Source organism: Cornus florida, unplaced genomic scaffold (genome assembly GCF_030987335.1).
Source record: "Cornus florida cultivar Cherokee Brave unplaced genomic scaffold, ASM3098733v1 CherokeeBrave_3.0.0_Hap2_Chr02, whole genome shotgun sequence".
NCBI lineage: Eukaryota > Viridiplantae > Streptophyta > Magnoliopsida > Cornales > Cornaceae > Cornus > Cornus florida.
Genome location: NW_026775572.1, coordinates 9110003 through 9254181, shown reverse-complemented (window position 1 = coordinate 9254181; position 144179 = coordinate 9110003). Strand labels below are relative to the sequence as shown.

At 35.0% G+C, this 144179-nt stretch overlaps 12 protein-coding genes, 1 long non-coding RNA gene, 2 other non-coding genes and 1 pseudogene across 16 annotated transcripts in view; 5 read left to right on the top strand and 11 right to left on the bottom strand.

Annotated features, from left to right (window-relative positions):
- Positions 1 to 3861, bottom strand: part of LOC132293521 (putative F-box protein At3g24700) — a 6308-nt gene extending 2447 nt beyond the window's left edge. Inside the window, exon 1 of the mRNA XM_059791041.1 lies at positions 3651 to 3861. The gene's annotated coding sequence lies outside the window, so the exon portion shown is untranslated. The remainder of the gene's footprint in view (positions 1 to 3650) is intronic.
- Positions 3862 to 12123: 8262 nt separating this feature from the next.
- On the bottom strand, positions 12124 to 13335 carry LOC132295622 (putative F-box protein At1g55070). The gene has a single exon (XM_059793931.1). It carries the CDS (start codon positions 13333 to 13335, stop codon positions 12124 to 12126), a length of 1212 nt encoding a protein of 403 aa, XP_059649914.1.
- A 1493-nt stretch (positions 13336 to 14828) lies between these two features.
- On the bottom strand, positions 14829 to 17092 carry LOC132293520 (uncharacterized). Its single transcript, XR_009477854.1, has 2 exons — positions 16798 to 17092; positions 14829 to 16165 (listed from the first exon to the last, which is right to left on the bottom strand). It is a non-coding gene; the product is annotated as an uncharacterized LOC132293520 (long non-coding RNA).
- Positions 17093 to 43416: 26324 nt separating this feature from the next.
- LOC132293519 (dof zinc finger protein DOF2.4) lies at positions 43417 to 45174 on the bottom strand. The gene is made up of 2 exons (XM_059791039.1): positions 44987 to 45174; positions 43417 to 44804 (listed from the first exon to the last, which is right to left on the bottom strand). The coding sequence occupies exons 1-2, from the start codon at positions 45038 to 45040 to the stop codon at positions 43836 to 43838; spliced, it is 1023 nt and encodes a 340-aa protein (XP_059647022.1). The 5' UTR covers positions 45041 to 45174; the 3' UTR covers positions 43417 to 43835.
- Positions 45175 to 46756: 1582 nt separating this feature from the next.
- Positions 46757 to 58455, bottom strand: LOC132293517 (transcription factor-like protein DPA). 2 transcript variants are annotated; one of them, XM_059791036.1, is made up of 10 exons: positions 56817 to 58455; positions 53161 to 53407; positions 52850 to 52914; positions 52566 to 52609; positions 51423 to 51488; positions 51191 to 51331; positions 50426 to 50494; positions 49591 to 49689; positions 47643 to 47713; positions 46757 to 47224 (listed from the first exon to the last, which is right to left on the bottom strand). In XM_059791036.1, the coding sequence occupies exons 2-10, from the start codon at positions 53307 to 53309 to the stop codon at positions 47047 to 47049; spliced, it is 882 nt and encodes a 293-aa protein (XP_059647019.1). In that variant the 5' UTR covers positions 53310 to 53407; positions 56817 to 58455; the 3' UTR covers positions 46757 to 47046. The 2 variants fall into 2 exon arrangements, with proteins under 2 accessions (XP_059647019.1, XP_059647020.1); XM_059791037.1 differs by lacking the exon at positions 56817 to 58455 and having other exon boundaries at positions 53161 to 56795.
- A 272-nt stretch (positions 58456 to 58727) lies between these two features.
- On the bottom strand, positions 58728 to 59679 carry LOC132293518 (RING-H2 finger protein ATL33-like). Its single transcript, XM_059791038.1, has one exon. The coding sequence runs from the start codon at positions 59580 to 59582 to the stop codon at positions 59058 to 59060; it is 525 nt and encodes a 174-aa protein (XP_059647021.1). The 5' UTR covers positions 59583 to 59679; the 3' UTR covers positions 58728 to 59057.
- A 12004-nt stretch (positions 59680 to 71683) lies between these two features.
- On the top strand, positions 71684 to 74118 carry LOC132293516 (uncharacterized). The gene has a single exon (XM_059791035.1). It carries the CDS (start codon positions 72386 to 72388, stop codon positions 73892 to 73894), a length of 1509 nt encoding a protein of 502 aa, XP_059647018.1. The 5' UTR covers positions 71684 to 72385; the 3' UTR covers positions 73895 to 74118.
- A 9503-nt stretch (positions 74119 to 83621) lies between these two features.
- Positions 83622 to 83693, top strand: TRNAH-GUG (transfer RNA histidin (anticodon GUG)). Its single transcript has one exon. It is a non-coding gene; the product is annotated as a tRNA-His (tRNA).
- An 81-nt stretch (positions 83694 to 83774) lies between these two features.
- LOC132293515 (5-oxoprolinase 1) lies at positions 83775 to 88846 on the top strand. The gene is made up of 2 exons (XM_059791034.1): positions 83775 to 83867; positions 84636 to 88846. The coding sequence occupies exon 2, from the start codon at positions 84723 to 84725 to the stop codon at positions 88524 to 88526; it is 3804 nt and encodes a 1267-aa protein (XP_059647017.1). The 5' UTR covers positions 83775 to 83867; positions 84636 to 84722; the 3' UTR covers positions 88527 to 88846.
- Positions 88847 to 94685: 5839 nt separating this feature from the next.
- On the top strand, positions 94686 to 95303 carry LOC132293514 (histone H4). Its single transcript, XM_059791033.1, has one exon. The coding sequence runs from the start codon at positions 94771 to 94773 to the stop codon at positions 95080 to 95082; it is 312 nt and encodes a 103-aa protein (XP_059647016.1). The 5' UTR covers positions 94686 to 94770; the 3' UTR covers positions 95083 to 95303.
- A 573-nt stretch (positions 95304 to 95876) lies between these two features.
- Positions 95877 to 102300, bottom strand: LOC132293513 (THO complex subunit 4A-like). Its single transcript, XM_059791031.1, has 5 exons — positions 101998 to 102300; positions 101715 to 101867; positions 97175 to 97243; positions 96908 to 97092; positions 95877 to 96344 (listed from the first exon to the last, which is right to left on the bottom strand). Exons 1-5 carry the CDS (start codon positions 102154 to 102156, stop codon positions 96188 to 96190), a joined length of 723 nt encoding a protein of 240 aa, XP_059647014.1. The 5' UTR covers positions 102157 to 102300; the 3' UTR covers positions 95877 to 96187.
- Positions 102301 to 102311: 11 nt separating this feature from the next.
- On the top strand, positions 102312 to 102385 carry TRNAV-AAC (transfer RNA valine (anticodon AAC)). Its single transcript has one exon. It is a non-coding gene; the product is annotated as a tRNA-Val (tRNA).
- A 13313-nt stretch (positions 102386 to 115698) lies between these two features.
- LOC132293512 (probable ADP-ribosylation factor GTPase-activating protein AGD6) lies at positions 115699 to 119846 on the bottom strand. The gene is made up of 3 exons (XM_059791030.1): positions 118841 to 119846; positions 118688 to 118744; positions 115699 to 116506 (listed from the first exon to the last, which is right to left on the bottom strand). The coding sequence occupies exons 1-3, from the start codon at positions 119627 to 119629 to the stop codon at positions 116000 to 116002; spliced, it is 1353 nt and encodes a 450-aa protein (XP_059647013.1). The 5' UTR covers positions 119630 to 119846; the 3' UTR covers positions 115699 to 115999.
- A 2539-nt stretch (positions 119847 to 122385) lies between these two features.
- On the bottom strand, positions 122386 to 129630 carry LOC132293509 (UNC93-like protein 3). The gene is made up of 10 exons (XM_059791029.1): positions 129189 to 129630; positions 128870 to 129033; positions 128122 to 128185; positions 127914 to 128027; positions 127734 to 127778; positions 126179 to 126429; positions 125972 to 126062; positions 125183 to 125295; positions 124945 to 125068; positions 122386 to 122842 (listed from the first exon to the last, which is right to left on the bottom strand). Exons 1-10 carry the CDS (start codon positions 129339 to 129341, stop codon positions 122657 to 122659), a joined length of 1305 nt encoding a protein of 434 aa, XP_059647012.1. The 5' UTR covers positions 129342 to 129630; the 3' UTR covers positions 122386 to 122656.
- A 128-nt stretch (positions 129631 to 129758) lies between these two features.
- On the bottom strand, positions 129759 to 131270 carry LOC132293511 (mitochondrial uncoupling protein 5-like; annotated as a pseudogene).
- A 2766-nt stretch (positions 131271 to 134036) lies between these two features.
- Positions 134037 to 137148, bottom strand: LOC132293508 (pentatricopeptide repeat-containing protein At3g53700, chloroplastic). The gene has a single exon (XM_059791028.1). The coding sequence runs from the start codon at positions 136788 to 136790 to the stop codon at positions 134469 to 134471; it is 2322 nt and encodes a 773-aa protein (XP_059647011.1). The 5' UTR covers positions 136791 to 137148; the 3' UTR covers positions 134037 to 134468.
- Positions 137149 to 144179: the final 7031 nt, after the last annotated feature.

The following is a 144179-nucleotide window of genomic DNA, read 5'->3' as shown; positions in this document are numbered from 1 at the left end:
AAAAAGAATTTATCCATTAATTTTAGGCTCCTTTTAGGTAAATTATTTTATAGGCGGGACTCGACTTCATCACCAATCTGTACCTTTGCCAAATACCAAAAAGGTAATAATAAAAAAATATTTTACATCGAAACAAATAGAGCCTAAAAATCATCATTCTTACGCAGCAAATATGCAATAGAACTAGGAGTAACGTTGACAGCAACGGAAGTGGACAGAGAGATTGGTGGTGGCGGTCTCCAATGTAGGTGGTTGTGGGGAAGGAGATGAATCTTTATTATATATTCTTAGGAAAATGATATAATTGACAACTATAGTGTTCACCCACAAAAACTGACTTATATAAAAATCTGACGTACATATTCTAAAATTTCAACTCAAACACAACTTTTTCCATAAGCTATTTTAAAATCCCAACTCATACAGGATTATGAACACAAAGCTTTGTTTCTTTGTCGGCATGAAAAACTCCTATATTGGTGTAACTAGGAAGAACATGGTCTCGAAGAAGTAATAAGCCATCAGTAGAGGCAAAAATATTGGAGTAATCATTAGGAATACATATAGGAAAATCTGTGGAGTCTGTGTGTTCGATATTCGAAAGAAGCAAGCGATGGGAGGTTAAATCTTCACCGATCATGATTGCAGGCTTGGATTCCCACATGTGAAGATGACATTTGATAGATTTTGGATCAGAGATGATGGTTTTCCAAAACTTACATACTAGATTGAATCTAACAAGGGATTTAGCAGGTACTCTTGTTAGTATCTCATCAATGATCTCTCTAGGCAGGACTTATCAAAAAAAAAAATTGATCTCTTTAGGCAGGCATTTCGAGTTGTTGTCATTGCTTTTGATTTTGTTGTAGACTCTGTTTCTCCTTCCCATGCTATGCTGCTTACAGTTTTTCTCCCCTAAGCTAGCTCTATATCCCACGGAAACATTCAACCAATATATAGAATTAAATATTAACCATATGAATTGAGATAGATATAAAAATATATATGCCTTCAGAATTTAGGGTCTGTTAGTTAGAAAATTGCTCAAACAGTTAGCGGACATGAATTATAAGATCAAATCACAAGGTAAAATCAGAAGCTTATTGGTTAAAGAATAAAGAGGCACAAAAATACTTTTGAAAATAAATAAGTCTCATTCGAATAAGGGGAAAAAAAAAAAAAAAAAAAAAACAGATAAAACACCACCCTGCCGCAATCGATCTCCTATATGATGTGGTGAATAAATGGTCTAATTTGTCTTGCTTCATACAGATGTCAGTGTATTAGATTCTAGAATATAAGTGTATTAGATTCTAGAGTGCACTGTAGTTTTATTTTGGTTAATGGGTGGAACCACAAATAGAAAGAATAAATTAGGGTTTTTAAAAGAATCTGTTATATTAGGTTAAATTTAGCATGTAGCTTAAAAGGATTTGTAGGTTAAATTAGGATTTTTTTAGGCACGTATATAAGAGAGGGACAAGCGATGTGTAAAGAAAGAGAACAAAAAGAGAGCTAGAGAGATAAAAAGTGACACTGTTGAGAGAGAGAGACATACCTGTGGCTAAAGAGATCGGCCGGTGATTGTGAGGCTGCCGAAGCACGCAACAGGGACCGGCAAGAGGATGAGGGAGAGATGCTCTTTGAAGTGTGAGAGATTAGGGTTTTTTAAGCATATATATATATATATATATACACATTTTGGATACCAAATTTGGAATTAGAAAAGGAAAAGGAATGGGATTAGATTTTTTATTTTGTTGTGTGTATGGAATGTTTGGAATGAACTCAAATTTATTAATAAATGAAAGGATGAAACCAATCACCCGCTAAGAAACTTGACAGACTATTAGGCTTACCAATAATGGAAAGAAGACATATTTTATGTTTCTTAACCCTAATATGATTACCCAAATCCTCCAACATCCATAACTCTAATTCCATTTCCGGGGTTTGAGAAGTAGAGTGATCCCTTCAGAATCTCTTTTTGTTTGACACGGCAAGCTTATTTTTTGCCTAAATTCCTTGGTAGGAACATCCATTCATTGTACAAAAGCCACCTGAGGAGGATAAACACTCTCAATATTATAAGGAATGTCCATTGATCTCTGAGGACCAATATCACAATTGTATGCTAACCAATACAATATCCCATTCACAGCAATAGGCTTGGAAACACCTTCTAGGCAAAATTTAGACCTAGAAAATGTAGATGGACTAATCAATTTCCTCCATCCGCTGCCCTGATTGTCTACCATAATTATGTTGATCTCCTTAGGGATAGGATGTGCCTCGTCATTAAAAACCACCAACTTTATAATTTTGAATTGAAGCATCCTGTACTATCAAAAAAATGCTACCAACCAAGCTCAAATTTGGTTTTGGAGGTAACAACTTTAGAATGCCAGTAACAGGTTGATGAACACAAAGCTTTGTTTCTTTTTCAGTATGAAGAACTCCTTCTATAAGGGTGTAACAAGGAAGAGCTCGAGCTTGAAGAAATAATAAGCCATCATTTGAGGCAACAACCTCGGAGTAACCATTAGAAATACATATAGGAAAATCTGTGGAGTCTCTCTCTTTGATATCCGAAAGAAGCAAGGCGATGGGACGTTAAATATTCACTGACCATGACTGCAGGCTTGGATTTCCATATGTGAAGATGACATTTGATAAAATTTGGATCAGAGATGATGGTTTTCCACAACTTACAAACTAGTTTGAATCTAACAAGTGATTCAGCAGGTACTCTTGTTAGTATCTCATGCATAATCTCTCTAGGCAGACAATTCAAGTCATTGCTTTTGATTTTGCTTTTGCCACTATTTCTGCTTCCCATGCTATGCTGCTTACAATTTCTGGTCTAGCTAGCTCTATACCCAGACCTTCAACAAATATAACTAAATATTTAATCATATGGATTGAGATAGATAAAAAATGTTTTCCTCGTACAATATTTTTCACATGTAAAACATCCAATTTCCGGTCGGCCCGCCACGCCCCTTTTAAAGTCTCCCACTCATTTTCTTACTCATGAACAATTGGTACTTCTATTTAATTTTTTGGCATCGATTTGTTAAGTGAATTCATCCAATTTCTGTTTTTATTTCTTATATCAAAAGCTTAAGCTTAGGTGGGACATCAATGGATCAAGTTGTCTTGCCTCCATATAGATATTGAACATGTCCGATTATATTATAGTTCAGATACACACTTGCATAGTTGCATATATAAACTTTTATTAATTTAGGTTTTTCCTCCTCTTCTTTTTTTTTTTTTTTAAAAAAAGATACTTAGTATTAGTGTGAAAAAAAAAAAAAGATACTTAGTATTAGTGTGCCACACTTCAGCATATTGGTAGCTCACGGGTAGTTTCATCTCTTTGGTTAATCAGTGGAACCACGAATTTCGTAAAAAGAGACGAGGAAAGAAATTCAATGCAGCAATATCAGATTTCTCATATCAATTTTTTAGTATGTAGGAAGGGTTTGTCGACAATTCGACATGCATGGATGCGATCGAATTAAGAACGACCTTCATAAGCTAACCTTGAAAATTAGGGTTTTTTAAGACATATAAGAGAGAGAGTCGAGAGATGATATGATGTCTAAGAGAGAAAAAAGAGAGAGATGTTGTGGAGAGAGACGCACCTGTCGGCTAGAAGATCGGCTAGAGATGGTGGGGCTGACGGAAGACGCAACGGTGGCCGGTGATGGTGGAGCTGACGGAAGACGCAACGGTGGCCGGCGATGGTGAGGATGAGGGAGAAAGGCTTAGGTACTGGCTTGAGCTATTTGAAGTCACAAGACTCACAACAGGGAGGCGGCTGGAATACTGAATTTTTTTAAAGGGCAAAAAATATGCCAAGGGTAAGATAGTAGTTACACATTACATTATAAGCATCCCGGCGCCAACTCATTATTAGACCCCGTCCTTGCTCAAAGTCAAAACCAATAAATGAAGAGTACTGAATCTTATGTTCGAAATAATCACCGAGACGTGGTTTGCCTAAAAGGTAAAGCTCAAATAATAAACCTCTTTTACAATTTTTTGCGTAAAAATAAAAAAAAAATTAAAAAAAAAAAAACAATTGCTCAATGATCATAGATAAAAAAACGACAATATGTGAAAATATGGTGATTAAATACACAAATCTGACACACACACACAAAAGATTATTTTACCTTTTGTTATTAAATGAGACACAGGACAAAACCATCACAAAAGATTATTTTACCCTTTGTTATTAAATTTGTCATTTTTTATTAAATTATTTTTTATTATATTTTCTCTTATTTAAATATTAATTATACAATTTACCTTAATTTTATAATTAGTATCAATTGATTATAAAAATGGAAATAAATAAATAAATTTGTAGCCATCATTTTCTAAAATGATTAACTTATTATACTCACTTTAAAAAAATTTAGTATAAAAGATATCTTTTTTTTCAAACAATATTCATGAAAAATTAATAAATTACGTTAAAAAAATATTTCTTTGTTTTAATGCAATATATTCATGAAAATTATGAAAATCAGCTTACTTCTTGCCTATTCGCACAAACTTCACTTCGGAGTAGTTGGCGAGACTTTACATTACTGAGATTGTGAAGTTGCATAACATTCCATTGTTTATTATATCGCACAGGGATTCGAGCTTTGTGTTAGGATTTTGGAAGAGTTTTCTGCAGGCTTTGGGTACAGAATTACACCTTAGTACTGCTTATCATTCTCAAACTGATGAACAGACTGAGAGGGTGAATCAGATCATGGAGGATATGCTTAGGTCGTGTGTTCTTGATTTCAAGGGCCACTAGGAGGATTATTTACCGCTTGTGGAGTTTGCTTATAACAATAGTTTCCAAAAGACTATTGGGATGGCACCATTTGAGGCGTTATACGGCCGCCCGTGTCGATCGCCTATTTATTGCTGGAGGTTGGCGAGAGCAGATTCTTGGGTCCTGAGTTCATCAAGGATACTTCTAAGAAGATAGCTCTTATTCGGGAGCGCATACGCACTGCCCAGAGTAGGCAGAAGAGTTATGCGGATCGTCGCACACGTGCTTTGGACTTTCAGGTTAGGGATCAGGTTCTACTCAAAGTGTCTCCCATGAAGGGTGTCACGCGCTTTGGGAAGAAAGGAATGTTGTCTTCGTGGTTTGTCGGTCTTTTCATGATTACAGATCGAGTTGGAGCTGTCGCTTATCGGTTGACACTTCCGGATCATTTGGATCGTGTGCATAATGCGTTCCATGTTTCCATGTTGCCGAAATTCCTGCGAGATGAGGATCGGTATCAGCATATCGATATTAGGGAGATTGAGTTGCAGCCGGATACAACCTATTTGGAGCCACCGTGTCGGATTATCGACCGTCGGGATCAAATCCTTCGTAATAAGGTTATCCCTTTGGTTCATATTCAGTGGAGTCATTACAATGAGGCTAAGTCTACTTGGGAATGGGAGGATGTCATTCGTTCGCAATTTCCTGAATTATGGGAAGAAGGTAAGAGCGAATTCCGAGGACGGAATTCCTTTTGTCAGGGGGGAAGAATGTAATACCCCTAATTTTAAAAGGATAGTTCTTAAATTTATTTAATTGTTGAATTGCATTTTAATTTATTAATTATACATTATTTAAATTACTTGTGTTATGTGTTTGTTTTATTTAATTATTTTATTTAATTGTGTATGTATTTAATTAAATGGTTTTGTTTTTATGTTATTTGATTAATTATTTTAATCTCATGTTTATTTAATTGGATTTTATTTATTTTAGTTGTTTATTAAATTAGATTTTATTTTTATTTTTAATGGTTAAAGGTGTTATTTATTAAATTAGGTTTTTGTTTTTTTAGAATTCACTCGTTTGTATCTCAGCCTTTTGTTACTTTATCTGGGATGATGACGAGGGTATGTAATAAACCTCAGGGTATTTCTACACCGTTGGGACAGTCATTTTACATGAGAGTGATGGGCCTGTGGCCTGTGACACTAGATATTGGTAGACTCAGATTTCTAGCCAATCTTCTAGTCCTGGACATGCACATATGACGTGATACTAGGGATGGATTGGTTATCACTGCCATGCTCAAGTTATTTGTTTTAGATGGGTCTATTGTGTGCACCATACCTGGTCAGGATAGGTACCTCATTGCTATGCCGCGTTCTAACGGGGTCACTAGCACCTATTGGTTCATATGGGGGAGGAAACGGAAGAGGGGACTACTGTATCATTGGATAACATACCAATTGTATAGGATTTTCCGGATGTATTTCAGGAGATTCCAGGGTTGCCGCCTAGTTGCGAGATCGACTTTGTGATAGACTTAGCTCCAAGCACTACGCCTATTGCTAGGGCACCGTATAGGATGGCACCAGTGGAGATGCGAGAGCTGAGGGATCAGATTCAGCAGCTACTCAGCCAGAGTTTTATCCGTAGGAGTACTTCACCCTGGGGAGCACCTGTCTTGTTTGTGAAGAAGAAGGATGGTTCGCTTCGCCTATGTATAGATTATAGGGAGTTAAACAAGGTTACGATTCGTAATAAGTACCCTTTAGTCAGGATTGATGATCTTTTTGATCAATTGAAGGGAGTTACCTATTTCTCTGAGATTGATTTGCGGTCTAGATATCATCAATTTCGGGTTCGGGAGCAAGATGTTTCGAGGACAGCGTTTCTCACTAGATATGGATCTTATGAGTTTCGGGTGATGCCATTCGGGTTGACTAATGCACCAGTGGTTTTCATGGATTTAATGAACAGAGTCTTTAAGGCTTACTTAGATTAATTTGTCATTGTCTTCATATATGACATTTTGATTTACTCGAGGTCAGAGGATGATCATGCTAGGCATCTTCGAATAGTTTTGCAGACGCTTCGTGAGCAACAGTTGTGTGCCAAGTTCGAGAAATGTGAATTTTGGCAGCGGGAGATGAAATTTCTAGGTCACATGGTGTCAGAAAGGGGAATAACGATGGATCCGGCCAAGGTTTTAGCGGTGGTTGAGTGGGGACAACCTACTTCACCTATTAAGATTCGGAGTTTCCTCGGTTTGGCAAGATATTCAAGAGATTCATCCAGGGGTTCTCCAAGATAGCGGGGCCGCTCACTCATTTGACTAAGAAGGGTGTACGGTTAGTGTGGGATGAACATTGTAGAAAGCTTTTGATGAGCTGAAGACTAAGTTGATTTCTGCACCGGCTTTGTTTACCTCACAGAGCGGGATAGAGTATCTGGTCTACACGGATGCTTCGTTGCAGGGTCTTGGATGTGTTTTGATGCAGGAGGAGTGACCGATTTCATATGGAACTCGGAAGCTTAAGCCTCATGAGATTAATTATCTAACACATGATTTGGAGTTGGCAGCTGTGGTATTTGCCTTATGTATTTTGAGGCATTATTTGTTGAGTGAATCCTTCAGGTTGTTTAGCGACCACAAGAGTTTACAGTACTTGTTCACTCAGTGGGAGCTGAATATGAGACAGCGCAGATGGTTGGAGTTTGTAAAAGACTATCACTTTTTTATACAGTATCATCCAGGGAAAGCGAATGTGGTGGCGGATGCACTCAGTCGCCGACCTGTTGGTAGTCTTTCTGCTCTATTCGCTACTAAGTGGAATGCTTTGAGGACAGTGGATGAGTTGTCGGATGTTTTCATGGCTTGTATGGTAGTTACACCTTCTATCATTCACAAGGTTTTGAAGGTAAAACTCACGAATCAGCAGTGCATTGACAAGGTTGCAGAGATAGCTTCCGGAGAGGTTCTATTCTACTATGTTGGGGCTGATGGAGGTTTAAGGTACAAGGGACGGTTAGTGGTACCTTCTGCTGATGAGTTAAGGAAGGATGTGATGACTGAGACTTACCATTCTGAGTTTTCTGTTCATCCAGGAGGAGATAAGATGTATCAAGATATGAAGCGACAGTTTTGGTAGACAGGTATGAAGAGGGACATTGCTCTTTTTGTTTCGCAGTGTAGTACTTGTCAGATGGTTAAGATTGATCATCAGAGGTCGCCAGGAGTTCTACAACCATTACCAATACCGGAGTGGAAATAGGAGAGTATTTCTATGGATTTCGTGGAGGGATTGCCTAATTCCTTCAAGGATTACAATTTCATTTGGGTCATCGTGGATAGGTTGACTAAATCAGCTCACTTCTTGCCTATTCGCACTGACTTCACTTTGGAGCAGTTGGTGAGACTTTATATTACTAAGATTGTGAAGTTGCACGACATTCCATTGTCTATTATATCGCATAGGGATTCGAGCTTTGTGTCAGGATTTTGGAAGAGTTTTCAGCAGGCTTTGGGTACAGAATTACACCTTAGTACTACTTATCATCCTTAGACTGATGAACAGACTGAGAGGGTGAATCAGATCATGGAGGATATGCTTAGTTCGTGTGCTCTTGATTTCAAGGGCCACTAGGAGGATTATTTACCGCTTGTGGAGTTTGCTTATAACAATAGTTTCCAGAAAACTATTGGGATGGCACCATTTGAGGTGTTATACGGCTACCCGTGTCGATCGCCTGTTTGTTGGCTAGAGGTTGGCGAGAGCAGATTCTTGGGTCTTGAGTTCATCAAGGATACTTCTGAGAAGATAGCTCTTATTCGGGAGCGCATGCGCACTGCCCAGAGTAGGCAGAAGAGTTATGCGGATCGTCGCACACATACTTTGGACTTTCAGGTTGGGGATCAGGTTCTACTCAAAGTGTCTCCCATGAAGGGTGTCATGCGCTTTGGGAAGAAAGGGATGTTGTCTCCGCGGTTTGTCGGTCCTTTCATGATTACGGATCGAGTTGGAGCTGTCGCTTATCGGTTGGCACTTCCGGATCATTTGGATCGTGTGCATAATGTGTTCCATGTTACGAAAATTCCTACGAGATGAGGATCGGTATCAGCATATCGATATTGGGGAGATTGAGTTGCAGCCGGATGCAACCTATTTGGAGCCACCGTGTCGGATTGTCGACCATCGGGATCAAATCCTTCATAATAAGGTTATCCCTTTGGTTCATGTTCAGTGGAGTCATCACAATGAGACTGAATTTACTTGGGAACGGGAGGATGTCATTCGCTCGCAGTTTCCTGAATTATGGGAAGAAGGTAAGAGCGAATTCCGAAGACGGAATTCCTTTTGTTAGGGGGGAAGAATGTAATACCCCTAATTTTAAAAGGATAGTTCTGGAATTTATTTAATTGTTAAATTTCATTTTAATTTATTAATTGTGCATTATTTAAATTACTTGTGTTATGTGGTTGTTTTATTTAATTATTTTATTTAATTGCGTATGTATTTAATTAAATGGTTTTGTTTTTATGTTATTTGATTAATTATTTGAATCTCATGTTTATTTAATTGGATTTTATTTATTTTAGTTGTTTATTAAATTAGATTTTTTTTTTTTAATGGTTAAAGGTGTTAGGTTTTTGTTTTTTTAGAATTCACGTATGTAGCCGACGTATATCTAACATGGGTTGGTCTGTGGGCCGAGTAAGTTAGTTTAGGGTTTAATTGAACCTAGGATTAGTTTGGCCTATAAATATACGTATAAGGTTCTGCCAAGGGTTTTAGAACCCTACTCATGACTGTGGAGGTAGAGAAGGAACAGAGGAGAATTACAGTAAGGATTGCCGGAAACCTTAGGAAGACGGTGCTAAGATTTTGGACCAAAGTCTTACAGGCAAGTTCTAATCCTAACTCTTTCCCTTTGCTCGCGTTCTTTACATTCTTAACACAACTTCAGGAGTAAAGAAATATAAACATTAATCTGGTTTGCATGTCTGAGGTAATTAAATCAATATGTACTTCATGTAGCGTAAACTTGGTTGTTTTGAATTTTCTTGCTTAATTTATTATTTAAATTGACGACGAATTATTGAATAAGGAACTGAATTAAGTCTGGAACACATTGGGTAAACATTAAAATAAGTCTGGGTTTCATGGTTGATTTGTTTAAACAGTAAACGTTGATGAACTGTAAGTTGCTTGTTTTAAATCCTTATTGCATAGTTCGGGTTGCAATTGTTGTCGATTATTAAACAAAGGGTTTAATTATTTCTTAAACACCTTGGAGTCTAGTTCAGATCTTAGGAACCTTAGGTAAGGAGGACAGTTCATCGAGAAGACGCCGGACTCAAGGAAAGTGAAGAAAACGACATCACCAACCGAGCCGACTAAGTTGGGAACTTAGCTGGCTCAGTTGGGAATTTAGCCTGCTTCCTTGTTTTCTTTATTTTTTTTATTTTTCTGCTATTTCCAACGAGGTTGGGCTACTGTGAATGGATTTTTGGGTTTTTAGACTTAAGTTAGAGACTGTAATGGTAGGTTTCGGATGGTTTAGAAGTGTGGTTTAAAACACAAAGGTGTACTCAATTCTAGATTGTTAGAAATTTGAATAACAAGAATTTCTTAACAACTTACCTACACTGAATTTGGCTATGGATGTTTAAATTGCTGGGACTTAATTTAGCAATTTTCTATCAAGGATTATACGTCTCTAATTATGTATCAATGATGTAAAATATGCATGTCAAATTCTATATTTTTGTCATGTTTAGTGAGGATTAATTGATGTGTAGCTTTTTATCATTTATATCATCAATTAATGGGTTGGTATAGTATAAGCATGATAGATTGTCTATTTTTATTATGCTTGTCATGAAATTGATTGATGTATCTCATTATTTAGATTTATCAGTTACTGGAGTAAGCATGTTAGTTTATATTTCTATGTATGCTTCTTTTGGTTCAGTTTGCTATATGCATTGACTAGGTATTTTTGGAACAATTGAAATTTATATTTACATAGTTATATTATCAATTGTTGTAGTTATGGATTAGTTTGATATTTACATTCCTTATCTGTAATGTCAACTACTGGATGGATGGATGGTATGCACCGGTATGGGACGGTGACATACGAGGGTTGGTTTAGCTCAAATTGCTAAGTCATACCTATTTTGGAATAAGGGTACGGGTTTTAATAAATAGAGTTATCCTTATATGTTAGTCTGTGCGGCTGATTACACTGAACAACTAAACTGGATTTCTTACGGCTGGATGGGAACGGATTTTAAATATATTTTTATGGTACCACGATATGAGCCTGAGTCTCAGAATCGCTTGTCAGGGAGCGTATATGCATGGGGATGCATAACTGGTTACGATGGTTTGATGTGTACCCTACTAGGTCTAGGTAGTCATGCCCACCTTAGGTGCGCTTTGCATGGTACCTACTAGTCAGGTTGAGATGGGCCTGTAGTCTAGTGAAAGTCCTGTAGTGTGAATATATATATATATATATATATATATATATATCTACGGACTATTTAGTTATTGTTGAGTTGGTTAGAATGTATATGCGTATCGAGTCTCCGCTTGGATTGTAGTAGGATAGAACTTATTCGTGGGTCTGACCCACTCCTATTTTTCAGGTGTACATCAGTTCTAGGCTTGAGCTTGTTCGTGCTGGGCAAAGAAGGTCGCTCATTCTTCCGACTACGTAGGATCTCTCTCCATGAGTTAATTATGGATTTCTTCTAGTTTTATTTTAGTTTGGTTTCTTGTTAGGGGTCCACTGGATGGATTCCCGAGTTGTACCTTTGCAGGTTTTAAGTTGGATTATTATAACTTTATTATGTGGGTTTTTAAGTATTAAATTTCAAGGATCATGTTTAAGTATTCTTTTAAGCTTTTAAACTTGTATTTATTAAATTCATTTTTGTCATCTGTGTTCGTTTAAATATTAATTGTTTGATGTTCTCTCGGGTTTGGGCCTGAGCCTGATCAACCTGTGTCTCGGATCCGAAGGGTATCACATGATGTGAGACCTTGCATACATTGAGATTTTTTTAAGGCTTGCTTGAAAATATCACAATAACAGTATAACAACAATGGCAGCAGTAACAACACAACAATAACAACAAAAGCTAGCTATATAATCTGCATGCGTATGAAAGAAATCGCCACCCATGTTTTCGTTTCTTGAATGTATTATAGAAATATAAATACATCAAATTCTAGGAGCACCATTTTTCAAAAACAGGCTCACAACTACATCACAAAACAGCACCACAAAACCTTTTAAAAAAAAGTAGCAGAAAAAGGTTTTCAATTCCAACCAACTAGACTATTGACATGAGTAATCTTCCTACTAGAACGATAATAACATTCTTTCACTTCCGGAGTCCTACCCACAATGGCTTTCAACTCCTGGCTCCTCAAGTTGTACAAGTACCAGCCCTTTCCCTCAAAAAATTTCCAGCGATTTATATCTTTATCATGCCAAATGATCATCAATTCATGATTCCCCATCATTTGAATTGGGTAAAATGAATCTTCCACTAAGAAACTGTACATAGTACGAGGCTTACCAACAATGGAAAGAAGGCATATTGTATGTTTCTTAACCCAAATATGGTTAGCCAGATCCTCCAACATCCATAACTCTAATTCCATATCCGTGGCGGGACTTGAGAAGTAGATGGATCCCTTCATCTCTAACAAGTTGCAATTTATCAGTCTGACCCGTTGGCGATAGGAATCTGATTTTGGTTGACATGGCAAGCTTATTCCTGGCCTAAATTCCTCTCTAGCAATGTCCATTGATTGAACAAAAGGTACTTGTAAAGGATTATCATAAGTGTATGCTAACCAATGCAATATCCCATTCACACTGATGGGATTGAAACCCCCTTGCGGGCAAAATGCGGATGGACTGATCAATTCCCTCCATTCGACGCTGCCCCTATCAGCATCATTGTCGACAGTAATTATGTGGATATTGTCATGGATAATAATACATGGATTACCAATAAAAAGAACCACTTTATATTTTTGAATTGAAGCATCATGTACTATGAAAAAATTGCCCCACCGAATCTCCCTGTTATTTAAAGTTGGAGGTAACAACTTTTGACTGCCAGTAATAGGATTATGAACACAAAACTTTGTTTGTCCAGATATATAACCTTCAAGAAGTAATAAACCATCAGTAGAGTCATCAATATGGAGGTAACCTTTGGGAATACGTATAGGAAAATCTGTGGAGTCTTGGTCCTCAAAATCCGAAAGAAGCAAGCGATCGGATTGTAAATCTGCGGCTGTGAAGATGAATGAGGGCTTGGATTGCCATATGTGAAGATGAGAACTGATAAATTCGGGATGAGAGATGATGGTTTTCCACAATTTACAAACTAGTTTGAATCTAACGAGTGATTCAGCAGCTACTCTTGTTAGTATCTCATACATGATATCTCTAGGCAGCCTATTGAAGGAGGAGCTGTCCTTCTTGCCATTGCTTTTACTGTTTCCGCATCCCATGCTATGCTGCTTACAATTTTTCCTTCTGGGAGTAATGAATAAAAAGACAAAGAGTCTCTTTGAGATTCTCAAAGAGTATTTTAAATTACTTACTGAAATAATGGAGGTAGTAGTAATGACTTATTCACAAAGTTAAGATATGCCATAAGGAAACCATATATTTCTAATTCTAATAATAAAGAAACTGCCTTTAAAAATTTAAGATACCCACCCTATGGAAACCATTTATTTATAGTACAAGTATCTGGCCCAACCGTAGAGATTATTAATTTTTTTTTTTTTTTGGGATAAGGCCTCCTGTTTTTTGGGATTGCACTCCATTAGTCCATTTACCTTTTTCTTTTAAAGGAAATGACAAGAATGTTCTTCAATTCATTAATGGATCATCCCTTATTTTATAATTTCATAAAAATCCTTTACAAAAATTCAACTTTTTTTTACCTCCTTTACTAATTTTTTTTCTTTCTTAGTGCTATATATATATATATATATATATATATATATATATATATATTTAATAGAGATTTTTTTTTTTTTTTTTTTTTTTTTTTTTGTGTACAATCGAAATAGATAATTTATTCAACAAAGTTAACTTATTGGAAACTTATTTTTTGGTAATTTTTTATGGGTACAGTAAAAAAAAAAAAAAAAATTTATTCAATATAAATAATCTCTTTTTTGGGGGTCTTATCAAAAGAAATAATTTATTCAATAGAGATAAAAAAAAAAAAAAATTTAATCTTCTATTTTCGTACTTTTGTTTTTTGGGGATCTCGACAAAAGAGGTAATTTTTAGATAAATATATTTTTTGGGGTTTTTTTTTTTTTTTTTTCCTATCAAAAGATATAGTTTTTTTTTTGGTTAGGTCAAAAGAGTCAATTTAATCAACATAAATATATTTGTCCCGTAAAAAAAAAAATTTAATTTATTAAATACTAGATACAAGGAGAGGAAATTTGAAAGGGCAATTGTGTCATTTAAAAAGTAATAATCATTTGCTTATAAAGTTAGGGTTAGAATTGTCATTTCATTTAAGATTGTAGTGAAAAATGTACAAAAGTGGAGTGCATTTTTTTTTTTTTTTTTTTTGCTTACAATAAGGTGTTGGCCTCCAGGCGCGTGTGGTATCCGGTCTCACATGTACCGGTCAATTATTAAAAAATTCTCCAAAGCGGTCCCAAAAGACCTCCAGAATGTGGTTAGGTTATCTTCTTGGAATTAATATCAAGGAATGTGTATTTTTTTTTTCACAGATGGAGATAGGAATCAGTTTAATTGATGCTCCATCTTGGATACACTTTGGTTGCTGCTCCATTTTGGATTGGCATTTGCCCACTTTGCAATTTGATTTCTGTTTCATGTGGTAGGAAGGAAGAAAATTGAATGGAATTGATATAAGAAAAGATGAATGAGATATCCATAGAGAATAAATAATATTTTTTCGTCTTTTTTTTTTTTTTTATTGTATGGAAAAATAAGAGACCTTATTATCTTTTCTTTTTTTTTTTTTTTTATTGTATGGAAAAATAAGAGACCTTATTTTGTTTGTTAGGAGAGAATTTGTTTCTTAGGAGAGAAGAGAATATATATAGTATGTTAATTATAAGAAAATTTTGATAATTTAAAATTTTTTATAATAGCCTTGTCCTTTTTTTATAAATATTTGTGGAGGAGAAAGGATTTTTCATCTATCGTCTTTTCTGTTCTATCCTTGCCTCCTCTCTATCAAATGAAAGAAATTTGTTTCTTCTTTCCTGTCTTCTATCCACCCTTTTTCCTTCCTTTCTGTTCTATCCTTGCCTCCTCTCTATCAAATGAAAGAAATTTGTTTCTTCTTTCCTGTCTTCTATCCACCCTTTTTCCTTCCTTCCTACCAAACGAAACATTATTATAAAAATTTATTCTTTTTACAATGGAGCAGCAACTAATATTTAATCTTTTTAAATTTTTTTTGCCCAGTATTGCATTATAATTTTTTCTACTATCCATATAGTACAAAAAAGTTACTGTGTGGTATAAAACCCCTCATACTATCAATTTGGTCCAAATACCCCATGTTCGCATAAAAAGACATTAATATCTCTTGTCAATAAAATAAAATAATAAAAAAATTCAGACAATGTAAAATTACCATTTTAGACAAATTCTAAACTCACCCACAAACTCAAATCCACTTGGACTCGGCGTGAGTGAACTTCTTCCCCACAACCACTGCAAATTAACCCCAAAATCACTGTAACGACCCAAAGAGATACCGGACAACCGATACTAAAATTTGGTCGACCAGCATGACCTCTACATTAAAGAATCCTGCTACTAACCTGCAATAATGCATAAGAAATGCAATGGCCTCACTTAGGGCCTTAAAACTAATCTACCATGTTCCAACGCATGCACAATGCAAATAATAAACATTAATCCAAAACCAACAACATTAACATTATCCTCAAAATAGTTCATCATCATCCCGTTCATGTCCAAATATATAACAAAATTAATATATGCATCCATGGCCATTACAAATAGATCAATTTACATTAAAATACTGTCAAGAGATCTTGATTACAATACAAGGCTATGCTTTGTAATTCTAATACATTTTCGAAATGATGCCTTTACAAAAAGATAAAATCTAAATGCCAAATATGACAAAATAAGCTTCTAATGACGCCTGTGGTAGATCATCATCCGCCACCTCCTTTCCATGTCTTGAAAATATTAAAGTAATGGGGTGAGCACAACGGCTCAGTAGAAAGTGTCTAAGACATACCTCTTAATGACCCCATGAATCCACACAAAGCATAGTGTAAAAGTAAATAGGATCATGCCCTAGGGAGAAAAATATAGCAACAACAACAACAATTACAATTTCAATTCAGACCATCCAACCACATGAATACAATGCATGTCAATGTAATGCAATGACATGCCAAATGTGCCACCCCATTTTCCAAAACATCTCCGTTTCACCGTTCCAACCGTTTTCAAAACATTTTCCCGAAAATCAATTCCATTTGCTTTTAAACAAACTTTTTTCCTTTTCCTTTCCAATGAAATGCATGACTAACTCATGCCGTATACAACCATGACAATATACAAATTTCCATCATTTGAAATTAATCACAATAATATAACATGGCTTTATAAAATTCTAAAAATAGGCGTATCATGCTTTCATATAACAAATCAAACTCATTCAACATAGTGGTTATATTTCATGCCTTGACAACATAAAATTTCAGCATTTATACGCATACAACTCAAACAGAAATTCAGTTTAGTATGCTTCATCCAACAATTCCAAGTAACATGCATTTTCAGCCACATAATCACATAGAACACATTTATACATAAAACCCTCAATACTATAAACAAAATTATCAATTTAAGCATACTTTGACTCAAATTAAAGAGAGAAAATTCACCAAAATTAAAGAAGTCATTAATTAGAGCACATCTACCTCAAATATAGAAGAAAACCCCAAATGCACCCAAAATTCGAAAATCAGAAATTGCTCTAAATGGTGATTTCTTCCTATCAAAACGAATCCCTCAACACGCTCATCAACTTTGCCTTCTATGACAAGATCAAAATCTTAAAGGTGTAGAAGAAATCTAAGCTTAAATAATGGAAAAAGAAAAAGAAAATGAAAGCTGTGAAGAAGAGGGAGAACGAGATGAGAAGAGAAAGTATGAGGTCAGTTTATGACCTTGTGGTCATTATAATTGATGAGGTATAGTGGCGGGCCACGACAACCGAATATCTCACCTTTTACAATATAGATATATATATATATATATATATATATATATATATACACACACACAAATCAAATTACAACCACCAAATAAACATGGAACCAAGTAATTGTACATCAAATAATAGTGCATGAAATGTAATGAATCCGAAATACAATTCCCGTAAACAACAACCCCGGTAGCGGATCCCACTTAGGACCTCCCGGCCTGAAAAACGAAAAAATACCGAATGACAACCAATGTAATTTCAAGAGTCCTGAACTAAAGGAAAAACCAATCCTCGCAACACACCAGGTACATCCCACGATGTTTGACGCGCAAAACAAGACAAAACAAAAATAACCCCAAAAAATAAAAAAAAATCCAATGAAAAATGATAAAAATAGGAAATATTACAATCACCCACACAAATCACAATCCCAATCCCAGCCCATCACCAATCGCTGCCGCCACCACAATCACCACTGTCCTAAACCAATCACCAAATGGGCATTCTTGGTTTGTTTTGTTTGCTCATGTTTGGGTCTTCAAACCCTAAGCCAACCCTGTGATCGGAATGATTTGCAGGCACTGAAAGAATTTAGAGGAAACCTCACCAGTGGGTCTATTGTCAAAGCATGGTCCAAGGATTTTGCTTGTTGTAAGTGGGATGGTGTTGCTTGTAAGCATGGCGGTAATGGGTTAGCAGCTGTTATAGTGACAATGTTGAATTTGTTCGACAAAGGTTTAAGAGGGGTGATTTCGAATTCTTTGGGCAGTTTACCTCAGTTGAAACTGCTTAATCTTTCATGTAATCATTTGGAAGGTGCATTGCCCATGGTGATTTCGAATTTGAAGCAGTTAGAAGTTCTTGATTTGAGTCATAACATGTTAGCGGGACTGATGTTGGGAGCTCTTCGTGAATTGAAATCCATCAAATCATTTAATATTTCAAGCAATTCATTCAATGGGTACTTGCTTGATATTGGGGGATTTCGGAATATTTTTGTATTCAATGTAAGCAACAATTCATTTGTCGGCGAATTCAGTTCTCGAATGTGTAATTCCTCCAAGAAGATTCGGATTCTTGATCTATCAATGAACCATTTCACTGGTGGGCTTGAAAGTTTGGCCAATTGCAGCACCTCTCTGCAACGGTTGCACGTGGATATCAATTCATTTTCAGGCAACCTTCCTGACTTCTTGTATTCAATGTCTTCTTTGGAGTAGCTTTCAATGTCTGCCAACAATTTCTCTGGTCAACGTGCAGATCGTGAATAGGAAAATTAACAAAGGGTAGAATAGGAAAAGAAAAGGGCAAATTAGGGTTTTAAAATTTATTTATTTCATTTTTGACTAAAAAGTGGTCAAATGGACTTATTTGCACCTTTTTTTTTTTAATTTTATGGACTAAAATGCACATTTTCGAAGGACTATTTGTGCACAAAACCTATATTACAGGGGGATTTTCTGCACTTAACCCATATATATATATATATATTCCTCCAACTCCAAGAATAATGTGTGCATTTGTTATTGAACCACATTAGCATTGTATAGAAAGTATACTCAATGGTTGGTAGGTAAATATTGTTCTTTATATTATATATATACACGAAAAACCCAAATCAAAATCAATTTTTACGATTCTAAAATTTTGAAATATGACAGAACCACATAAAAATAAATAAATTAGGTCAATTCGATTAATCGATTCCAGCATTTTTACACTAAGTCAAACAAGTAGCTTAAGAGAAATTGCATTGATGAAGGATAAAAAAAAAATAGTATAAATTTTTTTTTATTATGCATAAACAAGTTTAAAATAAGTATCTAAAGCAATTGTATGATAATTTCAAAATAACAAATAACTTTTTTAAAAATAAATACGATTTAAGAGAGTTTTTATTAATTTAAATTAAAAATAAACTAATTACAAGAAAAAGAGAATTTTTAATTTGCATTATAATTTTTGAAAAACCTTGGACGTGGTCCTGAAGAATGGGCACAATCAACTTTATGAGGGTGAAAAATATTAGGAAAATGGCGTTATCAGACTTTGCTACAACATTGCGGGATACAAAACTCAAATATGATGGTGTCTTGGTGTCAATCTTGTAAACTATTCGCAAAAATACTTATGTAATTATATTCGGTGGCATTGAATTGGAGGCTTCGATTTAGAATTAAAAGAAAGTTAATTAAAACTTTAAACAAAATTTTCTTTAATCCAAAATCTAGTGCAAAAATACTACTCGGTAATGGATTCCGAGAAGTAGGGCCCAAGCTCCACACTAAATGTCAATTTCAAATAAGGCACTTATTGTAGAACATCTTAATTAAAATGACTAAATTATGATATATATCTCAATGCTTCTTTTTTAACAGTAAATTTTGAACTAATCTTAACAATAATATTACTACTTGCAAAGTTACATTTTAATGTTTAGAACTTGTTAAAAATATGTCCTGAAAGTATAGTTTCTAAGGAGATTCATAACTTGCTAAATCAATCATAGGTATTGTACGATTAATTGTACAGTGTCCAGTTCGAACCCACATGTGAGCTAGGGCTGCGCACATGCTTAACAAGCTACCATCAATCGTAGGGTACTTCTATCGGTCGCCCATAACTCAACCTTTTGTACTACAATTATTTGAGCCTCGAAATAGAAATGTGATCGATTGTAGAAACCCAAAAAAATGCATTTACCTCTTATAAAACAGTCCATCATTTGTAATCCAATATTGGTCATTTGGATGATTTCAATCCTGTACCAACTCACATACATGAATGAATAAATGAAGTACTAACACACACCAATATACATGTATATACCCAAAATAATTTTATTAGCTTTCTTAGAACTTTCCCCAACGATCCATATCATTTGATATACATAACGAAAATGCATATATCGAATATTCCCTTTTTTTTTGAAAGGTTCGAATATTCCCTGTTGCTCAGCTTAGTTTAGTTGAAAGGGAGAGAGACTCGTGCGTTCTCATCGTGATTGTTAACCAGAGAAATCCAAAAACGACTTACGGGAATTGTATACGGAAGTTATTTTACAACTTTTTGAAAGAAAATATATTACAATTTTATATGCACAGAAAAATATTTTATGGTGATACAAAAAGAGCTATGTGGTCGTCTTTTATTTATCAAATTTAGCGTGATAAATGTCACACGTTGGGTCTTAAAATAAAAACCTTTTTGGAGATGACTTCCCAACTTAGCCCGAGATTGGGGAAAAAATAAAATAAAAATTGGAAGTATATTTGTCACCCTTTTTGAAGCTCTAGGATTTGATGCAAATCCTCATATTTGAAGACTCCAACAAAAATGTCAAGCCCTTTGAGCATAAACAAAAAAATCAGTGAAGATATTAATTAATGTTTAAAAAAAGATCAGTGAAGATATTAATCTTTAAAATATGTATAGGAACAAATATGGGGGTTCCCTAACAGAGGAATTGATGAATGAGTCCGAACTAAAATGGATGTAATAATGGAAGTGCTTCAATCATTGGACTTGCATCTCATTACACCAAGTAAAATAAAGCTACTTAGTAACAACTTCTTTGAGTAATCGATTAGGGTTTAATAAGCAAAAAAGTCCAAAAACAGATATAAATGACTCGTGATCATCAACCTCTAGAGAGAATCATGGATAAATTAACTAGGTTACACTCAATTATTTAACCCTTGTTTTGAAAAAGTAAAGTGGGTTAATAAGGATGCAAATCCATCTTTTTGGAGGATAGAAAGTCCTCAGGCTGCATTCTATAATACCAATACACAGCAACTATTACAACAACATAATGATGACAACAAAAGCTAGCTAGCTACATAATCTACATGTTTAGGAAAGGAATCGCCATCCATGTGTTCTAAGTGCTAATTCACTTATAAATGCAAATGGGATTTCATTTTTCCAGTCTGTCTTTTCTTGATTAATATATATTATTGAAATACAAATACTTACAATTCTAAACACAAAGGGAATTCTAGCAGCATTATTTTGCAAAAACAAGGTCTTCACAAATCAGCACCAGAAAACCTTTTTTTAATAAAATAAATAAATTAGCAGAAAAAAGATTTTCAATTCCAACCGACTAGACTTTTGACATGAGTAATCCCCATATCAGAATAAGCATAACACCTTTGCACTTTAGGAATCCTTCCCACAATAGATTTCAATTCCTGGCTCCTCAAGTTGTACAAATACCAGCTTCTTTCGTCTAAATAACCCATGTAACCTTCAACAGAATCATGTCGAACGATCATCAATCCATGACTCCCCACCATTTGAATTGGATGAAACGAATCACCCGCTAAGAAACTCGACAGACTATTAGGCTTACCAACAATGGAAAGAAGACATATTTTACGTTTCATAACCCAAATATGATTACCCAAATCCTCCTCCAACATCCATAACTCTAATTCCAAATCAGTGGCCGGGTTTGAGAAGTAGATGGATCCCTCAATCTCTAACAAGTTGCAATTTATAAGTTGGTGTTCAGAACCTCTTTTTGGCAAGCTTATTTTTGGCCTAAATTTCTCGGTAGGAATATCCATTGATTGTACAACAGCCACCTGAGGACTCTCAATATTATAAGCAATTTCCATGTCCATTGAATTGTATGCTAACCAATACAATATCCCATTCACAGCGATAGGCTTGAAAACATGTAGGTAAAATGTAGACCAACAAAATATAGATGGACTGATCAATTTCCTCCATTGGCTGCACTCATTGTCTACCGTAATTATGTTGATCTCCATAGGGATTTGATGTGCCTCATTAATAAAAACCACCACTTTATATTTTTGAATGGAAGCATCATGTACTATCAAAAAACAATGGCCAACAATCAAGCTCAGATTTGGATTTGGAGGTAACGACTTTTGAATACCAGTAACAGGATTGTGAACACACAACTTTAGTTTGAATTCGCCATTAACAGTTACTTCCCCAAGGGTACAAGGAAGAGCTTCAAGAAGTAATAAACCATCCGTAGAAGCAACAATATTGGAGTAACCTTTGGGAACACGTATAGGAAAATCTTTGGAGTCTCTCTGTTGGTGGAGATCTGAAAGAAACAAGCGATCGGATAGTAAACCTGCGGCTGTGAACATAACTGAGGGATTGGATTCCCATATGTGAAGATGAGACCTGATAAATTTAGGATCAGAGATGATGGTTTTCCACAACTTACATACCACTTTGAATCTAACAAGTGATTCAGCAGGTACTCTTTTTAGTATTTCATAGATTATCTCTGTAGGCAGCCAATTCAAGTTGTTGCTTTTGATTTTGTTGTTGGCACTGTTGCTGCTTCCCATGCTATTGCTACAATTGACGATCGAAAATTTTGCAGCACTCCAATTACCAGTGTTCTCAGGCAAACTGATATATTTTATTGCTCATAAGTATATTCTGCTATTAATTTATAATAAAGAACTCTAACGATTAGGAAACTCACAGATAAGGAAACTAACGAAAAGGAAACCAAAGACAGATAAGGAAACTACTGTGGATTGGCTGCATGGATTACCCGACTTTTTATAATCAACGACTGGACAATTCATGAATTGTTTAGTCCAATCCGATCTATAAATTAGACAAATTATTCACTGACAGAAAAAATAAAATTAAAAATTAAAAATAATGAAAGATCTAACTGATAGAACAAACACAATCAGATTTCAAAAAAAAAACAACCAGAAACTTCACAAACAAATAACAAACAATTAATTATAATATAACAAATATAAAAAAATTCTAAATATAAATAATGAATAAACAGAGTGTTCTTTTATTCGAAATGCCTCGAGATCTTCAACCAATTATGTGTTTTAATATGATTACCATGAGTAAGCGTTTCCAATACTCAGCAGTTTGATAGAACCAAACGTCTGCAATTTCAGAATCTCCTTGTCGAATGGTTTGTTCTCCCCATTCGGAATTGGCGGATCAATTCCTTCCGTTAGAATCAAGAGGGTCCAAAATTGCATTTGTGACTAGAATCAATTGAAGAAGAGATAACAAGTGAACTAAACCTATAACCAAAATTGCTTTCTTTGTCAACACCTACTTCTATCTCGAATGCGATTTAGTATACCTGAATCTTCAACTACAGGAGAGAAAATTAGGAGGTACCAATTTTTGGTGAGAAATGGGTGTAAAGAGCTTTAATGGAGGTAGAGAGAGATTGTACTACTGTAATCAGGGAAGCGCAATGACTACTGTGGGTGTTCCCTCCGGTGGGTGGGTAGCTATTCTGTTTTTGGCAGACAATCCAGGTGGGTAAACAGAGTCAGTATTGTAATCCAGTGATAAATTTATGTTCTGCATTATATTAATGGACATATTGCATGCATGATTTTCATGTTAATATTGTTTGTTAGTTGTGTTCTTTCTTTTCTTTTTCACTAAAGTTCCCTAAGTTTTTCGGACAAAATTGTCCTACTACTTACATTTTGGAGGCCTTTTGTGATTAATCTGTCACATAGGCTTTTAAACAAATCTAATATCATGCATTCACCTTCATGCACCTAAGCACTATTAAGAGGGAGAATTAGACATGGATAGAACTTTGATATAGTTTTTTGAAATTAACACATTCATTTTTATATGCATACATAGGAAAGGTATTGCTTCATGCATATATGATTCATCAACAGGAGTATGTATGGTTCATGCATTGTCACCTGGAAGTGCACACCAGCTGGGGTTTGAAGATGGCTTGGCTTGTCTCGTCTTAGATGGAAAGCTTAATTTTGAATCAAAAGTTGCTTCCTCCACCAGCAGATCTCCCCAAATGTTGAATTTTTTCACTCACTTCAGGATGCACGTACACTTCAAACTTTTTTCACCCATTGTAATTCATTGGCAATTTTTTTGGAGCATTTGTGTTAATTTCCGCAGTAAAATATTTCAATTATCATCATTTTGTAGCCATTCAGAATTCATGCAAAGATGCTTCAATAATATTATTATTGGATTATCTAATTTTTATGGTACTCCTTTCTATTCCTGAGCAAGGGATGTATCTTAGACACACACACTCATAGTCGACTCATAGACACTAGTTATGCTGTGAACTAGTCCTCTACTCCTCTCTATATATTATTTTTTTATGTTAAAAGTTTAAGGATTGGTGTACCCTTCACCTTCATCTAACCCAATCTAACGCAAAATCTGATCCCAGATTTTTGCGACAAAAATTCAAGGTTCAAGGTGTTGAATATAAGAGAATAACATAGATATATGTTGAATATGTTCTTATTTTCAAGTATGTATAAATCATGTACAAGGGGAGGTATAAATAGGTAAGAGATCACCAGCGGCTATACAATAATCTTGGCAACAATCTATACAACGGCTATAATATAATCTAATGTGGTAACAATCTATACAACGGCTATAATCTAATTATGTTAACATCCCCCCTCAAACTCAAGGTGGTAGAGCAGAAACCAACTTGAGTTTGGAAATTAATTCCCCAAATCTGCCTGGTGGATGAGCTTTGGTAAAAATGTTAGCGGTCTGATCAGCGAAAGTTACAGAATGAAGACGTACAGTACCCCGAGCAACATGTTGACGCACAATATGACAATCAATATCAATATGTTTGGTGCGTTCATGGAAGACATCAATATGAGCAATGTAAATAGCACTCCGATTATCACAATAGAGAACTGTGCCAGTGGAGTGAGAAATACCCATATCTGTTAAGAGCCATCGAAGCCAAATAAGTTCTTGTGTGGAATCAGCAAGGGCACGATATTCGGCCTCTGTACTGGACCTGGAAACAACAGATTGTTTTTTGATGCGCCAAGAAATGAGAGAGTTCCCAAGCAAGAAGCAGTAGCCAGTAGTGGAACATCGGTCAGTCGGATCACCTGCCCAATCAGCATCAGAGTAGGCACATAACTCAAGTGAAGTGTAACGACCCTCACCCTGGCCAGACACAATATTATCCGTTTTTGGCTCACCCAGACCAGAGACTTCCCAGGGGGTCACCCATCCTGGTACTACTCCAAGTTAAGCACGCTTAACTACAGAGTTCTGATGGGTTCACGGCCATCACGGCTTTAAAACGCGTTGTGTCATAGAAGGGTGTTGAATCTACATATAACACTTGCCCCATCCACACCCAGACGATGTGGGAGTGTGCACCTATAGCTCGCCCAGTGTGGTAGCCTACTGGTACCCCCTACACACGCTCACACACACCCGCCCACAAGGTCGCCACAATCACCCCCCCTTTGGGGCCCAACGTCCTCGTTGGCCACACTTCCGGCTGGGTCAAGCTCTGATACCATTTGTAACGACCCTCACCCTGGCCAGACACAATATTGTCCGCTTTTGGCTCACTCAGACCAGAGACTTCCCAAGGGGTCACCCATCCTGGTACTACTCCAAGTTAAGCACGCTTAACTACAGAGTTCTGATGGGTTCACAGCCATCACGGTTTTAAAACGCGTTGTGTCATAGAAGGGTGTTGAATCTACATATAGCACTTGCCCCATCCACACCCAGACGATGTGGGATTGTACACCTGTAGCTCGCCCAGTGTGGTAGCCTACTGGTGCCCCCTGCACACTCTCACACACACCCGCCCACAAGGTCGCCACATGAAGAGTGAGAAAAAAAAATGAAGGCCCTGAAACATAGTCCCTTTAATGTATCGAAGGATGCGTAGTACAGTAGTATAGTGGGTAGATTGAGGTGCAGAAAAGAACTGGCTGACAAGATGCACGGCATAAGCAATGTCAGGTCGAGTAATAGTAAGATATACCAAACTGCCAACCAACTGTCGATACAATGTAGCATCACTGAGGAGTGTACCATCTAATGGAGTAAGCTTGACATTAGTTTCAATGGGAGTGGGAGCTGTCTTGCAATCTGTGAGTCCAGCACGAGGAAGAATGTCAGAGCAATACTTGGCTTGGGAGAGATAATAACCATCTGAATCAGAGAGAATCTCCAGGCCTAGGAAATAACTGAGGCGCCCAAGATCCTTCATATCAAAGTGATGACTAAGGAAATTTTTGAGTGCAGAGATACCTGCAAGATCATTTCCAGTGATTATCATGTTATCAACATAAAGTATACGAACAGTAATTCCAGAGTTAGTCTTGCGGATAAAAAGACTAGAATCATATGAGCTTGAAGTAAAACCAAAATCTCCAATAGTGGAACTAAATTTTGCAAACCAAGCCCTTGGAGCTTGTTTAAAACCATTCAGAGTGCGACGAAGTTTACAAACTTGGTGTGGAGAATGATCATATCCTGGAGGAGGTTTCATATATACTTCTTCAATGAGATTACCATTGAGAAAGGCATTTTTCACATCCATTTGAAACAATGTCCACTTGTGGGCTGCTGCAACAGCCAGTAGGCTACGAACAGAAGTAAGGCGAGCAACAGGGGCAAATGTTTCCTCATAGTCAATGCCATATTCTTGGTTGAAACCCTTTGTAACTAGACGAGCTTTGTATCGTTCTACTGAACCATCAGAACGAGTTTTTATTTTGTAAACCCATTTACAGCTAACAACAGTTTTATCAGAAGGAAGAGCATCTATATCCCATGTATGAACTTGTGCGAGAGCCTGTAATTCTTTTACCATAGCTTACTGCCAAAGAGGGCTAGAACTAGCCTCATGGTATGATTGAGGTTCATAATGAGACATGATAGTGGAGAAACACTGAAAATCACGTAAATGACTTGGAGGTTTTCTCACCTGATCAGATTGTCGGGAAGGTTTAGTAGTGGTGATGATATCTGATGGAGAAGAGCCAATGGTAGGATCATCAGAAGATATAGATTCATCAGGTAAGGCCATTTGTGGGTGCTCAGATGAAGACATTGGATCTGGAGTAATGCTTGGGATCTCAGATGAAACAGATTCATTAGGTAAGGCCATTTTTGGGAGCTCGGATGGTGACGGGGTGTCTGGAGTAGTGTTTGGATTCTCAGATGAAGATATTAAATTTGTGTCATCCAGGAAGAGTGCAACTAAAGAATCAGTAAAGAAAAAAGGAGTAGAAGATGAAGACAGATGGAATTTGGATAGAGAAGAGAACATTTTGTGTTCCCAAAAGATAACATGACGAGAGATACGAAGACGTTTGGAAATGGGATCCCAACATCTGTATTCTTTGTGTTTAATTCCATAACCTAAAAAACAGCACAATCGAGCGCGAGGTTCTAATTTGGTACTTTCATAAGGCTGAAGTAAGACAAAACAAGCACATCCAAAAACCTTGAGAAGATTATAAGCCGGAATTATGCCATATAAACGTTCATAGGGAGATTGATTGCCAATAATAGGCATTGGAACACGGTTGATTATGTATACAGCAGTGAGAGCTGCTTCCCCCCAAAAAAGCTCAGGACAATAACTAGATATTAGGAGAGAACGTGCAGTGTCTAAGATATGCCGATGCTTACGTTCAGCCCGCCCATTTTGTTGAGATGTGCCAGGACAAGAGGAATGAGAGATTGTGCCATGTTGTCGAAGAAATTTTAGAAAATTTGTTTCATTGTACTCCATAGCATTGTCAGCACGGAAGATTTTAATGGATCGTGAAAATTGGGTTTTGACCATATTTGCAAAATCATAGTAAAGTTGGGGTAGTTCAGAGCGATTTTTCATAAGATATAGCCAGGTAAATCGTGAGTAATCATCAATGAAAATAACAAAGTATTGGGATCCCTCCATTGTATTGTGAGGAGAAAGTCCCCATAAATCAGAGTGGACTAGATCAAAAGGAGCATATGAAATAGACGTGCTTTTATTGAAAGGTAAAGCAGGTTGTTTAGCAAGTTGACAAGGTAAACAAGTTACATCATCATTTTTAACTGGACCTAATTGACTAGTTGACGCTAAGAAGCGTAAACGCCCAATAGACACATGACCTAATCGGGAATGCCAGAGGCTAAGTGAAAGAGTAGAGGTTACCGAAGCAACAGTGGAAATTGTAGAGAGCCGATGAGAAGGAATGCGAAGATGGATGAGCTCAAATAGAAGTCCCACTTTACGGCCTATCCCAAAGGTCTGCCCCGTCTGTGGATCCTTTACATAACAACCGGAAGAAGAAAATATGACATTAAGTCTAAGTTCACATATCTGACCAACAGAGATAAGATTAATTGTGAGTTTTGGTATATGAAAGGCATTTGAGAGTGAGACATTGGGGGTAGAAATTTGACCAATGTGATTGACATGTAAGTGAGATCCATCGGCTGTATGAATTGTAGGTGTATTGGTGGTGGGATGATGGAAAGAAAACATTGTAGAATCAGAGGTCGTGTGATTACAACAACCAGAATAAAAAAACCAAGAATTACCTGAGGTAACAGACAGAGCAGTGGAAGGAAGAGTACCATTATTAAAGAGAATCTACTTAAGGAGAGCTTCGATATCATTGGTGGACATTGTTGTGACTATAGGAACTGGAGGACAGGACCCCTCAGCAGTGACAGCAGTGATTACCAATTCTGAAAGAATTAGTGCGAGATTGCCAATTCTTAAGACAATCATTATGGTAGTGACCTGGGCCTTTCTTATGACAAAACTTGCATATTCTGGTGAGACAGGTTAATAAAGCATGATCAGTTTTGTGACAGTAGTTACACTCCTTTGGAGAGGAGAAAGATGAAGTCAGTTTCTTTCTGGGATAATGAGTAGCAAGGACTGCATCTGGAGCCTGAGGTTGAAATGTACTTAGACGAGTTTCCTCTGAAATAAGCTCAGTTATAGCATCTTCTAAGGTAGGCAAAGGGTGTCGATGAAGAAGAGAGGCTCGAACTGGTTCAAATGAGGGTTGAAGAGCCATGAGAAACATGATGACACGTTGCTGATCTTGATAATTAGTAAACTTTGTAGCATCAGAAGCACACGACCAAGTAGGTTCAGAAAATAATAGTTGATCCCAAATAACATGTATTTCAGAGACAAAGTTACCGATAGATTGACCAGGCTGTTGAGTTTTACTGTGAAGATTGGTCAGAAGTTGATATTGATAAGCGAGATCAGTAGTGGTGTAACGGTTCTTCAAAAAATCCCAGATGGATTTTGCAGAATTAAATCGGCCAAATTCGATATGAGATACAAGTGTTGCGAAACCAAGTAATAATTTGATAATTTTTGCTATCCCATTCTTCAAGAAGATCACCATATTTTTCTGTTGTTTCTGTTTCGAGTCGCACGAGTTCGAAGACATCACCTGTAATAATGCGCTATAGTTTCTTATCTTTAAGAAAACTGGACATAGCTTGGGACCATAGGATATAATTTGAACAACCTTGTAAAATAGTCTCAATAGGATTGAAATTGTCAGATCTGTCCATAACTGAAATATGAGAGATAAGATATATCTTTAAAGAGACAAACTTAGTGGGCTCAAACTCGTCTAAGCCCAAAATCTTTATTGTTACCCCAAATTTTTTTTTTTTTTTTTTTTTTTTTTTGTTGAAGTACTGTTACCCCAAAATTGTGCACAATAAGAGAGATGAGATTGGAGAGAGCACCGACAAATATATATTCAATCACAGTTGGCAGCGTGTGATTGAAGATGGTAGTGAGGATTCCCAGCGGCGGCAACAGAGATAACTCGGGGCAGATAGCGGGGTGATCTCGGCTGGTGGTCGAACGGCGGTGATCTCGGCTGGTGGTGGCGGCTGGTTCGGGCTGAACAACGGTGACCTCGGCTGGTGGTGGTGGTGGCTGGTTCAGCAATGACCTTGGCTGGTGGTGGCAATGGCAGAGAGCTGCGGCGTCGAGGACGGCGGGACATTGTTGACTGTTAGCAGTTGCAGAGAGAGAGAGAGAGGGGCAAGCTTGATAGTTAAGAGACAGCGAGCCAGCGGCTGAAGCTTGCAAACGGCAAACCCAACTGGAACAGCAGGTGATGGAAACTGAAAGACGAAGAAGCTTGCAAACGGCAAACCCAACTGGAACAGCGGGTGATGGAAACTGAAAGACGAAGAAGCTTGCAAACGGCGAACCCAACTGGAACAGCGGGTGATGGAAACTGAAAGACGAAAAAGCTTGCAAACGGCGAACCCAACTGGCACAGCGGGTGATGCAAACTGAAAAGATATGAGTTTTGATTTTTGGAATAATATGAAATTTTCAAATAACAATTTCAGGAATAATATAGAGGAAATAATAATAATAATAATGGTGCAGATTGTGATGAAGAACATATGAGCAATACAATGGTGAGAGGGCGACAGTGAACAGATTGTTCAGTACAGGCCATCAATTGATGGCTCTGATACCATGTTGAATATAAGAGAATAACATAGATATATGTTGAATATGTTCTTATTTTCAAGTGTGTATAAATCATGTACAAAGAGAGGTATAAATAGGTGAGAGATCACCAACGGCTATACAATAATCTTAGCAACAATCTATACAATGGCTATAATATAATCTAACTATGGTAACAATCTATACAACGGTTATAATCTAATTATGTTAACACAAGAAAAAATAAAGACCCCCTTTACTTCCTCCATAAAAAATGGTTTTATCTTAATTAGAAACATGAAAATTGTGTTAAAACTAGAAATGCCAAGGTGAGAATGCCTTTATGGCTTAGGTTTAAAGTGAATATCACACTGCGCTGTACAAAGTTTTATCTATTAATGATGGTCCAATGGTATCTCTTTTATCTTTCAAAGTAAATGGTGAGAGTTCGAGACTCTAAATGAGCAAAGTTGATAGAGTTAGTTACACCGATGGCAAAATAAAAAATAAAAAAAAATTGTGCATCAATATTTTCCTATTTTTGCACAAAGAGACTACGTATTGACCGAAAATGGCATGCCTGGCAAAGCATTCTAGAACTCTACTTTTGAAAAGTTATGCAGACTTCTTATATTTCTATGCTTGGTGAAAATTAAGTTAGGTAGATTAGTACATAATTATATAGATTCATCAAGAGTTTGTGCACTATATATATAGGGATGGGAGATTTCTTCCACTAAGAATTGTGTTTTGTTTACTCGAAAGTAGGTTATGTTTGTAATATTGAGAATGAAAGAAAAAATCATTTTTTTCTACCGGTATAAATCATTGAAAAATGTTAATAAAAAAATAATAAATATTTTTATAGCCAAGTAGAAACTATCACAATAACTATTAGAATAAAAATGACAGCAGTAACAACATAACAATGACAACAAAAGCTAGCTACATAAAGGAATAACTACCCATAACAATGACAACAAAAGAAAGCTACTTTACCCATTTGTTCTAAGTGCTAATTCATTTATAAATGCAAATTTGATTTCATTTTTCCAGTGGTCTTTTCTTGAATATATATTATTGAAATATAAATACTTCAGTTCTTAACACAAAAGGGAATTCTAGGAAGCATTATTTTGTAAAAACAAGCTCCTCAGCACCAGGAAGACAAAAAAAAAAAAAAAAAAAAAGTTAAAAGAAACATGAGGAATCCCCTGACCACCTTTTCACTTTAGCAGTCCCAACAATAGTTTCAATTCCAACCAACTAGACTTTTGACATGAGTAATCATACCAGCATAGATCCCGACAATAGCTTTCAACTCCTGGCTCCTTAAGTTGTACAAATACCAGCTTCTTCTCCAACAAATTTCATTCGAATCATGTCGAATGATCATCAATCCTTGATTCCCCACCATTTGAATTGGGTGAAATGAATCACTCACCAAGAAACTTGACAGACCATTAGGCTTATCAACAATGGAAGGAAGACATATTTTATGTTTCTTAACCCAAATATGATTACCCAAATCCTCCAACATCCATAACTCTAATTCCATTTCCGTAGCCGGGTTTGAGAAGTAGATTGATCCCTTCATCACTAACAAGCTGCAATTTATAAGTTGGTTTTCAGAACCTCTTTTTGGTTGACATGGCAAGCTTATTTTTCGCCTAAATTCCTCGGTACAAAAACCACCTGAGGACTCTCAATATTAGAAGCAATTTCCATGTCCATTGAATTGTATGCTAACCAATACAATATCCCATTCACAGCGACAGGCATGAAAACATATACGTAAAATGTAGTCCTACAAAATATAGATGGACTGATCAATTTCCTCCATTGGCTGCCCTCATTGTCTACCGTAATTATGTTGATCTCCTTAGGGATTTGATGTGCCTCATTAATAAAAACTACCACTTTATATTTTTGAATTGAAGCATCATGTACCATCAAAAAACAATGGCCAACCATCGAGCTCATAGTTGGATTTGGAGGTAACGACTTTTGAATACCAGTAACAGGATTGTGAACACACAACTTTAGTTTGAATTTGCCATTAAAAACTACTCCCCCAATGGTGTAACAAGGATAAGGTTCAAGAAGTAATAAACCATCCGTAGAAGCAACAATACAGTAGTAACCTTTGGGAATACGTATAGGAAATTCTTTGGAGTCTCTCTCTTGGTTGAGATCCGAAAGAAACAAGCGATCGGATTTTAACATAACCGAGGGATTGGATTCTCATATGTGAAGATGAGACCTGATAAATTTAGGATCAGAGATGATGGTTTTCCACAACTTACATACCACTTTGAATCTAACAAGTGATTCAGCAGGTACTCTTGTTAGTATTTCGTAGATTATCTCTCTAGGCAGCCCATTCAAGCTGTTGCTTTTGATTTTGTTGTTGGCACTGTTGCTGTTTCCCATGCTGTTGCTACAATTGACAGATCTAAAATTTTGCAGCACTCCAATTACCAGTGTTCTCAGGCAAACTGATTATATTTTATTGCGCATAAGTATATTCTGCTATTAATCGGTTTTTTTTTAGGAAAACGTCTAATTTTTTACCAAATAACCCCTTTCGACTTATAACTCTTTCCAATAAATCATCCTTATCTAATTTTTTACCAAAGAATCCCCTCAACTATCTAAGGGAGTAAAAGAGTTGATATTTGAACCAAAATGCCCTTTTATTTAAATTTTAATTTTTTTCGAATTTCAAAAATTAATATCTCACAGACCTACATCCAAATATTGCAAATAATATATGAACGGAGAGCTTATAAAACAAGGATTCAGAAGTATAAGATTTGTTTAACAAAATTTTATAACCCGAAAGAAATAGACAATCTAAAAATCTACTGCAATAATCTTATTTTATTTTATTTTTTATAAAATAATCGGATTATTTGCAAGAAAATTTTCAAAATTATTCATTTTCATATGGAGCATAACATATAAAAAAAAAAAAATTAACCCCAGTAAAGACCGAATGTTCATTTTTATTTTTTTTTAAATGGTGAGCCTATAAAAGAATGAAAATGCTTTGACGCAAAATATAATATCTCATGAAATCGATCTTTGTTAGGGCTAAATTTTTTATATATTCGGCTCCATATGTAAATGAATGATTCTGAAAATTTTCTAACAAAATCTAGTATATTTTATTTTTTAAAAATAAAATAAGATTATTGGATTAGATTTTTAGATTGCTTATTTTTCTCTAGTTTTGAAGGTTTATTATACAAATCTTATATTTTTGGAATCCTTATTTCATAAGCTTTCCGTGCATATATTGTTTATAATTTTTAAATTAACTGTCTGTGAGATATGAAATTTTGAAGTTCGAGAGAATTAAGATTTAAATAGAAGGGCATTTTAGTCTAAATATCAACTCTTTTATCCCCTTTAGATAGTTGAGGTGGTTATTTGATAAAAAAAAAATAGACAAGGGGATTTATTGGAAAAAAGTTATAAGTCGAGAGAGATTATTTGGTAAAAAAAAAAAATAGACAATGGGGGGTTTACTAGAAAAGACTATAAGTCGAGGGAGGTTTTATGTACTTTGCTCATTAATTTATAATAAAGAATTCTAACAATAAGGAAACTAAAGAATTTATAATTTATAATCAAGGGAGTGAGGATTTTAGTTTAAGTGGGGCACAATGTTAAAAAATAAAAAATATTTAAAGGAGTAGAAGGCAAGGGAGCGAGGATTTTAGTTTAAGGGGGCACAATGTTAAAAAATAAAAAATATTTAAAGGAGTAGAAGGCAAAAAAAATAATAATAAAAAAATAAAATAAAAATAACAATTGACAATTTAAAAAGGAAACAATTAAAATTTAATTTAATAAGGAAAATTTATTTTTTTTTAAAGGAATTTGAAGAGTAAATTAAGAAAAAAAAAAAGAAAAAGAAAAAGAAAAAACTAGAAAAATAAGAAATGATTTTAAAAACTAATAATTTTAGGGAAGCATTATATAAAAAATTCCATATATACACATATAAAATTTAAAAATAAAAAAAAATTCGATATGCATGGTGGGTGGGGCACGGCCAGGAGGGCAAGTGCCCCATGGGCATGCACTAGCTCCGCCCTGCAGATATGGAAACAAAGGACGTCACATATAAGGAAATTACGTGTGGATTGGCTGTATGGATCACCGGAGTCTCTAGCTCCTTGAACCAGTTCAGGGCCGATATCTCAGTCCAAGTTTTGAACCTGAGCTTAAAATTTTAAAGATGGGTTCAGCTCGAGGGTTTAGTAGCTAGGGTTAGAAGTAAGATTGAGTTATGGTCGAACGTTTTATCTATCGGTTTGAGCTCGAGTTACACCTCCAATCCACCCAAATTACAGCCCTATTTTTTTAAAGCCTCACAATAACTATTACAATAACAATGGCAGCAGTTGCAATAGAACAATAATCTACATGTTTAAGAAAGAAATCGCCATCCATGTGCTCTAACTGCTACTTCATTTATAAATACAAATGGGATTTCAGTTTTGCAGTGATTTTTTCTTAAATATATTATAGAACTTTGAGTTACTTGCTACGACTTCAATTCAAGTGGTATTACTCGTATATGTTAGGATTATGATTTAGTTTGTTACACTACTGATGTAACAGGGCACAGGATTCCATCCTCCCCTAAACAGGAGGGGATCGGGTTTTTCTTTCTGGGGCATAAAAATAGAGGATTTGATGGGGGGCCGGCACAAGCGGCGGAGCATACAGTTTAATTCGATGTGAAGCGAAGAATCTTACCTGGGCTTGACATGCTGCGAGTCCTCTAGAAAGAGAGGGCCGCCTTCGGGAATGCAAACCTAGGTGGTGCATGACTGTCATCAGCTCGTGCCCTAAGGTGTTAGGATCGATATGCATAGAAACAAATATAAGGGTTCCTCAAAATTAAGCTTAGGTGGAGAGTAACCAGAAGAATTGACTAGCTAGGTGTTGTGTACTCAAGCTTGAAAATAGAAATTGATGAATGAAAACTGACAGAGTTGAGATGGATGAGAGATCAAACGACTTCAACCTAAATGGATCTAAAAATGGAAATGAACTTCAAGTAATCGATTAGGCTTTAACAAGCAAAAAAAAAAAAGCCCCAAAACAGATATAAATCAGAAATGGCTCATGATCATCAACCTCTGAAACAACCTGTGTTCATACCAAGCTGCTTAGAGAGTGATGGATATGGATAGACTAGGCTACTCTCCAATGATTTCTACGGATAAACTAGGTTACTCTCCATTATTTGTGGTTAATAAGGATGTAGAACCGTCTTTGTGGATGATACAAAGGCCTCAGGCTGCATTCTAAAATACAATACACAGCAACTATTACAATAACCACAACAAAAAACGATGACAACAAAACCTAACTAGCCATATAATCTGCATGTTTAGGAAAGAAATCGCCTCCCATGTGTTCTAGGTGCTACTTCATTTATAAATGCAAATGGTATTTCATTTTTTGCAATGGTCTTTTCTTGAATGCATATTATAGAAATATAAATACTTCAGTTCTCAACAAAAATGGAAATTCTAGGAGCACTATTTTACAAAAACAGGCTCACAACTGCTTCACAAAACAGTACCAGAAAACCTTTCAAAAACAGAAGATTTTCATTTCCAACCAACTAGACTTTTGACATGAGTAATCCCCTTACGTGAATAATAATAACATCTTTTAAATTTAGTAGTCTTACTGACAATAGCTTTCAACTCCCGGCTCCTCAAGTTGTACGTACAAGTACCAGCCCCTACGATTTAAAAAACCCATGCCACCTTTCAACGAATCGTGTCAAATGATCATTAATCCATCATTCCCTATCATTTGAATTGGGTAAAATGAATCTCCCACTATGAAACTTGACAGACTATCAGGCTTACCAACAATTGAAAGAAGGCATATTTTATGTTTCTTAACCCAAGTCTGATTAGCCAAATCCTCCAACATCCATAAATCTAATTCCATATCCGTAGCAGGGTTTGAGAAGTAGAGTGATCCCTTCATTTCTAACAAGTTACAATTTATCAGTTTGAACAGTCCGGGAACAGGATCTTCTCAATATGGCAAGCTTATTCCTCGCCTAAATTCCTCTTTAGCAATGTCCATTGATTGTAGAAAAGCCACCTGAGGAGGATTAACACTCTCAATATCATAAGCAATGTCCATTGGTTGTACAAAAGTCACCTGAGGATGATAAGTGAACGCCAACCAATGCAATATCCCATTCGCAGAGATGGCATTGAAAACATCTTTCAGGCAAAATGGGGATGGACTGATCAATTCCCTCCATTCGAGGCTGCCCCCATCTCCACATTGTCTACAGTAATTATGTTGATCTTCTCAAGGATAATACGTGCATCATCAATAAAAACCACCACTTTATATTTTTGAATTGAAGCATCATGCACTATCAAAAAACAATCGCCAACCACCATATAATGATTTGGATTTGGAGGAAACAACTTTTGACTACCAGTAACAGGATTATGAACACATAGCTTTGTTTCAACATAAGCACCACCACCTTCTTTGTAAACGTGGTAACAAGGAGGAGTTTTAAGAAGTAATAAACCATCATTGGAGGCAACAATATGAAAGTAACCTTTGGGAATACGTGTAGGAAAATCTGTGGAGTCTTTGTCAAGGAAATCCGAAAGTAGCAAACGATTGGATGAAAGAAGCAAGCCGGATGTTAAATCTTCTGTGAACATGACTGCAGGCTGGATTCCCATATGTGAAGATGACATTTGATAAATTTAGGATGAGAGATGATGGTTTTCCACAACTTACAAACGAGTTTGAATCTAACAAGTGATTCAGCAGGTACTCTTGTTAGTATCTCAGACATGATATCTCTAGGCAGCCCATTCCAGTCATTTATTTTGATTTTGTTGTTGTCACTGTTTCTGCTTCCCGCCATGATATACTGCATACAATTTCTGTCCTAGCTAGCTCTATATCCCTCACCTTCAACCAATATAATATAACTAAATATTAACCACGTGGATAGAGATAAATAAATATCAGATTTTCATATAATTTCAAGCTCGTAAAATATATTTTATGTAAAATATTTCGCATGTAATTATTTTTTTCTCTTTCATTTTTGCTTTTTGGCTTGTATCCAACAACAAAGATAAGTAAAATTAAAACAAATTAGTTAGAAATTTAATCAAACAGTTGGTGGACACGAAATTAGAAGATGAAATCAAAATGTCAAATTTTGAACTGATCATACGACATCAAACAAACTGACACCAGTGTCATGATTCAAAACCTAATCACCTCAAATACTAGTTTGCTTGAACAAACCAAAAATATATATATATATATATGAAAATTGTTTGAAAATGAATACGAAATCCCAATCTGAAGAGATTACCACCGAAATTAGAAAACCTCACCGGCGTTAGAGATGCCCGTCGGCATCAAGCAATAGGCATAGTGTAATACGGTATTGCTCAGGTTAGCCAAGTTGAAAGGGAGATGACTTGTACGTTATCTTAATTGTAGACTTTTGTTTCAAACCAAATTCTTTTGGGATTAAACTTTCCAATAAATAAATAGATAAATAAAATAAATTTCTTTTGAGATTTGTAATTGAAATTATTAAAGGAATTGGATCGTAAATAAAATAGAATTCTTCAAATAAAAAATATATATATGAAAGTGGCTCATAAAATGAGACATAAAAGCAGTTTGTAATTTTTTTTTTTTTTTTATAGCAATTAATTCAAACAGTGCAGACTCCAAGTATCACTGTTACCCTTACAGTTTCATTTGGAATCCTTCCAAAATTTATTTTCTTTTAAAATCCATGATTCAATCAAATGATTTTTTTTTTTAAACTCCAAATTAACACACCCTCTTAAGAAATACAAAATCGACTTTAAGTAAGCTGAATCGGGAAGTTATTTTATGACTTTTTTGAAGAAAATATTTTACTAAAAAATAATGTTTTACTGTTTTTATTTACATCCAAACACATAAAATGTGGAAAATATTTTACAATGAAACATAAATATAGAAATGCCATATATTTGAGTAATAGAAATGTCCTCTTATGCTCCTTCCCAAACCATGACGCTGTTATTGGTTTCTCAAAATATTTCATATTCTGCCAAAACAGTTTATCAAAACACAAACGAAAATCTTTATTAGGCTAAAGAATAATATGAATAAGGATGATTAACAGCAAAAAAAAAAAATATTGGATTTCTCGCAATTACTGATTAGAGAAGATCTTTTCATAAATCCAAATAGAGTAATTTATTTAGCTAATAATGACTTGAAAAGATTTTTAAAATAATTTATTGGACTTTTGACATATTTTAAAACACAAAATTTATATTTTTTGTCATTGAGAGCTACCATGATAGTATTAACAATCAAAATGCAACCATTAACCGTAGTTGGGCACCCAATGACCTAATTGATCTAGCACCTAACTTCTGAAACGAGTCACACCATATTTATTTGCCAGGAATAAAATAAAAAAAATTCAGTTGTTGTTAGAAATTTAGAAGATCGTGAAAAGAATGAAAATTAGAAAAAGACAGAACAATTATAGATAACATATAATTTTTGTAAGTAATTGGAATGGGGTTACGGACTTGTCCATCAAGGACTAGTCATCGCTTAAGCTTTCTATTCGGCCCAATATAATCCAAAGAAACTGCAGAAGCCCAACCATATCTGCTGGGCTACAATATTTTAGCATTAAACTGTCCAGCCCATCCCGGCCCAGCTCAGTCCAGACCATCCAATCTTACATCAGTAGTCAATTTAATTCCATGGCACATATGTCCAAATGTGGACCATGACTTGAAAATAAAATTTCATAGCGTTTGAAACCGAGACAATTTATAATAGAATTGAATTTTTTGGGATTTGAAATCCTAAATTATAGTATCTTCAAATTCCATCCAAAAAATGATAAAATTTGTAAATTAATTTAGTTGTAGGTTTATAACTTTACCAAATTATCTTTCATTTTAGAAAACCATAAGATTATAATTCTAGTTAATAAGAATAAAATGATAAAAATATTTATTTCAAACACACAAATAGAATTTCATTCCTTTTTATTTTCATTTTTTAATTCCAAAAATAATTTGGCTCCAAACAAAGCGGAGCTATTCTAGTCAATATGCATTAGCTAGAATGCCTCCAATGAAATCGCATTTTTGTATTCTAAGTAACTTCTTTTATAATATAGCCAGCTTCATATGAGACAAGAGACTAGACTAGTGAAGTGGTGTGGCTCATGGGAATATAGGGCATCTATCTCGATCTGCATGATTGAGCTCATTTGATACAACGTGAGGACTCTAAACACCCTGAAATATCGTTTCTCCACCTGTACAATATATATATATATATATATATATATATATATATGCATCCATATATCTAGATATAGAAAGAGAGTGTATGAGTATGATCACGCATACCCAAGTGGGCATGCACCAATTAACATGAAGTGATGCAGATAGAGAGTGAAATTGGCATGGATTTCGGAGCCATCCTTCGATTTGTTCCTCTTCGATCGTACAACTAGCTAGCTCTTTTTCTTTCTTGATTTGGCTTCTTTTTTAAGATACCCAATTGGAAGCATATATAGATATATATATATATATATATATATATATGTATGTATGTATATTATATATACACTTCAATTATATATATACGTACACATATATCGACAATTTCGGGATCACTTCAATAGACTTAAGATAGACACTCCCACTGATTACGTACTCAAAAACAGTTGAAAGAGAGGACCAACCGACCAACAATCACATGATCATCATAATCATAATCATAATCTCCATCAGTACTGTTAATATTTGGATGAGAGAGAGAGAGAGAGAATGCTTTTTGGAGGGTTGATTATAAATGTCACTGGAAGAGAGTAGCTTTATTCTTTGTTGGTAAGCAGCTAGCCAGCCAGCCTTCATTGGTTCTTGCAAAAGCAAATCGGAACACCTACATAAGATTCCTTTCTTTCAACATCACCAATCTCCCTTAATTGCTTCAAACTATTGCTTATATATATATTCTTTGATGTGAGTGAGGATTGACCTCGTCACCTTATGAAAATAATTAGAGTTGTGGATCTAATTATTAAATTACGTATCATTCCTCTAACAATATATATTAGTATTTTTTTGACCTGAGATTAGAGGCGGAGTCAGTATACGGTATACCTAGGGGGGCACGTGCCCTGGCCTGCCCGGCCCGCTTACTATAATACATATACTAAATTTATGTATTTTTATATCTATATGTGAAAAAATGTGATTCAGCAATCCAAAGTTTCTTGTTGATCTAATCAAATAAAATAAGGAAAAAAACTCTTCTTTTTTTATTTTCGCACTCTTTCATAACATAAATATTGTTAAGAGTCTTCCAGTGTGAAAACAAAAAGTTTGTCAGGAATACTCTTTATCTCATACTACTCTCTCCATACATAATCTAATGTTTTGAAAAAATAATAGAAAATTTTTCTCATATCGAATTCGAAGTGCCATGTTATTATTACTTAATATTCATATTTCATATGGCAAAAGCAAGTCAAATTTTCTTTTTGAATCAAAGCCCAAATTTTTTTTCCCTTTCAAAGTTTTCTCTCTTTTCTTTCCTTTTCAAAATTTTTGTTAACTATTTATCTTTCTTAAATGACTCATTGATTGAGTAATTTCTTTTCTTTGTCTCTTGATTTGAATAATCTATATTTATTGTCATGCTTATTGTTTTTTTTTTTTTTTTTTTCATATTGTGCCCCTGGATTTAATTTCTGACTCCACCCCTGAACTTCCATACAATTTCAATTTCAACACTCTACCTTTGAAGATATACTATTAAAGGATGCCATATATGGTGGCATTAAAAAAAACTAGACCCATCTTTATATTCTTTTTAGACTATAATTAATTAGTATGAACTATATATGTATTATCTTTGTGTCAGGTAAAAAAAAACCCCAAAAACCCAGTTATCTAAATTTGGTTTCCATAAAATAATATATACATAGATAGTAGGAGCTTAATTACAGTTTTAATTCATTACGGTTTATCCAATTATAAAATGAGTTGTTACATAAATACACACACTACCGGGAAATATAGTACTAATAAAACACACACACACAGAAGCAAACATAGAAGTTTGGTCCAACCCTGGACAAAGAAGATTTCTGTTAGATACAGTTAGTATGAGTACATGATCTGCAAGAAAATCAGTCGCGTGCAGAGTTTTCACAACTAATCAAAATGCATTCTTGGACTGGTCTTGTAAACTTTGACTCTCCTCTGCGCCTTTATTTTTCTTGGGGGAACCAAATTACAGAATTTTGAAACACACTGATTTTTTGAACTTTGAAGTACTGTAGGGTACTATATATATATATATATACACACACACACATATATATATGTATGTATGGATGGATCTAAACGACATTTTGGAGTCTTTTGAGACTTTTGTCATACCTACCCTCTTAACGTTCCTTGACTGCTCTTTCTCAATCTCAGCGTCACTCTCGCCCAACACACACACACCCACACACCCACACACTAACAGTAAGCACATTCACATATTATTACACATAATCATGGATTCATCATGGAAAGTAAGTAACAAACTTCACTCTCTAATCTCTATACATATTCTCTTCCCCTCTCTCTCTCTCTCTCTCTCTCTCTCTCTCTCTCTCTTACGTGTGCTGTATGATTAAACAAATTAATGAACAGATTTTCTTGGAGACATGAAAGTAAGTATATGACGAGTCTCTAGGTGGATCTTCTGATAATTTTGGGAAACTGAGGAAAGTGAATGTTTGAACTACAGACAATGTAAGAAATTAATCATTTTTAATTAATGAAACTAAGGATGAAATGTACCTTTTCTATTTTTCATCACCAAATTTGCTAAAAACAAAAAAATCATGCAAGGGACACACAAGTTTAGAATTAAAAATATAGTACTATTGAACTCTTTTTCTTTAAAATAAAATAAAAATTGAACATTAATTTTTGGATCTATTACCTCCTACCCCAGTGACCCAAGGAAGTTCAATGTTGAAGTAATCACTAAAATAAGCAACATTGGAATTTCAAGACAAGTTAAAAAGAGAGCTATTTATGTTGGTTGTTGAATATAAGCATCTGATAACTTGATATATGACCCGCCCTCGGTTTGTAGGTCATTGCGACACGTACATGTTAGAAACCTTATTCAGTTGTTGAAGTAATTGAATCAACAAGCATGCATTTGTCTGCATTTGCCTCCATAAAAAAAATAAAAAAAAAAGAGTAATAAACAATAAAATGCCGATAGATATATATGCTTCGATCTCAAAGTTATTAACCGAGCCTTACTTCATTAAAGAGGTTGATTCAAGATTGAAAGTACAATTAGCTTAGGCTAGCTATTTATAATCCTACCTAAACTTTTTCCAAGTAATTATAAATATTCAAAATCAGTAAGTTGCATGATAGCTAGATAATATTCCTCTAAAGGCGCGCTAAAATTATAAACTAAAAGCAATGCAATGTTATATAACACAGACTAAACCCTCAAAACCCAAATTTGAAGCCACAAATTGACAACCAAATCAACTAAATAGACATTAACACTCTCCATCTATGGCATTTTGTCCTTCCAATCAAATGAGAAAATCACCCATGTATATATATATATATATATATATAACCCTTATTTTATGGCTTACTGATGTTAGCCTTCACTTTCACATAATATGCATCTAAAGCACTACAATACTCAATTGATCATATTCAGATAACATGAAAAACTCAAAGGATGGGAGAAAGGGGAACCTATAACAGCATACAAAAACAAAAGTCGAATCAACCAAATGTAGCATGGTTTTCGTTCAAAATCCTTGAAAATTAGTGTGAAATTAAACTTTTCATTTCCGAATGCCAGAGATCTTATTCGAAGATGTGTAGTTCAACATAGAATCCAATTTCATAATGCAATGCAGCCTCTCACCAGTAATACTACCATATAATGTGAGAGTTATCAGCACGTACATATATAGTCTATAGAATTCAATACAAATAATTCAACACAATGCAAGATGAAACCTCGTGTGCAATATAAAAATACAACAACGCGTACATTCATTACTGCATACACCCGCAGACATTACAAAAGAAAATTAAACCAAAACCGAAATGTAAAAAAAAAAAAAAAAAAAAAAAAAAAAAAAAAAAAAAAATGAAAGAAACCAAGAACCCTTCCATTAATTTCTTCAGCTCGATCCAGGAGGGTTTTAGAGAGACAAACACATATATCATCCCATCCAAAAATTCCCCATTTTGCCCAAACTTGGTTAAGAACACCCATACTGTGGAGGCTTATACTACTTGGAAGCTTCACTTGCAAAAACTAAGCTTCGATATGGAACTTTGGAGATTACCAGAGATTGATTACAAGGGATTACTAGTGGAAGAAGAGCTAAATCCAGAAAGATCTGTCCAAGCAGTATTACCACCACTCCAATACTGATGATCATTTCCTGGCATTCCCAAGAACTGCCTTGACAAACCCAACCCTCGATTCTCTTCCATTTTCACTGAAGCCATTTGGGAAGTAAGCCCCGAAGCACCCATTTTCGCTCCGCCCTGACTCGCTTGCTCACCACCAAACCCTGAAGGCTCAACACCACTTTGAAATGGGTACACTCCTGCAGACTGCCCTTCAAAGCCACCAAACAAAGGGATCTGCATCTGCTGAAACCTCCACGGCTCAATATTACTTCCCGCTGGCAAAAAGGAACCAATGCCAACCCCAAGTGAACTACCACTTCCTATCTGAAAATTCATGTCACTTGTTACCGGAGCTGAAATTCCACCATAGTTTAAGCTAATGTCACCTGCACCATAGTGATCATTGAGCTGATGCAACGGAGCCATGAAGCGGAGTGGTGGAATTTGCGGTGAAATGCCTAATAAAGTACTTGCCATTCCCATTCCACCACTAGAACAAGAAACTGTACTGGTTGATGGAGAAGCCGTGCAATCACCGCTGACCGGAGATTTGGAGCTGCTCCCTTTGCTTGATCTTTTGTTCCTACGGCAGCCGCCTCCCACGGGGACGTTCCTCAGTGCACCCCCTCTAGTCCAGTACCTCCTGCAGGTCTTGCAAAAGTGACGCGGCTGCGTGAGACTGTAGTTGTTGAAATAGCAAAACTTTGTGTTGGTGGATTCGCATCTAGGGCATTTTAGTGCAGCCTCTGGCATCGGAATATTGGCCATCCGGGCTCGATCTGCCATCGAGCCAGGCCTGATCGAGCCTGCACTTCCACCACCGCCATGAGGCTGCAGAGGCGGCTGCTGCTGTTGTGGTGGTGGGAGCTGAGAGTTAGCACCTCCACTCCCACTTTGATGATTTGGTTGCTGTATGAGAAACCAAAAGAGCCAAAAAAAATTGAGAGATATAGTATATTCAACAAGAGATGTTAAAAATAAAATGGAATAGAGAAAGAAAAAGGATGGATGGGAATATTATTTATCTTTTGAAATTTGCTTTCTTTAGCAAAATTAAAGAAGCCATGAAAACGTATTGAAGAAACCCTTACCTGTTGCCAGTTGGCTGGATCAAGATAAGCTGGTGGGATGGAGGAAAAAACCATGGTTCTTGATGATCTTTAATTCTCTCTTTTGTAAAGTTTTGAAGATAATAGTGGATCGAGAATCAAATCAACAAGAGAGGGCTAGGTTGGCTTTGGCTTTGCAAAGAGAGGAAAGACTTAAAGAGAGAAAGGGAGATATATATAAAGAGAGGAATGAGAATAAGGAGCTTTATGTTGTTTATATATGTATAGATATAGATATATATATGTATGTATGTATAGTCTTAGTAGGTTTTTGTTTGTTCTCTGTTTCTTATTTTTTGTTTTATTGCTTTTTAGGGTTTCGAGAGAGTGATAGTTACTTAGCCTTTAAGCTTCTTAATGATGCTGCAGGGACTGTAGCAGTGCATAGCTAGTAAGAAAAGATCAGTGGCTCTCCCTCTTGCATGAAAAAGTAGTGTGATTTCATGTGTTTTTTTAATTAAAAGATTACTACTGTTTATGACCACCAAATAATTTGGCTTACATAGCCATTAAAGCAAACAAGTCCAATAGGAATTTTTTGACTTAATGTGTATGTCTGCATATATATATATATATATACACACATAAATATGTATAATAATCTAGTGTAAAGAATTTGTTCAAGGAAAAGTTAAGTCTTGTGCTTTGGTGTCGTAAACCAGTCCAAGAAGTTTCCCGACCGAATGAATCTTTTACTTCCCCTCATCTTTTCCCTCTCTCACTCCCACTATATCTTTACTTTGCACGAAATCGCTCCACATAGAGTATGTTGTATCATTGATATGTTCGCTCAATAAAAATACACTATTTAATAAACTTTGTTTGTTTACGTTGTCACTTTTTAAGAATATATTTAATTGATATTCATTCATTAAATTGGTATGCTTGGATATTTCAACATATTCTTCACATGCTGAGCGTGTTACGGAACTCACATATGGTACATGTCTACACACTATGAAACAATATATTTATGACAAACTGGAATGTTTTGGCCTTATTTTGCTTCGAGTTTCTAAAAATGGTTTTTGAAAATACTAAAAAATAGAAAACTGTTTTTAAATAAAATAAATAAATACAATCAAATAAGTTTCTATTCATTTTTATGTCAGAAGAACCGTTCTAAAAAAATGAACCAAATAACCCCTTCTATCTTTATTATGGAGCTGGGTTCAGGTTGGTTGGTTGGTTGGTCAATAAGCCAAATTTAGCCAGTTCCTAGGCAAAGACTTTAAAGCCAAAATGACCATTCGAAAAAAGAAAAAATAATATTTAGACCTACTTCCCCAAGTGAAACAATTGCATGAACTTCCACTTTTCCTCATCTAAAAAATAATAAAAGAAACTCAAGATGGCTTAGAATCATTTTTAACTTTTCTTGAAATTACAATCCAAATTTCATCTGAGAGTCATTTACAAACTCAACATAAACCAAAAAAATATAGATATATCCAAGACTAACAAAGAAGATTAATTTAGTGATTATGGTGATGCCTCATCTTTGAACAACTATAACGTGAAAAAGAATAATGTACAATGGAAGAATAAACTAAAATGTATAGGCAAAAATATCAATCAATTTGCAAAATCCAGCTACTATTAAAATGATAATGTGCGGAGTCCATTTACAAGCTATCTACAATCGAAAACTCTTTAAACATATCCTAGGAAGGGTAAAAATATTACCCGACTAGAATAAAACCACTATGCCATCACCTATTCTTCAAAAAAATAATAATAATAATAATGAAATAAAAACGAAACTGGTAGCAGTGTATATATGTATAAAATATTATAATAATATATTCTCACCAAGAGTTGTAGCCTAATGATATCTCATGTACTTTTCAAAGTGAAAGATCGAGAATTCAAATCTCATTAGAAATTACAATGGGTGTGTAACTTGTCAAGAAAAAAAAATTATAACAGATAAATGTGTATCAAACTTTATATACATATATATGATATTATAATGATGGATACATGTGTATGAAAATTTGAAGCTGCCCTATAAATCTATACTTATAAACCCCAAAGTTTGTTCACCTCCTTGTCTCTATTTCGGAATTCCAGTAGAACGGTCTAGTGCCTCCACATGCAATTTCGGAGCTTGAAGACGAGTGAACTGAAGAATTTTGAGAAACATGTCTACTCTCCGCAAGTTGGTAGCACCGCAACAACTTGAGAATGTAAGCATCATCATGCAAGGAAAATGGTGTACTGCGGACAAAATAATAATCGAATCAAAATAAGGAAATTTCACCCTCAGAAAACCACAATTCCTAAACCACCATTACCAACCTAGTTTAATCAATAGTTCTAATCACTGATCAAGGCTCATAAGGTCTTTCTTAATTCTCTATCCCTTTCCCCCTTCTCTTTTTCTCATTGCTTTCAACTATTACCTTTAAAAAGAAATTTTGAATGTTGAAAAGTTCACCAAAATACTAGATCTACAGACAGCTCTATACATGCAACAAATATGTTTTTAAATTCACATCAGATAAATAAGTAGCACATGGTGATTCATAGAAAAACAGTCCACTGAATACAATATGTAGTGCATGTTGAATTTTCCTGTTAATAGAAAAAATTAACCACCAATACTATATGATAAAATAAGGTGAAGTAGTCTTACCTATTGAAGTCAAAGTGTACCAATTGCATATCTTCAGAAATCTCAATTTCAACTGTAGCATGAGGGCTTGTCTACAGAGAATGAGAGAGAGAAGGTCAAGTTCAGAACACACAGCTGACAATAATAGGATGATTAGGAAAATAAACCCATAGCATTAGTTTAGTGCCAATTTATGCCATCAAGGAAGTAAAATATGCATGATCCAACGGAAACCTACTTCACCAACATTATCCAATCATGCACATATGGGAGCAAAATCTAATCACAGGAGTATATCAACATCATATCATATTTGATTAGATTTCTTCTTACATATATCCACTTACAATTATATTGAAATCCCATATAAGGTGACATACTGATGACACAAGCTTGATGTTTGGTTTGCTTTACAAAATGTATATGTATAAACAATGTAAATCGTAGAACATTTTACATCACTAAATTAAACACAATATTTACATATTACGCAAGAATAAACTTCAGAACAGATATCGTTGCGAATATTAAAAAATATAAAATCAGAACTATAGATTGCATATGTGTTACATATTATTGAACAATATAAATGAAGCAATATGATCAAGTTTTATATTCCAAGCCAAAAAACTTACCCCATTGGACATAAGCAATTACACATCCAACTCTAGATTAATGAAGGGATCCAACCAGAGCACTTGGAGTTGTAAATTGGGGGTTCAGCAGGGTAACACGCCTATATTTGGTATAATGTAACCCATGGATGAATTCTTAAAATGCAAATATGAGCATTTGACTGGAACCTAGTAGAAAGGAGTATGCAAAAGTCCTAAAAAACATGATTATATTATATTCAGTACTTTGAACATGCTGAAAAGAAATAAGTATCAAATTTTGACCAACCACATTATAGCAAGGAGTAAGAGTAATAACTAATATTGCCAAGAAAATCTGTTGAATTGTGAACTTAAAAGCAAATATAAAATAATAAGAACGAACTATTAACAAATCTATAGAACAGAGAGTTAGTGAAAAGATAATACAAGATTTTTTATACACTTCAATTTCAAAAACTAAAATGGAAAACGGAGGGGCTCTTCTTCTGACAATGGTTGAAGCTACGCGCTATCCTCTCTTGGTACCACTTGGGCACAAATTGGTCATCAAAGAGACATCAAGATACATTATGGGTATCTGAAAATGTGTAAAGTATTGGACACAAAAAAAAAAAAAAAAAATTTTCAAGTACATAGACATTACAATACGTGTGAGACAAGTTACCAGTCAGATGCATCAAACAAACACGTTTGACAATGAAAAATGTGAGCAGTTTCCTGGTTCACCATGAGGGACTTGCGATGTGTCCTTAATATATATATATATATATATATCAATGAACTACCGTGCGCCAATAAGGGGGGTGATTCCCACAAGAGAAGAAGTTCCAAAATCGAGAAAGAATGATAAATCACATTGCCAGTTTAAATCCTATTAGAGGAGTGCTGTGAGAAAAGGTGAATGTGAATGTATGTACAATATCCCCTAGACTGAATGGTCGTGAAAAATAATATACTTAACAAGACTCTGCTCTAAATCTCTGAAATTCTACATATGAAATTTACAAATACTTGCTCTTCATTTAGAATATTTTTGTTTTTATAAAATTCGATTAGAAAGATCAAGAATAAATTCTAACAACTCAAGAAAGCTTTAATCTCTAGTTAATAAGATCAATATTCTATTAAATATTATTTAGTATTTACTGCCGTGAAGGAATGGGGGGTTATAGGTCAAATGAAAGCCCAAATAGATAATGGAAATACTGAAAGGCTTCCAATTCTTCAACAATAATATACTGTACTTTAAGAATTTGAATAAGATAGCAGCTTATATCACAAATACCATTATGTTTCAATTACAAAGACTTGTGAAAATAATAATAATAATTGGAAGGAAAGAGGATATGTACCCGAACTAGTATAAATGGCAAAGAAAATCCTCCAGATGGAACATATCCAGACTTGATCAACTGCTGATTGCGTGACATCAGATTTTGGAGACCTGCAATCTGTTTCATATTTAAAGAAAATAAATTATAAAATTGATAATATGCCTTCTTTATATTTCCACATATAGAAAGAAAGGTAAACAATAACTAATACCAAAGATATCCCTTGTTAAATAATTAAAATTTTCTGAAAAAACATATACCCATTCAGGCTATTTCTAACTTTCATAGTTGCATGAATCTAAAACTATGTCCACGAATCAATTTTATTTACTGGATAGTTGCAACCAAATATAAAATTATACACGTTGTGGCCATTGCTTGGTGCTGGTAAAAACTCAGGCTAACAAGTGTAGACATGGATTCAAGTTTGATAGCAGCAGCTTTAAGAAAAATAATGTCAAAGGTTAAATGTGTCTCCATTCTTCAACCCCAGATTTCCAAGTAACTGGACCAGCACTACATAATGGCCTTTTTGCATTGGGCATATAAAGACCTAGAGCAAGAAAGGCATTCCTACTTATTTAATATTTTTAAGCTACTAAGTTGATTGTAAATAAGTTGAACTCCCTACTTCACTTAAACTAAATAAACGTAAAGGAAAACAGAAAAGTGATGCATAAAAGTCCAAGAAGTCTCAAGAGTGGGCATTTGTCAAACTCCAATTTCAACTGTAAACTTATACAAATTTGATTTTCATATCCATAGCATAACTAAAATTTCTCAAAACTCCCAAAAAATAATTTACATTGTTGTTTATTAAAAGGGCAAAAAGAAAATGATAAGACAACATTACTTGTTCTTCTAATTCTTTCAAATAGGCTGATTTCTTTCCAATCCCATTAATCAGCTTAACATGCAACGCCTGCAAGGATAAACAAAGAAATCTAGTCATTCTCTATAGAGTGACACTTAAAAATCATGCCAAATCAGTCAAGGTATGAATGGGTGATGAAAAGGATTGAGTAGGATGGTGACAGGAAAAACGAAACAAGAACAGGTCCCATCCTCTATGGAAGTTAGGAAAACCCAGATTACAAATGTAGAGGATGGACTAATAAAATTGTGAAGCAATTGATAAGAACATATAGTAAGCAATTTTCTCAAGTAGGAACTTGTGTTTTACATATCCATCACCTCTATTTTAGGGCTCGGGCCCCCCATAGCCAAGTGTTAGCCCCAAGGATATCTAGGGGGACAATACTGTTAGTCATGGTCACATTATCCGTGCTACAGTGTAACACAATCTTAATGATCCAGTTCCTGTAGCCTCATACTGTTAGTTGTGTGGTCACATTATCTGTGCTACAGTGTAGCAAAATCTTAATAATCCAGTTCCTGTAGCCTCACTTATTAGCCAGCCTCCCATCCAAACCACCAAACCCTAGCCTCCTTTAAACACCCTAGCAGGGTTATAACATGTACAGCTATATGCACATAGTCCCCCTAAGGCAAGCGCACAGATGAAAGTGTCTACAGTGTTCTTTTTTTAACTTAGAGAGAGAGGTAGAGAGAGATAGTCGTTTTGTTGATATGACAAATAATGAACTCTTATCCCAACCTTAAGCTGTTCAAAATCCTTCACATCTGTATTCTGAAGTCCCTTCCACCAAATTGCCTTTTTGTCTTTCGCAATAATATCCAGTGCCATAAGGACATTCAATGCATCATATACTCGTCGTCTTATATTCTTCTCATCAGACTGAAACATTCACAGGTTCACTTCTCAGCATACACAAGAAGTAACATAATAATAGCAGTGTAAAAAGGTTAAACTCTAGGGTTGATCAAACCTCATTGAAGGAAACTGCTGAACTGTTGTTAATTCTGGTAAAATCTGCTACAATTTCATCTGCAACCTGGACATCATGAACCAGACAACCCAATAATTATAAGATAAGACATAATCATACACAGAGGCAATAACAGTAATCTAAACGAACTGACATGACAAGACCCAGCAATGTAGGAAAGGAAGAAGAGAAGGCCGATCAGAATAACAGGAGAAATGAGAAGAAGACCAACAAATAGAGATTTTTAGGGAGATAACCTTAATACTAGTGTGATAAATCCTAAGACATCGAATCACATATAAGGGCAAACCCTAGACAAACCTAATAAAATATTTAGCAACCCCAAAAATAAGGAAACCACAAAATTAAAAAAATAAAGAAATAGCCTAAAATATAATCCCAAAATTCTTGTGCCTACACATATATTGCATCATGTGAGAGTAATTGCCACCGCCCTCATGTTTAAGTGGAGAACAGGAAGAATACGGTCAGGGCCCATCGCAGAGATGGGAGCTCACTGTGGAACACATGGTGATCTCCATCACCCACATATCATTTGAATTATATTGAAGAGCACGTGTTGAAAAACTCAAAAGCACATTTTTATCAACTGCATGATCTATAGATGAACAATTGTTAAAACCTTATTGTGCTGAAAATAAGAGAGAGAGAGAAAAGTGGTCAAACAAACTTTTCAACCCCCAAGCAACTATGGTCAATCATGCAAATTTTGTTCCTTGACTCTGAGAAATTAATTTCCATGCCCTCAACCATAAAGGCACTAATAATATGATAAAATTCCAACGCCAGCTAAATAGATTTTGAATTGAAACTGCAGATGAGAATGGGCAACAAAGAACTGCTCAACTTCTTGAGCCCTTTTGTGATACTGGATTGTTCCTAAAATTTGGCACAACAGCTCCTCGCTAGGTTGCATAAACCAAATCAGCAAAGTTAATATAGTCAGTTTTTATCTCTGAACAAGTATTCAAAAAGCGATAATAGTTAACTTGATCAGAAAATCATTTAGGATGCAAAACTCTTGTTAAAAAACTTTTTCATTTAGCAAACAAAATATAAAGTATTTATCCAAAGAAGAAAAGGAAAAAGACACAGGAAAAAGAGGACAAGAAAGAAAAATACCTCACTGCATGTGGTTCTTCCCTTTCTCTCTATCTTCTTACATACTGTAACAATAATAAAAGTGGATTTAGAATTTTTTTTAAAACAAAGATCTTTTCTATATTGTTCTACTAACTATATAAAGGCAATGCAATTTTTTTATTAAAAGAAAGACCCATAAGCTTCATTGTTATAAAGCTTCATTGATATAACATCAAACTGAGAAGTGAGAACATAATTGGAACAGCACCTGATGATATGAAACCCGCATGAAAGGGAGACACTTGATAAGAAGAATTACTGACCTATGATACTAAACTGGCGCAGGCCTCCACCAATAATTTTAGACACCCTTTTGTTCTTTGCTGCACTATTTTTTTAAAGAAGAAAGTATCAACTTGAGATAACTTAAAAACAAATTTAATTATAAATAAAATACAATATTGACTTGTAGTGGCATCAACTATCATCCCAACCATGCATGTTTATGGTTGATACATAAATACATAATGGTAGATTTAAGATTATTCAACCAATTATATATATATATTGGGAATAAGATGAAAGAAAAGTAGAGACGAGGAAGAAAAACATGATATAAGTGAGTTGCATCCACCTGTCCTTATGGATAGACAACTGATTTGAACTCTTTGTATTCTCATAAGCTGTTGCAGTGTTATCATCGCTTGTTAAAGCTGGGAAAGAAGTCCCTCCTTCGTGAGCAAAGCCACCAAAAGTACCTCCCAAATACCTGTTATCCATCATTATCCAGTAGCTACACTCCTTACCTCAAGAACTGAGGTAAACAGTAAATGTTTTAATTTCTCAAGTAGAATTACACAGTTTCTCGAAATCAAGTATACCTGCAAAGGATGGGTATACAAGCTAAAGAGAGAACTTACACCAAAAAAGAAAAAAGACAATTTCAAACACAGAGGCGAAGAGAGAGGACATGAAAGTTAACAACAAAGAGAAATTCAAAGAAAATCCAAATCTCTTCTTCTTCCTTTTCTTCTTTTTTTTCCTTCTTTTCCATTTTTTTTTTTTTTTTTTTTTTTTTTTTTTTTTTTTTGCGCACTTGCGTGTTATTTGTTCAACAAAGAAAACAGACATAATTGCAAACAGAAAGGCCAAGAAAGAGTACATGAATAGTTAACAACAAAGGGAAATTTAAACAAAATCTAAATCTTCTTCTTTTTTATTCTGCTTACTTGCATATCATTTATGAGAAATTATTAGATGGTCCTGGTCTATTTTACACTTGGTGGACAAATTCAATGACAACCCTCCGTTCATGACCCTTTATAATATATTAATAAACTCTTGTGGGGATATTTTCTCAATCTGAGAGTCTGTATTTAACTGGTACACAAAGTGTTAATGGTCCAGGACAATCTAAAAGTTTCACGTCATTTATTTACTCAACCAAAAAGCCAAGTCATATGGAAGTGTGAGCCAGAACTTGTGTTTGCAAATAATTATTTGTAGAAACAATATCATCAATACATCTAATTTTTTTCACATACATACAATTTGGAAGAAATTTTTCGTCAATTGTCATAAGTGCATGTTATGGCACTATATTGTGGGGAATATTTTCGTAAGTTTTGAAAAATTAAAACTAATACAATCGATAAGCTGTTCATGACCAGGGGCAAAGCTAGAAATTTCGTTTTAGGGGAACAAATTAGTACTATGTAATTATAATTATAAATCAATTGTAGGATATTTTTCTTTATTAGTCTTAGTAATATTGAGGAAAATATAATTCGAAAAATGAGAAACATACAACTTAAATAAAAAGAGACAAAAATTATATGAAAAGGAAAAACACATAGAGAAGATAAAATAACAAATTAAATATAAAACAAGAAGTGGTAAAGAAAAATATTGTTAAATAAATCGTTTTTATTCAACAATCGTTTAAACTTGCATTTTGGAAAAATATATCATTATTACATAGATGGAAGATTTTTTTTTTTTTTTAAATATATTGTTTTAAATAAACAAAAAATAGCAAGTTTTTACAAAACACGATTAATAAGAACAAAATCGAAAAGTATTTTAATAACTTATACACGGAGCAGCTATAGCATTTGTCATTTAATGAGTGAGAACTAAAAATATTAGCATATATGATATATATAATTGTTGTTGCTGGCATTTTTGTCATCTTGGTCTCATAACACTTTAAATTTTTCTCCTTCTTAGAGCTCCCAAGACTCACTAAGACAAAAATAATTCTAGTTATTCTTTTTTGTGTAAAAACCGTCAAGCAAAATGTTCTATAAGAAAGGTTCGTTTATTTTTATTAAAAATTATTTTTTTTTCTTTTTTTTATCTCTCTTGAACTCATAGAAGGCAAATTATATATTATATGTAAATGTAAATGCAAATATAGTAATAATATGTTATAGTAGGAACTAGTGTTTAACAAGATTTGGACTTCAAAAGTAAGGCTAAAAAAGTTCAAGGGGGAATTTTTTATGAGTTTCGAGGAGACAAAATTATTTTTATTTCCAAATTCACTAATTTGACAAGTGTTTAAAAAACTTAACAAAATTTTGAAAATTTTATGTCCCTAGCCCCCTCTCCCTCCACCCCTGTTCATGACCCACCACAACATATATATATATATATATAACAAAAATAATAATAACATTGTTCCCAAGTCCCAACCTGCCTATTTTATGTTATCTTTAAGTTTGTTCATTACTGCTACTATTTTATTTATGTTCTCTTACATTTTATAATTCCAGTGTAGTTCAGTAATTTTAAAATTAGTTGGACATGAGCTGCAGTACCCAGTAGGGGTCCATGAGTCTTACTTAGGGTCAACTTGTGGTATTTATGTTTGTGTATGTGCTCTAATTTTTTTTTTTTTTTTTTAGTCAGTATGTGCTCTAAGACTAAGCAATGTTTCTGAGTTTCAGATTTCTATTATGGAATCCAAGTCCTATTAGATTTACATTTACTAGAAGTCTGACCTCATAATGTTTTTCGCCAGAATTGATTCCAAGAATTTTTTTTTTTCCTTCAATTTACTTTTTTTTCTCTTTATCATCCATAAAAACTTAAAAGACATAATCGAACCTCATTCACTCCTTTTCTACCTTTTACATGTCCAATTTGACAAACTTCAATCCTTTCCTGTTTCACTGATTCAACCCTAGAACCTAAAAGAACAGAAATCAGCCCCTAACTATTGTTTGGGGATACTAATTACAGCTAACGACTCCAGAGCTTTTAATTTACTAGCTTAATAACCTCAAGCCACAAACTTCGAATTTTTTTATTAACCTTTAGACACAATTAAACTTTTTATAATCAACCTCATAAACCCTCTTTATTGTTGTTCAACATAAATTTTCTTATAAAGACTAGTAGAAGATTTCTTCGAGCTTGTCCTTCACTAAAATGTGTTTTTTTTTTTTTTTGGCTAGTTTGAATTTAAGGATCTACTCAGTAGCAAGATTTGACATCATCTCTCTATTTCTTTACTTGCAAAAAGAGATTTTGGTGCTATCAAATTTGTGTTTCAAACACAACTTCCACAACAACCAACCAAAAAACATGGGGAATTTTTCTTTGTTGTAACCTAATTCAATTCTTTGTCACTATAATCTCAAACTACTTTCAAACAGCTGGAGTAAAAACACCATGTCCACTCTCCCGCTCATTATTTGATTTCCTAGTAGTATTCTACGCTTCATTGAAAAGAAGTTTTCCCATGAATTGCCGAGTAGGAGCCACTTGTCAATAGCTTTCAATTTTAGTATGGTTGCTTGTGCTCTCGCTAAGGACTAACATTGAAACATAAAGCACCTTGTTCAATGAATGATATCCTATAAATTTAATCATTTACTTTCTTATTCAAAAAATAAAATATTAATTAATAGATCTCAACATCTTAACAAAACATTAACCACAATAAACAGTTAAAAACATACATTAAAAATTCTCTTCAACCACAAAATCTCTCAGACCCAAAACAATTGAAAATTCAGTTACCCTAACAATTAAACCTAAATACCTCAAAATTATACAATCCTAATAAAGTATCAAAATCTCCCCTAAAGTTACCATCGAGAACCGAATTCAAACTTAAATATTCAAATCAAAGATCGTAACATTAACAAAAAAGGAAAACCCTAATATCATATATCAATTCAAATCTTAAAAATAAATAATAAATAAATAAAAATCTAAACCACATGATACAGTTTCAAGTCTATAAAGAACGAGTCTTGAATCGGAAACGGAAAGGCTTACCTGAATATCAATCGGTATTTGATTTGTGAATGTTCGTAAAGAAAAAAGCACCAATGATATTTCCGATAAAATCTTTTCCGTAGAAACTAGAACAAACTATTTGTTCCCGCTAATACAAATACGAAAAAAGGGTCTGCTTTTGGCAGACCGCTTATATACGAGAGACGGTTCATTTTGTTGACGAAATTAACCTAATAGTGCTTTCTAATTTCTATTTCCGCCTGGGTCCTTTTTTTTTTTTTTTTGGGTGGTTCCGCGTGGTTGGTTAGGAAGAAACGAGTTAAAAATTGAAATTAATATTCTGAGCAAGAGCAGTGAATGAAAATTAATAATAATAAATTTCACGTTAAAAAGTATGAAAGTTATAAACATTAAAAAAAATTTATTTATGAATTTGTTTTTATCAACCATCTTATACTTAATTGTTTGTGTATTTCTCTTTTTTTTTTTTTCTTTGTTTTTTGTGGGGTTCTAAGATACCAATCTTAGTACACTAAATTAAGATTTATTAGTTAATTTCAAATTTTAAGTTGGAGGGCATTATGGACATAAAATAAGGGTCAACAATGATTCTCTCAATATTATAAATTATTTTTACCAACTACAAACTTAGGTGAATAATCAATCAGCTTTAAAAGTCTACATTTTTGTTGTTTGAGCCTCCTAAATCCTAATTTCACTTATAGGAGATTTCTTTTTGAAAAATTAAAAAGCAGAAAAGTTATTATTCTATCCCAAACAATTTTCTCTTTTCTTTATGTTATTCATACTCTTAGAAGAATTCCATTTTTTCAATTTCTGCAACCAAACAACATCTTAGGTTGACTGCCTAAGGTTTTAGAGCCTACATGGGCTTGTCCCATGTCAAATCTTATTAAGAAAAAATATAAATATATATGAACAGGTATACACTGCTAGCCAAAAGTTAAAGTAATTTTTCGCCTCGTAATAAGCAGAGCTAACCCCAGTCAAGTCCGGTCTCATCGATCAATATGCGACTCTTTTTAAAATTTGATATGTAATTTGTATTGGTCAATTTATACTAACTTTATCCGAATTCATTACACAATAACGAATAATGTAACTGATACTGTAAACCATTAGTGCGTCCATTTATATTAGTGGAAAATTGGATTCACCGATTCAGATATTAAGGTAAGGGCCCAGATCAAAGATGGGTAAGAGCTCAGACAAATTTGAGTCGTGGGCCAGAGGCCCAGTGCAGTCCTAAGATGGACCCATAAATGGGTTAGAAAGACCCATGCGTGTGTTTTATAGCTATTTACTAAACACTGAAATTTGGTCAGACACCGTGACAAAGCAAGTCATGGGTGGGCTTCCGCGTGCCAAGCAATTGTGAAGGCAAAATGCCAAAACCTAATATGTCTATAGCCAATCAATTATGGTATTGTGGGCTCTACCTTTATGACCTATTCAACAAAAGTGGGTGTCACTGTCACGTGTAGATATATAATGTCTAAACTTTTCAAACAAATTAAAATATTACTGTATCATTGTTGACCGCTTTTACCCTTAAATGTGACTCTAAAAGTGGGAGTATCATTTTGTTTGTTTTATAACGATATATTCTAGTGTGTGGCCACTTATATTATATGAAAGATATAAGTGCCCTCGGAAAAATATATATATATATATATACCAAAAAATTGTCATAATGCTTGTTAAAAAAAAAAAGTATATGAATCTTAATGCCGATAAATAACTTCAATCTTTATTTAACAAGAAAAGGTATTACATCTCATAAAAAAAATTCTTCATTAACTTGAAAATAACTATTTTAAAAAAAAAAATCATATCTTCATAAAATGAATCTCAAACTCCATAACATGAAATTAAGGAAGAGGTGGAATTATTCAGAATAAACATTTGAAATAAAAATAAGCTCTTGAATTAAAATTAAAAAATAAATATTTTATTATTTAAGTGATTAGGTTACTCTTCAACATGAATGGAAGAGTTGCATTCAAACTTTGCATTATCTCCTTCCTCTCTAACCCACTAACCTCTTAATATTGGTTCCTTGAAAAAATAAATTGTTTACAAATTATGTACAGGAAAAAAATATATACTGTATACATTATGTACAGTTGGGAGGTACAATTCTCAATCCCTTTGGATTTAGAAATCTAAACTTTATAACTTGAATTCCAAGAGCTAGCAAAATCTATGAATTGAGACACCTAATATATAGATGGAAAGGAGCAAGAAACAATCAATGAATCAAACTAAGCTGGAAGAATCCGGCAAACCTTGCCGGAGATCATCATCGCCCTGCACCACCGGCCGTTTCGGATGCTTGATCCCGGCAATTGAAGCACGACAAACCGGACAATTAGAGTGAGAGTATAACCACATATCAATACATGCAGTGTGAAACAAGTGCTTGCACGGCTTGACCTGCCTTATCTCTTCACCGTCCGAAAATACCGATAAGCACACCGGACACTCGCTGCCATGCTCTTTTCCATGTGCCTCCTCCTTGTACTTCACAACAGGAATCAACTCCATACCTCCGCTGTCTCCTCTCCTTCCGGTCAACTCTCCGGCATTTTCGCCGGAGCTCCGGTGAAGCCAAGAGAAAGGGTCCCGGGGGCACTTTATAGCGAAGAAGAAAGCGTAAATTAAGACGGGTATGCCGACAAGTGCTAGCAGAGAGAGAACGGCGGCTATAGGGGAGATGTCATAGCTCTCGGTATGTGTCGCCGGCGATGGAATGGGTGCCGGAACTGTAGGAGTGGTGCTCATGATAAAAATGGAGTGGTTGATAATTGTTTTCTAGCCGCCTAGAGAATATTATCAAAAACTTATCTGGTCTTCTTTTGTTTATTTATAAAGAATTGATGATTGAGGTGTAGTGTTAGCTAACAAATTTACTTGGCATGATAGCTACGTCTATTAGGCACGAGTACAAACATATGCGACATGGAAATTTGATTCCAAAAAATATATAATTATTTAAGAGTAGTACCGTACCCCTTTCATATATTAGATATTTATTTTAAAATTTTTAAGAACTTTTAGGCCGAGGAGAACTTTATGATATAAGGTGACTCGATATAATATTAATAGATATTAAATGTTTAAAATATATATATATATATATATATAATGATTACAGACAATAGAATTTCGGGAAAGTAATGCAAGCACACCTTCTGTTCCAGCATGTGAGACCGGAGAAAATGAACCTTAACAGAAAGAAAACAGAGTCACAAACCTTTGAAAAACTGAAGAAACAGCTGATTAAATTAAAATTTCAAAAATCATTACCTCAAGCAAATAGCATTCAAGAACAGTCAGATCTGCCACTACAAATAAGACAAAAGAGCGACTTTTAATTAAAAGAGTAGGCCCAAAATCACCAAAACTATACATATATAGTCTGCTATTTCAGCGATGGCAAGATATCTGAACAGTAGGGTGCGTGAGAGAGGTAGAGGTTTAGTTTCTATTACATGTAGTCATTTTTTTTTTTTTTTTACTTTTAAAACTTAAACACATATTAATGTTTTATTGAATCATTTTATCATAAGAAGAAAATTCTTTCTTATGCGGCCTAAGACAAGTATTGTTTAAACTTTAATTATTACTTTCTCCCATCTCATATTAGTTGTCCAATTTAAAATTTTTGACTCACTACCACTTTTTATTTTTTAGTCATTTAAGGTTATTCTTAGTCATATTCTTTTTATATACATATATACTATCTATTTTCCATATAGATGTTTACTTTGGTAACTTTGACTTATAAAAATTGTGAGTCAAAGTTTTTCAAAAAAATAAGACGAAAGTAATATCATTTTTGACTCATCTGAAATCATATTTTTTTTATATACTTATATACTATCTCTGTCATGCGTTAAATATCTATCTCAAAAATTACAAAATTCTAAATTTAAACATTTAATATGCGAAGGAGGTAAAAGAGTTGTAACAAAATGATTACAAAAAGGGGGGAAATGGGTCATGTTAAATCTGTATTTTGACTGTTAATTGGGCCTGCTTTAATTAGGCATGCGGATCGGGGTGAGCTGTGCCCAATAACAATCGTTCAACCCAGTCACAAATAATTTCTTTTTTTCGGAAGTTAGTCATAAATAATTTCCACTAGACCAAGTATGTGGCCCAAACTTGGTATTTGGTAAATGTGTAGGTTTGAGAATGAGGTTGAGGGATGGTACCTTTTTTTTTTTTCTTTTTCTTTTTAGGCAGAAAACTTTAGGAATAGAAAAACACTAGGTTATAGCTCATGGTGTAATTTATATAAAATATTGTATCAATTTCCGGGAAAACATTGTCATGTTAAGAATTATGAACTCTCTTTTTTTTATTATTATTATTATTTTTTTTTCACTAGCAAGAAATTTACACACACCCAATTTGCTCATTTGGAGACTCCAAATTTCACCATCCATTTTGAGAGGTAAATGAGATACTAGTGGGCCACAAGACCATTTGTAATTCTCTTTATTAACCAAGTAAATTGAGACAACTTTTATAAAAGTTAGACAAATATTACATGAATTTCTTTCCATTCACATAAAATCTCTACACTTAAGCTTTGTTCGGATTGAATGATACAGAGAGATTTGGAAAGAAAAATAAAATAAAAAATAAGGATACTGGAAATTTAGTGGATAAAAAAGAAAGGTCTGCTTAGTTTGTAACCCTAAGAATAGTTATCTGTTTTCAGAAATCTGAAAACAGAAATTTGTACAAAAATTTCTGAAAACATAAAATTGTACAAAAATCTCTGTTTGGTTCAGTTTTTAAAAAACTATTTTATGAAAACTCAATTATAAAAAGACTTGTTTTTAGATAACTGTCTTTTATTATTCTCTGAAAACTGTTTTATATTCTCTGAATTATTTGAGAATTGTTTTTAGAGTTGCAAACCAAGCAAACCCGAAATGATTAAGAAAGATTTGGGGGGAGAAATTCCTCATATGCTATCCTCCAAAAAAATAAGAAGATTTTGAGAGAAATGATAGTGGTTAAATAATATTTTCATAATCCCGAAACTATTTTCTTATAACTCTTAATTGTCATCTTATAACATTTTATAAAAAGATTATGATAGTAATTTAACTCATATCATTTTTTTTCTTTTTTCTCATCTATCTTTTTCAAACAAGAATACTATCATTTTATTTATTTTCTCTCATAATTTATCCAAACATAGATAAAGGTTATAACTATTGCTATACTTTCTTTTATTTTATTTTCTCTTATAACTAATAATATTCTTTCTTTTCTTTTCTCTAGTGTTTATCTAAATGAAACCTTAAAATATATTTCAATATATTTATTACATATCTAACAAATATGTTAAAATATGATTTAAATGTGTTGAAACCATAAATATTGACATTAAAAAGAGATTTGAGCACACTTTAGTCTCATTTCAACACATTTGTTATAAATTTCAACACATACATTTATATTAAAATTCAGAATAAATATATTAAAACTAAATTTAAATGTGTTAAAAACAAAAAATTAAATGGCCACACCCAAACACTTAAATAGTGCCTTTTTACTAAGTCCACACATTGTCACATCAAATAATTTTAGAAACCACTTAAAAAGCATTTTACACGCGAATCATGTTGGAGCATTTTAAAACTAAAAAGTGCTGTAACTCCCAAGTGCATATGTACATATATACACAATTACACACACAATATAATATATTCGAGAAGGAGAAAGTGATAGAGAGAGATTATGACACGTACTGTGATCGTACCTTTTCGTTGAGCACTTCGTGGGATGGATACGACCTGGAAAAGTTAATATCCCCCCAGCTAGGCCTCCCATTCAATTTATCGTTTACCTCGAACTCAGAGGATGAGGATCATTAGGCTGAAGAAGAAGAAAATTTTTATGTAAAATTGTTTTGTTTAATATTTATTTTAGTTGATTATACGTCTATTTTAAAATTTATAAATCTTACATGATTTTTGTCAATTTTATAAAGTTAGGTTAAAGTAACTAGATAATTAGGATTATTAATACTCATAAAATTATTGTAATAGCCTAGATTTACATGATTTTTGTCAATTTTAGTAAGTTAGGCTAAAGCAACTAGATAATCAAGATTATTATTGCTCATAAAATTATTGTAATAGTGTTTGAATATTTGTTTTTAAAGATTTTAAATATTTTATAGTTTTTTCTTAATTTTCTATAATACTTTTAATATCACTATTTATATCTTTAATAGCGACTAATATTATTTTGTTATCTAGATTATTTGAAATAAAATTTTGGTTTATTTAGGTTTTAATATAATCTAGATTTTCTCCTAATCGAATTATCTAAGTTATTAAATTATATTCTAATCATAAATCTAGCTAAAATCTTTATGGTCTAGCTTCTAGAATATTCTGTATTAGAATAATTCTATATCTAAATTATTTTATTCTTCGTTGAAGGTTAGATATTGTATTATATAATTATAGTGAAGTGTAACAGTTTTTAAGTGTTATTTGAAGAAATTCTAAAATTTTTAAAAGTTATTTTTTAGGTAAATTATGTATAAAAATAAACCTTAAGGATAAAAATTAAATAAAAAATCTACATTTTTATTCATGATATAATAAATATACAAACTACATTAATGAATTGTTGATAATATACTCCTACTATTACCATTTTTATGTAAAATTTTCTATAATAATATTCGAGAAGGAGAAAGTGATAGAAAGATTATGACACGTACTGTGATCGTACCTTTTCCTTGAGCACTTCGTGGGATGGAGACAACTTGGAAAAGTTAATATCCCCCCCAGCTAAGCATTAGGCCTCCCATTCAATTTGTCGTTTACCTCGAACTCAGAGGATGAGGATTATTAAGCTGAAGAAGACGATGTTGTCTTTGCGCTTTTTTGGCGCGAGTGGGATCGCACTTGCCACCTATCTCAATCAAGGGCCTTAGTGGTTTTTTCAATTATTGAGATAAAAATAAAATTTCAAACTTCATGTGCATTTTTAATCCCACTTGCCACCTGTCTCAATCAGGGCCCTTAGTGGTTATTTCAATTATTGAGATAAAAAATATTTATGTAGTATTTTTTTATAACTTCACACGTACCGTTTTAATTTCTTGTAATATAGTTATTATTCGGTAGTTTTTTTAAAAAATAAAAATTACTCACATGTAATTTTTTCACTAATTACCCACTACAAACTATAACTCTTCACTTTCACTTTAACCTATTGATATATTTTAATTTTTTCAGTGTAAAGTGAGACATTACATAATTGTCTAAATATTTAGTTGATATTATTTTAGAAAAAGTGATTATTCTTCTAGAATTTGAATTTTCTTGCTTTCCTGTTACTCAACTCTTACGTTTACCATTATCAATTCATTCCAAATATTATGTATATACCTGTATATGCTGGAGAATTTTGACATATTATTTCATCAATCACGATAAGATTTTCAATGAATGTCACTGTGGTACGCTTTCGTAACATAGGTTCAAGGTCAACTATCTGGAAATGGGCTACTGTGAGTATGTGACCATCATCATTCATGGTTGACGGGCCATGAAGTAAGACGAAATTACAAAACGATATGGACATGATAATGCTAAATTTTGAAAAAAAAAAAAAAAAAAGACATGAGTATTGTATGAATACATAAAAGAATTTTTTTTTTTTTTTCAATTTATCCATATAATTATAAATAAATTATTAATTTAGAACTTAGAACTAAATGTTTGTTATTTTTATTTTATTTTATATTATTTTGCTAATTAACCCATAATATATTTTAGATTTTATTGAATTTCAATTTTTTTTTAAATAACTATAAAACCACCACCTGCATTTTGGAAATGTCCAAAGCATTTTTCAGCTGTGTTTGACGAAAAAATAATTTTTTTTACCATTCAAGATATTGCTATTACTATTCAAGATACTTCTAACCGTATCCGACACATGTTTAAAATGTATTTGCGTATTCGATAAGTGTTCGAATATCAGATACCACCACCACACCCTAGCATAAGCATATGTGCTTCCGAGTGGAGGAGACATGATTTTTTTCTTATGGCTGTTTCAATGGTTTCTTTATTAGAGGAAAGAAAAAGAAAAGGCTATGGTGTGTGGTATATAAGTGTAAATGTTTTTATCAAATACTCGTTAAAGAAATTTCAAATTTTTTTTAATACTTAAATTCATTAAAGAGTCAAAAAAAAAAAAAAAAAAAAAAAAAAAATTGAGAGGGACGCCTAGGAGGAAACAAATTTCAACATTTCCCAACTTTTGTTAATTCATTTACTTTCTCCCTGATCAGTGAATTTGAATTGATTTATACAAAACTAATTAAAGTTTCCAACAAACATCCTTACCACCAAGTCACATTGTCTCTTTGTTTAAAAATCTCCAATAGAATTATATACATTATTACTTTAGATAGATTAAATATCTAAACAAGAAGGCCAACCTATTAATAAAGACTCCGATAATATTATTCATTTTATTTGTTTTAAAATATATTGTTATTGAACATATTGATATTGTTTTAAAATGTTAAAACATGTAAATTATGGACTTTGAATTTAATTGTATATTTTTGAAAGAATGACCGAGATCTACCAGTTTTTCACACCAAATCTTTATAATATTAAATGATATATATTTTTTAATTTAAATAGAATCTTACATGTATTTTTTACTACAACAAACCAAAAAAATATTAATTATATTAACTAAGTAATTTTACATCAATATGGTCTTCAAATAAAAAAAACAAAATAACACATTTGACTTGTATTATTTCCTTTTCTAATTACTTTTGTGTTTTGATTTTCTTCTTTCACATAAATATGTAGTATAAACTTTCATTTATATCATGCACAAATATATATTTTTCACTAATTTTATAAAAAAATTATAATCATTAAATATTTTAAAAGTCCTATAAATATTTCACTATATGTGTTCAATAATCTTCAAATTTTTAATAAAATATGTCAGAATTCATTAAATAGTTATTTTTATAAAATTATGCGTTAAAAAGTTACATAATATATAAGCAGAGTTAAAAAGTTATATAGTTACATAGAAGGTGGTCAGTGCTAAGTATAATTCGAGGGATTAGCTTAAAATATAAGTATAATTCGAGGGATTAGTTATTTAAAGTTTTCTATTCTTTTAAAATATTTTCTACATTTTACAACTTTATATAACCTATTCAATGTTCTAAAATCTTCATATTGTCTCAGCACTTCAAATTCTATATACAAATATACAAAATTCTAGAACTTAACTCTCTACTCGTGTTACAAAAATAACATCTAAAGTCCTCTCATGCGCAACCTCACGTTGGTGGGAATAGCTTAGTCTTCCAACACCAGATGTAACCAATATCAACCATAGTCAGAAGTCATGAATTTTTCTTTATGGTTGTTTTTGGAAAAAAAGAAGGAGAAAAAGGGCATTCCTAAAATTTCAACTTTTTTGAAATAGTTTAATTCATCAAGAGTCAAAAAGTCTGGGCATTAGTACGATTATAGCAAAATTTTAGGTATTTAATATAAATAAATAAAAAATGAAAAATAAAAAAATAAAAAAAATCTCAACATTGTCAAGCGAGTTGGGCCCAGTTTTTAGCCCAAGTAGTTGGCTAGGGTCTCATTTTCTTTAATCAATAGAAATGGTCAAACCATCATTAATATGGGCCAGCTGGAATCAAAGGGCTTGGTGGGTTCCCACTTTTTTCACAATTTTCCTCGTAGGCATCTGCAACAAGAAACAACTGGGTACGTGGTATCTCTGAGGAGAAAGAAACACCTGAACTAAACGCACAGGTGGTATCTGACTATCTGAGGCACATTTGACAATTAAGAATTCCAATAACGTAACATTAATTTGCCCTTTATTAATATTAACAATACTCACTTTTCATTATTAATCATAAAAGTGGAGTTGCAAAACAATGTTTGAGCTTGTTAGTTGATCCCCCTAGGCCCAATCAATCACTAATAAACCATATATTAATAATATTATCAAACTCAATTTGTTATTGTTCTCTTCTAAGCATATTTTTTTAATTAAAAACTACAAAGAAGGTGCTTATCTAATAAGAGTGCATTTTTACCTCACCTTGTTATAGTCACCCTAGAGAGTAACTAATCCTTTCTTTCTTTTTCTTTTTTTTTTCTGTTCTTTTTCTTAGTTGGTACTCAAAGACATATGTTTTCACTGAGGCTTGAATTCTTAATCTCTTTTTGAAAGATAAAAACCTAATACCGCTAGACTACTGACCCGCTAATTTGTAAATAATTCATTTTGATTAAGAGAGAGAAAGAAAGGGAGGCCTGGATTGAGAGAGAGAGAGAGAGAGAGAGCCAGCCTCATATGCTCTTACTATATATTTTATAATATTTTTTGTTCTATAATTTCAGTCATGGGCCTTGTGGCCTAGTTGATCAATATCAATCAGAATTCTCTTTACATTGCCAAGTACAAAGTTTTTGAAAAGGACTTCGTGTTTGTTTGGAGTTGGTTTTGATTACAAGCACTTATAGTTTGGACAAATTTTTCTATTTTATTTTTCCTTTTTCAGGGTAAAATATTTTATTCAAAAATTATAGTTATAATTTTATTACGTATAAATGAAGTTTTGAATCCTTATTTATCATTTTATAGAGTTAAAGTCACCGTATTTTGAACAAAATGGTCAAACTATTTTTAAATATCATTTTTTTGCTACAACTCTTATGCACCGATACCACTTTTATACACACATGTAATTTTTATTTATTTATTTATTATTATTATTTTTTGTAGATTATTTTGATGACGTGGTCTGCAAAAAAAAATGATACATACCAATACAAAAAGTGATGCTTGATGATATGGTCTACGCAAAAAATGATATACATGTGCATAATAATGATACATCTGTGTACAAAAATAGTACTTAAAAATAATAAAAGTAATTTAGACAAATAAACAATATTTTTCAATATCCCTAGTAACATTTTGATCAACTCTATTTTCTTAAAGCCGCATGACTTTAATCATGTAAAACAGTAAGTGAGAGTCCAAAACTCCCCCGTAATAATCCTTTAGTTAATATTATGTTGAAAAAGGCTTCCATAGTGTTCGTTTGAGTTACATAAATTTTCAAATGGTATGTATCATATATATATATATATATAATTTAATTTCCGATTGACCATACAAATTATAATTGAATACCTTCTTGTGTTTCTCAAAGTATATTTATGTAGTATGATATTTTGGCAAGAGATGCACAGGAAATTTTGAACCAAATGATTTGGTATGCACCTAATTATATCATAAATCTTTAAAATGATACTCTTTCTATTTCAAAATAAATGTCATATATATATTTTGTTGTCTGTTCTAAAATAATTATCTACTTTCTTTTTTCAAACAATATATTTTACATATTTTCATATATGTCTTTTGAATTAAAAATTTCATACTTGAATATTCAAAACTTAAAAAGACAAGTTAGTAATATTTTAAGGAGACAATGCATGTTTCATATGTCCCATTAAAAATTACTCCATCCGTCCCAAAATAAGTCTCATACTTTCTTTTTTTCTTTGTCCTAAAATAATAATCCATTTTCCTTTTTCAAACAATATATTTCACATATTTCTATATATGTTCTTTGAGTTTAAAATTTTGAACTTGAATATTCAAAACTTAAAAGGCCAAAATACCCCCGGCACCAAATTACATCAAAAATCTTTAAAATGATACTCTTTCTATTTCAAAATAAATGTCATATATATATTTTTTCGTCTGTTCTAAAATAATACTCCACTTTTTTTTTTTCAAACAATATATTTTACATTTTTTCATATATGTCTTTTGAATTTAAAATTTCATACTTGAATATTCAAAACTTAAAAGGACAAGTTAGTAACCTTTTAAGGAGACAATGCATGTTTCACATGTCCCATTAAAAATTACTCCATCCGTCCCAAAATAAGTCTCATACTTTCTTTTTTTGTTTGTCCCAAAATAATAATCCATTTTCCTTTTTCAAACAATATATTTCACATATTTCTATACATGTTCGTTGAGTTTAAAATTTCGAACTTGAATATTCAAAATTTAAAAGGCCAAGATAGTAACCCCCTCCCCGCACCAAATTATATCATAAATCTTTAAAATGATACTCTTTCTATTTCAAAATAAATGTCATATATATATATTTTTGTCTGTTCTAAATTAATACTCCACTTTCTTTTTTCAAATAATATATTTTACATCTTTTCATATATGTCTTTTGAATTTAAAATTTCATACTTGAATATTCAAAAAAGGACAAGTTAGTAACCTTTTAAGGAGACAATGCATGTTTCACATGTCCCATTAAAAATTACTCCATCCGTCCCAAAATAAGTCTCATACTTTCTTTTTTTGTTTGTCCCAAAATAATAATTCATTTTCCTTTTTCAAATAATATATTTCACATATTTCTATATATGTTCTTTGAGTTTAAAATTTCGAACTTGAATATTCAAAACTTCAAAAGACCAAGATAGTAATTTTGGAAGTATCCCCCCAACCCCCCTGGGGCGCTGTAAGCAACACTTAAATTAAAACAGAAAAAATAATACCCCACATAAATTATACTTAAATTGAGACATAGAGAGTATTAAACTTTATAATAAAAACATTGCACAAGGCTCTGTCTTAAATTTCGTAATCCAAACTGTCACCTCCAAACTACAATAAAATAATTTTACGATTGTATTTCGTGATTTGTACTCATAACCTTATAACACCAGGTAATATCTGGGCCATAATTCATGCTTATTTTAATTTACCACTATCAATCATTGCATACGCAAGACAAAAGAAACTGCACAAGTTGGCTGGACACACCCCTAAAAGAAGCAATACTATTGACTAGGAATAGAGGGGTTAATTATCTAAGAGAGTAGTATGAATTATCAAATATAATATGATGATAATTGAACCACACTTTTGTTTAAAGAAATGGAAAAGTACATATCTTTTTTTTATTTTTATTATTATTATTTTTCTGTACATGTACCTAAACAGAAGTTCACAAATCAATGTACACTATGTATGAAAGCCAAACCACTTTTAAAATGAAGAGGGACTTTTAGGGTATTTCGTGTCTGTTGTTGGAGGGGTCACTCATCTCAGAGATGACTGATAGCCACACCCACCATCAAAGAGAGGCGTGGACTAGTTGACAACACTTTCCTCCTTGTTTTGAAGTGAGAACATCCAAATGTGTCCGTATCATTTTTTCAATAATTAAATCTGTTTCAAATGTATTTTTATTTTCAAAAAGATAAATAAAGCAATAAATAATGAAAAATCTATTATATCTATTAGACAAAAGTGTGATGAGAAAATCCGAGTTTGTTATATGACTGATATTATGAAATAATAAAATGTTTTTCATTTTGTCAATTTTATATAATTGAAAAGAAGTTGTTGCCTCAAATTATGTTGAATCTAGGCCTACATCTCACATTCACATGGCCAATAATGGTGTATCAAAACCCTTCTTTCCAAGACACACAGTATATTGAGGATTTTTAACAAAAATAAGATGTAATTGTTATTAAAAAAAGGAGAAAAAGTGTGATTGTAACTATATTCATGCGAATGCAAAATGCTACGTAATATCATCACGAATATTTATTAATCAATGGTTTTAACTAAGTTATATAATCATTTTCAATGCATACACGTGTTCTTACTCTCCATCCCACTATTTTGTTACTTAGAATCCGTTTGGAATTGTTGTTGAAAAAAAAATGCTTTTATCAATAGAACTGTCAAAAATTTGCTGTCCGTATAAAAACATGTTAGAATTTGATAACACATTATAATAAATACTTTTTTCAATTAAATTATTTTTTAATTTATTTGGTAACAATTTTTTTAAAACACTTTGCTAATTTTATAATAATATCCTTTAATACGATATTACCATATTTGTGAATAATAACTTTATTAAAGAATGAGTATAATTGTCATTATAAAAAATAAAATTGACAAAATTGTCTAGTGAAAAAGAGCTACTTAAAATATTCAACCTCTTGCCAGTTTTATAAGTTACCAATTCTAATTTTATTTAAACGCGCTTCTAATGGTTACCAAATACATCTAAACTCAATTTTTCAAAATATAAACGATTTTAAGCCCGTACTAATTTGTTTCCGCTATCGATTTTAAGCCCGTACTAATTTGTTTCGGCTATCTTAACAAGTGGACGTGTGAGTTATAATATAAAATAAATAAATAAAAAATATTATTAGACTGATTACTTCCTGTGGTGATATTTTTATATTTGATAAATATTCATTAATTTAAATTGTTGATTAAAATAGGTACCAACAAATACAGTTGTTTCTCTTGTGATTATTTTTATTTATTTATTTTATGTTTTTTAAAAATGTTGATAAGAGTTTAGAGTTATCTCCATTTGGCGCAAAACATAGTTTATGAATATAGGGAGACACATGGCTGTTGACCTCACAAGGCAGACAAAACAAAGTGCACCGTCACCGTTACAAACGGTGGCAATGACGGTGTTATCTGGTGCAGGCATTTTACCTCAAGAAACTCCTCTACAAAACCTGACAGAGTTACCTGGAGTATTGAAGTTGAACACAACACAAAAGCGCGCATCTGCTTCTCTCTCTAGACACATATTTCTCTCTCTACATGTCTCCATTGACAAAACTAAGAGAAAAAAAGTGAGGGACAATAGTGAAGGGTGAAGATGAGGATCGTCAAGACCATCGATTCGTCACAAAATCCCAGTATATGTGGTTTCTTAGTGGTCGAAGCTTATCCCAAAAGGTATTCCTCTAAGATCCCCTCAGATTTGGTACTCTTTTTAGGTCTTGGCTTCATAGATTGGTAATTTTTATACATAGATTTTCTGTGTGTCTCCTTTTTTGGTCTGTATCTCTAATAAAGATTGAACTCACCTACATGGATTTGATGGGTTTGATTCAGTGTTTTCCACCTTTGTCTGGAGGATTTAAAGAGATACTTGGGTTAGGGTTAGATATTGTCTTCATCTAGCTGTCGCGTATATCTTTCTCTTTCTATACACAGAGATCCAATAGTTCTATATTTTTTGTTTTTTGTTTTGGTTTTTTTAAATATGTTTGCTGCTTCTTCTTGATATCTCTATCTAAAATACTCTGACAGAACATTCCGTTTTTTTCCCGACAAGTTTGGGTTTCTGAATATTGTTTCCATTTTATGAATCTATTTCCATATTCTTGAATATGGTTCCCATTTTCTTTCTCAATCTATGACAACTTAGGGTTTTTTTTAATTTTTTTTTTTTTATGGCTGATTTTATTGTGGTGTGTTGTGAGCAAATAGTTTTGTGATTTATAAGTCTAGGGTATTGATGGGGATGGGTTAATATAGACGGGATTGATACGATGATGATGTTTATAAGATGGTTTTTCTGTTGAAAATATTTTGGGATCAAAATTCCAGACCTATCAGCTATACTGATCCTAAGACCAAGTTTGGTATTTTAAATGGGTGATTCTCTTCTAACGGTCCTGTCAATGGAAAATCACCACCCATCCACCCTATTGTCCATGGACTCGAGTACTTCGTCATCACGTGACGAATTGGATCTCGAGATGAATCGCCAAGTTGTTCTTCCTCGCCCTCCCGATATCAATTTACCCCTGTCGGTGGAACGGAGCCCACCTCCACAGACGTGGAACTTGGACACTTGTGATATTCTTGATGTTGGGCTTGCTCCCCAATTCTATGAGACGGAGAGTTTTCTTAATGTCCCCAAGGTTGGACGGAAATGCGTGAAAAGGGTTGATAGCATTTGGGGTGCTTGGTTTTTCTTTAGTTTTTACTTCAAGCCCATTTTGAATGAAAAATCAAAGGCAAAAATCATTCGGGATAATAAAGGAATTTCTGGGTTTGATAAATCTGATCTCCAGCTTGATGCTTTCATGGTTCAGCATGATATGGAGAACATGTACATGTGGGTTTTCAAGGAAAGGCCTGAGAATGCACTAGGTAAGATGCAGCTAAGGAGTTACATGAATGGGCATTCTCGTCAAGGAGAGCGTCCCTTTCCATTTAGTGCTGATAGGGGTTTTGTTCGATCTCACAGGATGCAACGGAAGCATTACAGGGGCCTCTCCAATCCCCAGTGTGTTCATGGGATTCAAATTGTTTCATCACCCAATCTCATGGGTCTTGATGAGGATGAACGGAGAAGGTGGAGGGAACTCACTGGGAGGGATTCGAACTTCTCAATCCCACCTGAAGCTAGCGACTTCAGTTCGTGGAGAAATCTTCCCAACACAGACTTTGAACTTGAGAGACCACCTCCTCTAATAAAGAGTAACTCAAATTCTCATTCAAAGAAATTGCTTAATGGATCTGGGCTGAATTTATCAACTCAGCCATCTAACATTAGCAACGGTGATTTGATGCATCTATCACCTATCTGCAGCAAGAAGAGGAAGGACTCCCCGCATGGGAATGATGATGAATGTCATTTGGCTTTTAATCCTCCTATTAGTCGTGTTCCAGATTTGGAAATTCATCCAAACGAGCCACGCTGGTTGAACGACTTCAGTGGGGTAATGAGGAATGTTTATGGGCCTGTTACAGCTGCAAAAACAATTTATGAAGATGAAGAAAGTTATTTGATTATTATCAGCTTGCCCTTAGTGGATCTTCAGAGGGTGAAGGTCTCTTGGCGGAATACTCTCACTCACGGGATCATTAAAATATCTTGTTTGAGCACATCTCGTACGCCATTTATCAAGAGAAATGATAGGACGTTCAAGCTTAAAGATCCATCTTCAGAGCACTGTCCTTCAGGCGAATTTGTTAGAGAGATCCCACTTGCAACCCGAATTCCTGAAGACGCAAATATAGAAGCATATTATAATGGACCAGGAACAGTTCTTGAAATTATGGTGCCAAAACTCCGTGTGGGGCCTGAAGAACACGAGGTTCGTGTTTGCCTTCGCTCTCACCTTGGAGGCAATGATCTTATGTTGACTTGAGAAATGAATCGTATGAGGAATGTAAGTGTGGTTGCATTGGTTGATGCTCATTATTTACTAACTTCGCATTATACAGTGTAACCAAATGGAACAAAGTGTGGACCTCATATTTGTCATTTTCAATTTTAGCTCACTAGTGCTATGTTTTTTTTATTCCCATACATTTAGCTTTTCATTGTAATCTCTACATATATTTGAATATGTATTTGAATTGCTTGGTTTAATATGTGGTGTTCTCCTATCCTGTTATTTTCAGGCTCATGATATTTTGGTACTCAGACCTTCTTTCTTCGCACTTCATTGTACATTTATTTATTAGCGGTTGAAGGAAATCAACTTTAAGGATTAGTGTTGATTTGGAATGGATCTCCAGTGTAGTGATGTAAATGCTTGCTGTATAATTGGGAGAAGTGGTCATCTTTTGATGGAGAAACACAAAAATTTTCAATATTGTTCTTTTGGTTTGATTGCAAAACTCATCTTCTCCACCTAACCCTCAAACCCCACCCAAAAGAAAGAGTGAGAGAAGATGAAAATGCTCCAGGAAAGAAAAAGAAAGTCATTTTTTTGTTTGGGGAAATATAGTTGACACAATATCTCAGGACTCTTGAGTATTAAATGCGTCATCTTTACATCTTATATTTTTTGTTGCATGCCACTGTTTTTATTTTATAGTAAAAATACCTTCCTTAGAGTACCATAAAGAATAGATAGTTGCTTGTGCATAGATTTACTGGTTCTTAAAGTTGATCGTCTTTTTTCCCTTTTCTAAACTGTATTTGCATATATCTTGTGGTTCCTTTTGTCAGAAAGGAAACAAAAATTTCATATACATTTTACCCTTGATCAATTGTACTTTTAATTATACACTTCGATGAAGTTTTGTGTTGTTGACATCATACTCTAGTCCGGGGATGGACAATCTGCCTGCGTCTTCATGTCTGGATTGCCCATCATCACCTGTCCGTACACGCAGCGCTTACATTGTAAACAAAATCCTTATGGAATTGTCAGATTTTGCTTCCTTTTTTTTTTTAATTTTTTTTTCCTTTTCTTTTTTTTTTTAATTTTTTTTTGTCAATATTATGTTTACTTTCATTTGAGTGAATGTTTTCATACAATTTATGAAGATGTTGACCCAGCTCTTCGTATCTGGGATACTTGTTGAGTAAATCTTATGTACGTTTGAACTTTGTTACATTAGCGGTTGGTAGGCAATTTACCAGGAAGATATTTCTGCCACATGATAGAGATAAGAGAGAGGCAGCTATAAAGTAGGCTTTGTTCCTTCACATGGTTTTGTAGGATGAATAGTTGGAAGCGGCCAATGTTGATAATTGATATGTTTGTAAGCACTATAAGTCGTGTGTGTGTGTGTGTGTATATATATGTATATGTATAGATATGGCCTTGCTCATATATATGTGGAACCATGAAATCTTTTTTCCATGATATGCGTATCGTATCCATTGTGCAAGGGACCACATACCTACATTATTTGAGCTATTGGTAGTGTGCCACTAGTTGACATAAAGTGTCATTTGAAGCAACGGTTGGAATTGGTTGATACATTATTAATGAAAAGGGCTCCAAGCTTATGGTGATTTATTGTGGAAACCTGTCAAATTGTACAGGCTTTGCATAGTACTGCAGGTTGGGTATGGTAGGCAAAGTCTTATGGCAATGGTCAAGGTCGGTGGCTTATTTATTGATTTTCCTTTTCTTCATTGTGTTTTTTGCCCTTTCCTTATCTTGTTGTGATGGTGTGTTTCACCCTATAGCTGAGTGTCGAATTATTGAAACTTTTTGTTAATAGTGGGGTCACGGGGCCTACCTAATGACTGGTGAGAGTGGTGATGTTGAATCTCCAGATTTTTACGACACAGAAAGCCATTCCAACTTTTATGTCATTTATTTTCTCATCTTTCATACCTTTGGCTTGGACTTTGGATTGAACCAATTTTTCTTTTTTCAATTCTGACAGTTTTGTTGGATTTTTCAATATTTCCTTCTAAGAACAATCAGAATGGTTCTCTCTTTACTGTATTTATTTTTTTGATTCGTTGATTGATTTGCTTTCTCCCTGATCAGAATCACTGCCTCGAGGGAATTAAAATCGTACCTTTAAAAGTTCAATTAGATTTAATCGGACAGCTCTTAATTTTTTTCCCACTATATCTGATGCCTCCACTGAGATTCAAACAAACAGACAACCACTTTTGCTTCGTAGTTTTTGCTTCAAAAAGTGTAACGTGTTTGGTATTTTGCAACAAATATAGGTTACCAAAACATATTTTCTTGAATGGTATTGAACACACTCCAGAGTATAAACATCTCCAAAGTATAAATATTAAGAGGCCGTTACCCTAGGTATCAACTAAGAAAGCATTAAAGCAACAACTAATAGAAAAATTTATATGCTATTGATTTTCAGTTAAAGTGTGGATTAGGGCGAGAAATGGGTCATCGGTTGATAGTAAGATGATAATTAATCTAACATTAAATAATATTATTATAAATGGATATATTTTTTTTAATTTTAAACTAATAATATTTTTAATTTAATATTAAATAATAAGGTCAATTTTGACATTTCACAATCCATTTAACGGGTTTGTCTTAATTTGGGTTAACTTGAAAAGTTTTGTTAGTTAAGTGAGTATTTTAATTTTATTTTTTTCTTGAACACGACCAAGAAACGAACACAACAAAAATACGTTTTTAGATTCCTTTAGAATAAGGGGATTCAATATGATTTAAAATATATTATCGGTAAATTGGATACGTAATATAAAATTAAGAAAACAAAAATAATGAACATCTAAATCTAAGTTTCAAATTAGAGATTTCATGGTTATATGGACAATATGAGTTAATTAGAAGCATAATATAAATTTAAGAAAATAAAAATAACAAACATATAATTATAAATTTTAAATTAGTGATTTCAGTCATGACTATATGAATAATGAGTAAAATTTGTTATTTATATGTATAATAATATATTATAATATTATTTTTTAATGTATCCATGTTGTATTCGTATCTTATTTTTAAAAAAATTTGTCGTATCGCCCCTTATCTTATATTATATCGTATTCGTGTTCCGTATTCGTATTTATGCTTTTTACGATTTTTCATTGCTTTTATTTTTTCATCAACCAATCATTTGTTTATTTACGCCATATTGCGTGTTTTTATTAGAATTACTCTTTTAAATTTTGATTTTGAAATAAGGGTTTGTGCTATCTCTCTGATGCATACTTGATTTTTTTTTTTTGGAGACTTTCAGACTAAGCTGAGCTGATTTACACACTCATTTTTTTTTTTATGAGTCACAATGGTATGTCACATGGCTATTTTTATTTTATTCATCCTTTTTATTACTTAATGCATGATAATATTCAATGATCTCTGAGTGACAATGGCATGGTTACTTTTATTTTATCATCCTTTTAATTACTTTTTTTTTTTTCCTCATCCTTTTTATTACTTGGGCATAAAGCATTTGGTGTTTGATGAGATTATCAACCTTAATAGTAGTAGAGGTAAACACTAAAATTCCCTTATTACACTTTCACATACGCGCGCGCACACAAAAATAAAATATATCTATATCTATCTGTATTATTATTATTAAAAGTATGAAAAAAATTAGTAGATTATTTATTTATATAATACAGTTTTAGAAATATAAATTAAACTTTTTTATTCTATTCGAATAATACAAATTTAACTTTTTTATTTTCTTTTTAACTCTTTCTAAAATAATAATTTATCCATTTTTAATATTGAGTTTCAGTACATTATTGATATTTTCTATTATAATATTATAGTTAAATTTATCTTTTCTATTCCATTTGGTTTCAAACTCCTCTTAAATATAAATCTACTTTTTTTTTTTTTTTCTAATTCTATTCTCTTTGTAGTTCTTTCTATTATAATAATAATTTTATATCGAGTAGTCAAGTACTAATAGACTTCTAAATTTTTTATATGTATAATTAAATTATAAATATTGTAATAATGTTAATAGACTCCTCAACTCAATCTACAAATCCAACTTTGATCCAACTTTGTGGTGACAATTTAGCTGAACTTACTCTATATAGACTATAAATGTTGTATATAATTATATACATACGTATGTATACGTATGGGTGATTGTATTCTCAAGATCCAGTTTCGAGACAAATTGGCCTGTCCATATATCATATATGCATCAACTGTGAGAATGATATTAAATTCTGTTTTAGGTATTTGACTTGATGTGATTAGGTATGTTGTTTGTTTTAATTTTAAGATTTAATTACTTTTTATATTTATGTTTTGATTGTGATTTTTAATTCATTAATTTTGATATTTCTTGTGAAAAAATCGCCTAATTAATTGATTAAAATGGACCTTTTATTTTTATTTTTTTATTTTGCCAATGAAGTCTTTTGGATGATAGAATTCGTTGAGTTTTTAACTTATTTTATTAATGTTTGCAAGTCTACATTGAAGATATTTTTATTTATTTTTTATTATGTAGTTAACTTTTTTTTTTTCCTTATTATGTAGTTAACTTGAGCAAGTAGAAGTTATTTTGAACAAAACAATTGACTTCAAGGATGCTTTTCTAGTTACCGAAAAAAACAAGACAATTTGACAAAATTTTGTTTTTATTATTATTTTTTATATATAAAAAAAAAAAGTCGAGCTCAACATATAATAAAAAGGATCCGTTGTTTTTACACATTACCACCATGAATTAAAAAGGGTTAGTTCTTTTATAATAATAGTTTCTTTTATATTTTCAATGTTATTTATTTATTTAATTTTTTTTTGGGAATCTTACTATAATAGATTTGACTTTTAGTTTTCGGTTTACGGTAATTTAGGGAGGTTAAGTGTATAAAACATGCTTACAATGCATATCACACCTCTCACGTGCAAAAAACTATCATAAAGTTTCAATTTAGTTCAAATTGGTTCTCTGACAAATTTAAACCCTAAGTTAACTAAATTACCTTGAACCATTTTATAAAATATATAAAAATAAATAATTTTGTAAAATGACCGAAAATGACACTATTGAAAGATGTCCTTCTCGTGCAAAAAATACCCCTAAAGTTTTAATATGTTGCAATTAGGTTTCTCTACAAATTTAAACCATAAGTTGACTAAATTACCTCTTAATGAAACATTTTATAAAATATATAAAAATATATAATTTTATAAAATGACCGAAAATGACTATTGTAGGAGGCAATGGATAAATAAAGATAAAAATATAAAATGAAAAGAAAAGTATAAAAGAAAAGTAAAGATAAAAATTGAAAAAAAAAAACAAAAATAAAGTGCAAACTAATGAAAATAAAATTTTCCAAATTTCGAAAACCAATGCGCACTGATATTGGGAAATTTTATTTTTTATTATTATTATTTTTATATATATTTTTAACAGTGTTGCTACGAAAAAATAAAAAATAAAGAAAAAAATATTTAGTAGAAAAGAGTAAACTGGAATCTAAAAAAATTCAAATCCTTATTCTACGAATTTTCAAAAATTTTTAAAAAAAATTGTTTAGAGATATATATAGAGAAAAAAGTTTCAAAAATTTAATGTGCACATAACACCCTTATATTATGAGATTAATATTATATATACCCCCTTGAGCATTTTCGGAAGAGTAAAAGGGTACTACATCATTAATTTATGTCAGATGGGATATTTTTGCATAATGTGAAAAGATTATGGATATTTTTTGCACATTTTTTCAAATAGAGATAAAAATACTATACGAAGTATACTTTTAGGGTTATTTTCTACACTTTTCCCTAACTTATAAACACCAATAACAAGAATTCTGTAACGACCCTTACCTTAGCTAGACACAATATTGTCCGCTTTTGGCTCACCTAGACCAGAGACTTCCTAAGGGGTCACCCATCCTGGTACTACTCCATGTTAAGCACGCTTAACTCTGGAGTTCTGGTATGTTCATGGCCAGCAAGGCTTTAAAACGCGTTGTGTCATAGAAGGGTGTTGAATCTATATATAACACTTGCCCCATCCACACCCAGGCGATGTAGGATTGTGCACCTCTAGCTCACCCAGTGTAGTAGCCTGCCAGTGCCTCGCACCCGCCCACATTGGGTAGCCACAATCACTCCCCCCCCTTTGGGCTAACGTCCCTGTTAACCAAACTTTTGGCTGGGCCAGACTTTGATACCATTTGTAACGACTCTCACTCTAGCCAGACACAATATTGTTTACTTTTGGCTTACCCAGACCAGAGACTTCTCAGAGGGTCACCCATCCTGGTACTACTTCGGGTTAAGCATACTTAACTCTGGAGCTCTGGTATGTTCATGGGCAGCATGACTTTAAAATACGTTATGTCATAGAAGGGTATTGAATCTACATATAGTACTTGCCCCATCCACACTCAGGCGATGTGGGATTGTGCACCTGTAACTCGCCCAGTGTGGTAACATACCAATGCGTCGCATCCGCCCACGCATACTCGCCCACGCATACTCGCCCACATTGGGTCGCCACAAATTCCATTCCATTCCTATTTATTATTCTTTCTCATCCTTATCGTTGTGCAAGTAACACAAATTCTTCTCATTTTCTAAAAATCAAGTAAAAATTTATATATACTATAATATAACATGAAATAAAATACTATGTCTATTTAATTAAAAATTAACATTTAAAATCATTCAATTTAACAAAAATTCTATACTTTATTTTTATAATATATTTTTACTATCTTAAAATTCATTATCTTTCTATTGCTATAATTTAAATTCCTAAAATTTTGAAAAAAAAATAGTTTCATACATAACTCTTCCACCCTTATCCTCTTCCTATACCCCAAAATCAACATTTAAAATGATTCAATTTATCATAAACTCTAAAATAACATGAATTTCATTCTCATCCTATATCTTCTTTATCATTCTTACACCTAACACAAAATCTTTTAATTCTCTAAAATTCAGAACAGACAAAAAAAAAAAAAAAAAAAAATCAACACTATGATATCACTTCAATTAAAAACATTATAATATTAACTCTAAATTTCAAAAGCTTAATTTATAACTTTGTTGCAATTATTATTAATTTTTTTTAAGTTAAAGCAATTATGAACACACCATTCCTTCACCGAGGTTCGAACCCCTGACCTGATAAAGGGGTGATACTGTTGGGCCAATTGGTCTTTTGGTAACTTTGTTGCAAATTACTAACTCCAAAGTCCAAAAGTTTAATTTGTAATTTTGTTACAATTAGATTTTATTTACGTATAACGTATGCACAATTTTACTAGTATATATATAAACATCACAAGGCTGAACTAATTTAAAATTATTTATATTTATAAAATAAAAATAAAAAAATTATAACAATAGTCATCCGATTCTATAAAATTTTGCAATTGTTATAATAAAAAATGTAATGCACCAGGCTCTTGTTGTTAGGTGTTGATGTGAAATTTAGCACAGTCCAGAGCTAAGGGTGTGGTGTCAGGAGGGGGCACTCAAAACAATCAAGTTAGTACTTAAGTGATCAATATAAGTCAAAGAAAAAACTTTGTATTTAATTGTTGACATCGTATCCGACCTCTCTTTTTGTAAGAGAATTAATGGTGGTGTCCACTTTTGAACTTGTTCCATTTCCTTGCCCATCACCTAACGGAAGAGGAAGAGTCATTTAAGAAAGTATTTGTAGCGTCTTGCCATAAATCTATTTCCATTGTATTGTCATTGCAAATTATTGGGAGATACTCTATATATGGGAAGGGTCCCTTGAGTGATGTTCAACCTAAATCACACAATCCTTCTCAACATGTGTTACTCTCACGCTCAGAGCGCGTTCCCGTTCTCATGCTCCGTGCGCGCTTTCGCTCAAATTCTCACTGATTATGACTTAATTCTGCCGCTCTCACCCTCCCGCTCTCAAATTCCCTCTCGCTCCCGCTTTATGTGACTTAGTGTCCGACTCCCTTAAATGATTTTTCTTAGACTTTATTATGGGTCAAATATTTCGTATTAGTAGGGATCAAGAGAAATTCAATAAAAAAAGGTAATGGTATTCACATTTCATTTTTTTCCATTTTCATTTTGAAAGTGAAATGACATAGTTACCCTTAAAAAGCAAACTATAATGTTCCGTTTGGTAGGGCGCAAGAAAATTGGATGATAGGGAGAGAAGAGAAGAATGAGACATTCATAAGGAATAAATTGTGTACTTTCCTCTATTTATTTGGCTGAATGGAAGAGAGTAGAATGAAATAATACCTTATCTTATTTGTTAGGAGATAAGGAAAGAGAAAATGTTATTTTTAAGAAATGCTTTGTAGTTTAAAAAATTTTATAACTATATTGCCTCTCCTTCCTTTGTGCATTCCATTCGTATTTGGAGAGAAGAAATTTTGTGAAGGAGGAAGACTGATGACTCATCTATCATCTTTTCTCTTCTTTTTCTCTCTCCTTACCTCCTTTCTACCAAATGAAAAAAAATTTGTTTATTCTTTCTTACCAAACAGACCATAAAATTATTCTAAACAATTTGTCAAGCAATTTATTTAAAAATTAGAGTGTGTGGAAAATTGAAGGATAATTTACACAAACCTCCCCTATGGTTTGCCATAATTACTCGGACCTCCCATAATTTTGAAAATATCCTACGCAGACCTCCCTTTTGTTAGAGTTAACGGCAGTTAACGATAAAAATTGATGATGTCATCTACTATTCTTACTAAAATTTCTAAAACACCCTTATCCATACCAATTGATATATATATATATATATATATATATATATATACTCTGCATCCAATTCAACGGTGTCGTAAATTCCACACCAGAGATTTGACCATAAAATCATCACGCCGTTGAATATTTTGTTACTTAACAAAACTACTAAATCCTCCAAAAACAAGTTTTGATCTAGAAAATTCCCGAAAATCACAAAATCCCAAAGACCCGATAGTGACACAATTCTGAGTTATTACTCTTTCTTTCTCTGTATACATGCACACACGCTAATATATGCACAAGCCTCATATATGATCTTCATTTAGTCCTCTTTCTTTCTCCATATATATATTTATTATTTCGGTAAATTTCTTTATGTATATTTATTTTTATTTTGGTAAATTTCTATCTGTATATATGCACATTTAGTCCTCAATTGGCAGTAAAAACCCAAACACAGGTAGAGAGAGAAAGATGAGAAGAGAAAGGTAGAGGAAAGACTAATTGTAGAGAGAGAAAGAGAAGGAACTAAATCTTGCAGAGAGAGAAAGAATTTGCAACATCTGTAAATTTTCTAAATCTGTTGAAATCTTGTAGAAAGAGAAAGAATTTGCAACCTCAACAAATTCACAGATCTTTTCTAGACCATTCGCAGATCTTCAGGCCTCCCCAATCGAAGCAAACGTTGCCGTTGCAGAGAGCCCAGAGTTTCAGATGGGTAGTTTAGTAATTTCAGATGCCAAAGAGATGGTATTTCCGTAATTTTGACTGATCCGTTAGTGTATTTAACGGTCCGTCACACATAAGAGAGGTCTGTGTAGGATATTTTCAAAATTAGGAGAGGTTTGAGTAATTTTGGAAACAAGAGGGGAGGTCCTTGTAATTATGGCAAACCATAGGGGTGGTTTGTGTAAATTATCCAAAATTGAAGTGTGTATTGATTCAATAAATTTGAATTGAACAAATCAGCCATCTTGTGGCTGTAGTTTAGTGGTAAGAATTCCACGTTGTGGCCGTGGAGACCTGGGCTCGAATCCCAGCAGCCACATAAATAGTAAATCTTTTTCATTTTCCTAAATGACCTTAAAATCCTCCTGTCGAAACGACAACGTATTTACTTGAAAATCACACACTCTCCTTCCCTGCAGCAGTTGTCTCCAGCCACACTTCCAACACTCTGTAAAGACTCGCCGATGGAGAAGAATCTGCAAGTGGTGGCAAAGTAAGAATTGCTCGATCATCTTTCCTTGTTTTTTTTTTTTTTTTTGTCAATCAACATAGTTTTGATCCATCAATATCGTTTGATCTCATCTTCTGCAATAATCGCTGTAAATTCTAGGGTTTATTTAGATCTCTTATCCATTTATATTCTATTCTAATGAGATAAATATGTAAGTTCACTTCTAGTTTTACCAGCTGAAGATTAGAGATATCTATTGTAATTATGTTTTTATATAATTGTTGTTTGATACAGATATACAAATTTAAATTTTTATGTTTCTTTTTGGTGATTAGGCAATTCAATCGCAATTTTGTTGCATTTTTTTGCTTTCTGACATGTTTATGCCAATCCTTGTTTCGGACCGCGATTGCTCGAAATTTTTGTGCCTATGTTTTTGAGCTGTCTCGGGAGCATATAGCGTTTTGTACAATTTCTGAAATTGATAGTATAAAATAGAAATAGCTCATGATCAGAAAATTAGAGCATTATATTGGGCATTGTGGTGTTTGTTTTTCACTATCTTCTTAAAATACGTGGATAAACTGGAGATTATTCCCCTTTTTATTCTATGTATATGATTATATGTGTGTAAATATATGTATGTGTGTATATATTTATTTCACTCAGTTGTTGACTGAGTGGAATGTATGTCTGCTCAATATCGTTGATTTATTATTATGGTTGCATCTTAGTTTGTGCTTAATTCGGATTATCTTGGCTATTTTCATGTGAAATATCATACTGATTTTTCATTACTATAACTTTCAGGTTTCTATAATTGAAACATTTGCTTGAAATTACCTAAACTGGTTCAGTCAGTTACATTATTTTGTTCTCTGAGCATTGAGAATAGGAATGGGGAGTAGCAATGAAGAAAAACTCAGGTTTTGTATTGATAGAGGGGGTACTTTCACTGATGTTTATGCTGAAATTCCGGGTCAGTCTGGAGGTCGAGTTATGAAGCTGTTGTCTGTTGACCCTTCTAACTATGATGATGCTCCCATAGAAGGAATTCGGAGAATTTTGGAAGAATTTACTGAGAAGAAGATTCCCCGGACTTCAAAAATCCCCACCGATAAGATAGAATGGATTAGGATGGGTACTACCGTGGCAACAAATGCACTGTTAGAGAGAAAAGGGGAGAGGATTGCGCTGTGTGTGACTCGAGGTTTCAGGGATCTTCTGCAGATTGGTAATCAGGCTCGCCCAAACATCTTTGACCTCACTGTTTCAAAACCTTCGAATCTTTATGAGGAGGTTATAGAGGTTGATGAGAGAGTTGAGCTTGTTCTTGACAAGGAGGAATCAAACCCGGATAATAAATCACTAGTTAGAGGGGTTTCAGGGGAGCTTATCAGAATTGTGAAGCCACTCAATGAAGAAGCTCTAAAGCCTTTACTGAAAGGTCTGTTGGAGAAAGGAATTAGCTGCCTAGCAGTGGTGTTAATACATTCCTACACTTACCCACAGCATGAGATATCTATAGAAAAATTAGCTGTGAATTTGGGCTTCAAACACGTTTCTTTATCATCTGCTTTGACCCCTATGGTTCGAGCCGTACCTCGGGGCCTAACGGCTAGTGTGGATGCCTATTTAACCCCAGTTATCAAAGAGTATTTGTCAGGGTTCATTTCCAAATTTGATGAAGGGCTGGGGAAGGTAAATGTTTTGTTTATGCAATCTGACGGAGGGCTTGCACCAGAAAGTAGATTTTCAGGCCACAAGGCAGTTTTGTCAGGTCCAGCGGGTGGTGTTGTTGGTTACTCACAGACTCTATTTGGGCTTGAAACAGAAAAGCCCTTAATCGGGTTTGACATGGGTGGTACATCTACCGATGTGAGCCGTTATGCAGGAAGTTATGAACAAGTTCTTGAAACCCAGATTGCTGGAGCCATAATCCAAGCACCTCAGCTTGACATAAACACTGTTGCTGCTGGTGGTGGCTCAAAGTTGAAGTTTCAGTTTGGAGCTTTCCGAGTGGGACCAGAATCGGTGGGCGCACACCCCGGTCCAGTGTGTTATCGGAAAGGCGGGGAGTTGGCTGTTACTGATGCAAATCTTATTTTGGGATTTGTAATTCCTGATTATTTCCCATCAATTTTTGGCCCCAGTGAGGATCAGCCATTAGATATTGAGGCAACCAGAGAAGAATTTGAGAAACTTGCAAAGCAAATTAATTCCTACAGAGAGAGTCAGGATCCATCAGTAAAGGACATGACAGTAGAGGAGATTGCACAGGGATTCGTGAATGTTGCTAATGAAACAATGTGTCGTCCAATACGGCAATTAACTGAGATGAAGGGCCATGAGACAAGGAACCATGCTCTTGCTTGCTTTGGAGGTGCGGGGCCCCAACATGCTTGTGCCATTGCAAGGTCATTGGGTATGAAAGAGGTACTAATTCACAGGTTCTGCGGAATTTTAAGTGCATATGGGATGGGATTGGCAGATGTTATTGAAGAGACACAAGTGCCATATTCTGCTGTTTACGAACCTGATTCTGTCCATGAGGCCTCTCAAAGAGAAGCAACTTTGTTGAAGCAGGTAAAGCAGAAGCTGCAAGAGCAAGGGTTTAGAGAGGAAAACATCACGACAGAAACATACTTAAATTTGAGGTACGAGGGAACAGATACTGCCATCATGGTAAAGAGACAAACAAATGAGGATGGGTCAGGACATGACTATGCTATTGAATTTGTTAAACTGTTCCAGCAAGAGTATGGATTCAAACTTCAGAACAGGAATATCGTTATATGTGATGTAAGGGTTCGTGGAATCGGAGTCACTAATATTTTGAGGCCACGGGCCCTAGAGTGTGGCTCTGGTGCCCCCAAAGTCGAAGGGGCATACAAGGTTTACTTCAAGAATGGGTGGCACAATACACCTCTATTCAAGCTTGAGGGTCTGAGTTACAGACATGTCATTCCTGGCCCTGCAATAATCATGAATGGTAATAGTACTGTGATAGTAGAACCCAACTGTAAAGCTATTATTACTAAATATGGCAACATTAAAATTGAAATTGAGTCAACAACTAGCACCATAAAAGTGGCAGAAAAAGTTGCAGATGTTGTGCAGCTCTCAATCTTCAATCACAGGTTTATGGGTATAGCTGAACAGATGGGACGTACCCTACAGAGAACTTCCATATCAACAAATATCAAGGAAAGGCTAGATTTCTCTTGTGCTCTCTTTGGACCTGACGGAGGACTAGTCGCCAATGCTCCCCATGTTCCTGTGCACTTAGGAGCTATGTCCAGTACAGTACGGTGGCAGCTTAATTATTGGGGTGACAATTTGAATGAAGGTGACGTTTTAGTTACAAATCATCCTTGTGCTGGAGGTAGCCACCTACCTGATATAACTGTTATCACACCTGTCTTTGATAAGGGGGAGTTGGTATTCTTCGTGGCAAGTAGAGGACATCATGCAGAGATTGGGGGTATCACTCCTGGAAGTATGCCACCTTTTTCGAAGTCCATCTGGGAAGAAGGTGCTGCCATAAAAGCATTCAAGCTTGTAGAGAAGGGGATCTTTCAAGAAGATGGGATCATCAAACTTCTCAAATTTCCATGTTCTGATGAATCAACTCATAATATTCCAGGAACACGTAGGATTCAAGACAACTTGTCAGATCTTCGAGCACAAGTAGCTGCAAACCAGAGAGGAATTTCCCTTATTAAAGAGCTTATTGAACAGTATGGTTTGGAGACTGTTCAGGCTTACATGACCTATGTGCAAGTTAATGCAGAAGGGGCAGTGAGAGAAATGCTCAAGTCAGTTGCCGCTAGAGTTTTATCAGAGTCAGCTAAGCTCGGGGAGAGAGGTTCTGTGACCATTGAAGAAGAAGATTACATGGATGATGGTTCTGTTATACATCTAAAACTCAATATTGATCCTGAGAGAGGTGAAGCAGTTTTTGATTTTTCTGGGACCGGCCCAGAAGTTTATGGGAATTGGAATGCACCTGAAGCAGTTACAGCTGCTGCAGTCATATACTGCCTCCGCTGTCTGGTGGATGTTGAGATTCCTCTTAATCAGGGTTGTTTGGCTCCTGTTAAAATCCATATTCCTGTGGGATCATTCCTCTCTCCAAGTGATAAGGCAGCCGTTGTGGGAGGTAATGTTCTTACGTCTCAGAGAATAACTGATGTTGTACTCACTGCATTTCAGGCTTGTGCCTGTTCTCAGGGTTGCATGAATAATCTTACATTCGGGGATGACACTTTTGGCTACTACGAGACAATTGGAGGTGGAAGTGGGGCTGGCCCCAGCTGGGATGGGACCAGTGGAGTCCAATGCCACATGACGAATACTCGTATGACTGACCCAGAGATCTTTGAGCAGAGGTATCCAGTTATTTTGCATAAATTTGGACTGAGAGAGAACAGTGGAGGTGCTGGACTTCATACAGGGGGTGATGGGCTTGTAAGGGAGATAGAATTCAGGCGCCCAGTTGTTGTGAGCATTCTTTCTGAAAGGCGCGTTCATGCACCAAGAGGACTAAAGGGAGGAAAAGATGGAGCTCGTGGAGTTAACTACCTTATTACGAAGGACGAGAGGAGAGTATATCTTGGAGGTAAAAACACAATTGAGTTGCAGGAAGGAGAAGTTCTTCATATTTTAACTCCTGGTGGTGGTGGATGGGGATCTATTTGATTCTCCATTGGGCAGATTTTCAAAAGGTGAGTTTTGTTTTTCATGCTGGCAAATGTTGTTTTCTTGTTCTTCAGGGTTTTATAATAACTTGATTTTAGAATACAGGGAGTCAAGAATGTAAGAAATACATGGTTGCATGGGGGATGAAGTAATTATCCTTCACCTATAAAAAAGGGAAAAATAAAAGTTTTTTTTTGTCCTCTTTTTCTTCCATAGAACAATAAAATTCTCGATGGAAATTATGAAATTCGAATGTTGTTGTGAACTATGTTGGACATATGAAAAATGTGAAAAGATTCGCGTGCTTGCTTTTTGTGCAATCCCTTTCCATGTGCATTGGAGCTCAAATGGTAGTTGTTTAGCCTGTTTTAGATGAAATCAAAGTACTCTTTGACTGGCAGAAAAAAGAAAAATTGGGTCTCATACGCTCATCTCAACAGCTCGGGATCACTTTAAAAAGAAATCATCCTGGTTCAGTTAGCAGAAAAAACTAATGCCAATGTCTCGGATAAAGTTGTACCGCCTATTTTCGAGCCGATTTGTGAATTTGGGATTGGAAGAAATTTAGTTCACCATTTTAACATGATGTCTTTCAATTCCAAATCCAAAATACTGATTGGGTGCCTCAAATAAAATATAAGGGTTTTAAAAAACATATCTTAAGCTATTTATATTCATTTCACTTTCCATCCGGATCCGATGTGGGAGCAACGCTCACGTTGCAGTTGGGCCACCTTGATTACCTGAATGAGCTCATCCAAATGCTTTCGGGCCAGGTGCTTGGTGTGACACCAGATCAAGGACTGAATCCGACTTTGATACGAACTGTATAACCACTCATTTATACCCATTTCACTTTTCATCCGAATCCGATGTGAGACAAGTACCCTTATAATAATAAGAAACCTTTAGGCTAGACAAATTAAACTAAAAAAAAAAAGAGATTTATTTCTGATGGTTTGTTTTCATGGAGAACAACCCTAGAAAAGAGTCGTCAGGAAAGTTCATAGATTAGTGGATGAGTTTGAATAGAAAAATAAAAAATAAAAAAAACTTCCAATCTCAAATCATGTGTGGCCTTCTTTTGGTCTAACACGTGTTTTAATTTTTTATTATTAAGGTGATAGTGAGATTTGAACTCGAGACTTTTGACTTTGATACTTTATTCACAAATTATTAGAAAGGGTGTAATTGTAATAGTTAAAATTATTAATAATCGTATATGCGATTTATTTATATTAGTGCAAGGGAATGTATGAGCGTATAGGGAGGGAGGCCAAGCACTTCCCAGTTTTTTCATTTACAAATATCTAATTAATGTTGTTGTGTTGTAGAGAAATGCGAGGTAGTAGAATATTAGAGTTTGTAGACATGCCTAGAGAATTTTTAAAGAAGATTTTGAAGTGTAAGGTATTTGATGGAATTGTAAATATTATAGCTATAAATTGGTGAGAATGTGATCTATCATCACAAGTTATAATAACGAATGGAGAAAGGCACGGTTAACCAAATGTGTGTGTTGTTTTAGAGTTTTGTTGAGAGTTGTCATACTAGATATACATTGAAATGTTAAATAATGATTTAATTACGGCATCAAATATATTCTAGAGATTTATCATAAGGACATCCAACAAGTTGTTTTATTTTTGGTCAATAATATACTTCCATCAAAGTTGATACAGTTACCAAATATACCCCAATAGTCTCTTACATAATTTGAAGTGAAGTCAAAGTGAAGTCAAATACTAAGTTTCAAACTCATTAGAGCATCTCCAACGGGGCTTCCAAATGGGTTGCCAATTTCAAAATATAGCAAGTGGGTTAAAATTGAGCTCTCCAATGTGCTACCAAAATTTACATTTGCCATTTCTTGTGCCAAATCTAACAAAACATATAGTAATAGCTATTTCTATATCTCTCAATCTTATCCGTCTCTCTACCTTTCGTTGCCCTGTCGTCTCTCTCTCCCTCTCATCCATCTGTAACGACCGGCCATTATCGATGGTGACCGGCGCTTAAAGGCGACGAACACCGCATATTGTTTCTGTTGTCTAATTTTTGTATTTTCTCTTCTCCTCTCATCCTCATATATGTGTGTGTGTATATATATATCCATATCTCTTTTCAGGTCGGTAATTTTGTGGATTTTCTCCTATTTCTATTGTCTGATTTATGCACCATGGTAATTCTTTTTTCTTTTTCTTTTTTAATTATTTTATTCAATATCATCTTGTTGAAAATAGGTCTCTCTGGTTTTGATTTAAAATATTTTTTGTTATTAATTTTAAATTTTTGCAAATGGGTTTTGTAATTTTTTTTATGTTGTTTCCCTAATGGGGTTGTCTACTGCATTTGATCTAAATCTTGTGGTATGAAAGATGTTGCTCTTCATGTATTCAACGAATTGCTTCACTTCTTTATTTGATACTACTATCATATGAAAAAAAAAAAAAAATTGTAATTTGATGGAATTAAATCAATTGTTCTTCTAGCATTCTTATATTAATCTAATTTTTGGATTTTTTGTTTAGATTGTGTTATTATTATTAGTATTATTCTTGAAAAAATTTAAAAAAAAAAAGGAGGGATTTTTACTTTGGGATATTTTTAACAATCTCTGTTGATCGACTATGTTTTTCATTATAGACAGTATGTTGTTGCTTCACTTAGTTGAATTTCATGTACTTCATATTGGAATTTTCTAGAATTCCTTTAATAGATTTTGAAATTTTGATCACATTAATTTTATTTTCTTTTATATCATTTTGTTTTATCTCTCTTTTTTTCTTTTGTTTTTTGTTTTTTTTTTGTTTTGGGTCATTTTTTGACCAAATATGTGGTGTAATATTTTATTTTAAATTTTAAATTTGAACTAAACTTATATAATTTCAAATCTAAGGCACCGATCGGGTATTCTCAAACATAACATTATTGATGTTTATACTGAAATTTTGGGTCAAATCTGAATTTCAGAGTTATGAAGCTGTTGCAACAAAAAAAAATAGGAGTCTCTCCTTTAAAAAATCATCCTGGTTCAGTCTGCAGTAAAAAACTAATGTCAATGCCTGATAGTATTTGCATGCACTCCCATATAATGATGTGCACAAATTAACAAAATGAAATCTAGTTACAAAATTTGAACACGATTGAAAAAACCAAAAAAACCAAAAAAAAAAAAAAAAAAGTAATGACTTTAGTTGAACTTGGGGATTTTTTTTTTTTTAACCCTTGCAAACAAAACAAGATTACACCACATGAGGATTACATAGTTGAGCTATTGTAAACTCAGAGAAGGGATCAACCCAACAAAAGCCAACAAACAAAGCCATTATAATAGAGTTACCCAAATACATTGCAAACAAATAGGCACACCACTGCTTTGTAACATTGCCTAGTTTATGTGGCGTATTAACTACATCACGGTTATGATGATTTGCAGATAACAAGTTTAGGCTTAAAGTGTGGGCCAACTGATCAGTAGGCCAATTGTACATCCCCACCAGCCCATCCAGATACTAAAAATTATCAGTAGTATCCATAAATAATGGGTCGAACACACTAGAACTGCTGGATTGGCTTCCTTCCCATGCACCATTATTACCATCATTACTATCTTTGACAGGTGGGCCAAAAACTGACACCACACAGTACGATGCGAAAAACAAGGACGACTGAACAACGCACATCGCCGTAACAAAGTGGAGTGCGAAAAACAAGGACGACTGAACAACGCACATCGCCGTAACAAAGTGGAGTGAGAGATCGCCGACGTGCTGCCATCCGCGTAAGCTCCATCATGTGAGCTCTATATGCAACAGATTACCCCCACCAATCATAGTTAGTAGTAACAAATATTCACATCGGATATATACTAACTTGGCCATTCATTCCGGCAACGTCCAGCCACGACCCATAGTCAGTGGCGGCTAGATTATACACAACGCTGATCGGAGCAGAAGAAAGGACCGACAAACATGCGACATCATCATGGCCATGAACCAATAGAACATAGGCCGTTAAACCCCAGAGCTAATGAAGCATAAACATCACCCTTGCAAGATTGATGAACTTCGGGGCTAGATGTGCCCAAAAAGACATGGATGATTAGCTAGGAAACGCCGTCGACACCAAGATGGCAAAGGCAAATACAACCGAGTATTGTGATGACTGAAAAACCCAGTCACCAAACAGGAGCCTTCCCCCCCAGGGGAAGAGGAAAAACAAGGCAAGCATAGTACCCTGAAAACAGCAAACACCAGGAAACACATTACAGTAGATAGGAAAACAAAAGAAATAGGCACAATACCCGGATCAAAAGAGAAGAGCATCAAGGGATTGGGTCATAATCCGTCCATTGAGCGCAATCCCTGACTTTAATCGCCACAACTCCCTTGTACCCTTTCGACCGGACAACCACAGGAGTGACGGAGAGGAGAGTAGTAAGAATCCATCTCATAGAGAGCACACAAACTGAGATCCACCCCAAACTCTAATGACATAGAAAACCTTAACCCAGTAAGGAAACAGTTACTCTCAGATGAGACAAAGCAAACTTGTTAGAGTTATATATCACGCACAACTTGGGATTGATTTTAGTGTGCAACTTATGCGTACAGAATTTCATGTACAAAGGACCAAGTCCATGCAAATAGTTCAGCCAATGTTTAGGTCGAAACATGTTAAAAACCAATAGGTAGATGATTTTTTAAGCGACCACTTGGACCACTAGCCGTTTAATGCTTCAGTGTGGGACTTGCATTCAAGCCGAAATGTACCATTACCGATAGATAATTAAGTCAAATGGAAAAATTCTATTCCAACAATGTGTGTAGTTAAATTAATTTTATTCAAATCCACATCTGGACTTAAACGCAAGTTGATCACACATCCACTAACATACATTTTTTGTCTCAAATTCCAACCCTACTTCTTGAGAAGGAGAAGTTATACCAATGGATTAGATGCCATTTGGTAAAAGTGTTGGAACTTAATGAGTAACAAAATTGAATAAAATGTAATTTAAATTAGAAAAAGGCAAACTTTTTGAAAGAAAAAAAAAAAATCACTTATATATACCCATTTTATCCTTATTTCGATTCGATATGGGATAAGACTCTCTTTATAATATTTTTTTTCACCCAAATTCGCAATGTCCTCGTTGCAGTCGGGCCATCCTACCTATCCGGGCGGGCTCACCTGGACGTCTCCAGATCTGGAGAGCTTGGCGTGATACCAGATTAAGAACTAGGTTTGATACCAACTGATTTAAACTATTAGGTAGAACTACCATCTATTCATATATAATCCGATATGAGACAATACTCCATTATAGCATCTCCAATACTGTTTCATTTTGAGCTCTCAAACTCATAATTTGAGAGATGGGTAAAAAAACTACTCCAATGACCTTTCATTTGGCAGCTCTCTAACACCAAATCCAACCCCCCCCCCCCCCCCCCCCCCCCCCCCCCCACACACACACACACACACACACACACACACACACAAAATAATATATGAATTCTGAAAAAGAAAAAAAAAATTATGTAACAATATAATCAAATATATATATATATATATATATATATTTTTGACTTGAAATGTGCATAATATTAATATTACTGATACAAATATGAATGATGAGAATGGTAATTAAAAAAGAATACTGGTTGTGTCAAAAAATAGCATTTTGCATGAAATGTACCATTGGAGCAGAATTACTAAAATGTAGCATTTTGACACTGTAACACCTGTCAAAATATAAATAGCTGAAAATAACTTTTAACATTTGAAATGCTCTTATATCAACCGGGCAAATTTGGTTCGAATTGATTGGTGGTCTGGGTCGAATTAGGCCCAGATAACCCATAAAATGACATTTTTTGAAAAACCAAGGGCAAAAGCGGCCCCCATGCTCGAAATTTTCAAAATGAAAGCTGTGGTCCAAGTTTTGTTCAACAAAAGAACCACAATCCGCGACACCATGTAAATAATCCCTATTCACCGTGGATATAATCCCAATCGACGGTTCAAAACTGTTTGGACCAAGTGACACAGATCTCCATTTTCAACCGTAGATAAACAATCTAAATCCAACGGCATCAAATCCTTCCCCGGCCATTTCGAAACCCAAATACTTCCTATAAAAACTCTCCGTTCAATTCGCTCAATCAAATCACCATCTCTTCTCTGCAAAACCATCCTCTCATTTCGAAACCCTAGAACTCTTTCTCTCTCTCTAAAAATGTCCGGTCGAGGCAAAGGTGGCAAGGGGTTGGGCAAGGGAGGCGCAAAGCGTCACAGGAAGGTACTCCGAGACAACATCCAGGGCATCACCAAGCCTGCTATTCGCCGTCTCGCGAGGAGGGGTGGTGTCAAGCGTATCAGTGGTCTGATCTATGAGGAGACTCGCGGCGTTCTCAAGATCTTCCTCGAGAATGTCATTCGTGACGCTGTGACATACACTGAGCATGCCCGGAGGAAGACGGTGACCGCCATGGACGTGGTCTACGCTCTGAAGAGGCAGGGAAGGACTCTGTACGGTTTTGGTGGTTAAGTATGTGTTTGATAATTTTATTTGTGCCTTGGGTTTGGCGATGTTGGGTGATTTGGGATTTAGGGTTATGAGAATTTAGTTGTTGATGTAAATGGTGGCTTTAGGGTTAGGTTCTGGTGCTTCGTTTCAAATTGTTTGTACTGCTATCCTATTTCAGGATCGCCAATATCTCTAGGTTTTGTAATGAAATTGCCTTATTTAAATCAAATACTTTTGTAGCATTTGACGTGTTGGATTTCTTAGGTTTTGCAGAATGCTTAGCTTTCTGAAATTAATTTTAATTGCTGAATTTGGTGCTTATGAAATTATGCTAGAGGATTAGATTGCAGGAATGAGTTGAATTTCTCGTTAATAGCTTTAGATTCTGCTCATTCTCATCCCATATTGTGTAAGCAGCATATTGCTATGCCATGGATTTTATGATGTCCTTCCGTTTCGTCAGGAGTATGAATATTTGGAATCTATAAGCAGTCCCAAAAGTTTGCATTTCAAAGTAAAACACGGCAAAGTTCGAAATGAAATCTGACCAGTGAAGTAATAGCACAAACAGGACAGGTATGCAAACCACTTATATATCCAAAATTTGCAGATAATGATTCTGAAAACTAGGACCATCCATTTTTCATTTTCCCTGTCTGTGTCTGGTGTATGTACAATGGTAAGGGTAAAATGAAGAAAACTGCTGTGAATGTATGGCATCTGCTCAATAGCCAATTGCTGTCTTTTGTCAGCAATTTGGGTATGACCTTCTATAGCCAAAATAAATCTATTTGTTTCAATTGCGTATGCCAACATCAGTTCAATTCCATTTCTGAGATTATATAAATCGGTAAGAAGATTGGTACTTGGTACAAAGGAGGGGAAATAAACAGACAAGGGTTCCCTACAGTAAAGAGAACAGTTTTACATTAACCCGGGTACCATTCTAAAATAAGAGACAACAAAAGAAACCAGTTTTATAATAAAATCCAAGCAGTCATTTGGTGTATTTCTTTCTCCAGAATAAATAGTATGTTGGTTGAAGTACATCCATTTATGGGTTGAGCACGCAAGTCGTGTAGCAGATAGCCAAATAATCCACATGAGGAAGAATTGGGCTATGCCTTCAATTTGTTTGCGTTGCTTCTGTGTGGTACTTATCCAGTTCAGCATCCAGATCTTCTATAGATACCTTCTCACCGTGACCCCTACCTCGTCCACGAGTACTACCACCGCGGCTACCACCACGAAATTGTCCCATGGCACCAACTCTTCCTCGGTTGCTGTTGCACCATATAGTAAAAGACACAAGAAATTTATCAATCAGTAGTTAATGAAAGCATAACTCGTCAGAAGCAAAGTATAAAAAGGAAATGCTGATAAGTAATGTGAGAACTTCCACACTAAGGATAACTCTCATGAACAAACCATCGAACAAGGATTACCTCTTGCAACACCTACGACGAGCATGACCCAGGGAAGGGAAACAAGCATAAAAAAATAAACAAACAGTGTCTTGCATCTACCTTCTTTGAATATTAAAAAAAATCAGAAATCAAAGGACCAGTAATCATGATATTTAGATTCTCATTGCAAGAGCTATTGCAGGTGAATTTGACGTCTTCAAAATGTTAAAAGATAGGCATGCTCCACAGGAATGGGAACACATCCGCCCAACAACTAAAACATACAGCAACTTGAGAAAATACTGTAAGGACCAACATGAAGATACACGTGGGTCTTCATTTATTTGTACAGAAGGATAACCATTTTCCGCGGCAAATTTCAAAAAAACTTATAGAAAAACATATATATAATAAAAATATAGTACAACTAAGACCCAAACCTTCTTGGTGCACCAGTTTGATTTCCATAGAAGACATTTGTAGCAGGAGGCACAGTAGCAGAAGCAGCAATATTTCTTCCCACAATCTCGATTTGCATAGGCTTCCCATCTAGTTGAACATTATTGTATCTCTTGACAGCTGCCTCAGCATCTATTCGACGTGAAAAGACTACTTCTGCTGTTCCCTAAGATAAATAATCTTTCTTAACAATTTAAGGACACAAACAGTTACTGGAAGAACAAGACAACTCCAACTTGATGGGATACCTTTGATCTTCCACTCCTATCATAGTGAATAGAATATCGCTTTATATCACCAACCTCCGCAAAGAGCTCCTGTGCAGAAAAACAAATTCATTGAACCTCCATAAAGGCTTTACGGTTTTTCTCTTTCCATAAGAAGCAAAGGTCCATGTATAATGCAGAAGCCCATGGGTCAGGAAAGATTAAAAGACACCAATTACACACACATACTGACATATAGCCAACAACGTAACAAAATGGACAGCAGCTTTAGGTGCTTAACAATAGAAGTTTTGAAGTTAAACAAATCCACCAGCAAACCTAGAAAAAGAATTAACAATATAGTTATAGATAGAACATCCAAACCACTCAAAAAGAGAGAAGAAATCACCTATTACATGTTCTACTCTCCTTCAGGAACAAGGAAGATCGGACAACAATTAACTTTGTCGTACCTGACTATTATCTAGAAAAGCAAACAGGAAATAATTGGCCACCTCGGTAAAAAAGCAGCTTCTTGATTCTTTGTTTTACACTGTTACATGGATTCTTCCAAAGTAGGTGAAGTATGGAATACATGCCCGACACTTTTGGTTTGACACACCTAAAAAACCTATTATCTAGTAAAGCAAACAGGATTTAATTGGCCACCTTAGTGAAAAAGCAGTTTCTTGATTCTCTGTTTTATGCTATGTTACAAGGACTCTTCCAAAGTAGGTGAAGTAACCGTGTCTGACACACATTATTCAGATATGGGTATGAGATACATGTCCGATACTTTTGGTTGGACATGCACCAAAAAAACCTATCCGATAATTCCATTTTATTATAGGGTTAAAATCACAAAACCCCCATCTACTTTTAAAATTGTGCATAAAACCCTCAATAGAATCAAATAGGTCAGTCGACTAACAAAACCCAACATTTTACCCCAAACCCGTGATCGATCCATTAATTGGATTGTGAAATGACATATTTGACCTTATTATTTAATATTAAATTAAAACTTGAAAATTAGTTTTGTAAAGTGACGATTTTACCCTTTCATTATTTAATCCAAATTAACGCCACTACGTTGTTTTTTCACCGTTTGGCTGTAAAAATGGTCGATTCTAATGGAACCGGATGGGTGTACCGGGAATTGCTGTAGTTCCAAAGAATGATTCAAACAATATTCCAAATGGAAGATTGCAAGACCAGACGACTGTGAAGAGCTCTAGAATAAACACCTCTGGGTTCTTTTTGTATTTGAAAAAGGACTTCGGGACTGTTACTTGACTAAGAAGGAATGAACTACTTTTGAAAGTACTGGACTTGAATGTAAAACACTGTAATGTAAAGCAAAAAAGTGCAAGACTTAAGCTAAACATATTGAAATTGCATTGCAATGAAAAGATAAATTGTATTGAAATGATGTATTATTGCGTGTGTTGAACAGGCCTTTTAAGTAACAATAACATGCCTTATTTATAGAATTTGGTAATGGCAGTTAGCATGGGCAGTTTCATTGCCAACTTTAGATGCCTCCAAGTGGATTGGTTGGATTCATGCCATGTGTCTTACTGAATTCTTTAGCCTTCATAGTGCTTACACGTGTAGGACCATATTTTCCTACATTTCTGCCATTTTCAGCATGACTTTCCATTGGCTGGGAATAACCGCTATTCCAATGGAAATCCTCCATGTGTTCCACGTTTCCAGGTTGTACGCTCAACTTGCAGCCACCTTCTAGTCCACGTTTTGCCATTTCTGCTACTTATTCGCACGACATTCCACTGGAATCTTGCACATTCCATTGGAATAACCCCTCTTAAATTGGAAATTCTGCCACATGTCCCACTTAGAAGTCATGTCTTCCAACTGTTTACCTCTTGGCCTGCCACGTCTCCCATGACTTTCCATTTGCATGTAACTGCTTGCTTCCTTGGCTGCCACGTGTCCCAAGGCGGTTACTTCACCAAATGGCTTTCTTAGATGAATCCACGTGTTGCTTTATAATTGCACCCACGTTTGCATATCACCCTTCCACTGGAATTGGCCACAACAACTTTCCATTGGAATGTGACCGATAATTATGGTACAAATAGTTATTGTTGTGACCTTTTATTAAGCCACGTGTCCAACTTGGATTGGTTTTTAGCCAAAATCTTTATAAGATAGTGATTTCCACTGGAACGTTGTAGTACCTTCCATTGGAATCGACTAGGGCAACCTTCCACTGGAAAGTGGCTGATAATTATAGCGTAAACAGTCACCATACAAACAAACAGTTTCCTTTCCTCCGATTTCACGCACACCTTATATATATATATATATATCTCAGACTCTACCCATTCACTGATTCTCCTTAAAATAGAATCTTTTGGCTATATATATCAATAATCAGACTCCACCCACTGACGATGTGAAGCTCGGTGCCAGCGAATGAAGCAAGATTGTTGCGGCTGTCGCCAAAGCAGAGGTGACGACCAGAAATTCCGAACACAACGAGGGATGTTTTGACGACGACACTCAAGACAAGAAAGGATCACAACGACCATGGATTCACGATTCCGGCAAGGTGAAGTATTGTTCACTATATTGCAATTATGTTTTGACACTGATCCGAGAGTTAGTTTTCGTTTTCCGGCCAGGGAATACTACCCTATATGCGTACAGCTCAGAATGCAAGCGGAGCGCAGAGGTGGTGTTCGATAACTCGGTCGGAGATACAGTTTGCTCCGAGTGCGGTCTGCTCCTCAATTCGCACTCCATCGACGATTCCTCTCCTCTGAACGGAGAGCCTTCACCAACGAATCCAGCGACGACCCGGTTAGTGTTGGAGGACCCACCAACTCTCTTCTCACCGACGGTGAGATCTCCACCTTCTCTTGGAATTCTGAAACCTTTCTTCAATTCCATACGTTTTTTTGCTCCAAAATATTTTCCTGTGTATTGGGTATTTGAAGGTCTCTTTTGGGTTTTGTTAATAATCTTCTTAGGTCTTGTATAATTATCTCTCTCTCTCTCTCTCTCCACACACACACACACACACACACACACACACACACACACACACACTGTATATAGCTTGATCATATGGGGTCGGTCTTCAAATTTTTTGTCGGCAACCCAACGGAAGCGGAAGAAACCTATTCCAATTGTTGTTTTTGCAGCCATTGCCATTGTCTAAGTTTTAACCCTGATGTATCCTCAGGGGTATTTTTTTTTAACTTAAAAATAATAATTTTCAGCTTTTAATTTAATACTAAATATCAAGGTCAATTAATGGGTCAGTCACCGGTTTGGGGTTAAATGATGGGTTTTGTTAGTTGAGGCACCTATTTGATTCTATTGGGAGTTTTATGTACAATTTGGAAAGTAGATGGGGGTTTTATGATTTTAACCCTTTATTATATTACTACTTCAAATGAGTAAAATGCCTATATTTGTCACTAGGTTACATTATTACATTATTTTACTATAAAAAATAAAACAAAATGAATATTTAGCAGTGTGCATGTGTTCTTCTGTTTGGAGATTTGACACATCCGACGTGTGATACATACCCCATACCGGAGTCCATATAACATAGGTTTTGAATCAAATATATCTAGATGTCAGAGATAGTATAACTATCTTATATCTCATTGGGACAACTACTACTTTTATGGTGGGAGTGTGTGCGCGTTCCGGGGGTTAGGAATTGGGACCAATACCCAAAAAGGATTTTTCAATAATCAAGGGTTGTCAGCTGTACATAAGATATGAAGGTAGATCATCCCCCATAATTTTAATCTCTTGGAGATGTTTAATCAAAAATATTTCTTGTAACTCATAAATCATAATACTAAGAAACTATTGTCTTATGGTGAGTCTTTTTCCAGATTGCTGCCTAGAAAACTATCAAGTAATTTTACAGAATTATCAGCTTTATCTAACATCATTAAGCTCAAATCATGGTTTGGAATCTCAAAACCAATAGGATGATATAAAGTTAAAACATATATCAACCAATAGGATGACATAATGTTAAAACATATATCAATCAATAGGATGACATAATGGTCTGCAAACACTCTTATAACAAGCTCAATTGAAGTTTCTTATTATTTCCAGTCATTTCAAAATTTCAATTTACAAATCACTAGCTACCATAAACAACTAATATGTTTTAATCACTCACCAGAAGGAGGAAAAACAAAAAAATGCCAGCATGTTTAGATCTAAACCATAATTAATCAAGAAATTCAATGCCTCACACATAAAGTATCTTAGTTAAAGCACACTCACAATTATGTGTTTAGCAATTGACTAGCTTATAAATGCACAACTGGTGGCTCTATTAAGGTGCAAGTGCAACATCGTCCAACCACTATTACTTGACCAACACCTAAATATTTCTTAACCTAACCTTCTCAGTAGACATTAGAGCTTTCTACAAATTGTAAAAGCATATACTGATTATACAGTGATTTACATTAAGAACCAAGTAATTTAAATAAAGCACAAAATTGAATCATAATTCACAAAGTGGTAAATGTTTTCTTTCCCAAAATTAAAAAATAAAATAAAAAAATGTTACCTTAACGTCTTCATCAGAAACCCCATAATCCAAATTTGAGATGAGGAGTTTTGTACCAGTCTCTAACCCAGACACTCGAGCCACCGGCGTGGGGTAAGCGGCCGCATTATCGGTGAACATGTCGTGCTGCCACTTCGTATCCGGTGCTTGAACCTGTTCTTTTACATTCAACAACACCAAAACACCAAATAATCAGATAAAAACATACATGTGCAATGAAACAAACATATATATGTGTGCGCGAGCGAAAGGTATGAAGAAACCTAGGTTTCCTTAAGCTTACGTCTGCAGTTGGATACGGTGCCATTCGATTTGTTGTGCGATTTTGGAATCGACGTGACGGTCCTGGTCCTGAGTTTCGAGCTCTGCCCCTAGGGTTAGATCCTCCGGAGTTCTTGTTCATCTTTATGATATCATCAAGAGACTTGTCTAGGTTCGACATCTCTGAACTACTGTGGTACTGAGAAACAGATTCGGCAAAGCTTTTGGCTTCTGCTAAGTTAGGGAAGGGTTTAGACTTTCTGGTGAGAGGTGGCGGCTAGGGTTTTGCAAGTTGGAGAGAGAAAGAGGAAAAAAATGGACGTCTTGTGCGCTATTGGTGTCGTGGTGTAGTTGGTTATCACGTCAGTCTAACACACTGAAGGTCTCCGGTTCGAGTCCGGGCGACGCCATATCATTCTTATCATCTTTTGATGCTAGATATATTTTGCTTCATATTTGGTGTAAAATTGTAGGTGTATAAATAATATAAAATTATAATTATTACTCCCTCCATCTTAATTTAAGTGTCATTTATAGGGAGTATGGAAATAATTTTTAAGGGAACGTGTGAAACATGCCTTGTCTGAAAAATTATTAATTTGTCCTTTTAAATTTTAAATATTCAAGTTTAAATTTAAAGAACATATATAAGAAGATGTGAAATATATTGTTTGAAGAAGAAAAGTAACATTTATTTTGGACCAGAAACATGATACTCATTTTGAGATTGAAAAAATATTATTTTGCACATATTATGATTATAATGGTACGAAGATAAAATCCGAATACTTATTATATTATGGTTGTTTCCTTTTTATGTTATGTAAAATTTTAACTGTCAAGAATCTTATATAAAAATTGAAAAAAAGAAATGCTTGTACAGTTTTTTTTTTTTTTTTTTTTTAAGGTAAAAAAATGCTTGTATAGTTGTTTATGCTTCTCTGAATTGTTAGGAAAGCATGCTTGTACTAGGCTATCGACAAGTGGACATCGAATTAGGGCCACCACTGAGACACAGAATGTCACGTTGGGCTGTTGCAAAGGAGAAATTATTGTATGGACCAAGTCTATACACCTCACTTGCTGAGTTGGTGGACTAAAAATTATTTTTATATTCAATTTGCTACATCAACTTTGCAACATCTGTCTCCTCTTTCAGCCTCCCCAATCGTCTCCATCTTTATTCTCGTTCTCGACTCGATGCAGCTGCAAACTTCAAAATCTAAAAGAATCAGAAGTTCAAATCCCATATATCCGGAGCGACGAGCGGCGTTGACGGCTTTCTCGTCCTTCCGGGTGGCGGCGTTGGGAGCCTTCTTGCGGATCACCACCGGCTCCCAGTCTTGAGTGATTAGACCAATTCCTGACATCTCTTCTCTCTCTTTTTTTTCTCTCTCTCTCTGATTTAGCAACTTGCAAAGGAAGCGGGATTGCGATGGTGAGTTAAAAGGGTCGCGTGTGGTTGGGCCATCACGTGAGCGATCGGGTTGCGATGGTAGGACTGGTTGGACGGATTGTGCAGAGAGAGAGAGGGGGGCACGCTTGAGAGTTGAGAGACAGCGGCTGAAGCTTGCGAACAGCGAACTCGAACTGGAACAGCGGGGGATGGAAACTGAAAGATATGGGTTTTGATTTTTTGAAAAATCTGAAATGATATGCCGATATGGGTTTTGATATATATAGGTAATAGGTTTTGAACTTTTGATTCTTGCAAACAGATAGATAAACTGAAATATATGGGTTTTGAATTTCTGATTCTTGTAGATTTTGAAGTTTGCAGTTGCATAGAGAGAGAGGGCAAGTTTAGATCGAGTCGAGAACGAGAATAAAGATTGAGGCGATTGGGGAGGCTGAAAGAGGAGACTGATGTTGCAAAGCTGACATGGCAAATTGTATATAAAAATAATTTTTATTACATGTGTCTAGAATTAATTGGTGTAGTCCACCAACTCAGCAAGTGAGGTGTATAGACTTGGTCCATACAATAATTTCTCGTTGCAAAGATGGGCGCCTTGCCACGCTCACTTAAATTCCCACCCCCACAGAAAATAAAACAAACCAGGATATGCACAAAATAGTAGAAGATTTGAATGGTGCCTCACACGAATGGGTAGGAGAGAAATCAATTAAATTCCATTGTAAAAACTATAATTAGGGTGTCACAGAAGCACTTTACCCTAACTTACACAAAACGAGTATGGATAAGTGTTAGCCCCTTGACGGTTGTCCAAGGGAAGACATGGGCATTTCAAGGCCATGCCATGTCTTGGGAATACTTTGGCTTTGGTTAAACAGCCATGAGGATTGCTCAGGGGGTTGTCAGCGTGCACAAGATGCTCAGCGTGCACACAAGATGCTTAAAAGGATGCTCGGCGTGCACTGGGGGTGCCCAGTGGCACTTTCGTAAATATGGCAAAAAGTGAAACTTGGAGTTTTGACTCGGGATCTTTATGGGAGGTACCTTGAGTCCATAGAAGCTGGTTGGCGCAGACGGCACTCAATTTGGATGTCGGGAAAGGTCTGAAAGGCCATTATGACTCCTCAAGCATGGGTGATGTTTACTCCTGTCAGAGTGCTGGATTTCCTTAAGACTATATTAGGGGGGGTCTGTTGAGCACATCGGTTGGGCTATGGCATGGCTTGCTTAGAGGGCTTAGCCAACGTGCATGGGCACGTGTTGCACCACTCCAAGATGGTTGCACAAGTGGGGAGCATCCAAGATATTGAAGGGCAAACAAATGGGCACCGACACGCGCGCTGGTGTGCAGCGGCGCGCGTGCGGGCAAGCAGGTGGGCGCGCGGGCTAGCGTCTAACCTAGTGTGCGCCAGCGTCTAGCTCGGCGTGCGCATGGGCGTCCAGGTGGGCGTACAGCCACGGGCGCATGAGGGTTCAAACATGGCGCGCGAAGAAGGGCACTAGTGTGTGCGCCGGCGTGCACTTTGGTGTGCACCCGAGCGTGCGCACGGGCGTGCATGGCTTGGCACGCCGTGCACTCAGAGACATATATATGTGGGTGCAGATTGGTGGACTTGGCTTGGGCTAGGTTCACAAGGTTGACTCAGATGTGGCTAGAGCATGGACAACACAAAGTCATGGCTTGCGGTTACAAGAGGTGATGGCTTAGTGGGCTCGGTTGGTTGGGGGAAGTTACTAGCACTTCCCACTCATCATGGGAAGTGGGGGAGTGCTGAGTAACCTCCCAAACATGTGGCACAATTCTGAGTGGACCAACACACAGGCGGTTAAGGGTGGTTTCCTCCACTATGCAGAATCTAACTTCTTGTGGTTATGTGGCATGAGCAGAACATGCCAACAAGTCTAGCAGTTGGGCTTGTCAACTGCATTATAGTGCTGGCTCATTTAGAGGGTGCCAGCACGACCCTAGGTGGATGGGGGTGTCATCCATCATCTTAGTGGGCAGTTATGGGCGGTTTTGAGAGTGGCCTATATAATGCTAAAGTGGGCTTTGTAGAGGGAACAGAGAAGAGGGTGTGAGCCTTGGTTGTTCCTTGTACGAACTCATGTTCCTTTGTAATATGTTTAATATGAGCAAAGGTTGGGGCTTGTCCCTGTAACTGTGTGTGCCTTCTTTATATTTCTATACTGTGTGTATTGTGTTGTTGTGTTGGCTGAGACTTGGTGGCCCCAAGTGCCATTGCAGAGGCAAAAATTCGTGGTGTAATTTAGCCCTGTGACAATTGGTATCAGAGCCCCGTTCTACGATGGCTGGAGGTAATACTCGTGAGAGAGTTTCCCATTTGGAAGAGTTCGTGGGTTTTCCTACAGAAACAGAGGTACAAGATGGTGCAGAAAGCCTTGTTGTTCGAATTGAAAACTTGGCTTCTGAATTGGAGATCTTGAAGACTGATCCTGATGGGTTTGGTGACTTCATGCAGGCCACCAAAGAGCAATTGACCCGTATCTCTGAAGATGTTGAGTCACTGACTGACGTCTTCAAGAAGAACCTAAAAGACCTTAAAGATGAAGTGTCCTTGGTGAAGAGGGCCATTCATGGGAGTTCCAGAGGCAGTGGTGATCCTCTTTCACAGAAGATCAAGGTGCCGGATCCCAATTCTTTCAGTGGTACCCGAAATGCCAAAGAGTTGGAGAATTTTCTATGGGACATGGAGCAGTACTTCAAGGCTGCTCGGATCCCTGATGGCGAGAAGGTGACCATTACAAGCATGTATCTGTCTGGTGATGCAAAGCTATGGTGGCGCACACGGACAGAGGACGATGCTTCTGCGGGTAGGCCTCGGATTGAAGTTTGGGAGACCCTCAAGAAGGAATTGAAGGACCAGTTCTTGCCTCAGAACACTGCATGGATTACAAGGGAATCTCTGAAGAAATTGAAGCACACAGGTACCGTTCGTGACTATGTGAAGGACTTTAGTTCCTTGATGCTGGACATTCGAAATATGTCAGAGGAGGACAAGCTGTTCAATTTCATGTCCGGATTGCAACCATGGGCTCAGGCAGAACTCCGTAGGCAAAGCGTGAGGGACCTTCCTACTGCCATGACAGCGGCAGATTGTCTTGTAGATTTCAAGATGACTGGGTCTACTACACAAGACAAGAAGAAGTTCAAGGAGGGAAAGAAAGACAAAGGCCAGTCCTTCAGATTCAAGGACAAAAAGAAGGACAAGAATCAAAAGAAGGATAAAGGCGGTGGCTTTGTCAAGGCCAAGGCAGATTACAACAACAAAGGGAGTAGTAGTGGGACTAAGCCCAACTACGGTTGTTTCATCTGCAATGGTCCCCATCGTGTTAGGGACTGTCCCAAGAGGGAGAAGCTGAGTGCTATTGTCGCTGATTCAAAAGGAGACTCAGACTCGGAATCTGGTCCAACCCGAGTTAATCCTCTGCAAATGCTGAATGCTCTTACTGAAGAACAGTCCATGGAGTTGAAAGGGCTCATGTTCATTCAGGTGACACTGAACGGCAAGGAAGTTTTGGCAATGGTGGACACGGGGGCCACTCATAACTTCATTGCGTAGAGGGAAGTAAGTAACTTTAATTTAAAGTTAATTCCACATGCTAATAAGATGAAAGCTGTGAATTCTGAAGCCAAGCCTGTTTTAGGCATGGCCACCACTTCTATGAAAGTTGGTTGTTGGGAGGGCGTAGTTAGTCTTATGGCTGTTCCCTTAGATGATTTTGATCTAATTCTTGGAATTGAGTTCCTTACGAAAGTCAGAGTGGTAGTTGTGCCATATTTGGGAGGAGTTTTTATTTGGGACAGGAGTTGTCCATGTTTTATTCCATCAGTGGCTCTTTATGGGCACCAAAAGAAGGAAGATCGTAAATATGGTTGCATCGAAATAATCTCTGCATTGCAAGTGAAAACAGGTTTGAAGAGGGGAGACTCTACCTTTCTTGCAGCTATGATAGAGATCAAACCGGACCAGCTTGTTGAAGTTCCGGATTCTGTTGCTGAAATTCTAGAGGAATTTGCAGAAGTGATGCCACCAGAACTACCTAAGCAATTGCCCCCTCGACGTGCTGTTGATCACAAGATAGAGCTGGAGCCGGGTGCAAGGGCTCCTGCTCAGGCCCCATACCGGATGACGCCTTCAGAACTGGCTGAACTGCGTAGACAGTTGGATGAGTTGCTGGAGTCTGGCTATATTCAACCATCCAAGGCACCGTATGGCGCACCAGTGTTGTTCCAAAAGAAGCAGGATGGCTCAATGCGGATGTGTGTGGACTATAGGGCTCTGAATAAAGTGACTGTGAAGAACAAGTATCCAGTGCCCAATGCCGCTGATTTATTTGACAGGTTGTCAAGGGCATCCTACTTCACTAAGCTGGATTTACGTGCAGGCTACTGGCAGGTGCGTATAGCAGAAGGAGATGAACCTAAAACTGCATGTGTAACTCGTTATGGGTCTTATGAATTTCTTGTAATGCCGTTTGGGCTAACTAATGCCCCGGCAACCTTCTGCAACTTAATGAATAATGTGTTCTATGACTACATCGATCGCTTTGTTGTTGTTTATTTGGATGACATTGTAGTCTATAGTAAGTCATTGAAAGATCACTTAAAACACTTGAGATTGGTTTTCTCAAAACTGAAGGAGTTTCAGTTATTTGTCAAAAAGGAGAAGTGTGAGTTTTGTCGCCAAGAAGTGATGTTTTTGGGGTATTGGATCAGTAAGGGCCATGTCAGAATGGATGAGAGAAAGGTGAAAGCCATCCTTGATTGGTCTGCACCTACCAAAGTGACAGAGTTGAGATCTTTTCTAGGGTTGGCAAACTACTACAGAAAGTTTATAAAGGGGTATTCCAAGAAGGTTAGTCCTTTAACGGACTTGCTGAAGAAGGACAAACAGTGGGTTTGGTCTGAAGAGTGCCAGAATGCTTTTGAGATGCTTAAGCAGGCAGTGTCTACAGAACCGATCTTGAGACTGCCTGACTTTGGTTTGCCATTTGAAGTGCATACTGATGCCTCTGATAGAGCAATTGGTGGGGTCCTAGTCCAAGAAGGACACCCATGTGCCTTTGAAAGTAGGAAGCTTAAGGATGCTGAACAGAGGTATACAACTCACGAGATGGAGATGACTGCGGTGATACATTGTCTTGACGCATGGAAGCACTATCTGTTGGGTACTAAGTTTACAGTGGTGACTGATAATGTGGCCAATACCTACTTCAAGACACAGAAAAAGCTTACTCCAAAGCAAGCTCGTTGGCAAGAGTTTCTTGGGGAGTTTAATTTTGTGTGGGTTCACAGACCTGGAAAGCAGAATCAGGTTGCTGATGCCTTGAGTAGGAAAGAAGTGCAGGAGTATGTGGTGTCGTTGACAACGGTGTATACTGATTTCCTTGACAGAATCAAAGAGCAATCTCAGTCCGACAATGCCTATCAGAAACTAAAGCAACAGGTTATTGATGGTGAAGTCAGAAAGTACTGGATTGAAGATAATCTACTCTACGCCAGAGGAGGTAGATTATATGTTCCTGTTGGAGGTTTGAGACGGGAACTAATGTGGGAAATGCATGATCCTCAGTGGGCTGGACATCCAGGGGTGGATAGAATGCTGGCGTTGATATCCAGATCATATTACTGGCCCAAGATGGAGGATGACATAGAGTTATATGTCAAGACTTGCTTGGTCTGTCAGAAAGACAAGCATGAAAAGAAGAAGGAGGCAGGGCTACTACAACCTTTGCCTATACCAGAGCGTCTATGGCAGTCAGTTTCAATGGACTTCATTTATGGTTTTCCTAAGGTGGAAGGTATGAGATCTATTTTTGTGGTTGTAGATAGATTCTCCAAGTATGCAATTTTTATTGCTGCACCACATGCATGCCCAGCGGAAGTTGCTGCTGGTTTATTTCATAAGTTTGTGGTGAAATATTTTGGCTTGCCCGAAGATATTGTTAGTGATCGTGACACCAGATTTACGGGAAGATTCTGGACAGTGCTATTTGGGTTGATGGGTTCTGAACTGAAGTTCTCCACAGCAAACCATCCTCAGACTGACGGACAGACTGAGAGGATAAACCAGTTATTGGAAGAATATCTGAGGCACTATGTCACTGCAAGTCAGAAAAATTGGCTAGAGTTGCTAGACACTGCACAATTCTCTTATAATTTGCATAGGTCTTCAGCAACAGGAATGAGTCCCTTTGAGTTGGCAACAGGGCAACAACCTCGCACACCACAGGAGGTGGCAGTGCAGAGGACTGGTGGAAGATGCCCTGCAGCATATCGATATGCCCGTTCCATGCAAGAGATGGTGGAAGAGGCACAGGACAGCCTTGCCAAGGCTGCGAGAATGATGAAAAAGTATGCAGATAAAGGGAGAAGGCCATTAGAGTTTCAAGTGGGAGACAAGGTTCTGTTGAAGTTGACTCCATAGATTTGGAAGAAGATAAGCAGCAAGACTGTTCACAAAGGGCTGATTCAGAAGTATGATGGTCCATTTGAAGTAAGATTACAATTACCTTAGAGACTGAAGGTCCATCCTACTTTACATGTGAGTTTCCTCAAGCCTTTTCATGAGGACACTGCAGATACATCAAGACAGCAGGCTAAGAGAGCCCCACCTGTTATTCGGTTGCAGTTTAACAAGGAGGTGGAGAAGATTTTGTCTCACCGGACCCAGGGTCAGAGTAAGAAAAATCGCAAAACTGATTACTTGGTGCAGTGGAAAGGATGCAGTGAAGCAGAGGCGAGCTGGGAAAGGGATGTGACATTATGGCAGTTTGAGAAACAGGTAAGGGAGTACTTGGACAAGTCGACGAGGGCGTCGACTTCTTCTGGTGGGGGTGGTTTGTTAGCCCCTTGACGGTTGTCCAAGGGAAGACATGGGCATTTCAAGGCTATGCCATGTCTTGGGAATACTTTGGCTTTGGTTAGACAGCCATAAGGATTGCTCAGGGGGTTGTTAGCGTGCACAAGATGCTCAGCGTGCACACAAGATACTTAAAAGGATGCTCGGCGTGCACTGGGGGTGCCCAGTGGCACTTTCGTAAATATGGCGAAAAGTGAAACTTGGAGTTTTGACTCGGGATCTTTATGGGAGGTACCTTGAGTCCATAGAAGCTGGTTGGCGCAGACGGCACTTAATTTGGATGTCGGGAAAGGTCTGAAAGGCCATTATGACTCCTCAAGCATGGGTGATGTTTACTCCTGTCAGAGTGCTGGATTTCCATAAGACTATATTAGGGGGGGTCTGTTGAGCACATCGGTTGGGCTATGGCATGGCTTGCTTAGAGGGCTTAGCCAACGTGCATGGGCACGTGTTGCACCACTTCAAGATGGTTGCACAAGTGGGGAGCATCCAAGATATTGAAGGGCAAACAAATGGGCACCGACACGCGCGCTGGTGTGCAGCGGCGCGCGTGCGGGCATGCAGGTTGGCGCGCGGGCTAGCGTCTAACATAGTGTGTGCGAGCGTCTAGCTCGGCGTGCGCATGGGCATCCAGGTGGGCGTACAGCCACGGGCGCATGAGGGTTCAAACATGGCGCGCGAAGAAGGGCACTAGTGTGTGCGCCGGCGTGCACTTTGGTGTGCACCCGAGCGTGCGCACGGGCGTGCATGGCTTGGCACGCCGTGCACTCAGAGACATATATATGTGGGTGCAGATTGGTGGACTTGGCTTGGGCTAGGTTCACAAGGTTGACTCAGATGTGGCTAGAGCATGGACAACATAAAGTCATGGCTTGCGGTTACAAGAGGTGGTGGCTTAGTGGGCTCGGTTGGTTAGGGGAAGTTACTAGCACTTCCCACTCATCATGGAAAGTGGGGGAGTGCTGAGTAACCTCCCAAACATGTGGCACAATTCTGAGTGGACCAACACACAGGCGGTTAAGGGTGGTTTCCTCCACTATGCAGAATCTAACTTCTTGTGGTTACGTGGCATGAGCAGAACATGCCAACAAGTCTAGCAGCTGGGCTTGTCAACTGCATTATAGTGCTGGCTCATTTAGAGGGTGCCAGCACGACCCTAGGTGGATGGGGGTGTCATCCATCATCTTAGTGGGCAGTTATGGGCGGTTTTGAGAGTGGCATATATAATGCTAAGGTGGGCTTTGTAGAGGGAACAGAGAAGAGGGTGTGAGCCTTGGTTGTTCCTTGTACGAACTCATGTTCCTTTGTAATATGTTTAATATGAGCAAAGGTTGGGGCTTGTCCCTGTAACTGTGTGTGCCTTCTTTATATTTCTATACTGTGTGTATTGTGTTGTTGTGTTGGCTGAGACTTGGTGGTCCCAAGTGCCATTGCAGAGGCAAAAATTCGTGGTGTAATTTAGCCCTGTGACAATAAGATATAAGTGCTAGTGAAGCACTCTACCCTAAATTACACAAAGCGAGCAATAGGATGTAAGTGCTAGTGTTAGTGCTAGTGCGAGAGCGTGTAAAAGTAAACACTACTTAAGAAAATTGTGTAACTTACACTCAAATTCTAAACTCATTTTCTTACCCTAGAGCAAATTTTTACTCTTCCGTCATAATTTTTTCAGCTCTAATTTTAAGTATATTATATATCTTGTAATACAATCACAAAACTCAATTTAATTAAGAATTTGATGTATCAAAGCAATTTTTTGTAAAACAAATTCTTCAAAAAATATTTTTATTTTTTATTTTTATTTTTCGGTATTTAGCTAAGGTCTAAGGTCTAGGTCGTGAGGAGTGTAAAATAATTAGTTAAAAATTAATAAATAAAAAAAAGTTTTTTTGTTATTTTTTTATTTACGACAACCAAACATAAAAAAAAAATACATAAAATATTTTCCGAATAAATTACAATGACACGTGATTGGGGATACCTAAAAAACATATATCAGATTTATTAGATACTTAATATATATATATATATATACACACACACATATACATATACATACACACACCAGTAAAAATTATTTTATAGCTAAAAATTATGTACGTGGTCAAAATCTAAAATTTAATTTATCAGGAATTTTTTTTTTTATAAATAATTAATTAGAAATTTGTTGAGTAATTAACATTTTAAATATTTATGAAGTCATTATAAATATATATTTATAAGAAATGCGGTTTTATTATTTCTTTTATTAAAAACTTTTATATAAGATAATCAAGTATAAATAATAAAAAACTAATTGTGATCCAAAACTAAACTAAACAATAATCAAGAGAAATAATATAGCTTCTATATGTAAAAAATTAGTTGTGATCATATGAAAAAAAATTAATTGTGATCCAAAACTAAACAAAACAATAATCAAGCAAAAATAATATAGCTTCGCATGGACAAACTTAATTGTACTTGCAGAAATTTATCAAGGTTCTAATCAATTAGAGAAATCAAATTAAAAAGAGATGAGAGCAATTAAAAATTAAAGAAATAAGAGAAATTAAAACTTAAAAGAAAAAATCAGATTACTAAAAAAAAATTAATTTGTTATCAAGTTACTAATTAATTACAAAAATTCTCAAAATAGAGAAAAGGTTGCTAATCAATTACTGAATTTTCAAAATAGAGAAAAAGAATTGAAAAAAAGTTAAAAATCCACACTTTGTATGGAATAGAAAGGTAACATGAACCAACTTTTACTTATTCTTTTCTCTCTTGAAATCCTAGAAAATAGAGAAATGAATTAAAAATAAGAGAAATTTAAAATTAAAAGAAAATATTAAATTTTGTTAATTGAAAAAATTAAATTTGTTAACTAAAAAAATTCATAATGGAGAAAATCTTACTAGTTAATTATTGAAGAAGAAAAAATGAAAACACAGAAAATGAATTGAAAAAATCACTAGAGAAAAAAGGTAACGACTGAATATTTTTTCTTTTAAATTCTAACTTTGTATGGAATAGAAAATGTAACAGAAATCAAATTAAAAATCCTAACTTTTTACTTACACTTTTCTTTTGATTCTCAAATCAAAACAGAGAAAATGAATTGAAAAAATTCACAAGAGAGAAAAGGTAACCGACTGAATATTTTTTAAAAAAAAATCATAACTTTGTATGGAATAGAAAAAGATAACATAAACCAAATTAAAAATCCGAACTTTTCACTTACACTTTTCTCTTGATTCTTCTTTCTCTTTATACAAACATTAGAAGTAAGACAACAACAACTTTAGAAGCAAGACAGAGAAACTGAATTGAAAATAAGAGATATTAAAAATTAATAGAAAAACCCTATAACCAAAACAGAGATAAGAAATTGAAAAATAAGAGACATTAAAAAATAAAAGAAAAACTCGTAGAAGCAAAATCAAGAGGACGAAGAAGAAAAAAGTAAAACAGAGAAAATGAATTGAAAATAAGAGACATTAAAAATTAAAAGAAAAAACCTAGAAGCAAAATCAAAAGGACGAAGAAGAATACCTTTAATTCGTTTGGGGCAAATTATAAATTATATTATTGTAAAATTGCTATTTAGGTAAGACTTAGAAATACAATAAAATTGAGTTTATTTATAATTATTGCTGAATATTCCCTTTATTGAATCATTTTCTAATTAGATTTTCTTCAGTAGTTTAATTTTTTTAAATTAGATTTTCTTGTGTAGTTTAATTTTTTAATATTATATATTTCCGAAGAAGAATACCTTTAATTCGTTTGAGGTAAATTAGAAATTATATTATTGTAAAATTGCTATTTAGGTAAGACTTAGAAATACAATAAAATTGAGTTTATTTATAATTATTGCTAAATATTCCCTTTATTGAATCATTTTCTAATTAGATTTTCTTCTGTAGTTTAATTTTTTAATATTATGTATTTCATTCTATAATTAGATTTTCTTAAGAATTTATAATAATATAGAAATAATATGAAAAAACTTAATTGTTTAGTTGACAATAATAATATAGTATTTAGGAAAAAAAATTGAAAAGGAAATGTAAAGAAATATAATTAAAAATAAATCAATATATGTACTAAAACACAATAATATACTTATCGTAAAATTGCTATTTAGGGAAGACTTAGAAATACAATAAAATTGGATTTATTTAAAACATTATTAAATATTCCTTTTATTGAATCATTTCTTAATTAGATTTTCTTCGTAATTTAATTTTTTAATATTATATATTTCCTTCTGTAATTTGATTTCCTTATGAATTTGAATAATATGAAAAAACTTAATTGTTTAGTTGAAAATAATAATATAGTAGTTAAAACTGAAAAGGAAATCTAAAGAAATCAAATTAAATTAATATTTGTACAACACAATAATGTACTGAAACAAAATATTAATTGAAATTGAACTCTAAAGAAATCTAATTAAAAAATAAATTAATATATATACTGAAACATAATAATGTAATACAATAATATACTAAAACACAATATTATACTGTATTTCCTTCTTTAATTAGATTTCCTTATGAATTTGAAATAATATGAAAAACTTTTTTTTTTTGGAAGTTAAAGCAAATGAAGTTAAAACAACTTTATTGTTTAGTTGACAATAATAATATACTGGTTAAAATTGAAAAGGAAATCTAAATAAATATAAATTAACATATATATTGAAACACAATATTATATTTAAACTCTGTGTACTTTTAATAATAGTATATTTATATATATATATGGTAAGAAACTCACGCACCCACGTGTCCTGCAGGGGGAGAAAGGTGTTGAACCTTTGATGATTAGATACTTAATAATTATAAAGTTTGAAAAGTGGTTTGGTGGCGGTGCTTAAATTCTTTCGATTATTATTTAATAAATAATTAGTAAAATAGGGTGAAAAAATACTTATTTTTATTCGTTTTTTTATTTAAAAAATCAGCATGAATTAAAAATTCAACCACGCATATTAGTTTTCTTTCATTTTTTTCTCTTATTATTTTTTCTCATATACTATAAATAATAAGAAAAAATGGAATCTTACCAGAAAGATAAAGAATTCTAAAATATTGAAGAGTTTATAAAAATTTATGGGAGTAGAATATTTACTTGAATTCTTATACTATAAATAATAAGAAAAAATGGAATGTTACATAAAGATAAAAGAATTCTAAATAGAAATTTATGGGAGTAGAATATTTGCGTGAAAGAAAAGTAACAAGATCTTAAGAAGGCGGCATTAAGTCAAGAAAGGCATGCCTATATATAGAGATAGAACAATAAGAGTATCATTACGAATAGTAGTGATTCTAAAAATCACCAGTTTATGAGAACTACGCATCCTACCCATCGTTCATAATTTCATAGACAAAGGAACAAATCATATAAATACAATAAATATTTGAACCGATAATAAATAAATATATAATTTTATGGTTATAGTAGAATTTGAAGTACACAAGATCAAATTAAAATTTTAAAAAAATAATAATAAAACTACCATCATAATTACAAACAAGCAAAGGCAACCTAAATTGTTAATAAATTGTGAAGCTAAGTGTTGTCTCCTTTGTCGGGGCAATCAGCCCCAAGCTGTTGTCGAGTGTGTATGTATAAACTATTTCCAAACATACAAAGCCCTTCCCAACAAGTTACATGGGAAAAAAAAATAATTCTGAAAGGAAAAAGAAATAACTTGAGCCAATTTACAGACCTTAGAGAAAGCCTCCCTGTGTCCATTTGGCATCCGATTTCCCATTATGACCCACGGCCTTATTATTAGATGCCGTCTGGTAGAAATTATCATATCCATCATCATTAGAATCATCATCCCAGCCTGCCCAGTTATCCCCATTGTGTGATGCTGTTCCCCCCTTTGAGGATTCTTCCTTCCTATTGTCTTTGCTACCCCAATCATCCCAGGAGCCAGAGCTTACAGAATTAGAATGCCCATGAGATGACGGCTGATCTCCTCCAGAAGAATTCCAACCTCTAGAATTTTGTGCAAACTCATGCTGGTACCCATTTCTCTCGCCCTCATTTTGTTGCCAGCTATCAGTTTTCCAGTCTGCACCTTCTTTTGTGTACTCCTCAACCTTCTGCGAAGCCAATGCCATGACACCTCTCATGATTCCCCATGTCCTCTGTCCAATCTCTGTTGTTTTTGCAGTGACGACATTGACGGTTTCATTCACCTTGTAATCGTACCCTCCATCTTTCACCTGTAAGAAAAGGTTTAATCACGCACCTTGTTTCACTATAGATACTACCCAACTAAAGCCAAACTAACTGCATGTCCTTATCTGGTAACTTTTGCAATTCCAGGAAGTTTAGTGCATAGTCAGGTATTTGCAAAATCTTTGATAGTTAGGTCTTTTTTACATTATGTAACTGTTTATTTGATGATTGAAATAATGGAAAATATGTTCAACTAAAAGGGTGCTATTCCAGATGGGAGGAGTTCAGTTCCTTGGGAAATGAAATCAATGTTGGGAGGAGTTCAGTTCGTTGAGAAATGAAATCGACGTGTTTACATTCAATTGTGTGTTGCCAGCAGCTAGCATTCCTCATTTTCCAACTAAAGGAAGCACAAACCAGAAGTAAATCTTATACCTTACCTAACCTGCTTACCCGGGATAAAAGGTAAGTAAATCTTTTAAAATGTAGCAGCCATCCTCTCCACCTACCTCCCATCCTCTCCATCAACCTCCACTGACAATTGTGTCAGTAGAGCACCTATAAAATCCAGTCTCCTCCTTTTTTTGTTAGTCATTGTGCATCATTTAGATACTGCAACCTATATCCATTGTCTTCACCCCGTCCCTTGTCTATGACCCTTTGTATGTCATCACTTGTTGACTTTGGTACAAAGACTCACCTCTCGTGTTTTGAAATAGATCTAAACCCTCCCTAACTCCAATTGTTTCGCAATACATCAAGACCTAGGAAGCACAAATACTTTCCCAGAGTCGTGGTCCAACACGGCCATACACCATGTCTGAAACGGCTGGAAAGTAGACAGAATTTTAACTTCTTTTTTCAAATCAGATACAGCTGGAATACTACAGGATAATTCTGAGATAAGGGCAGGATACTTCTGAGCAAATTGTAAATATTCTTATGAAAATACATGGTCTGATTATAATAATAATAAAGTACAATAAAAGAAGACTTAAAAGCCCAAATTGATAACAGTCAACACTCATCAACACAGAGACACGAGAACAAGAAGGAAAATCCAGAGTCTACCTAGGGATGTATTAGGGTCAGTCAAGTTCTTGAGTTAGGGTTTTTATTTCTCTTTGTGTTCCATCTAATTGGGTGATTACATTTACATTTATAAGTTATGGGAAAGTAATAAAAAATTATTTTTTTGCATATATAAATAAATACATTATATTTTATTGTCATATTATGCTTTTGGAAATTTGATGTATCACAGAATTCATGTCATGTCGTATCCGTGCTTCATAGATCTAGACCCTTGCCAAAAGCTCCACCATTTAACCTCTCTCTTCATTTATTTGACCCTCCCCCGGAAAGATCTAGCAAAATTTAGCAATACCAAAACCAACAGTGACAAAAAGAGAGGAGGAGGACAAACAAATGAGAGAGGTCAAGTGATGAAGCTTTAGCTAGGGTCTAAATCTAAGTCACATAGAGTGGGAGCGAAAGCGAGAGAAAGTCTAAATTTTTTTTTAAAGCGGAAGCATCTTGAGAACATCTATATATTAGGTTTAAATAAAATTATACAAAGTCATTACATATATATTTTGTATTTTTTCCATATGCAAATATATTCATTATTTTTTATTCCATTAATGATATATAATAAATAAGTTAATTTTTCTCACTAATAGATGAATGGTTTGTTAAGTTTTTAGTGATATATTTTCAAACATGTATTATATATATATATATATATATATATATATATATATATATATATATATGGTAGTATAACAATGCTATACAGCTGGGCACAGGTACAGTTTAAGTAATTAATCTATATATTGAGTAATAATGTAAGTAATAAAGGCATATATGGTAATATAGGTGTTCCATATCACTGGGATTGTAACAAATTTAGCTGTATAAAGTGAATTCATATGGAAATCAATTCGCCCGTGCGGAGCTTGACCCTTTGCAAAACAATGTGAAGAGGTGGGTGTTTACACAGTGAGTGAAGAACATACAAAGGGGTAAGGGATAGAGTGAAGATAATAGGAACCAGAGAGAGAATTGGACCGTATCTAGGAAATAAGCAAGCTTGAATCTACAAATCATTTACATATCATCTTAATCACTAGTTTCTACCTGTATCACATAAACTGACAGAATTCAAACTATAAAAAAAAATTTCATACGACTTGATTATTTAAACAAAATAAAACCTCAAATACCTTGGAAGCAGCCGATTGCGCGGCAGATGCAGCAACCATAGATAACCTACCAAATCCCTATATAGGGATGCAATCAATATATGAAAAACATCAATACTTTACATCCATGTCAACTAAATCATATACATACACAGAGTTAGAGACACAATTTACCTGAGTAACAGCGGAAATAACATCCCCTTGCGAATTGCTATGCGGCATTGGAGCTGGACTCGATCCAAATCCGACGTACTTCCCGCCTTGCGAAGGCGGAAGTCCGTCGGGCCGTGATTCGTTCTCCGCCATTTTCCTGGCGAAAAAGCTCTCCTTATTGGCCGCAGAAGCCTCCAACTGCGACCGTGTATATATATCATCATTCGACGTCGACCTCGACCTCGACCTCGCCGGAACGCGTCCGCCACTCCTGAAATCACTCACCGTATGATTCCGCCTCATATCCGACGACGACCTGGACCCTCCATCATCCAAATTATCCCAACTATCCCACCCTCCATTTGCCCCAGAATTACCACCACCGCTCAACGGCGGTTTGTTCTTGCTCGCACCTAGGCTTACGGTTTCTTTCACAACCGGCGGATCACGCCACGATCGACCCTCGCCTAGGGCTTGGATTCGATCGCGGTAGATGGAGGCAGCGTTGGTGTTGTACTTGGTGACGATATCGGTCTCCTTTGGGATCCCGTACTTGGCGAGGAAGGCGTTGAGCTTTTCGTTGCCACCGGACTCCATTTTCTTGATCTGGATCTCGGACCAGGAGTCCATGGTCACGGATCGGACGAAGCTGATGTGAACACCGAGGCCTCGGTGCTTGCCGGAGCACTCTAAGCACATGAAGACACCGTAGGAGACGGAGGCCCATTGAGGGTTCTTTTGGTGACAATCGACGCAGGTCTTGTTGCCCGGTTGAGATTGCAGCTCGCGGAGCCGTCGTGATGCCGACATTGTTCGGAGGTTCCGATCAGGCCGGAGAAGAGGGGTCGGAGAATCGGAATCGGATCTGTGAGAATGCTAAACAGGAAGAAATATATACATCTAAAGAGAGAAAAGAAAGAAATTTAGAGAGAGAGAAAAAGGGTGGAGGAGGAAGGTATTTGTTTTCTGGAAAAGAAATTGTGGGGATCACCGACACCGTGAAAACGTTTGGTGTGGAGAACTGGTGGTGTACTTTGGAAAACATAAAATAATAATAATAATTATTATTATAATTATAATTATAATTAAAATTAAAAAAATGTGAAAAAGTTTGGTGTGGAGAACCGGTGGCGTGTACTTTGGAGCAGGAAAAAAAAAAAAAAAACAACAAAAAACAAATCAAAACAAACTGGTGGTGACTAATTTTGGTGTAACGTTAAAGTTAATCCGTTAAAATTTTGTTAATTTATATATTAATTATGATTAATGTACCTTCTAAAGTTGGGGGTTACAACTGGTGTATATGGTTCTATTGGCCATTGTATAACCCACAAAAATCCTTGTCCTTGAGATTCATATATTGAACAATAGGGTAGTTGAACCTACTTTCTCTCTTTTTTTCTTTTCTTTTTTTTTTTTTCCTTTTTTTTTTTTATTTATGGAAAGTTAAGATAAACCTACTTTCATACCTCATAATCACATAAAATTTGTTCAATATTATAATATGAAAAAACAGAAAAATAAAATGTTATACAAATAAAGTTTTCTTTTCTATTTCTTTTTACCTTTATAAAAGTAAAGTTGAGACCGACTATTTTCCAAGGAAGTAACTTTTATTATTATTATTATTATTAAAATCAATTAAAGTCCAAGACTACAACATTCCTTTATATATGTTGTATAATATACGTACCTATTCTTCTTTTTTCCTTTTTTTTTTTTTTTTGTTCTTATTGCTTCAAAAGCTATTTAACTCAAATTCTCATCATTTCTTTTGAGAATTATAGGTATTACGGTTGAGATATCATATCACACGATATATTAAGTGTATATATATTTTTGTTACATACTATTTATTCACATTTTCATTAGTGGCATGTTTTATCATTTGTGCCCCTAATTAGTCAGAAGTCTAAATATTAAGTCATATTCATTGATTATTATATGAAGCACTCCATTACTTGTCGGGGGTCCACTACATTAATAAAACACTCCAAAAGATTAAAACCTCCTCGTCCATAAATTATGCAAAGACTGATAAAGTTGATGATTTTCTTATACCAAATGTTAGTTTTCTTTTTTCCTTTTTTTTTTTTTTATTTTTGTTAAAAAACACATTAGGTTTACCAGTCACACTGCCCATAACGTGTTACTTCAATTCATACAACATATATATATATATACACACACATCGTAACAGAAATAGAAGAAGAATATTGCATTTCAGAAACACCATTACTGTGAAACAACATTAAACTCTTAAAACTCCTAAAATCATAAATTCCTGAGGGGAAAAACAAAGAGAAATCAATGTAATCTACATACGCAAGAAAACCCAAAACCCTAGTGTTAATTCAAACACTTTTCTTTTTTTTTTTTCCATACATATTATTGAATAAATTAATGGAATAGAAGCAAAACTCTGTTTCCAAAGGCTAGCTAGCTTAATGGATTCTGATCGTCGTCCTCCTCCACCTGCAAGAAACCCATGGCTCGAACAGCGTAAGCCGAAACGGCGACGATTAGAGCTGCAAAAACTGGAGGGACAATCCAGTCCACCTTAGACCTGTTCTTGAACATGTGAACCGGAAAACACAACACTTCCGTGGGAATATCAATTGGAAGCCTCACGGACTCCGTTGATCCGCAAGCTTGAGAGAAGGGAGAGGTCGGAGTTATGGCGAAAATAAAAGAGAACTCCGGCGAGAACGATGCCACTGCCACCGTCATCGTCAATATTGTCGTCCATATTGCGGCGTAGAGTAGCAATGGCCAGCTTGAGTTGAGTCGTTGGAGCATTGAGTTGAAGATAGAGAGAGTCATTTCAGCAACAATCGTTGGAGGATGATTGTTGAGAGTTTTTGGCTAGGTATAAGCCTGAGTTTGCTTAAAATTAAGGTGTGTTTGTGTGTGTGTGTCTATATATATATATATATATATATATATATATTACGTGGAGATGAACCTAATCTCAACTACTCCTAAGATCTAAGATTTGTAGGGAGATTTTAGTTGATGGTGGTGACTAGTGAAGGAGTTAAGAGAGCGTGACTAACTCCATGCTTAGTGCTGATCTGGTGATTTGACCAAAGTATTCTCATTTATGAGTTCGGTATAACTGGAGAGCGACGACAACCGCAATTTACAAGTGGCAAAACAGTGTACGATTGTGTATATACTGTATGTATGTGTATATGAATTTCCGTTCCATATTAAAGCAATATTTGATTTTTCAAACAATTTTTAAATATAAAGAATGATTTTTTTAATTTTGGCATGATGAGCTTGTCACTTGTGAAGATTTTTTTAACTCCAATATAATGGAATTAAAATATGAATTCAAAATATCTATACAATCAGTGAAGTCACAATCATCTAATAATTTTCCAAATGTTTATTGCAACATTTATCTGAAAACTGAGGCTTCTTTCATTTGACTTCTATGGCGAGAAGCAAACAATTCAAAAAAAAAACCACTAAATATAGACAAATACCTAACAATCTCGGTATAGACAGATTAGACTCCCAAAAAATAATAATTTGACAACTAGAAGAAATCCAGCAGCTACAACCATAATTATATTGACGGATTTATTTGTATTAAAAAACATACATTTGTATTATATTGACGGATTTAATTGACAATCTCAATCCTGAATTGAATGGGAGCGAAGCTAATGAGGGAGAAACTCTGAAAAAAATGATATACAAGCTGACTTGGCACAGTTCTTTTTACAAAGAATATGCAGTGATACATACGACAGGCTATGAGCACACAAAGACATGAATAATATTTGCCTTGGAAGCAAAATTTATTACATTCCTGCTTCCTAAATATCAAGAAGCGCTAGAGGAGAGCGCACTCTCTACCTTGAGAGTTAGGAACAGAAATGCAACCACTGCAACGAACAGAGCGGCAAGCATAACCACCACCATCGCCTGCAATGAGATGTACGGGCTAATAAAAAACACAACTGCTATTGAGGCACTCTGCCAAAGCTTGAGTTGTGCAAATGCTCCTTCCTGTCACATAAATAATACGAAATGATAGTGTAATTAAGTAAAGCAGGAGTCCTTCGTACTAATATAACAAGAATATAACACAGAATGGAAGCCACTTGTCTAAAATATAAAAATAAATATTTAATACAGAAGCCAAAACTATGATGGTTAAACCCTTTTCTGCGCGAAGCCTAAGTGTGTACTTCAAATGAGGCGCCCCGCTTCTCAAAATGAGTTCAAGCTATTGGTGTCCTTTGTAATGTTTCTAGCACTTATTCTATAAGTGAAGACTTGGTCAAGATTTCCCAAAAGGGCCAAAACTCCAGCAAGTTGACTCAAATACCAGCCAAGTTGAATCAGCTGCTTAAAACCAACACAGAAGGTTGATCTAGTTTTTCCTAAACCCTAACTTGCAACTCAGAATAACAGCTCACGAATTACAATCTGCAACAGAATATATAATCCTCACTTGGCAAATGTTGGGAGTAGAAACCTGCAATGGTGTTGTCCGGATAAGGCAGAAAAAGAGAAGAAAATAGCTTAGGGAATAAAGAAAACACGCAGGAGACGTTGTGAGCTAACCCACCGAAAGGGAGATTTTTGTGTTGTTCCGTGTACCATAGTAAAAGATGATTGAATTACCAAATTACATGAACTAAGAGTAACATGTGCAGCTCAGAACACAGAACTTATTAGTCCACTATTACTAACAGCTCACCGACTATAGTCCACAGCAGAATTAGGAATCCTCATTTGACAAAGACTAGATGCAGTGCCGTACAGAGTAATATGTGCTGTTATCTTGTGTCTGTAGTTGCTCAGAATAGCTCTTGACAAAGAAAAGAGAGAGAGAGAGAGAGATGAAAATTTCATCTACTAATCACCCCCTAGCAATTAGTGGTCAGCAACAAAATGTTTTCCAACTTCCAGTCAATCAGGAGCTAAGACTTTCATCTCCACTGGTTTTTTCCACTAATACATTCATAAACAAAATCCTAGGGACTGTTTGATCATCCTATTGACCGCTGACAATTGAGACTTATTTTCTATAGTAAGAGCAATTGATAATGCACAAACAAATACCACTCAATAAATTTCTTTCATTTCAGAAGGATGAAGTATCCGATTTTTATTATTATTATTATTATTATTATTACCATTATTATAATTATTCCTAAGCAACATATTATTAACAACCAAACAAACAGAAAGGAAACAGGACAGGCCCCTCTAACTCAACAAAACAGAGCCTGCCAAGAAGGCCCATTTCCAGAAACAGGCTAACAGAAATAACAAGGCAAAAAAAAAAAAAAAAAAAATATATATATATATACAAAAGGACTAGACAATACAAGATACAGAACCCTGAATAACAAACAATCCCAGAGACACCAACTATAGCAAGGCTGAGAATCTGAATTTTTATAGTCTCAGACCTAACTTTTCAATACTCACTAAACAAGGTTACTGGAAGGTATTTAATAATCTAAGTCCAAATTGAAAATTTTCCCTCAAATATTATTTTGTAACTTAGAGCTTTCAGTACTACAACTTCAGTATTAAAACTTATAGTTTTATCACACAAACTCTTAGCTTCACTTGTTTCAGCACTTATTGGTGCAATCATAAATATTGATGACCAGGGGGAAATTAGGAGCATAACAATCTGATCCAAAAAGCTTGGCTGGTTTTAATTTTTTTCACTCAAACTATAATCTATGATACAAAGGACATAACTGGAATTGATTAAAGATAGGCTGGTTAATTAGAAACATTAAAAAGTTATTCCACTGCATATATGCAAAATAATAACTGAATTAGAATGGTTAAGCACTGAATCATGCAACAATTAGTCAATAACTCTCGAATTGTGTAATAGTATGCACATGAAAAGATGGAGTATATATTGACATGTCAAGGGTATAATGAGCCATGGATTAGGTGAAGAAATAACCAAGAGACATATGATGCATGCAACTAAAGGAATAAAAAATTGCCATCTAAAAGTGAGCCACATAGGGCTTAGAATGGAAATAGATTGATTTTACAGAGATTAATTAGGAATTGAAAAAAAAAAATGACTGCACAAAAGCTTAGCAAAAAAAAAAAAAAAAAATCTTTACCGTATCATTCTTGAAGAGCATTGCAATTAAAGCATTGAGCTGCGTATTGAATACTCCATCACCAATGCCCAATATGGTCGCCATGAGAAGTGGATATATTACACTAAGAACTCCACTGCTTGTGCTGCACAATAAAACAGTAAAACAACGGATGGAAAGGATTAAAACAGCTTCAGATATATATTGTATTTGAAACCTTCAGATTCTACAAAATTTTAGGATAACTAATAGAACTAACCTGTAAAAAAGCAGAAGCCAGAGCAGTACAATAGCTTGAACAAAAGCACCGCCAGAAACTATGAAAGTGACTGACTTGAGACCAGAAGTAAGTCGGCCAGCAACCAGTGAACACTGACCCAAGTTCAACCAAAGAAAAGAAAAAGGTCAGACTGAAAAACTCAATGATTCGAATAAGCATATCTTATACACCAAATAGGGTTTTCTCAGCCTCTGGACTGCTACTGAGCTTGGGTTGTTAGGATATCTACTGGACTACATCAAAATTGAACAATTCCTTCAAACGAATGACCTTAATGATGACAGGATAAATTGCTGGGAAAAAGTTATTCTCAGCTTTTAGCCTTTTAAATGCACACACCATTGGAAAAATAAGACCATAGGAAAAGCACAACACATCTAAATTATGCATAGGAGTAATCCAACATGATTTTCAACCCGATTTATCTCACTCGTGTTTGAACATTGGTTAGGTAGCTAGGGTGTAAGGTTAAGGTTGGGCTTGAATTGAAACGTCTATAACTTGAGTTGGGCTTAGGTTAACCTACTAAATTTGTCCAAGTTGTAACGTTATTTTCGCCCCCTTTTCTTTTTCCTTTCTTATAGAAGTAAGGGTGGTGGCTGGTGAGGTGAAGGTCGCTTGTTTCAAACTTTACTATTACTTTTTCCAACTCATCTAAATGAAAGAACTGAAAAGGATCGCCTTGTCCAAAATTGATATATCTGAAACAGATAAAACGTACTTTAAAAGGCAATATGAATTTACTCATATCTGCATTATTATACTTACTATTGCATCAGAAGCCCCATACACTGCCATTGCACCACCCACACCAGACATGCCAAGGGCAGGTTTAACAACATCCTTGGTGAATTCAGCCCTAAAATGAAAAAACATGATCCACACTCAATAGAAAAAAAAAAATTGGTGCAACTAGTGCACAAAATCATAATGGACTACAATAAAATATTTACAATAATTTGATCATGTATTTACCACACAAATGCTTGTTGTAAGCCTGAATATGCAATAAGGGGGATGATCAAAAGCATTCGTACATCAAACAATGGAGTGATGACAGACTTTGACAGATAAACCACGGAAGAATAGAAACTGACAGAAGAACTGGATCGTCCCTCCTCACCCTTACCATCCTTCTTATGTAAGAAGCACATGAGTATGGTACCTAAGGTCATACTGCAAAGGAACACAATGAAAAGGATAGTAGTGCCTCTGGTACTACCCCCCTGCAGAAATGTGAGAGAATGAGAAAATCATATGCAGCGCTTTAAAGAATATGAAATTATAAATTATGATGTAGGAAAGAATACAATTGCTTAAAATTAACCAAAATAAAGGACAGTTAACATGTATATATTCTTGTCATGTATGTGGACTGAAATTGACATTTCAATGCGAGTTAAGGGACCAAAAGTCTCATACAACTGTTTCTAACACAGACAACATTTGAATTTGGATGAATGAATCAAGATTGCATTCAAATTCATTTTGCATATTCCCCATCTTACTTAATAAAATTACATGCACTTAAAAGTTCAACCCTCAAAGGCCATGATGCTTAGGCACGAGTTGGGCAACTACTCACCACTGTACAACAACAACAACCAAACCTTTTCCCAATTATTTGGGGATGGCTACATGAATCCTATGTTTCCATTCCACCCTATTTAAGGCCATACCCTCATCCAACTACTCACCACTGTGTTTCAAGAAAACAAAAAGGGAAAAGAAAGAAAGAAATAACAAAAAATAAAAAAAACAAAAATGATGTCTAGGCAAGAAGATGCATCGAAAGCACTTCCTACAAGGCAGACCAGTTTAAAACCTGAAGTGTCAAGACTCCGAAAGTTAATAATATTTTCCATTGCAATAAACACCTCCGAAATCATTTAGAAGTCGGCAATGTGTTTTTTTTTTTATTTATTTCTTTTCCTTTAACTTATATCTCTTTTTCTTTGGGAGGGCAAAGAAGTGGTGGATATCTAAGAAATCACATGGAGATCTATGATTTAATCAGCTGACGGGTGTAGTTAATTCTTCTCAGTCCATCAAGGACCAGCCGGTTCTATAGCCATCAATTTGTAAAATTGGTGATAGAATCAAACCACATTAATACTTTTCCCTTGGTTACCCATGAGTATGCTTCTAACTCACATATTTTCAGTTGACCACTAGAATAAACTAATTAATTATTTCAAAAAATTCGTAAAAGACAATGGTTAGCCCAAAGACTCAGGAAATCTTTGAAAAGAATAAATAAGTTTGCATATTTTCAAATGAACCCAAGAGAGCTCATAGGAATGCAGAGAGACGCAAAACAAATTTGAAATTTTTTATCAGAAAGTCAGAACCTTTTTTTTTTTCAATTGCTGCCTAATAGCTATATAATTGCATAACAGTAGCAAAAGGAACTGTATTAAAGTTCTCACAATCATTCCAGTGGGATGCATTTAGTAATAAGAAAAATAAATCATTACAAACAAAGAGATTGAGCACACAAATCAAAGCTTGGAATCATATGCACACATACTGTTCCATCTCTCAACAGAGCAAGCGAGATAAGATTTCCAACGAACTGCAAAAATTAGCACAAAGTAAAAATTGTTATAAAGAATCACAACTACTATAAATGTGATAAGTAATCACAATTTAAATGCATTTTATTACAACAAACAAACTAAAATTTCCAGAAGAAAATTAAATGCTGCACCTGGTGACTGGCAAACATTCCCCAAAATTCTCCATTGAATTTACCAATTACAGTACCTTCATGCAAGTTGCAATCATTTGCATGACTGCGTGCCGTTGAAGTAAGATATGTCCCCTGATGAGCCCATAATAAGGTTAGGGAAGAAGTTATTAGCTTCGGTTACCATCAATTATAGAAAATTTGAAATATTTAGGAGATGGAATTGAACCTGTCCAACCCATATTATTGAAGCAGCAAACCCAAGATACAAGGAAGCTGGCACCATGGTATACCTACAAGAAAAATCATCAAAAATTTAAGTACATAAAACTTCATGAAATTAATAAAGAAATAGCAACTTCTACACATTATCGCATATGCATGAGAAATTAGAACCCAACTGTTTGCATTGTATTTAAACTATCTTGAAGTCTAACAACAAAAACAAAAGTTACAAAACACACACAAACCCACCATATTTTTGATTCCTTAAACAAATCAAACTTTATATAAATGAATCCGTAAAAGAGAATAAAGCTCACTTTATTTTTCTTTCTTTCTTTCTTTCCTTTTTTTTTTTTTTTTTTTTTTTTTTTTCTGATAAGTAACATACAGCTCACTATTTTTGGACAGAAGTACAAGAGATGTATATATTGAATTATTATAGCTTTTGTAAATAATTCCTCAAAATGAAAAGAACAAACAAATTCCAGAACACCGACATAAAAATCCACTTTTGAGGGGTAATTTTGTCATTCTATATTTTAACAAAAAAATAAAAATCAAGTGAGAGAGTGCTTTGATTCCGATCTATAGAACTCATTTTTATAAATTTCACGACTCTTTAGGCATCCAATGTGTCGCACATACACACAAGCTACAGGCTGCAACCTAATTGTATCTAAAAAAAACCCAGAAAAAGAGGCTTCTCATCAACTCTACTGAGTTTAATCTATCAACAAAGAGAAACTAATTACCAGGATGGCTTCAAATTTGCAGCTATGAACAACCAATACCCAGTAGTCCCAAGAATCAGAGCATTCTTGGACCCCAGCACACGAACCACTAGTGAAGCAACCAATGAAAAAAACGTAAAAGAAGTATACAATATCCCAAGTGAAATCGTCCCCAAATCATCCTCCTGAAACCAATCAAATCTCAAAATCAGCAAATATATATATATATATATATATATCATTTCAGTATATTCTCAAAGAATTAGGAAAAAATCAAAAGGAAATTTAGCATCCAAAACTTTAACGCTAAGAGCAAGAATCACCGAAGTAAAAAACTGACAGTATTGACGGTACTCTCCAAATTCTGAGCAGCACCGTAGGCCAAGAAAATCAACAAGAACGCCCAGCTCAGAAGATGGACATCTCTTGGATGGTTCTCCTTTAGGGTTTGACTTTGCGAGGGTTCAACTACCAACGGTGCTTCTTCATCCATGACTTTTGAGAGCACAAGACTCAATTCAATAGATTACACAACGTTGAGATATATATATACAAATATTATACATATCTAAACTCTAGAAATGGATGGTAGGGTATAAAAGAGAGTGCCGGCGAGAGTGTTATGGAGTAGTGGACAAGCGGAAGAGTTAGAAATTGTGGAAAGTATCGAAGAATCTGCAGATGAGACAGAAGGCGTTGAGAGAGAAAGAAGGAGGGGTGCTTGAGAAGTGCATTTTTTTTAGTTTTCTGTTTGGTTTGTGAGAAAATATAAAGGGAATAGTGGTGCTCGTCAGAGCGAAACTATTATTAGATGGTCAGCCACATTGACATGGTGGCCATCTAATAATTTGTCCCTCATTTTTTATTCCTCAACTTCGACAGTGGCTTTTTGGTCCTAAGAAGTCGAAACTTTTTTATCCTAATTCCTAAAATTTTCATTCCTATCATAAATTTCCAACTTATTTAAAAACACTCATAATATTTTAAAAAATAATCACATTAACCCTATGTGTTTGACCCATAGGGATGGCAAATTCCCTATCCCTGCTAGGCCCCTCCCCGCCCCGTTTATAGCGGAGATGAGAATCCTTTTAGCTAAATGAGGATGGGAATGGGGCCAATTTATAAATCCTCACCGGGACCGAGGATGAGGTAAACCCGCCCCGATTAAGTGTGAAGTTACTAATATATCCCTACATATAATAATTTATTACTAAATTAGATTTATTATATATATAAAAATAAGAAAAAATATGTTTTTTTTTTTAATAAAAAAAATTATGAGGCCAGGGATGGGGATAAAGTGGCGGGGGCGGGAGCGAGTATGGAGATTCTGGCAAAATTTTAAGCGGGGATGGAGAATGAAAAATGTAGCGGGATGGGAATGGGGAATGGAATCCCCGCCCCGCCCCGGTCCGTTGTCATCCCTATTGACCCATTAATTGAGTTATAAAATGTCAAATTTGACCTTCTTATTTAATATTTAATATTTAATAAAAAATATAATTATTATTTTTACAATTACAAAAATACCCCTATCTTCTTCCTCCTCTTCCCCCATTTCTATCTCTCTCAAAATCTCACCTAGATTCACTTGTTAGATTCAACCTAAAAATAGGATGTGATATCTTTTTCGATATAGTTTGAACCTTGATTCGGTCGCGCGCTGTGATGCTGTCACCAACATTACGCAGTTCACCGTAAGCAATGATCCGCGCCACAGGCTAGCGATTCCCTAGCTCTTTCTCATCTGTGAAACTGCGTCGACTACACTCTTGTAGTTTCGGTGTTAAGCCGACGGGCGACTCCCGTCGGCTTGCACGCTGACCATGGCAACGTCGGCTGCGTTGCCGACACCGACGCCGATTCCGCTGGCGCCTATCTTGCGCACAAGGGACATGTTACCTGTGTTCGGGTGGGTCAGTTTTGCTTAGGGATGTCGTACAGACCCAACCGGGTGGTGGAGTAAAAAGTCTGGCGGAGGGCGGTGGCGGAAACACCGGAAAATAAGGCGGCGATATTGTCTTGTTGGATGATCCGGATCTCGATGGCGATTGGGCCCACACGTGCTACCGGAGGGGGCTGAGGAACGCGGATGTTGTTTGAAGAGGCGTTCTGGAAGGCGAGCGCGGGCCGGATCTGGACATTCGCGTTTGAGGCATGGTTCTCGCCCTGGAGTTGCATTTGAACCTTTGATTAGATCAAGTGGGTGAGGGTACAGCCCGCAACGATCAAAGCTATGCCTCCTTCAACAAAACCTTTGACACCCATGTCAGATTTTCTCAGAAAATTTGAATAATTCCCAGCCGAGAAAATGAATTGGAGGAGATAGAATCTGAGTGTTATGGGTGTTCATGAAAATCAACAAGAGAGAGGTGAGAGTTTTACGGAGAGAAAGGGGTGAAGAAGAAGACAACCCCATCTTTACAGGGTATTTTTGTAATTTTAAAAATTAATTTTTAAGTTTTAATTTAAAATTAAATATTAAGGCCAAATTTGTCATTTTACCGTCCAATAAATGAGTAATGAGTTGCGGATATTAGCGGCAATGTGATATTTTTTTTGAAAGTATATGAAGCTTTCTGAAATAAATTGAAGGTTCAGGATCAAAATTAGAAAATAATAGGGTTTTTACGAAATTAGCCCTTTAAAAAACTAATACAAATTATATATATATATATTTTTTAGAAATTTTGAAATTATTATGAGTAATTATGACATGAAATCTCATGATTTTGCCCAATAAATTCAGAATACTGTTTTAAAAAAATTAATAAATAAATTCAGAATAAAACCATCAAAATCCAATTTTTTACTTTACATAGAGTTCTATTTCATTTCTTTTCTTTTTTCTGGCAACTGCATCAATTACTTCGGGAACTCAAAGCAGAGAAAATACCACAATTTCGGTTTTAAAAGTAGTGCTTCTTGAATCCATTACATAAAAACAATGCATATTTTCAATTTTTAAAAATAATCCATTCCCTTCGTTTTGACTTTTCCTAATAATATAATAAACAAATTTTAATTTGCATGAAACATGAGAACAACATATGTAAATATAATCATCATTTTTTAGAATTGTTTTGGGATGTATCTAACACCTTTCTCATGCATAAACAAGCCCTTTAAATCCACTATCTTTTTATATTGACTAATTAATAGTTACTATTAGAAAACAAATTACAACTATAATCTTAAAAACAAAGCTAATTCTCCAAAGAAAATCCAATTAAAAAAAAAAAAAAAATGTCATTGCAGCAGATGAATCAGTATGCTTGCATCTCTTCTGATGTTCATTCTTCCATAAAAAATCAGATTATTAAGAGTTGTTTCAAACAACTTTACTTACTAGCAATATGGCAACATCTAGTTACCAATTGAAGCACTTTTAACTTATGGTTTTGCCAATGATTAATTAAGTTTACCTGCACATAACACACCAGAAAAAATAATATAAAATAAAATTTTATTCGCTCATATGAATACAATGATAATGGTTGATCATCATAATGTCTTCCGCGGCATGATCAGTTTGTCGTGGGTGTTAACGGTTGCTAAACTTATGCCAAAGAGAAGTACAATGATAAAATTTAAAATTAAAAAAAAAAAATATATATATATATATATAGAATCAAGTAAAACATACCTTTCACGTAGGTGTTGCGTTAATAATATATCAACGTGATACAACTAAGCACCTAATCAAGATTAGGTGAAAATAAACAAAGTAATCCCACAACATAAGCATATTTAGAGTCCAATACCATGGAAATCATGGGCCTGCTTTCATGATTTATAATATTAGAAACTTAAAAAAATGTGGGTGCACTACACAGAGTGACAGCATTCTGAGAGACTGCAATTGGAAATAAGCAAGGCCAGTCAGAGGACTAAAGATGCAACAATTTATACATGATGTCTTCGTGATCATGTCGACAAGCTTAATCAGGGTATCCTTCATGGATAAAGCACAAAGCCCATCAGCCAGCATCGAGAATGAAGAGAATTCTGGTGTGAATATCAACTACAAAATCAACAGCCTCTCCGATGGGTCCCCCACCAGAACAAAGCCCATAAATAACAAATTTATATGAGAGAGCATCGGGAGCATCATCCTTCTCCTCCATTTCTCTATAAAGTCTCGTGGCTTCTTTTGTTCTCTTCCGTTTATATGAAGAGTGCTCGAATCACTGGATTATAAGCCTATGGTGACCGAAGCATTCCTTTCATCTGTGTTGTTCTCGGGAGCTTACTAGCAAGATCAATTCTACCTGCTTTACATAGTCCCTGAATTAGGGTTCCATAGGTGACAACATTGTTCACACCCATTTGAAGTCATGGTATGGACAATATCTGCTGCCTTTTTATATCCCCGCTTTGTAGAAGTGAGAGAGCAGGGAATTGTACGAACTTGTCAAGTTTAAGTCTTCCATTATTATGGATAACCTAGGGTATCCCCACCCGGGCCCCTTTTATAGTTATAATTGTTAAACCGAAAGTTTATCCCCATGATTCGATCTCTTCTAATGAAATGCTGCTATGCTCACACTACTTTTTAAATGTCTTTGCAACAGAAGAATTACCGTGCTTGTACATTTTTAATTCATTTTTTTCTTTTTTGGTCGCAATCCAGTTTATTGTCACAAAATATAACAATTAGACTGCATATGATTGCTAATGTTGGTGCAAAATTATGCATGATAAACGTCTTTCCTATCAGAAAAGAGAGGAGGTGATCGAGAGTGGAACTAGCATAGTTGCCAGCCAGGTACACTCGGACATAAATTAGTACTTGACAATTGTATATCAAAGAAACTACTTTGTATTTTATTTTTGATATCTTTTGAGTACTTTGTATTGTATTTTTGACTTTTGAGTTGATCGACCACTCCTTTATAGCAGAATACTGGTGTTAAGTTATGAGACTGGCTCCACTACTTAGGAGAGATATCAGGAAGAGTAGCAATTATTCTTATCTTAGAGTTTCTTTATCCTTTAATCTTCCTTATCAGCTGATATGAACAGTACTATAGTCAATACTCAAGTGTGCCCATATTATAGGCAACAGATGGAACAACTAACTGTTCCTAAACTTATGCCAAAGAGAAAATCACTCGGGAATCAAGTTGAAGAAAAACAAACGTGTTTCAGGTAAGGGTAGCCTCTAGTAGCTCAGCATGATACATACAAGCAATCACCTAATCAAGATTAGATAAAAATAATAATAAGAATAATAAAAAAAGGTAATCCCACATCATGAGCATATTTAGAGTACAATATCATGGAATCATTATGGCATGCTTTCATGATTTATAATCTTAGAAACATAAAATATGATGGTGCACAACACAGAGTAACAGAATTATGAGAGACTGCATTTGGAAATAGGCAAGGCCAGCCAGAACTAAAGACACAACAATTTAAATGTTCTGCACCTGTCATATATTTCCCACTGAATTCTTTAAAAACTCAAATATTTCAAACTGCATCATCCAGTGGAATGACAGAAAACTCTGAATTCCAAATCACCCAACTTGCCCTTTCGAGGACCGAACCTTGTTATTTTGAGCCCCTGCTTCCCCAAAGATGATTGTAATGTCAGTAGCACCTTTCATCTTCACCAATAACCTTTTTTGGGCTTTCGGCTATTCAAGATACTCCAAAGGGTGGCCAGTGCATCTTGAAATTTACGGATTTTGAGGAAACCCATTACTATGGATACCTCAGTGCCTGAGAAGTTTGCTGTCTTCATGATCGAGTCGATGAGCTTAATCAGGGTATCCTCCATGGATAAAGCACAAAGCCCATCAGCCAGCATAAAGAATGAAGAGAATTCTGGTATGAATCCTTTTCCAGTCATCTCAATTACAAAATCAACTGCCTCTCCGATGGGTCCCCCACCAGAACAAAGCCCATAAAAAACAAATTTATATGAGATAGCATCAGGAGGATCACCCTTCTCCTCCATTTCTCTAAATAGTCTCATGGCTTCTTTTGTTCTCTTCCGTCTGAAGAGTGCTCGAATCACTGGATTGTAAGCCTGTGGTGACGGAACCATTCCTTTCATCTGGATTGTTCTCAAGAGCTTACTAGCAAGATCAATTCTACCTGCTTTACACAGTCCCTGAATTAGGGTCCCATAGGTGACAACATCCGGTTCACACCCATTTGAAGTCATGGTCTGGACAATATCTGCCGCCTTTTTTATATCCCCTGCTTTGCAGAAGTGAGAGAGCAGGGAATTGTAGGTGAACTTGTCAGGTTTAAGTCCTTCCATTATCATCTGATCCATAAGTTGAGCAGCCTCCTCCACCCTCTTGCTCTTACAAAGACCATCAATAAGAGAGTTGTACGTCACTAAACTTCTTGAAACACCCTGGAGTTCCATTTGATCAAAAACCTCTTCTGCTTCTCCAATTTTATTGTTTTTGCAGAACCCGTCGATTAGAGTATTATAAGTCACTACACTTCGTGCACAGCCACTTGATTCCATTTCTTTCAGTAGGCTCAAAGCTTCCTCCAGTTTCCTCCTAGTACAAAGGCAGTCAATTAGCATATTATAAGTAAATTCATCAGGTTGGCACCCTTTATTTTTCATCTCCTTGAACAGCTCCAATGCAATTTTAAGGTTGCTGGTCAAGCAAAGACCTTGAATCAAAGAATTGAATGTACAGACATCGGGTAAAATTCCCTTGCTTGTAAGAACACGAGCAAGTTCAGTGGCTTGTTCTACTTGATTCTCCTTGCACAAGGTGCTGATCAGAGCATTATAAGTGACGGTATTTGGGGAACAATCCCTTGACAGCATCTGATTGAGAACTTCCATGGCCTCTTCCACTTCACCCACTTTACACAGTCCAGAGATCAAAGTGTTATATGTAAATATATCTGGATCAAACCCCTCCTGAAGCATTAAATCCAAGATCTCTAGAGCATGCTTAACATGCCCCGCCCTGCACAAACCATTCACCAAAGTATTGAAAGTAAATTTATCAGGACGAAAACCCTCTAGAGACATCTCTTGTGCATAATTCAAAGCGTCCTCAACCCTACCCTCTTTGCAGAACCCATGAATCAAAACATTAACTGATATATTGCTCAAAGAGCATTGAGCAATTATCATTTGTTCTCTGATTCTCAATGCACCATCTAAATTTCCTTCCTCAATATAACCCTGCATTATCGTTGTGAAAGTTTTCTCATCAGGTGACAATCCATAGCTGGGCATTTCTTCCATCATCAAAATAGCCGGCCTAACCTGATGAGCCTTACACAAAGCCTTGATCAATATATTAAAAGTCGAAACATCCAGTTTGACTCCTCTACTTAACATCATTGAATGCACAGTTTCAACTAACTTTAACTTATTTCCATCAACAAGAACATTCAACAAAAAGTTATAAGTATGTGTACTCGGATTCAACCCGAATTCTTCCTCCATCATATCAAGAACACCAGTAGCTTCATCATATAAATCCAATTTCACAAAACTTTCAATCAAAATTAAGAAAGTACCTTGAGTAACCTCACACCGAGAATGCTTCATATCCTCCAACACAAGTCTCATGGAGTCCAAAGATCCCATTTCTCCGAGCTTTCGAAGAATTTCCTCATATATGGACAAAGTGGGAGTGAAATTAGGCTGTTTTGAAGCCCAATCAAAGAGACTAAGTGTTGATGTTTCGTCAATTTGGCAACGGAGGGCGTGGATGAGATCCTTCGGGGTGAAATCAGGTGCGAGCTGATGGGTTGGAGAGACGGAAAGGGAAGAGAGAGAAGGTGAACTTGAAACTGAGATTGAAGCAAGCTTTTCATGGTGTCGTGTGGAGGCCAAAGAAACAAATTTTGAGAGCTTTGGAGGGGAAGAAAGAGGATGTTGGTGTTTTACATTTTGGGGGAGACTCCAAGGATGACACTTCAGACATGAAGAAAAAGCCATTGACGCAATTCAGCAAACATGTAACATGCAATACAATTTCACTCTGTCTAGGAATAGCATGGATTTAGAACAACCCAAAAACTTGTAATATAATTCCAGACTGTCTAAAAATGGGATAAGATTAGAACAACCCAATTTAGGATTTTTCACAAAAAAAAAAAAAAAATGGAAGTTACCGATTATACAAGGAAAGTCGGGAGTTTACTCGCGATGTTCACAAACAACAATTCAAGCTCGGAATTAGTACATATAACTAAAATCGCTATGAAGAAAATTTTAGTATATATGAAGAATATAACCTTCTCGAGAAAATGCGCGTTTCTCCTCCCAACGGATAAACCACTACTCTAATGGCTATGTTAACTTATAAGGTAAAGTAAAGCCACGGTTGAGGATCAGCAAAAAGTACATTCATAGAAAACTCACCTCCTTTTGTTAAACAAAGACATCCTTTAAAAGTTTAAAAAATGCACAAAGATTCCTGTATATGAAAAATCCATTAAATTACCTTTTAACTATTTAGGAGACTTTTTTAATATTATAATTTAATAAATTAAACCAATCTATCCTTACGAATAATTTGTGCTTAAAAAAAGTGAAAAAAAAAAAAAATTTATATTATTTACTTTTTTTTCTTTTTTTTTTTTGTTATTTACTTTATAAATGTTCCAACTTCTTAAAAATGTAAACGTTTAAAATGATTTTTTGATCCAATACATATATTTCAAATAAATTACATTTTGTTATTACTTCTTTTTTTTATTTTTTTATTTTTAAATTAAGATGCTTAATTCTTTCATCTAAAAAAATTAAACCAATATCTTTTCCTTAAAAATAAAAAATATGGTACTAGTATAACTTTATGCATCTTAAATTATATATCAAATATTATGCATTTCTCAACATAAAAGAAAATACTACATCTCTTCTTATCTCAAATGCATTCTCATGATTAAAATTATGAATTTTTCCTCATGCTTATGATTTTGATGCTTTGATCTACATCCAAAAAGTTACAAAGAATTAATTAAAAAATCAAAACTATGACTTGTTTTTTTTTTTTTTTTTCCTTTTTTTTTTTACTGGGGATAGAAAAGGAGAGTATTTAAGTGATAGTTTCATAATTCTGAATTGTCCTCAACAATTAAAAGGAATAAATTATTACTTCACTATGTTCCATCTATTTAAAAAAACATGATCGTAATTTGGTTGTTATAATTTTTTTTCTCTTATCTCATATATATATATATATATATATATATAAACATAAATAAAATTATTATTATTTGTTGGGGTTAAAATTCGCCGCAGCCTGGTACGACATTGTTTCCTGCAAAACAAAGACGGCTAAGTCAAACACCGGTGTAGTGCCGACCGTTGACTCTCCGACAATCAAGTTAGTAGGAGTTTCTAGAGAAAGAATTTCTATCGTAATCGTTCTAGTAGGAGTTTTTTGTGTGTACCTTTGTTGAATGGTAAGATCTTATCCTTATAGTCGCTCTCCCTCAATTCATTTGCGGGATCAGAGGAGATCCGTTTGGTGCCAGATTTGTCAAAGATATGATTTACCCCTTTAATTTCCTCAAATTGTGCCAAGGTTATTCTTACCCTGTTGAACCATGTCATCTTTCATTATCAAATATTATCATTCTTATCCAATGAAAATATCATCGTTCAAACCTCGAAAGAGGCCTGGCGGCTGGTCAACACTTAATTGCCTCTATCGTTAGGTCAAGGTATGTTAAGTTTATTTTTCCCTATCAGTTACGCCCCATTCCCAAGCTTGCCCGTCTATCTTTGGGAATGTGATTTTTTTTTTACCCTGGGTACTATTCCCTAGGGAATAATGCATGCGGGGGTACTATTCACTTGAACAGTAAAATTATTATTATTAATTTTTTTTTTTTTTTTTTTTTTTTTGCCCTGGGCACTGTTCCCTCGGGAATAGTGCTCGCGGATACTGTTCACATAAACAATTTTTTTTTTTTTTTGTATCCTTAGATACTCTTCCCTTGGGTACTATTATTTTAGGTAATGTTCCCTTGGGTACTATTCCCTTGGGTAATTTTCTCTTGGGTACTCTTCCCTTGGGTAATCTTCCCTTGAGTAATGTTCCCGCGGGTAAGGGTTTTTTTTTTTTTTTTTTTTGTACCCTTTGGCACTCTTCCCTTCGGTAATCTTCTCTTGGGTACTATTCCCGTGGGTACTATCCCGATGGTGGAATTAATACAAATACCAAATCAAGGTTCTGTTTTAGAAGGGCACGGATTCAAACCCATGGTCAATGACTCTTAGTGATGTAAAACTGGATTTTTCTTTTGAAAATCCAATATACTAGTTGTAAACTTTATGGATTTCAGTCAGCCCATTCCTTTGGCAAAGGAATAAATTTTATTTGTTTCACTCAGTTCGTCACTCCTTTAATAAGGGGAACGAGCTTTACTCAGCTCGTCCCTTTAGTAAGATAATTAAATTTTACGAATTTCACTCAGCTCGTCCCTTTAGTAAGGGAATTAGGTTTTACGAGTTTCACTCAGCTCACCCCTTTAGTAAGGGAATTAGGTTTTATGAGCTTCACTCAGCTCGTCCCTTTAATAACGGAATTAGATTTTTGTCAAGTGTCAGGAATGCCAAGTCTTACTAAGCATGCTTGATGATTACTTTCTTGTCCCTTTTAATAAGGGAAGTAAATTTGCTCGAGCGTTGTGAGATCACCCTTTAATAAGGGAGTAGTTAACCCCTCGTCTCTTTACCGAGGGAAGAAGATGAAGTTGACCCTTCGTTCCGTTATGGGGGAATGAGGTGTCGTCTGAAGGAGGGTGACCCTTTTAATACGAGAGGTAGTCGTCTCGTTTCTCTAGTAAATGAAGGAAACTTTAATTATATCATCCTTCTGTCTAAAAGGAGTAATCGGATGCTTGTCCCTTTAATGAAGGAAGAATGTGTTGTTGGCCCTTGGTCCATTTCATGAGAAAACCTTTAATAAGGTGTAGTCGGCCTCTCGTCCCTTTAATAAGGGAAGTAGATTAATACGAGTTTCACTCAGCTCATCTCTTTAATAAAATAAGTAGATTACTATGAACTTAATATTACCACATAGGTAGGTTACTGAAAACGTAATATTTTATTACGTAAAAACTGAGGGTCGTCCATCTGATTGGTGATGGTGACTTTATTGGAAAACAAAATAACACGTGAAGGAGCAACCCTCCATTTAAAATAATGAACTGAAATGCCCCCAGTCTTTATTTTGAATGACTTGATAAGGCTAATTCTAGCTTTGAGACAATTGTTAGTCGGTATACTTATCTGAGTCCTTCTCACGATATGTCATACTGTTTTGGCTGAAGAATGGTCTCTTATAGTTGGTATCATTTTCATCCCTGGTGATAGGGGCTAACCTCTTCTTGTCCTCTCCTTCCTTTCCCTTCCATGCATTCATGGCTTCTTCAGCATTCATATGTTTCTGCACTTTGATCAACAACTCTGTCGTGCTAGTGGGAAGTTCTTTTGATAAGGGGAACAAGAATCTGGAGGTTTGGAGTCCTTCTATGAAAGCGGTCAAAGCCACCTTGTCGTCCACCTCTTCTACCTTTAACATCTCTGTGTTGAATCGGGTGATGTATTCCTGGATCGACTCTCCCTTTTGTTGCTTTACGGTAAACAGGTAGGTGACCGGCCTCCTATGCCTCTGACCTGCAATGAAGTGGCTCACAAATTGCTTACTCAGTTCTTCGAAGGTGTTGATGGTTCCTGGCTTCAGCTTGTTGAACCAAACTCTTGCCGATCCCTTAAGTGTAATAGGAAAAGCTCGACACATGATTTCATCTGGCACGACATGTAAATGCATAAGAGTTTGAAAAGTCTCCAGGTGATCGAGGGGATCTTTGGTCCTATCGAAGCTTTCGAACAAGGGCATCCTGAACTTGCTAGGCATGGGGCATTTTATAACGGCGGGGCTGAACTGCAAATTGGTCCTCTGCACTAGGTTATCATGGCGGCAAGACCTTTCCCTTTCATAGCCTGCATTACATCTACCATTTTCGCCTTGAGATCCTCGATCTGTGGGTCGAAATAAGTAATTTTCTTTGTCTTTTCCTTAACACAGAAGGTTGTGCCTGTTTGAGGATGGGGATTCCGCGGAGGCAGGGAAGGAGGTCTCTGTGTCAGTTTCTGACTTGGCTTTGTGTTGCCTCGAACTTGTGAGGAGGATTGTTTTCTCGGTCCCTTTCGTGTTGTCCCCCATCATTCAGATTGAGAGGATATGGGTCGGACAATTCTTGTTAAGGTGGTGGTCACGCTGGGATAAGATGTTGCAGGATCTCTGCATTTTGCTGGATCAACTGATCCATACTCTGATTTAGAGTTTGGACCTGTAGTTTTAACGCTGCAAGCCGTTTTTTTGTCATTCGGGACGTCTGGGTGTTCACCCGACCCTTTTGTTTGACTGGATCCCTGCAACGATGTTTCTTTTCCAGTTACTATACCGGACCGCAAGTGCATATACCCAACCAAGTAATTTATTGATTTAAGGGAATCATCGTTTCCCACAGACGGCGCCAACTGTTGGGGTTGAAATTCGCCGCAGCCTGGTACAACACAGTTTCTTGCAAAATAAAGACGGCTAAGTTAAACACCAGTGTGGTGCCGGCCGTTGACCCTCCGACAATCAAGTTAGTAGGAGTTTCTAAAGAAAGAATTTCTATCGTAATCGTTCTAGTAGGAGTTTTTTGTGTGTACCTTTATTGAATGGTAAGATCTCATCCTTATAGTCGCTCTCCCTTAGTTCATTTGCAGGATCAGAGGAGATTCGTTTGTTACCAAATTTGTCGGGGATATGATTTACCCCTTTAACTTTCTCAATTGTGCGAAGGTTATCCTTACTCTGTTGAATCACATCATTTTTCATTATCCTTGATAATGAAATTTTATCATTCTTATCCAATGGAAATATCATCGTTCGAACCTCGGAGGAGGTCTGGCTGTTGGTCAACACTTAGTTGCCTCTATCGTTAGGTCAAGGTAGGTTAAGTTTATTTTTCCCTATCATTATCATTTCACTTCTTTTTTCTCACAAGTAATACTACCTTCTCATTTCTTTTCTGTCCTTAGTAATTGAACTTCAGTGAGTAGTTAAGCATTATACATAAAAGATTATTTGATGTATTATTTTCTAAAACCATTTTTTGAAAACAGAGTTCAAAAAAAAAAAAAAAAAAGAAACATTAATTTTAAGATACATTAATTACCATCTTTAATTATACTTCTAAAAATAAAATTTGAAAATCATAGATTCAAAAAAATTATTTAAAGGCTGTGTCAATTACAATTGCATATCTGCTTTTCAATCCACGCCTATCAAAATTTGAGCTCCATATCTCTACAGAACATGAGATGCAATTGGCTCAAACACTGAATGCATGGAATCTACTTTAATCATTTGAGATGCTTAATTTCATCTAAAAAAAAAAAGAAGTTATAGCTTTGATTTTTCTTTTTCTTTTTTTCTTTTTTCCTTTTTTACTAGGGATAGAAAAAAATTGATATGTGAGAGTTATAATTTTAATCATGAGAATGCATTTGATATAAGAAGAGATTGATGATCATAGAAAATGTGAAATATTTGATAGGATCCGTTTCGCGAATGTGGAATGTAAGAGAACTTCAAATGTTATAACGTAAGTACGTCAAGAACGCTATGCAATTTAAGAAAGAACAACCGTGGAAATGAGCATTCCACATGTACATCACACCTCCTACGGTGGTTGGCAAAACAAAAGTCTAACCATCCTTCTTTTTCTTTTATGTTGGGAAATGCATAATATTTGATATATAATTTAAGATACATAAAGTTATACTATTACCATATTTTTTATTTTTAAGAAAAAGAGATTGGTTTAATTTTTTTAGATGAAAGAATTAAGCATCTTAATTTAAAAATAAAAAAGAAAAAGAAAAGAAGTAATAATAAAATATAATTTATTTGAAATATATGTATTGGATCAAAAAATCATTTTGGACGTCTATATTTTTAAGAAGTTGGGATATTTAAAAAAAAAAAGAAAAAAAAAAAAGTGAACAATATAAAGTTTTTTTTTTAATGTATAAATTGTTCACGAGGGTAGATTGGTCCAATTTATTAAATTGTAAAGTTAAAAAAGTCGCCTAAACGGTCAAAGAGTAATTTGATCAATTTTTCATGTAAAGGGGTGTTTTTGTCCATTTTTGAACCTTCAAGAGGTATCGTTGTCAAAAAAATAGATAAATTTTCTCTGAGTGTTCTCATGTAAAGCGGTATTTTTGTCCATTTTTGAACCTTCAAGTGGTGTCGTTGTCAAGAAAAGAGATAATTTTTCTCTAAGTATTCTTGTATCAAACTCAGCGAGTGTAACTGTACTTTATCCTATTGTGAACTCTAAACACACATGGTCAAATTCTCTTATTGTACGAGGTTAAAAAGGCCAAAAAAAAAAAAAAAAAATCCATTACATTAACTAAAGAATAAGTAAAAGTAATTATTGAAATCTTGAAAAGATTGTTTGATTTGAACAAAACAATGTTTTGCACGGAAAGAGTAATTTTCAAACAAGAAGGAAGGCTACGTCAAGATTTTTCTAGATTGAATTCATGAAAACTCACTTAATTTGAAACAAGAATGAGGTTGCAGGTGTTTCAATAGTTGTAAAATTAAGATTGTGTACGGCTTTATTTTTTTGACCTCTCTAATTTTGTTGTTGTGTTTTGAAAAAAAATAATAATAATAATTAGGAGAATCACGGAGAATAGTTGCTACTCTTCTGGACCGCCAAATGTTGCACAACTTCTATACATATATGAAAGTAAAAGGCATGACTCTTGTTATGGCCCGAAAGGTTTGCCACGCAAGCGACAGATATATTGACATGGACCAAAAACATTCCAAACTTCTCCACAAAACTGTGGGTTGTTTCGGAACTAGAGTAATGTTGCAACGCGAAATTTTTATACAATAGCTTAGAGTTTTTTAAACTTGTGACTCTATATAAAGAGGTGCAAGTTGGCTATTGACGTATTAAGGTATTATGAATTAAATGATATAAATCACATTAAAAAAAATAAGAATGTAATAATCAAAATTCAAAATATTATGCACTTGTTATGAAGTAATACAACTCATTCAAGAAAAATAAACATTAACAAGAACTATTAAGAAAAAAAACGTATATTGCTAGATCTCCTTTATTGGAGGACTAAGTCTCTATTTATATAGAAAAACTTTTTTATTAGAGGACTATGTCTCTATTTATATACAAAACGGTGGTGGAATTATAGTAGGACTCCAATTAATTCCATATACTATTCCTTATTAATTACCTTTTAAATTATCTCCATGTCAGATTCTTCCTTTTG

Excerpts from the sequence above, each read along its gene's own strand:
- LOC132293513 (XM_059791031.1), bottom strand. The coding sequence starts at position 102,156 with ATGTCGAACCTAGACAAGTCTCTTGATGATATCATAAAGATGAACAAG. Across the intron at positions 97,244-101,714 it reads TTTCTGATGAAGACGTTAAG|GAGCTCTTTGCGGAGGTTGG; the intron begins GTAACATTTTTT and ends TTTTCTGCACAG. Across the intron at positions 96,345-96,907 it reads CAAACTGGTGCACCAAGAAG|CAACCGAGGAAGAGTTGGTG; the intron begins GTTTGGGTCTTA and ends ATGGTGCAACAG.
- LOC132293512 (XM_059791030.1), bottom strand. The coding sequence starts at position 119,629 with ATGTCGGCATCACGACGGCTCCGCGAGCTGCAATCTCAACCGGGCAAC. Across the intron at positions 118,745-118,840 it reads TTATTTCCGCTGTTACTCAG|GGATTTGGTAGGTTATCTAT; the intron begins GTAAATTGTGTC and ends ATCCCTATATAG. Across the intron at positions 116,507-118,687 it reads CGCAATCGGCTGCTTCCAAG|GTGAAAGATGGAGGGTACGA; the intron begins GTATTTGAGGTT and ends CTTTTCTTACAG.
- LOC132293509 (XM_059791029.1), bottom strand. The coding sequence starts at position 129,341 with ATGGATGAAGAAGCACCGTTGGTAGTTGAACCCTCGCAAAGTCAAACC. Across the intron at positions 128,186-128,869 it reads GCAAATTTGAAGCCATCCTG|GTATACCATGGTGCCAGCTT; the intron begins GTAATTAGTTTC and ends TTTTTCTTGTAG. Across the intron at positions 122,843-124,944 it reads TGCTCTTCAAGAATGATACG|GAAGGAGCATTTGCACAACT; the intron begins GTAAAGATTTTT and ends TTTATGTGACAG.
- LOC132293517 (XM_059791036.1), bottom strand. The coding sequence starts at position 53,309 with ATGATGGATAACAGGTATTTGGGAGGTACTTTTGGTGGCTTTGCTCAC. Across the intron at positions 50,495-51,190 it reads AGGATTTTGAACAGCTTAAG|GCGTTGCATGTTAAGCTGAT; the intron begins GTTGGGATAAGA and ends TTATCCTTGCAG. Across the intron at positions 49,690-50,425 it reads TGAAAGAATTAGAAGAACAA|ATTGCAGGTCTCCAAAATCT; the intron begins GTAATGTTGTCT and ends AATATGAAACAG.
- LOC132293516 (XM_059791035.1), top strand. The coding sequence starts at position 72,386 with ATGGGTGATTCTCTTCTAACGGTCCTGTCAATGGAAAATCACCACCCA.
- LOC132293518 (XM_059791038.1), bottom strand. The coding sequence starts at position 59,582 with ATGAGCACCACTCCTACAGTTCCGGCACCCATTCCATCGCCGGCGACA.
- LOC132293514 (XM_059791033.1), top strand. The coding sequence starts at position 94,771 with ATGTCCGGTCGAGGCAAAGGTGGCAAGGGGTTGGGCAAGGGAGGCGCA.
- LOC132293515 (XM_059791034.1), top strand. The coding sequence starts at position 84,723 with ATGGGGAGTAGCAATGAAGAAAAACTCAGGTTTTGTATTGATAGAGGG.
- LOC132293519 (XM_059791039.1), bottom strand. The coding sequence starts at position 45,040 with ATGGTTTTTTCCTCCATCCCACCAGCTTATCTTGATCCAGCCAACTGG. Across the intron at positions 44,805-44,986 it reads ATCCAGCCAACTGGCAACAG|CAACCAAATCATCAAAGTGG; the intron begins GTAAGGGTTTCT and ends TTTCTCATACAG.
- LOC132295622 (XM_059793931.1), bottom strand. The coding sequence starts at position 13,335 with ATGGGATGCGGAAACAGTAAAAGCAATGGCAAGAAGGACAGCTCCTCC.
- LOC132293508 (XM_059791028.1), bottom strand. The coding sequence starts at position 136,790 with ATGGCTTTTTCTTCATGTCTGAAGTGTCATCCTTGGAGTCTCCCCCAA.